The sequence below is a fragment of the Alexandromys fortis genome, unplaced genomic scaffold (genome assembly GCF_014885135.2).
Source record: "Alexandromys fortis isolate MF-2015 unplaced genomic scaffold, M_Fortis_MF-2015_v1.1 scaffold_0, whole genome shotgun sequence".
Lineage (NCBI taxonomy): Eukaryota > Metazoa > Chordata > Mammalia > Rodentia > Cricetidae > Alexandromys > Alexandromys fortis.
The window spans coordinates 39,064,827-39,169,096 of record NW_026067949.1 but is presented as its reverse complement, the minus strand read 5'-3'; the positions used below and the strand labels follow the sequence as shown (position 1 = coordinate 39,169,096).

Sequence of the window (104,270 nt, the reverse complement as noted above, 5' to 3'; positions counted from 1 at the left end):
AGAAATTTTAGTCAGGAAAAAATTAAATCTTAGCACTCATGATTATGAGACATAGAGTAGAATTTAAAGCAGGAAATGTTGGGGTTCTTTTTCTCAAATGCTTATTGAAAGGAACATCAGGGAACTTTAGGATTAAATGATGTACTTTTTAAAATATATTTTCCAGACATACTTTGGAAAGGAGAATGAGAAAATAGGGTGAGAATTAAACTATAGCATGTTATATAGTACTTTATACCAGTATATCAATATATACAATATATACTCAATAAGCACATGTATTTTTCCAAATTTCATTTTAAATTCTCATTTATATATTTATTTATCATAAATTGTTAAATAATACAGTTCTCAAATATATAGCTTTCAAATTTCTAATTCTGAAGATTATAGAATGAAGATATATTTTAAATTGAATTATGTTATAAGATAGAAATTCTTAAATGTGCCAACACACATTTATCAATACAAGAGTAAAATTTAAATTATACTGATTTAATATTCAGTGCCTCCATCTCAATTTCATGTAAATCAAAGTACCTCACCATAACACACTTAGAACTATGCTTGGAAAGATCAAATACAAGTTTTAGCCAGCCTGTTTTGTATCCCCTTAGTATGTCCTAATATGTGGTCAACAGAAGTTCAGTTAATAAAATTGTTGAAATAAATATTATAATTCTGATACTGTTAATTTAAGTTTATAGTTTCTTCATTGTAATTTAAATAGAGAATGACGAGGGGCAGCTCAGGGATTGTGAGGACTCGCTGCCCTTCCAGAGGACTGGGTTTATTTCCCAGCTTCTAGAAGACTGGCAGCTCACAACCACCTGTAATTCCTGCTTCTGGTCTCCTTGGGCACCTTCACTCCTGTGCACATACATACACAATTAAAAATAAAATAAGTCTTTTTCTGTAGTAAAGACGAACAGCTCAAGAGTTAGTGAACACATGAAAAGCAAATGCCAGGTGGATCTCAATGAGTTCCAGGCCAGCCTGGCCTACAGAGTGAGTTCCAGGACAGTCAGGTCTGTCCCACAGAAAAACCCTGTCTTGAGGGGAAAAAAAAAGTAAATGATATCATTATGCTTATGCTTTATTTCATATATCGATAATTTCTGTTTCTCTTGAATCTGATCTACAGAAATATTACATAAGTTCTCAGTGACAATCCCTACAATTTACACCTGACACATCTGTACTGAATTAAGAATTTTATCAAGGTACACTTCCAGAAAATGCAAGTAAATAGGACATTTTAAACGTTGTATATAATTAAATGTCTTTTTAAAATATGCATTTCTCCTAGGATTTGTTCCTTGTCCTCAAAGTGTTTTGCATAAATATTTTGTTATAATGGTGCACATTTATTCTTCACATTTCCCTGTTTTAGGATGAATAAAATTTTGCTTTTTCTTATTTCCTAGTTGTCATCGCATCATTCCTTTAATCCGATATTATGTTGCTTCTATGGAAAACTGATTTGACCAAGTATTTTTCATCTATTCTTCTTTGGAAGACTTGTTTTAGTCTCCTCTTTGGCTCTCATTGGTAAGGAGTTGTAAAAAGTCCATAGCTTGCTACCCTGGATCGTTTCCAAATCATCACCTCTCTCTTTTTTTAGATGTTGGACTTGAATTGAAAGAAAAAATAGCCAATTAATTTAAAGAAGATCATACAAAAAGGAACAAAGATATGACCTAGAACTCACTCGATTCTGCAATTAGAGAAGACCACTCATTCCTACAGCTACCTGCAGTTCTGCTGACTTTCTAGGGGTTGTGTTTTTCGCTATTTAAGAGAGCCTCTTTTGGGGGGATGTTATCTCATATGCCAATGCATACAAGGCTATTTCCTGCTTTCTCTTCTATCAGGTTCAATGTGTCTAGCTTTATATTTGTCCTTGACATAAGTAGACTTGAGTGTAGACAGAAGTTTCTGAACCACCTGGCCCTATAGCCATTCAATACCAAAGAAACACAGACAGGCTTATATTAATCATAAATTGTTTGGCCTACTAGCTCAGGCTTATTATTAACTAGCTCTTACAACTTAAATTTACCCATAAGTCTTACCTATGTTTAGCCACATGGTTTGGTACCTTTTCTCAGTGCAGCATTTTCATCTTGTTTTGTCTGCATCTGGGTTGCAACTGCAGACTGAGCCAGAATTATCCTAATGCGGTCACCGTGCCTTCACTTCCTGCCTGGCCAATCATTGTTTTATTAAGCCAATATAAGTGACAAATCTTTACAGAGTACAAATGCATTATCCCACAACACTTGAGTTTTGTATAAGGTGATAAATATGGACCTATATGCATTCTTCTATATGCAAACAACCAGTTAGACCAGAGCCATTTGTTGAAGATGCTTTCTTTTTGCTATTGTGTATTTCTGGCTTCCTTATTAAAAATCAGGTAAGATCTACAATTAATAAGTGGGACCTCATAAAACAGAAAAAAAATCTGTAAGACAAAGAACACTGTCAATAGGACCAAATGGCAGCCTACAGAATGGGGAAATATATCTACAAACTCCACATCCAATAGAGGGCTAGTATCCCAAATATATAAAGAACTCAAGAAACTATACATCAACAAACCAAATAATCCAATTTAAAAATGTGGCACAGATCTAAACATAGAATTCTCAATAAAGGAATCTCAAATCCCTGAGAAACACTTAATGAAATGTTTAACATACTTCGTCATCGGGCAAATGCAAATCAAAATGACTTTGAGATTCCATCTTACACTTATCAGAATGGCTAAAAACAAAAACACCAAGTAACAGCTCATGCTGGAGAGGATGTGGAGCAAGGCGAACAACCCTCCTCTGCTGGTGAGAATGCAAACTTATACAGTACTATGAAAATCAATATGGCTATACCACTCTTAGGCATACACCCAAAAGACCCTCCATCCTATCACAAGGATATATGCTCAAATATGTTCATAGTGGCTTTATTCACAATAGCCAGAAACTGGAAATAACCTAGATGTCCCTCAACTGAAAAATAGATAAAGAAAATGTGGTACTTTTACGCAAAGTATCCCTTGCCCATTAAAAACAAAGACATCATGAAATTTTCAGGCAAATGGATGAAACTAGAAAATATCAGACCTAGAAAGACAAACATGATATATACTCACTTCTTGGCAGAGCCATATCCTATGGGAATGACAAAAGTCATAAGTCCAGCATAGCACAAAGATCCAGCAAAGCTGAGCCACATGATGGCTGCCATGCCACCTTTGGTTTGCATCCTGTGCCCTTCTTGCTTCTCCCTGCATCTGCTCTCGAGACTCCAAACTCCACCCTTCAACCTCCCAACATTCTCAGTTATGCTCCCTCATCTAACCTTATCCTGTTCAGCTAATGGTCAATCTGCTTCTTTATTAAACCAATCACAGGGACAAATCTTCACAGAGTACAAAGGAAAAAAATTGTCACAGTTCTCGCCTTAAAGGAAAATAAGAATTTATTCTGGAGCCATTTTAATGACCATGTCCAAAGAACTCAGCTTAGGTTACCTCAAATTCCATGTTCCAACAGGTAAGCAATTTTATGAAGTTTTATAGCTTTACAGAACAGAGTAACTCATAAATCAAGGCAAGTTTAAAATCCATCAGTGGGTACACCAGAGAGATGGCAACAGCAAGATGGGAGAAACTTTTCCATAGGCCTCGATGGCATTCTTAGCGTTTTTGGTTGGTGGAAGCTAAGCTAAATAATTCCAAAAGTTTTTTTTTTTAAATCTATTTGTCAAATGACTTTTGTTCTAACAGAGAGGTGAATAAGGAATGGTTGTCATGGGGTTGGGAGGTACCAAAGTAGCTCAAGACAGGAAATTAGCCTCCTAATAACCTCATTACAACCTCTACACATTACTGCAATTTTAATCAGTCAATCAGTCTGTGCAAACACAGTTCTTTCCAGGAATTCTCATTCACAAAACTCCTCCGTCTGTGCATGACAGATTGCCCCAAAAGTATGAGAGATTTGCTCTGTGTGGTGAAGCTGTGGGGAGGTGACTGTATTACTAATTCATTGTGTGAGGACTGTTTTGTGTTTGCTTGTGTTGTCTAGTCTTTTAATGTAGTGAAGAACATTCACATGAAGCTAAAAGCCCAAGAAATCCATGGTTGCATATTTCCAAAAGGTAGGAAAATGTTAAGCGTACAGGTGAGGCAAGCTCTACAGCTGCAAAAATAAAATAAAACAAAATAAATAAATAAATAAATAAATAAATAAATAAATAATTGCCTGTTAATTGTTACACATGGAAGGCATTACGAGAAAGAGCAGGTTGTGGTTCTGATGAGATCAGCTGCTTTTCTAGGGCTTTGGCAAGTGGCCTTGGCTCATAAGACCTCACTCTGTTTCACTAGGAATAATAGTTGACGTTCACTAATTCAGTATTTCCAGAAGTTTATAGAACATAACTGTGATAAACCATGAGAGCCAACCGCATGTTTGCATGGCATTTGCGCTTAACAAATAAGATAGATGAATTGCAGTCTTCTACAAAGCCTATTTCTCACGTGAACAAAAACTCCTGGAAAGAAGCTGTATCTGCAGAGCCTGGCTGACTGGTTAAAAGCGCAGTGATGTGGAGAAGTTGAAAGGTTGAGGTCTAGGTACTGATGACCTTACATTCAGCCAGCTTTAGCCCCGGAGCATCCATTCCTTGTCCTTGTTTGTACGTTAGCAGAACTCGCATCCTATAACAATACACAAAGCCTTCTGATGGCTAATAACTTAGCTAACACTGTTATCAGATAGCAACTTAGACCTATTGGAAAGCTTCCCCCACCTAGCTGTAACTGCCTCTCTGATGTACCCACCCACATATTTAAAACTTACCATGATTTATGATGTGTGTGTATAAAACTTCACAAACTGCCTTATTACCAGCAAAAGCTAAAAAAAAAAATAATAAACCGATAAAAAAATGCACCACCTAAACCAAAACGGCTGCATTTGTCCTAATAGTGCCGCTGCTCTGGGTGTGATGGAAGCAGACCAGTTGGTGATCTGATAACAACAAACCATGACTTATGAAATTCCAATAAAAGTCATACCGATATTTCTATGGCAAATTATTATCATCAAGTAACACGCAGAAGGATTTTAAGGGGCCTCAATGTGAAGTGATTATATGACATGTAGGATTATAACTTATCATATTACATAATTAATTCAGTTATAATAATTATGCAAGTCTCTACTTTTGCTCCAGTATCTAATTTACCTGTCAATCTTGTGCAACCATAACAAGTACAATGTTTACAGAATTATAAAATCAAGGCAATTAACAAAAAAATAAATTTACTATAATTTCAGCATGGATATTCTGATAATTTAAATGATTGATAAATGAATCTAAATTAATCTGTATTAGAATAGATTGCTTGCGACAGTTGAAGTACTAGCTTCATGCCTTGTGTAAGATAGTTTTAAGCTAACATATATGCTCATTTGTGACTACTCGACAATGTTTATCTGAAAAACAATTGTTTTTCTGATGCCCAGGGGAGGACTGCCCCTTTCTGAGCCAATACAGTGGAGGGGTAGATTGGCAGGAGGTGGAGGGAAGAAAGGAGGAGGGAACGAGAGGAGAGGAGGGAGGAGAGGACATGGTCAGGTCATAAAATAAATAAACAGAATAAAAAAGAAAAACAATTATTTAGAGAAATGTGGTCTTCAAACAACAGACTTTTTAATTGGATCAGGGATTTTAAATTATTTTCTGTATTTCATGTGGCACCCATCGATTCACAAGTTTTTAGAAAATATATTCATTAAAGTTAATTGAAAAATAACATGAGTCACTTTCAACTTCAAAATTAGACTTCAAGTGTCCTTCTTCGCCTACGATAAAACACTCCGAAAAACAGGCCATCTGCTGAGGTGGTCCAATTACACTTGGCCTTCAGAGTGTGCTTGGCCTCTTCTGTTAGCACTCTTTTAGATTACAAACCCACAAAACAAGTTCACCTTGATCTTTCACATTAAGTCCGGAGTATCTTAGGGAAAATCAATTTGACATAAATGTAACCCTGTGACGTTTCTGTCTAAAGGAGGCAGAAACAAAACAGCGCTTTGTGTTCGGATACGATAAAACATCAGAGGTACAGAGACTCTGCTCTTGAAGCCTGCCGTTGAGGGATATGGCTAACAACGCCTCTCTTGAGCAGGACCAAAATCCCTGCTCGGCCATCAACAACAGCATCCCTTTGATACAGGGCAAACTCCCCACTCTAACCTTATCTGGAAAGATCCGAGTAACAGTGACTTTCTTCCTTTTTCTCCTCTCTACTGCCTTTAATGCGTCTTTCTTGGTGAAGCTGCAGAAGTGGACTCAGAAGAGGGAGAAGGGGAAAAAGCTCTCAAGAATGAAGGTGCTTTTAAAGCATTTGACCTTAGCCAACCTGCTGGAGACTCTGATTGTCATGCCACTGGACGGCATGTGGAATATTACAGTACAGTGGCATGCTGGGGAGTTCCTCTGCAAAATGCTCAGCTATCTGAAGCTCTTCTCTATGTATGCCCCAGCCTTCATGATGGTAGTGATTAGCCTGGACCGCTCCCTGGCCATCACTCGGCCCCTTGCTGTACAAAGCAAGAGCAAGCTTGAACAGTCCATGATTGGCCTAGCCTGGATTCTCAGTATTGTCTTTGCGGGACCACAGGTAAACGGTTACTCCTGAACTTGGGTGGATATGGTTATTTTTGTATCTAACCTTGAGTCAAGAAAGCACCTGCTGTGTGGCCTGTAAGACCTAGTCTCTGGAAATCAGAGAGTAGACTTTAACCCTGACCACTTTGTCTTCTCAGGCCAACTTCTTAACCTCTCTGAAGTTCTGTTGATTTATTCGTAAAATGGGGTAATTGCCTACTCCACAGGTTTTCATGATAATTAGATACATAATGTATTAAAGTATCTAGAATTATCTGTACTGCATAGTTAATGCCCCGTAAAACCTCTTCTCAACTGAATACATGCCAATCCCTCTTTCTTTCCTATTCTTTCTCTCTCTTCTATAGACTTGAAAAAGTATCTTGCTATATGTTGCCAAGGCTGTTCTCAAACTTAAATCCTCCTGCCTCAGCTTCCCAAGCCACAGGGATTCCAGGTGCGTCCCCTTTGTGCTCAATTTCTGTCTTGCCTTTTGCTCTGGTTGAAACGTGATCAATAGTTAATTGAGAGAACGTTTAAGAGCTATGAAACTTCCAAAGGTGGAAAATATTTAAACTTTTTTGACTTGGGATATATTATATACAAACTAAGAATTCTGTCACTGCAGCTGAGAAAGAATTATCTTGGTTGTTATGTTGCTCTTGGTCATTTGACTATTCAAACAGATTACTGAAGGAAAACACGACAAAATTCTTGCAAATAATAAAGAGCCTATCCTTAACAGAGGAATAAATTGACTTTATGCTGTCTAATGCTCTGTATGGTAAACCAGGGTATAAGAACATCATAAGAAGTAAGAGTTCTTAAAATCCAGCAAAAGCATACCTGTAAAACCAGGAATCTGTCTAAACATTCTAAACTGTCCACGTGTCTGAAAACCAAAACAGCTGTGCAGAATTCATTAAGCATTGCAAGGCACCAAGTAAACATTTCTTCGCTGAATTGCAAGAAAGGGTATTTAATTAGTATGTATCAAATGGCAGAAGAAAGGGGGAAATGGAAGGGCTTTTATTTACCTGGAGAAAGTCCAATTGCTCTTGCATGGGCAATGCAAACCGAGACGAGGTTTCCCAGGCACATCTCTGGAAATGAGGTTACTAGCTAAGGTTTATGTTCGTGTGTTTTCTGTTTTCCTTCTTTAAAGTATGAGCAATGCTTATTGGTTAGTTTTCTCAAAGATAAACACAAGTTAAGTCAATACAGAACCGGGTATTGACAAAACAATAAAACAGCCAGGGGCCAGTGGAGGGGAGTGCGATTCTTTGTGGAGACAAAATGTATGTAAAACAAGTAGATATTAAAGACTTAAAGTACACAAGTGTAAGAAACCAAGAAGTAAGTTGAATATAAAATGATCATAAGAGGTTTAGGGGAATGAAAACCTAGCGACTGGTCATACGTATTTTTCAGTGATGACTAAAGGGTACAAATACTTTTTGTGAGAAAATTGTTTGGTTGAAGTGAAAGGTTGAAAGCTCTGAACAGTGAGGAACTGGATTGGTAGTCCCCCTCTTTCTGTGAGCTGAGAGTATACGATGTGGTACTGTGTTTGTCATGTAGAAATGTATGATTGTTGTACTAAATTAAGTTAATATTTATAAACTAATCAGATAGATACTTAGCAGAATACAAAATTTAAAATTATTAGTTTGTATAATTTTATTTATTTATGCTCAACTTAAAAACAATGCTAGGCATTGGGGTACATACTTTTCACTCCATCTTTAGTATGCAGAGACAGGGGGCTACAAGTTCAAGGCCAGCCGAGGTTATATGGAAAGTCAAACTCAGAAAAATACTGGGATGCAGCTCAGTGGTATAACCTGTAGTGGGAAGGGTTGCTTGTTCTTCCCTGCCACCCAGCCACGAAATAACCACTCAGAAAACCATAGTATTTGCAATACTCTTTGGCCAATAGCCAAAGCTTACGCTTATTTCTGGCTAAACTCATATCCTAAATTAACCCATCTCTATTATTCTGTGTCTCATCACATGGCAGTGGCTTACCAACTCAAGTTCCCAGCAATTGTCTCAGGTGGCAGATCCATGGCTTCTCTCTGACTCTGCCCTTCTTTTTTCCAGCATTCAGCCTAGCTTTCCCTGCCTACCTAAATTCTGCCTTACTATAGGTCCAAAGCAGTTTCTTTATTCACTAATGGTAATCACAGCACACAGAGGGGACTCCCACATCAATAACCCTTGCCTGAAAACCTTCAGTCCAGTCCCAAGCACCGATGAATGAAATATAATTAATTAATTTTTAAAGACATAACAATAAAATACTTGATCTATAAGCTAAAGAGAAAAATACCTTTAATTATAGAAGGCTTTGATATACTCAAAAAGCCTTAAATTTGTGTGAAAGGCACATAGTCTTTATAGGTTCTATGTAATGAAAAAAACTATAGCATTTAAAACTTAATTGTCAAATAATAATTGTGCCTATCCATATGACATAAGGTAACATTTTGATACATCACGTTTTGTAAAAATTACATGGGGGAAATAGAATAATTATAATTTCAATCTAAAGTAACTTTTGGGGGGTTTTTCAAGACAGGGTTTCTCTGTAGCTTTGGTGCCTGTGCCGGAACTAGCTCTTATAGACCAGGCTGGCCTCGAACTTACAGAAACCTGCCTACCTCTGCATCCCGAGTGCTGGGATTAAAGGTGTGCACCACCACCACCCGGCCTGAGGTGACTTTTTAAAACAAAAATATTTTAACAAAATATATGCAGGTTCAAATAGAGTAGAACAAGACAAAGAATAATTTTGAATCATTTAGCAACAATGTGATGAAACTGAGGTGTGGGTGATAACAGGGAAATCAAACACTCTGCTGATGTGCCCTGAAACGCTCCATGGGCTTTATCTTTTCGTTTGTTCGACAGAAGATTTTATGTATCCCAGGATGACCTCAGATTAGTTATGTAGCAAAAGATGACCTTGAACTTCCGATCCTCCTGCCTCTATTTTCTGTGTGTCGGGATTATAGGTCTGTAATAGCACGTGCAGCTCACATAATGATGGAGATCAAACTCAAAGCTTTGTGCCTGCTAGCCATCCCCTTTCCGCTATGTGACTTTGAGAATGTCACTTAACTAATTTTAAAAGGGTAATTAAAAGCCTGGTGTGGTAGTGTATTCTTTTAATACCAACACCTAGGAGGCAAGGTGGTAGGATAAAAAAAAATTCAGGGCTACCGTGGCTAGATGGCCCAAAACAAAAAATATATAAATTCATAAGGCATGTTAAGAATAGGTAATATTATATATAAAACTACCCACTATCATGTTTTTTATTTTAAAGATTAGGTTATTATTTATGTCTGTCTACCTGTTTTTCTTCTCTTCATAATAAAGTTATGTACACTTTCTTAAGACATACAAAGCGACACTACTCACTGAACACTACTTGTGCAAGAACATGGTAACAGAGGTCTTAAAATGGCCGTTCTTAAAAGTAAGTTTGAAGAGGAAAAAAAAAAAGAAAAGGGAGACAGGGAAGAAGATATTCCAGCAAGCAAGTCTCGGGAGGAGCTCAGATTTATGACCAAACATTTTCTAATTTAGGTGTGGCTGAACTTAATTAAAAACACATTCCTTAAAGAGAGTCATCTAAGACCACAGAGTGCAGAGTCACAGGAAGAGTTGATGTTCCTGGCTTATCTGGTTCATGTGGAGTAGTAACAAAACAACTTCTAAATTCTATAGTTCACACAAGGCTGTAGGCAAGAAACACGGGACACTCCTTAGCTTTTGGAGTAAGGAAGCATGGCTTGAAGCATGTGGAGACTCGCCTTGACACATGAGCTAATTCACTGAGTAAAATGCACTTCTGAACTTGACAAAAAGTTTAAATTCAATAAATACTTAAACTCCCATGAGCAATATTCTAAACATTGTTTAAAGCACAGTAGTAGTGTGCTAGACTCAGTAATAGCAAAAATAAATATGCTAAATAATAGTTGAAGATAAAAATATGTGTCAGAATTGTGCAAAATGTCTCTGTATGCAATATTACAAGAATGTTCCCTACAACACTATAAATTATGTATATTATTCTTATTTTTATAAGAAGAAAATGAGCCAATGAATATTATATGAGATGCCTAGGGTATGTCTTCTGAGTGGAAATGTCAATATAAAACAGTTAATTCTATAGACAAGGTTTAAATCACACAACTCTGTTCCATTTATAGAGCTATTTACCCATCTATATCTAAGAATCTAATTAATATTAGACATAGTTAAGAGCTAGGCATAAAAATTATATTACATTGCATATGCATGAAGATCTTTGCTCATACAACTTGCTTAGTACATATGGTGATATATGGAGAGAGGGGGGGCAGACAGACAGAGAGATATACATGATTTTAAGGATGAGCACTTTCTTGGTATTGGATACCACTTAGAGGGCTCATCCCTTGTAAAGACGAGTGCTCCCTCTCTCGGTTGTTAATTGCCTGTAGTTCCTTGTCTAGGAGTGAGACCTGTGAGTTTTTCCCTTCCATTTTGTGCGTCTACTGATACCATTTTCCAGGTGTTTTTAATGCAGCTCTGTTGCTGAGATGTCATGAAGCAGTGGCCCTATCATTTCTAGAAGACAAACTCTCACAACAGACTGCCTGGCCCTTCATTTTTCCTAAGAGAATATCAAAACTAAGAATCAGGATTAGAACAGTCTGTGACACTCTGGTTGAGATTTAGCACGCAGAAGCAGAGTTCTCGGGAGTCAAGTCTAGCTGTGCAGACCCTCCGGAGGCCTCTGCATATGTCCACAGTCCTCTTTGTGAGTAGACAAACCTGAATTTTGGCCTGAGCTTTGTCCTGGATTCCAGTTTCTCTGCTTACCAAAACCCAACCGGTATATGTGGGATACCCGTAATCTCGACATCTGGGAGATGGAGACAAAGATGAGATGCCAAAGGTCACTCTTGCCAATACTGGATATTCTAGGCCTTACAGACTATCTAAAACCAACCCAAACACTAGAGACCTGAAGTTCCCTTTGTGGCTCAGGGCTTTGCATTGGTTGTTCCTGCAATTAATGTCCAGTGCATGGACAGTGAGCACACAGGACTAACACAGTAGTTGATATAAAACCACTTATACCCAGAGGTTTTAACTACTAAACTCTACTACAACGGGCAGTTCTATCCCATAGGAAAGAAAAGTTTAAAGTAGCAAATTTACATATGGGGGTAATATAGTATGTGCTTATCAATGTATGACTAAATATATATGGATACAAAGAAAATTTGTGTGCCTCACTTTTTATAATAATGATGATTGAAATGTATCCAGTGTTAGCTTTGTGGACACTATTCCAGGGGTTTTGCATAAAACAACTCCGTTGTCATAACATCAATGAAAAGAAGATTCTGTTATGATCTGTACTTTATAGCTGATTACATTTAAGAAAATTTAGTCTGTGCAATAGTTGGTTTGGTAAAGTATGGCTAGAAGATCATAAGCTAATAAGTAAGCATCTTCAATTGCTTCCAAAGACAGTAAACAGAATGTTCTTGATTATGGGAAAAATGAAACAAATACTGATAAGAGCAAGAGTCACGGATAAAGGAGGAAAAGGTAAACAGAAATTGAAGAAAGAATCCAAGGGCAAAGGAACCACTAAAAGCAAAGTGGATCCTCATATTACCCACTCAGAAGAACACAGTGCAGAAAACAAAATAAACTGAGCCCAAGCTAAAGCAAATTAATTTATGGGTAAGATTCTGAATCCTTGTGTGCTTTCCTGAACTTCTGGTTTTATTCAAATTAATCAGTCAAGCATGGATTAAGATTGTAACATTAACGCCGCAGTATTTACCAAATTCCCAGATATGGACGAAATATCATATTCTAAGAAGGACGAAGTATCATCAATGGTTTGTAAAGAAGGGAAACAACGTTCTTGGTTAAGGCAAGATAAACTCTGATAAGAACAAAACAAGTGTGTGTGTGTGTCTGTGTGTGTGTGTGCGCGCGCGCGCTGATCTACTTTAAAACTACAGTTTAAATAAAGTCAAGCTGGAAAGTATGGGACAGGGAAAAGTTGACCGGGATATTAGACTAAAGTTAGCTAACTTGTTAGGGTTTCTTGGTTTTGAGACCGATGGGATGATGATCCTTTGTCGCCCCCTAGTGGATTAATTTAAACTTTATTTTTTTTTCCTACTTGATAAAAGATCTCAATTTGAGATCAATAATGTAATTGCAAATATAAGATACAAGTTTCTTTCTCTACCAAGAAAGTATTTCAGAATTTTTTTTTAAATAACCGCACTCCACTCCTATTCCATATCCTACCCCAAAGTAGAGAAATGCAGGACCAACTGTTCTGTAAACTAAAATATCTTGTTCAATGAGGAAAAAAAAAAGTAAAGTGACGTTTCTCCAGAACACAACAGGAAATAACAAGATAAGAAATATGTTTCATGAGTCAGAGAAAAAGGATGAGAGGTCACTACAATTACTGGTTTATTTGTTTTTCAAGACTCTTATTTGTGTGTGGTAATGCTCATTGAGGCCACAAGAGGGCACTAGATTCCTGAAGCTAAAACTACAGGCAGCTGTGAGCCACCATACTTGGGTGCTGGAAACCAAACTCAGGCATTCTGGAGGAACAGCAAGCACTTGTAAGGGTTGAGCCAACACGCCAGCCCTGGATTTATTCTTGAAAATGACTTACAATATTTTCATTGATAGGTTGTAGTTGTGGTTCCTAAAGTTTTAAATAAAGATAACATTTTAAAAGATTTTGCACTCAGTTCAAAGTTGTTAGAACTATACAAAGTTTTCTTAGATACCGTTAACCCATCCATCACCAAATATTAGCATTTTCTTGTTTGCTGTTGTTTTAATTACTATTCCATTGCTGTAAAGAGACACTATGACCAAGGCAACTCTGATAAAAGAAAGCACTGATGTGGGGGTCTTGCGTATAGTTTTAGAGGTTCATCCATGATCATTGTGGCAGGAAGCATTGGAGCAGTAGCTCAGTATTGGAGCACAGTATTGGAGCAGTAGCTGCGTACGAGAGAGAGAGAGAGAGAGAGAGAGAGAGAGAGAGAGAGAGAGAGAGAGAGAGAGGAGAGAGAGAAGAACACATCCTCCAATGTGAACACACCTGCTAGTCCTTCCAAGCAGTTCAACTGAGGAGGAAACATTCAAATACATGAGCCTATGAGGGGCACTCTCAAACTACAAGGGTTGTCTTCACTTTTTAATGGTTTTTGGTTTTGAGTTTTTATTTATTTATTTACTTATGTTGGGGTTTTTTGAGACACGGTTTCACTGTGTAACAGCCCTAGATGTCCTGGAACTAGCTCTTGTAGACCAGGCTGGCCTTGAACTCACAGAGATCTACCTGCCTCTGCCTCCTGAGGCAGATTAAAGGTGAGCACCACGACTGCCCAGGCTTTTCTAAATGTTTTTTGAGTTCTTTAAAAGTTGGAGATAAGGGCTGGGGAGATGGCTCAGTGGTTTAGAGCACTGACTGCTCTTCCAGAGGTCCTGAGTTCAATTCCCAGCAGTCACATGGTGGCTCACAACCACCTATAATGAGATCTGGTGCCCTCTTCTGGCCTACAGGCAGGATACTGTATAAATAAATAAATCTTTTTTTTTTTTTTAAAGTTGGAGATAAGGCATTTCTTTACCAGTCTGAACTTGTTTGAGAGATCTCATACACCCAACATTAGGCACATCAAAATCAGGAAATTAGTATTAATAGGATGCTATCACTTAATCCACGTACCTATTGAAATTGCATTTGTTGTCTAATTTTCTGCCTTTAAAAAAATAAGTAAAAAAGTTATACAATATATTTTGATCATGTGTTTTCCTTCTCCAATTCCTCCTAGACCTTCCCCAACTTCTGCCCTTTTAACAAAAGCAAACCCAAAGTTATATAGTGGTTACACTGCTGTCCCCTAGGTCTCCTTTGCTGGAACCATTCTTGTCTTCCTCCGTGTCTCATAAGATTGACATTTTTGAAGTGTATCAGAAATTTGTGAATTACTCCTCAACTTAGGTTTATCTTAGCTTTCTCGGAGCTGTACTTTAATTAAACATACTAATGATGTAATGCTGGTCCATCTCAATGCACTGTCTAAGAAAGCAAATGATGTCAACGGGTCCCATTATCTATAATGTTAATTGCATGGATATCTCTTCACTTATAAAGTTATTCTACTCCTTATGATGAGTAAATGTCTAGCGGGTAGATACTTTGATGCTTTTCACTGTCCTATTCTCAAGCTTTCACTGATTATTTTTACCACCTATTGGTGAATTTTGCTGAAGTCAGTTAATAACATTACAGTGATTAGCAAAAAAAAAAAAACTCACTTTTCCTCCTTTACTTTATTAGTTAACATTCTATATTAAGGAAATGCTCTTAATTATGCTCATTTTGTGGTTGTGTAATTTATATCCACAAGGATTCATGAATACTTGCTTTATTTGATAGTTTATCACTGTCTTTGTTTGTTTTAAAACAGGGTTTTGCTGTATAGCTTTGGCTGGCCTGGAACTCATAGACATCTGCCTGCCTCTGGCTCCTCAACGCTGGGATAAAAGGAGTGTGCCACCACATTCTGCTTTTATCATTACTTTTCATTAGTTTCCTTCTTGTATTTTGATAATTAAACTTCCTCAGACTTATCCAACTAATCGGTCAACTAATTAGTCTCTCCTTTACATTCAGGTCTTCTCTGAACAGCTCTAGACTCTGGCAGTCAACTGAAGAGCATACTGTACTTTGTCTATTGGGATAATACTCAATGAGTGCTGGATCCTTTCGGTAAAGAAAGGAATTTAGAAGCCAAGAATCATCATTTCTAGGCTCTCCTCAAGGGCAGGGCTGAAAATAAATATAGACAAGCAAATACACAGACACATACAGGGCATACGGGTGACCAAAGGACAAAGTCAAAGAGCTTGATGAAGCCGAGGTGTTTTGAAGATGGAAGCACATCTTTAGCGGACACATGTGGGAAGCTTCCCAAGAGCCTTAGTTCAGAGTGTTTAAACCCAAAGGGGCTTTTTTGTCCCAGGAGGTACAGCCACCGAGATACAATGGTAGTTGTCTTGCTTGCCTCGGTGCTGACTTCTTCCTGAGACTGCTCAGGGTGACATTCATGACTGAACTCACGGCTATCACCCAGTTATAACCCAGGTGTTGTACGGAAAGATGGTACTAGGTTCTATATTAACTCTTCAGGATATGAGAAACATGATTGGGGCTTATATTTTTCTCAACCCTTCTTCCAATGCCACTGCTCATGTCTATCCCACACTCAATATTATCAGGGTAGAAGCCTCTAAAACCATTCACACATTTTGACCACTTAAAAAAGACATAGCATATTATTAGACCTTTCAATGTTTAAAACAAATTTAATACATATGTTTACGAATGCAGTCTAAAAGGTACAGTTTTAAACACAGTGGATATAAAACGAACAAAACCACTTTCAACAAGGCTGCTCGGCATAGCTATTGGGGAACTGGAAGTGCAAGTGAGGCTTAAGTCTTTAAGTGTTCGCTGTTTTTCAAGGCCGAAATAGTTCCACCAATTACAGAGCCCTACAGGTCATCCAAACTAACACAAACATACTTCAAGCAAACCTCATTCACACGTTTTAGTATAATGGTCAAAATGTCAAGGAACTTAGAAATTGTTTTAGGTCGGAGACAAGCGGCGCAAGAGAAGGATGCCTTGGGGAAACGACACATAAACTTTTTCTTGTTTTTTCCACAGTTATATATTTTCGGGATGATCTACCTTGAAGATGGCTCTGGGCATGCGGTTTTTTCTCAGTGTGTGACACACTGCAGTTTTCCACGATGGTGGCACCAAGCCTTTTACAACTTTTTCACTTTCGGCTGCCTCTTCATTTTCCCTCTTCTCATCATGCTCGTGTGCAATGCCAAAATCATCTTCACCCTCTCACGGGTCCTTCAACAGAGCCCACGCAGTATGTAGTCCTTAGATTTGAATAATAACTGTAGGCATACAATATTTCTTAGCTTTTATTGAGAATTTGTGGATTTCCCATCATCCATTCCTATCCCACTTATTTCCCTATCCCATCACATCCACCCCCTGCCCTTGCAACTTCCCCCAAAGCAAAACCAAAATTTTGAAAGAAAATTAAATAGTGTCCCATTGAGTCCCACAGTTTACCCTTTAGTTCATTCATCTTTACTCGCAAGTGTTCATTGCCAAGAGTCTTTGGTCTGGCTGGAGGCCTCTGGCTTCTACACCACTGACAATGGGCTCTCACTGGGGCTCCTCTTTGGGTATCCTGTTATTGTCCTGTGTCCTGGAGATCCTGTTATTTTGCATCTGTAGGTTCATCCCCACCCATGCTCCAACAGTTCATAAATGAGGTGGATATTTGGGTGGGCCAACTCAAGCCCCGTTTTGGGACTGAGTGGTAGCTAGGTTGGTCGGCCCACAACCTTTCCCCCATCCCTACACAGGCAAGCTTTTTCATCACAGCATAGGCTAGCTCATCCAATGCAGCCTACAGCAAGGAGCAGAGCCAGCTCTCCTGCTCTGAGGTCACCAGGTTTAGCCTACTTACCTGCTCTCGGGTCGCCAGATCCAGCCTACTTACCTGCTCTCGGGTCACCAAATCCACCCTACTAATACTCACACCACTAGAACCAGCTCTACTAACAAACAATATTTAAATAGCAAAACTTAGGCAGAGTGGTAGTGTATTAGATACTGTGTCAAGGAGTTAATAAATTTTAGGTCATTTAATAATTCACAAGCACCCCTTGGAATGATATTTTTATAATATATTCAACTTATAGTGAGATCTACTAATGACATCTCAGGTTCCCATTTTCCACCACAGAATGAAACAAGCAAGGGTAGAGGGGAGGGACTCAAAAGTCTCCACACCTTCTTAAAGACTTATGCACAGCTAATAATTGGTCGGGAATGGGAGAGACACTTTCTTCAGTGGTCCACTTCTTAAGATGCTATTATTCCTATAAGCAAACTTAATGAAATTCATTAGGTCATTCAAAAAGGAGGGAGGTATGAAAGTAGAAATAAGAAGGAGACAAGGGAGCTACGGAGGAGGGTGTGATCCAAATAGCAGATAGATAGATAGATAGATAGATAGATAGATAGATAGATAGATAGATACATACATACATACATACATACATACATACATACATACATGGTATTTGGATATAGCTATGTATATGTATTAAATGAATAAGTTATTGTTCTGTCAACACACAATAACTTGTAAATTTGTAGTTAACAAATACAAATAAAAAATTTTTAAAGGAAGAAAGGATAATTATGCCATTAAAACTCAGGATAAGCACTGAAAATGTGCTCCTTCTGGGCTAATACACCAAATATCTACTATATAGAATACAGCAAACAACCAATTTTTTATTTAGTTGTGTGAATACCACCATTTTTCAAATCCTTCTTGGTTTAATTTTAAGGGAACTCTACTCTCCATTCTTTCCTAAAAGAAACCCTGGTCTAAAAGCCTATTTGTTGCTCTGCTGAGACAGTTTCTTTACTTAGCCCAGGCTAGCTTCTGCCTTTGCTCCCTTGGTAGGAGTATTACAAATGAGCACTTCCACACCTGGTTGGGGTAGTATAGGAAGCTTTTTAAGTAAGTTATCATTATCGGAGTTGTAGAATGAATGAATCTTTCTTTCATTTTTATTATTTTGGTTTTGTGAGGAAGCTGACTGTAAACACTCTTTCTCTTTATCTACCAGAACTGCAGCTGAATCAATCCAAGAATAACATCCCAAGAGCACGGCTGAGAACGCTAAAGATGACGGTCGCGTTTGCCACCTCCTTCATTGTCTGCTGGACTCCCTATTATGTCCTAGGAATTTGGTACTGGTTTGATCCTGAAATGTTAAACAGGGTGTCGGATCCTGTTAATCACTTCTTCTTTCTCTTTGCTTTTCTAAACCCATGCTTTGACCCACTTATATATGGATATTTCTCTTTGTAATTGGTCGACTACACAAGAATGACTATTGAAGCAAGGTAATTAATTTCACCAGTTGAGAATAAGCTCAAATTTTGCAACACACCTATATACAAGCAAAGCTGGGTTAAGCTTAGGTTGTCAACAACCTTGTAGACAGTTTCATCAGAGCCTCAGATGAAAGAAAAAGATCCTCAAAAATACTGAAATTTGTCCTTAATTGTGGGCTTCTAAACTAACCTCTGCCTTGACTGATGTTTTATTGCATAAGAGTTGGGCTTCTTTTCTCTTCCTCTTTTAATAATAATAATAATGTATAATTTACATCCTAATGTAAAAACAACTACATCCTAAGGTTATAAAGTCCCAGAAAGCAGGCTACGAAACCACAACACACCATGGTCTCGGGGACCAGCCTCTAGCAGCACAGGACTTTGAGAGGAATCCACGGAGTCACCATAAACTAGACTTGTTTATCTGAGAGGGTTTAGGAGAAAAGACACTCACACACTCTCTGGATGGCTTCCTTCTTTATTTTTTGTTCTTTCTCTATTCTTTCTCTACTGTGTACTTTTTTTTCTACAGCTTATATATTCCAACAAAGTTTTTTCAGGCAATATAGGAATTGCAATGTAGTTACATTCTGTTTTTCAAGTGAATGATTACAATGAATACAAAAAACAGTAAAATCAATATGTTTTCCATATCCCTTACATGATTAAACATTTTACAAACAATTCCAAGAACATATATTCATACCCAAGCAACTTGTTATAGATTAACTGTTTGGGCAAGCAAGGTGTTCTTGCCAGGTCTTTTCCTGGCAGGCTGCATTTTGCAGTTACAAAGAAAGTGACAATTATATTATTACTTATCTTAAAAGGTAATTTTATATGGATTAAAGGAATCTTAAAGGAATCACAAACTTAACCTTTATAAATGAAAAAGAATCAGTCAACTCTACTTTCAATCTTTAGGGTGCATATCAGCTTACAAGAGTTGTTTTTTTCTAGTACCAGGAGACTGAAAGCAGAAATGGGTATACAGAATTAGTCATCACCTTTGATCATCAACCAAACCTAGCAAGAAGAGCACATCAGCCAGTAAAAGCCGGGCTGCTTTGTTCTTGTTTCCTGACGTTAAAGAGTTCCGCATTCAACCATGTGCTTTTCTAAAAGTTTAGACTGTCTTCTTGGGTTTTTTCACCTCAAAGTTATTCAACAAAAACATCTTAGTCTAACTTTGTTATTTTCACAGCTTTGTTTCAGCTGTGATGTGCTCTGAGCCCTGTAAACACACCTTCTGACGTTAAGGTTAAAAGAATTTAAACTAGCTGGACTCAATTGTTAGTCATTAACTTGAGCGACAGTCCATCCAGCTCCTTAGGTGAGACTCACAGACCTTATTCATCAAAACTCTGTATAAGCTATCATTGTTATGAAACTAGTACAGCTTAGGAAGGGGTCATCTTCTTGACAATCCACAGGTAAAAATACCAAGTAGAATGGGAAGTTTCCAAAAGATAAACACACTACATTACGAGCAGTGGAGATCTCTCCACGTCCACTCACACCATGCTAGATATCAAAGAAACAGAGCTGCAGCAAACACGTAAAGGCACAGAAGCAAAAGACATTCTAGGGGCTGCAGTCTCATGGCCTCACCTAGACGAGACTGACCCATCAGAGGATTCCCTTCTGCTGGCTGACACCTGGAACTTCAGCTGCAACTCGCTGCTCCTCTGGCATAGCCAACGTCAACAACATGCTCATAACATCAGCATGGTTTAGGAAGTTTTTTTTTTTTTTTTTTTTCTCAAAGGGGCTCAGCAACAATAACAGGCTGACTGCTGTCCCAATACCTATGGCAAGAAGATAGTAGAATCACACGCCTACGTCAGCAGCAGTAGCAGACTGATGACATCACAACACCTACGGCATGGAGACAGTAGAATCACTGTCTATACGTCAGCAGAAGTAACAGACCAGTGCTTTCCTAACACCTATGGCATGGAGACAGTAGAATCGCTGTCTATACGTCAGCAGCAGTAACGGACTGATGCTACCACAACGCCTAGAGCCCAGGGACAACAGAATCATGTCTATAGGTCCATTTTCAACTCCCATGATTAAAAGACCCAATTTTCTCTTTGGTTTTAAAAGCATTTTTATTCTTATTCAGCAACCCAATCCCACCAGTCTGGCAAGATTGTTTATATGATATAGATTAATCCCATTCACGTGCTACAGAGTGGGGGACACCACTACACAACGGAGGTCTTTAAAGGGAATAGATTTTTTTCATACACTATTAGAATATTCCTTAGACTGTATAATATATGTTGACTGACTTCCATAAATACTGATTTAATACAATAAAGAAAATGCATATACTAATTACCTTGTAAGCAAAATACAAAACCCATTTTTAATAATATGGTGGAATTTTTGTTTAATCTCCTTATCCTACAAATCATTTCCCACAAATAAATGAGTAAAGTCAATAAAAAAAATCAAGGAAATATACAAACAAAAAGAGGAAGTTTGATATGGAAAAGAAACTCAAGGCAAGAAACCATACAGTTTCCCCCTATACAGATCAAGGACTACGGCAGAGACTATTGAGAGGGGAGAAAGGAAAAACAAAACTACAATTGTGAAACCAACACCTACTGCTAAAAAACTACAGTTCCCAAAACATGTCTGTACAGTGCCACATACGTCATCCCACTCAGGTCTGGTTCGCCTTTTTCATGCAGAATGGGAGGGGATGAAAATAAAAGGAGTATCATACTCACTTGGTGAAAAAGTATAAGAACTCAATTTCAATAATTATCTAGTAGGAACTGAGGTGAACTGTGTAACAGTATACAAATATGAGAGTAACTTTCAAATCCACTAGGCTATGTGTGGTTATGTAAAGTAAATTACTTACCAATCACATGTCTTCTTCCTTTCCTTTTCTTATTTTCTACTTTAGGTTTTACAATAGTATAAAATATTTTTTTCAGATCCCATTTTATTTTCCAAAATTCTGTCTTTTTTATCTTCTATATTAATCATACTTTCTATTAAAAATAACCCATAGAAATCACAGATAGAGTTCTATATTCAACTGAGTGGAGCTCAAAGTTTTCTATGTGCTGAAGTTTATGCTAAAAGTTTACACGTGAAATCATGCTAAGAATGTATAGATGACACAGGACATAGCTAAGTTGCAATACCAATGTATATCAAATATCTTCATAATATACTTACTCCTAAAATGATAATAAATCTTACCTCTGGATTTAAAGCAAAAATTATATATATGTACAAGGTAAACCTAAGGGCTTTAGTACATCTCTGTGTAAAACGTATGTCTCTCAGCTGGTTTTGTAAGTGTTCAAGAAACTGTTGTAGTCAGGTATTGCCTTGGGCATTTTAAAGATATATTTGCTAAAGGACTATCTAGATTCAGAGGGCTAACATATGTAGCCCATGTATAAAATTATGTGTCAATGTATTTTTGTATCAGTTCTGTTTGTATTATTTTAGACATTAACTATTATTATCCAAAGAAAAAATTTACCAACTAAACCAGATTGCCAAGAAAGGTACAAAAAAAGTTTAATAATCTGAGTTGATATGTGAAAATTACTATAATAAAATATATCTAACTATTTGTTTATTCATATATGATGGAAGAAGGTCATTGGTTAATTATAATAAAGAAACTGCTTGGCCCTCATAGGTTAAAACATAGGTGGGTGGAGTAAACAGAACAGAATGCTGGGAGGAAGAGGAAGTGAGCTCAGAGGCCATGCTCTCCTCTCTGGGGCAGACGCAATGAACTCCGACCCAGGATGGATGTAGGCTAGAATCTTCCCGGTAATCACACCTTGGGGTGCTACACACATTATTAGAAATGGGCTACTCTTCCAGAGGTCCTAAGTTCAATTCCCAGCAACCACATGGTGGCTCATAACCACCACGAGATCTGGTGCCCTCTTCTGGCCTGCAGGCATATATGCAGAAGAAGAAACACTGTCTACATAATAAATAAGTAAAATAAAAATCTTTTTTTAAAAAAAAGGAAAGAAAGAACATGTATATTGAACATTTTAGATAGCTATTGTGACACTTTTTTTTCTTCCTTGTGGATGTCTGTATCCAAAACCTCAAATAAACTTATACTGCTTTTATAATAGGAAAAAAAGCTCAATAAATTTTGTATATGTGAGCAAGTTTTATTGTATGTAGCACCCTTTGTACTAAGATGTGCTCTTCTGTAACAAATGGCAATATCAAAGCAGATAGAAGGGAGTACTCAGGAAGCAGGGGACTAACCACAAGCTGAGACCAGTCTGGACTACAGTGTGAGAGCCTGTCTCAAACAGAAAAAAAAAAGGAATAAAGGAAAGGAGAAAAGAAAGAATGACGAAATGGAGGGAGAGATAGAGGGAAGGAGGAAGGATGGAAGGAAAGGCAGGGAAAGGAAAAAACTTTCTCTCTCTTGGTGGCTGGATTAGGTTCCTGTTCCCTGCTCATACAGAGGACTGTTGATCTGTGAGTCTACTCCTACATAAATAACCATTTATTATACTCAATTCTGAGCTAGTGTGGGACGACTTTATCATGTTCCTCTACATCTATAGCTACATATCAACATGGCAAAATTGACTAAAATAGCAATATTTAATAATATCTCAGTTTCATCTCCTACCATCCATTTCTCTACTCTCCTGTTGCAGAAAACTTCAAGAGTTATCTGCACCTGAAAACTATTCCTTTAAACCTCAACACCTAATTTAATCCCGGTCATATTAATAGTTTTTAGAGTCAATATTATCTGAATATTAAGATTATAATTTGACTTACTGTAATGCTCATTAACATTCAAACGATCATCCTCTCTGAAAAGGACTCAGGCTATATCTCGGTGAATGCTCTAGAATTCCTGTAACACTGAAATGGGGTGAGAGAGACCATATGGCAAGAAGGTCAGTAGATGATCTCAGATCCCTGCAGAACTACAGGAAAGCGCAACTGGGGGAGAGGGGGGGAGACTAGGAAGAGGGAAGAAAGGGGAACTTTGGTTGGGATGCAAAAACAGAAAAATAAATAACAACAAAAAAAGCATAACTGATGTCTTAGCACAGGCTACAATAACCCTATGGCATAGACTCCGTGGTTTAAACAAACAACATTTATTTCTCACAATCTGGAGACCAAGAACTAAAGAAATCAGTGTTCGGGCATGGCTGGGTTCTTTTGAAGGCTCAGTTCCTGGTTTTCAGTGGTCATCTCACATTGTATCTTTAAAAAAGCAGACACAGTAACTTCTTTCCTTATGAGAGCACAGGAACAAACCTATCATAAGGATCCTTTCAGATCTAAATCTAAATCTACTCTGTATCCAAATGCTATCTTTTCCCAAACTATTGGGGATTCTGGACTGAGAAAGTCAACAAGACAGTCAGATGTGACGTTTCTGAAAATAACTTTATGTCTCTCTCTCTGCCTATGCTTTTCACATATAGGATAGCTACATTGCTGTTGTTGATTTTAGTTTATGGATCAGAGCTTCTTGATGTTAGGGTCACCATCTTTTAAAAGCCTCACTCTGATGTTCTAGAAGAGGCTGCCAAAGCAAAGGAGGTGTGTTTTCCCTGAGTAACGCTGAAAACATAGCTGAGGCCTGGGCCTGCTTGGACCACAAGTGTGTTATACCAGGAGGGCATTTGTTCATTGTGTGCAGATGTGAAGAGACAGAAAGGGAAGTATTTTGAATTATGTACTTATCAAAACAACAACATAGCTCTCCCCTCAAAGAGAATAACAGGAACTTTATTCTGTGTGTCTTGAGGGGAGGCGGCGGTGGGGAAGAGACAGAAATCTTAAATAAATAAATAAATAAATAAATAAATAAATAAATAAGGAAAAAAAGATCAAATATCCCACATGGTAACAGTTTTGGTAAAAATTTGTATACGTATAGAACAAAAAAGTCATAAATGAAAGAACGCACTTTAAAAGTATACCTGTGGGATCATCAAGGAGTTGAGTTAGAGCAAAGCAGAGATGTCTCTGCTGTGAGCCTCCGACGCTATCTGGTCTTTTGCCCTTTGTCTTAGTTGAAGCTAGGAGTCCATTAGTGCATTCCAAAACATTTCATCAGATAGTTACAAGAATGTTAGGTGAAGCACAGAGCTAAACAGCTAGTAAGAGGGATAAAGCTAGCCCAAGCTAATTTGGATCTAAACCTCAACTCTTAACTCTCCACATTCACACAAATTCTAACCAGTCAATCAGTGAATCTTATTTTCTGGGAACTTTAGTTGACACATACCTCATAAGATTATGAAGAGATCACAATCATTATTCACCAGTAGACCAAATTGTAGTCTAAGCTCGTATAGGAAATGTGGTTGTCTCTGAGAGTAATGGAGGCTTCCTTGCCACAGGCAGTTGTAGCTCACAGAGCTACTGAAAAACAAAAGGAACCAATGATCACCAGAGTTACTCCAAACTAGAAGAGTGAATTTTACAGACAGCATGAAAGTGAGTTTAGAAAAAAGATAGAATTATAGATGGGACCTCAAGAGAAACGACAAAGCAGAGCTCCGGTGTCTCAGGGATTGGGTCCCAGAAAATAGGCACCATCAAGCTGCTAGACTCGGGGCTTTAATAGTACCTAGGGCAGAAACTGGGGAGAGGCTGTGAGTAGGGGCAGTCAGTCAATCAGTTCCATGACCTTTCCAGGCACCTCTCAGATTTGGTCGTGTGTCACGTGTCTTTTCCATGCAGTGGCATTCACTTGAGTTGTATAGAAGGAGAAGAAAGATAATAGGACACGAGATTGGGAACAATCGGCTCAACCTGAAGAGAATCAAGTACATTTCCGGCCAAGAATAAGAATTGAGGTCCCTGTCCTGAAACTGCCCGACCCGATTCTACTTCCTGCTCTCACCAATGCTGATTCATCATATGCCTTTCCCCTACCCCCGCCCCCTTGACTCAAACAATCTGCAGGTCATCTTTTTTATCTTCAGCTTCTTTTCTACTTGGTTTGAGAGCCTGATCCTTCAGCTCAGAGGCCACCAAATACCAACAAGCCTCTTTACCTCCTTGTTAAAAGTACATTGTTGGACCCCAGCTTAGCATTTCTTCTTAATCATGGCACTAAGAGTTTGCATGTCTAACAGTGTTCCCTGGTTATATTTGTGGGACTATAGGATTGGATCATATTTTATGCTGTCTAAAATGCTTTCTCTGTTTCATAGTTTGACTATCTCTTGTGTCTACGTGGGACTTTCTTTACTGAATTCTGGTCTTTACTGATGATCTTCAACAGTCTTTGGTTTCTATTGTGATGTGTGTGTAGTTGTGTTGCTCTGGCTCTGATCTTTGGCTTCATTCTTTGAATTTTGTCTTGAATCTTACCTGAATAGTGGCACTTCCTTCCAATTTTAGTTTTCCTCTTGACAAATTTCCTTTTTTACTTGTGCTGATTAAATGCGTCTGTTGTAACTCACATAGGCTATATACATATATATCATCACTGTGCAATACACAGGGTGTTTTGTACATTCAAGGGAGAGAATAATGAATATTGAGCAAGGGTGATGTAAACTACACAGAGAAGGTACATAGACACACACGCACACATACATACATACACTATCATATAAGGCAGTAGCAAGCTTACAGTTATGAAGTAGCAATGAAATAATTTTATGGTTGGTGGTTACCGCAACATGAAGAGCTGTATTAAAGGGTTGCAGTATTAGGAACGTTAAGAACCACTGGCTTGACTTAAAGGTTATTGTCCATTTCCAAGAAAGGCAACATAGGAACTTCGAGACAGGAACTAAAGGAGAGTCCACAGAGGGATGCTGCTAACTGGTTTACTTCCTCTGGCTTGCTCAGCTTTCTTGCACACAGCTGATGGGCACTCCCACATCTTTTGCTTTATTGCCTCAGTCTACCTATCTTTTCCTCTGATTGGTGTAGTTGGGGCTGGTGCCTGTGATGGTCCAAGGCTTAGATGGTTGCTCCTTGTGGTGCAGTTAGGGCTATAGTTCCAGTCACCCCAGAAGTCACTCAGTGTTCCAAGAGGTCATTCAGTGCTCCCTGGAGTTACTTTCCAATCCCGGAGGTCGTTCAGGCCTGTTCCCATGGAGGCTGCTGTCTCAGCCTGTTTTCACAGAGGTCCCCAGCTGGAATCAGGTCCTGCAGAGGTCTCTGACTTGAGTCTGCTCCCTAGGCAGTCACTCCCTTGTACCTGCTCCTGTGGAGGTCCCTGGCTCAGGCCTGCTTCCTTGGAGGTCCTTGACTCTGGCCTGGTCCTGTGCAAGTCTCTGGCTAGGGCCTGCTCCCTCTGCGGTCACTCCCTTGTACCTGCTCCCTTTCCATCTGAGCCAAAATACTTACAAGCATACCATGAGACTGATGAAATCAGGACATGCTATCTCTATGGTCTGATCATTATCTAGCCATGGGACCCTACTGTCTAATAGATATTCAATATTTAAGAGAATAAATGGGAGGGAAATGAAAACTAGCAGCATGTATATACATCTCTAAAAACTATAATAATAATAAAAGGACAGGAAATATTTCGTGCTAGAGCAGAACTCTGAAAAAATAAGCCACAACCCAAATTTATTGGAATGTTAATGTAAAAAAGGTCAATTGGATTTAAAAAAAAAAAAAACCTTTTCTACAGAGGAAACCAGCAGGGTGTAACAGATAGTCAACACAGGCTTCGATGTTTGAGATGTTCAATTTTAGAAATAGCAGAGGTGGACACACAGGAAAATGTAGGCTTGCCAAGACTACTATATATTTCCAAATATAAGACAATTTTGAACTAAACTGATACTTTACAGAACATTGTATTACATCTATAGTCAAGTAATGTCATTTTTTTTTTTATTGGCTGGTGTTTCTTCAAATACAGAGCTATTTAGAAAGATTCCTAATTTATATTGTGTCCACACAACTGTTTTCTAAAAATGGCCAAAAAAAAAAAAAAATGAGTCAACGAAATGAGAATTAGAAGAGAAACCTTGGCCACTAGCGCTGATGATCGTAGTTATTGGCTGTATGGCTACAACCAAATCAGTAACTGGAAGTTCCTTTTTTTTTCTCCCATAAAATGAAAGTGGAAAATTTTTACAGCTCTGAAAAGAAACTGGATTACAGACATCTACGTCTGACACGTACTAGATGAGCAAAACTATTTAAATGGAATGTTTAAGTGGCATCCGTCACCCGGCGAGCCTCCGGCCCCTCCCGGCTTAGCTCCCCGCCGGAGGTGACGTGGACTTCAGTGTTTGGGTTCCGCGTTTGTCCCTCAGCGCCGGCTCCTCCACTTAGCCACGCCCCCACCTGCGAGGGAGCTCGCCCGGGCCCCCCCCCGAACCGGAAGTCAGGTGTCCCCGGGCTGCCGGGAACCACCCTCCTGGGCGCACTTCCCCAGCCCCGCCTCTGGTGACGTAGCCGCCCGCCCCTTGACCCTGGCGGCCCCGCCCCCTCGCCTGCCTTCCCCGGCTGCAGCCGCGGAGTCTCGGAAGGCGATGAAGAGGTCGGAGCCGTTGGCTGCACTCCGCCGGGAAGAGGCGTCCTGCTCCTCCTGGGGAGCTTGCAGGTGAGAGGCCTGGCCCGGGCGGGCTAGGCGGGAAGGAGTGGAGGAAGGCGGGCGCGGGCTCTCGTCCGGCCTCCGGGCGGCTCGGTGCGCGCGGAGGCCACGGGGCCGCGGGGAGCCCCGGGGAACGAGCGAGCGAGCGGGCGAGCGAGCGGGCGGTGGGTGTGGCGGCGTGGGCGCGGGCCTCGCAGCTCGCCTTCGCCGGGGAGGCTGGCTCTTCCCGAATCTTACCGGTTCCCGGTGGGGTTGAGCATCCTCCCCACAGGTCACACTGCTCCTGTCGGGCCTGGTCAGGAGTGGGTTGGGGCCCCTGTGGCTTGGCACCTTTAAGAGGCAGCTACAGGGCCACTGTGCTCCATCCTGTAACCGTGCGACTTAGAAAACTGTTACTTCGGAGGGAACAAGTCTGGATGAGTCAGTTGCAGTTTTGGACACCCCGAAAACCTCCTGTTGACTACGGGGGTGCTGGGGCACGGGGAGGAGCCTAAGGCTTCCATGATTATTTCCCACTTTAGGGTCTTGGAGTTTTTCTCTCCCAGCCTGCAAAATTATGGGGGTGGGGTCCTGGTATACTCCCACCATGTTTGGGTTATTTCAGTAATCTTAGAATTAATAAAACACCACTTGTATCCTGCCCCATAGAAGAATACAGTAGAAAAAGTATAGAGGTGACCAGTTTATTATTTTCAGTTAATGTAGGCCTAACATTTTACATTGCATATTGAAAAGGATGCTTCAAGTACTGGATTTAAGTAATTGTATTGTCTGCCCAGGCGAATGCTGCTAAAATCGACTTGAGAAATATTATTAAATACAAATAAGCACCCCTTAGTTGGAGCATTTTTATTGCCTCATATATAATCATTATTTTATTATCGTCATTATTATTGTTGTTAATTATTACTGGTTTTGTGACTAGTTGCAAGCCTTCTAGTTAGCCAAAGATGGCTTGGGACCCCTGCTTTTCTTCCCTCCTCCACTGGAGTTCTGAAATTAGAAGTATGTGCAATCAGGCATGGCTGTTTTTGAGCATATCCTTTATTTATTTATTTATTTATTTATTTATTTATTTATTTATTTTCTTGACAGGGTTTCTCAGTGTCGCAATAGAGTTTGTCCTGGAACTCACCCTGTAGACCAGGCTGGTCTCGAACTCACAGAGATCCCCTGTCTCTGCCCCCCAGTGCTGGGATTAAAGTTGTACGTCACCACCACATGGCTGAATGTATTCTTGAACCAGTCAGTGACACAGAACTTTTTGGAAAGTTAGTGGCAGACATAACCATTCAGTGGCAGAGCAGGGTGTACCTATACTCATTCTCATTTTTACTCAGAAATTTAATCCACCAAACTAATTTTGGCCAGAATAAAACAATAAGTGAAAGAAGTAGAAACAAGATGATAGGAGACTACAAATAGTGTGTGTGTGTACACTTTTATTTTCCAGAATAGTATGTTGTATGAGGATGCTGTTTTTTATTAGCTAACTGATGTCTTAAGAGTGCAGGTACTGTCTAGTTGCTCTAAGATCTCAACATTAAAACTAAACAGACCAGCAATTATTGAAATTAACTTCAACACATTTTAAAAATCTAAGGAAGGTAACACATAATACAACATATATTTTATGTATAACAACCTTTAGTAACTTGCGAATCTCGTCTTATGCATAAGTGAATTTCACATTATAGAGTATTACTATTCAAAAGCCATATATGATCTTTAAAAATTTGGGTTTGTTTTTTTCTCTCCCTAGTGCAAGTAAAAATTTACCTACCATGTCTACAGAATCTGTGGAAATCGATGATGGATTATACAGGTAAGAACCTTAGAGGCCGAAAACCACCTTTTCTGATCGTTACCCCAGAATCACATAGTCTGTTTGAAGACTATGCCTGTGCAGAATTTTGTATGGATATCCTACAGGTTCCTCTCAAATAAAATGGGGATTTTTGTGGAGTTTTCTCATGTTATATGTAGTATGAAAGTTTTAATGTTATGTAAATAAACTCCCGTTTCTTTTGACTTAAATAATAGGACTAAGAAGAATTTTATTGTCCAATATGAACCTAAGTGTCCTGAGTTTAAACAAGAGGCTTTCCTGATGATCTTTTTTTTTTTTTTTTTTTTTTTTTTTTGGTTTTTCGAGACAGGGTTTCTCTGCAGCTTTGGAGCCTGTCCTGGAATTAGCTCTGTAGACCAGGCTGGTCTCGAACTCACAGAGATCCGCCTGCCTCTGCCTCCCAAGTGCTGGGATTAAAGGCGTGCGCCACCAAAGCCCGACTTTCCTGATGTTCTTGATCATGTAGGAGTTACTTGAATTGTATAGTCAAATTTTAGAGGATGATTATTTTACTGTTTTCTCAAGAAAATATACTCCATAGGAAATGGAGAAATCTATAACTGAGTTACAGTTTGGATGGAGAGGGAATGGAATGAGGGTTGTTTTTTTAGCGAGCTACGGCGTGACTAGGAGAGTTCCACACATTTCTGTACCTAAAGATCCCTAGTTGGCGGTACTTCAGGGGGAAATGTAGAAATTTTTTGTCAGCATTTTTTAAAATTGTTGCTGCCTTTTAATCCACTGCTGTCCTACTGCAGCACTCTGAGAGGTTAGGCTGCCAGAGCCACCGCCTAAGGGAATTCCTTCCCTTCAGGCACCAACTGTTTTCAAAGGCAGGAAAGGAATTTAACTAAATCTCTGTCCCTCTAAAGAACTCTAGATTCAAAGGTTAAAGTTGAAGTCTGCTCCTCTGAGAGGCTGAATAGCAAGTCACTCACCTCTCCTTCTGTCTCTCCAGAAGCCCTCCTGCTTCTCTTTGCCCCTCCCCTCCCTCAAAAACTCTCCATCTGGAAAAAAAAAAAAAAAAAAAAAACTCCATCTGGCTCCTTCTTTCCTAAGTTTGTGATATACCGTGGTACAGTTAGCTTTCCTTATATTTCTTGTTTGGAAATTGTTCACATGTGAGTTTAGTATTCCTGGAAAAAATTGACCATTCATACCTTTTATGTACCCTCCTTTCCACATTCTGTTTTAAAAATTCCAATTTCACATATATTCAGCTAAAGAAGCACCACGACTTTCTCAGGCTGTATCTGTTTTCATGTTAGGAAGTTGTGATGCTGACCTTCCATACAAACTGTTCTTATCTTAGGTTTATATTTCTATCCTCTGGAGGGTTTTAGTTATATCTCCCTCCTTCTTGAGCATGTGGGTCATATTTATATTTGACAGGGTATCTCTCTCCTTCAGCTCTAGCATCTGTTATTCCTGAAGGTACACCTGTTGTTATGTCTAGTTCAGTATGGGTTGTATTGCCCTACTTTTTGTATACTGGTAACTTTTTTATGGATGTCTCTGTGGATTTTATAGTTTTGGATTCTAAATAATGTTAGGTTCCTAAAATATTCTTTAGCTTTATTTAGGAACACAGTTAAATTACTAAAAAACACTGTGTTCCTTTCCTGGCTTGCTTTTCAGCTTATGACCAAAGGAGTCTTCATTAAATTCAGAGCAAAATTTTCTTCACTGTTTATGTAATATTCTTAATACTGTATCTAATGCCCTTTGTATTGTGAGGTATTTTTGTGCTTAAGCAAAACACAAAGTTTTGTGAGCTCTATTTTACTAGTAGTGTTTGCTCCCCTTTTCCCTTGAGGTGATTCTTCCAGCTTTCGATTTTTCCTTATGCGTTTGGTAATCTGTGCTCAATTTAAGTTAGAGAACCTTTTGCCAATTTCTGATCCCTCTAGTTTAAAATCCTAACTTTCACTTATTTCATGAAATGGTTTTTTAATATTTATGTATATATTTCCATGTGTGTATGCACTCGTGCCGTGGCATGTGGCATGTGTGTGCAGGTCAGAGGACAAACTGTTGGAGATAGTTAGGTCTCTTCTACCTTGTGGGTCTCAGGGGTTGAACTCAGGTCAGCAGGCTTAGTTACAGGTGCCTTTACCTGCTGAACCATCCTCTGACCAAACTCTGGATTCTTAAGTTTATAGCTCTTCAGTTTAGGGAGACCACCAGATTATCTCACAGTGCATGTCATAGACATTTCGCTGAGTATTTTACATTTTTACCTTTTTACTATATGACCCTTAATAGTACCATTGACCATTTACATTAATCAAGATGAATAAATTTCATAAATGTGGCTAGTGAGACGGCTCAGTTGTTGAGAGCACATACTACTCTTGAAGAAAGCTTGAAATCAGTTCCTAGCATCTGTACCAGGCAGCTCATGAACATCCTGTAACTCCAATTCCTGGGTGTCTGATACACCCTTCTGACCCCTGTGGGCACCCTACACACAGACCCCACCTATACATATAAATAAATCATGTTTGTATCATAGGGAAATGTCAAGGGGCCCCAACCCTAGACGAAGAACCATCTATAGGCAGCTAAGGAATTCCTAGAGTGGGAGAAAACAGTCTTACCCAGGAGGAGCCCCAGTTGGTTATCTAAGACCAGTGGTCAGCCCTGAAAGTGTGTACGTATGAGTAACAGTATATGCAGGCTGAGCAGATTGTGTTCATAAATTTAGGAATATATATTCATAAGCAAGCTTGCTTTTAGGATGCATAACTTAACAAGATCCCAAGTGTGTTTTCCCAGGTTGTCAATGCAAAATAATACTCAAGAATTGCCTGGCCAGTTCCCCCAGTTCTCTCTCGCTCTCTCTTTCTTCCTTTCTTTGTGTGTGTGTGTGTGATTTTTATTGCCATGAATAAGTAGGCTTTATAACCTTATGGGTGTGTAAATCTTAATTGTCAAATGTACATCCTTTAGTTCCATCCTCCACAAGCCTTGTATTTAGCCCTTTTGTGACTTTAAGTTTTTTCTTCTTTTTTTTTTTAAATCAAACCTTTTTTCATTTATTTTGCATTACTGACCACAGTTTCCCATCAGTTTTTTTTATTTGTTTTACATACCAACTATAGTTTCCCCTGTCGCCTCTCCTCCTGTTCCTTCCCCTACCTCCCTTCTACCTGCTCCCCCTCTATCCACTCCTCTTCTGTCTCCATTCAGAAAAGGACAGGCCTCCCATGTGTGTCAACAAAGCATGGCATATCAAGTTAGATGGGACTAAGCTAAGAGAACTGAATCTTCCCTCCAAGATCCTGTTTGTAGTCCATTTTAAAACAAAGATAACAGAATAAGATGCCTGTAGTAACCACTGAAATGATGAAATGAGCAGACAGGATGGAATGGAACAGTGGCAGGTTCACCTCACAGCATTCCATAAAGAGGAGAGTTCCTGCCTCCTGGAATGTGGATTGTAGTGCCAAAATTAATTTTCCAAAATGTCTTATATAGTTAGGAGTTGAGTTGTTTACTTTAAGTGCTGTACAACTCATCTCAAACAACTCTAGACAGACTCATGTGTCATGGCTGTTAGTTTTCAAAACTTGAAGGCAGATTTTATTTTGATGAAATAACTATTTTGTTTTTTACATCTATAGTCGACAGAGATATGTTCTTGGTGACACAGCAATGCAGAAGATGGCCAAGTCCCATGTCTTCTTAAGTGGTATGGGTGGTCTTGGAGTAGAAATTGGTAAGCAATATTTTTTCCTATAATTCTTGTGATTCTTTTGAGTTGCATAAGATAAAGACTATAACTCTTATTTTCATTAGAAGAAATTAGATTCAAAGTGTTGGTCAGAATTTTTGACAAAATATTTTGTAGCACAGGTGTAGTCTTCCACAGAAAAACAAAAACACCTCTCATGTAGTGATTTTAATAGCTTAGTAGCTATTGATTAAATGATCATTTGTTATGTTCTGTCTAGACGAAGTCTCACTATTTAAACCTGGCTATGTGGAGCTCACTGTGTAGAACATACAGGCCTTGAATTCATGACGACCCATCTGTCTTTGCCTCCTTAGTGCTGGGATTAAAGACATGTGCCACCATACCTGGCCAAACGATCATTCTTAATTCATTATGGTTGCATAGTATATTCATAAAAACCCTGAGAAGTGAATAGATATCTTTAAATGATGTGATTATGCAAAATGTATCATTTTTTAATCAAGTAAAAAAATTATAGTTAACTCAGAAATGTGATAACGCCTCATGAAGTTGTATTTTGTATGAATTTGCAATGCTAAGTTATTCCTCTTTTTTTTTCCTTTATAGCAAAGAATCTTGTTCTTGCAGGGATTAAAGTGAGTATACACCTGCAGTATGAAAAGTGGTTTGTTATGAACTGTTTCATTTTTGCTGATTTGAACTGATAATGTACTTTGCCTTATTGTTTCATTTTACATAACAGAATCATTAATGCTGCTATTTTTAATTTTATTGAAAATTTAAACATAAAAAGTCACTTAACATGTTCTTGATTACCTATCATACAGCTTGAGTCACCAACTCCACGTACTTGTGCTTTTCCTATATTTGCTTCTCATTCCCTACTGGCAGCAACTGTTGAATTCTTTAAGAACTTCAGATATTTTATCGCTCTTAAATATTTTAGTATATATCTTTAATATAGCCATAACTTAGTGCCATTTAACACCTTAAAATCTAATAATTTCTTATGACTTAAATATGTTTTGTATTTCTCTAAAATCATTTACTCCAGAATTTGACACCATCATTTATTATGTCTAGTTGGCATGGGCAAAATTTTCAGCTTTTTCTTCTGTTAGGCTCTCTCACAAGGTAGCAAAAAGTATTCAAAGGAGCTATAGTTGTCCTGGGAGTGGTCCGTCAAAGAACACTCACGTTTGGTTGTTGCCAGCTTTCTTTCTTTGTGGGCCGTAGGACTGCAGACCGTAGTTCCTTGCTGGCTATGAAGCAGAGGTCATTCCATTTCTACCACATGGCTGTCTCCGTAGTGCTGCTGACAGTATGACAGCTGGCGTCATGAGGGACTAAACGGGAGAGGGACAGCACTTAACACAACAAAGTATATTCTTTAGCTCTACGTTCAGAAGTCCAGCCCATGATCAAGAGAAGGGATTACACAGCAGCCTAAATGTCACGAAGTCTGTGTTGTTGGCACTGAAAGCTAGCTAACATAAACATAAGATGCCCAGTTGAAACACAAATAATATATCACTATAGGATAGATTTCTAAACATAGGATTGCTCTGTTGAAGGGAAAATGCACATCATCTTACCAGACATTATACTAAAGTACTATGGCACCTCGCAGTACCACTGTAATGCGAGAGTGATTGAATCCCATCATCCTCTAACAGAATGGGCTGTCAGTCTAATGAATGAGGAAGGTGTTACTTACTCAGCATTTCATTTTCCAGAGCAACAAAATACGTATATTCCAGCATGTTCCTTGTAAATTAATGAGCTGTGGCATGATAAAAATTTACTCATTACCTTTATCATCTGGGGTATAGACTATTTTGAAGTGCTTTTATATAAATTTTTCTGAATGTTTTCTTTATGTTGATTTATATAACATGCCACTTTGATAAAATTTAAAGCTTCTCACTGTGTAGTTTCTCCATCAGGTTGTTGGAGTTTCTCAGGTGCTTATAATCTGTCTTCTGAATAAAGGTGTAACTGTTTATCCTTTTCAGTTCTTACAACACTAAGTTCTCACATATATACATAGCATTCTCAGTACACTGTAAGTAGCCTTAGAGGTAGTATGCATCCTGGTTCGATTTTGGACTTAACAGGCGTTTTCCTCTCTTTAAAGGCACTGACAGTCCATGATACAAAAAAATGCCAAGCATGGGATCTAGGGACCAATTTCTTTCTGTGTGAAGATGATGTTGTTAATGAGAGAAACAGGTAAAGATATTTTGATACATTGTCATGAGATTATTTTTTTAAAGACTTACATATGGAATGTTTTCTGTATCTAGAATGCCAGCTTAGTCAAGATGAATTTACCCTGCCTTAGATAAATGCATACTGGCGTATATTTCCTTTGTAATGGTTTTGAAATGAATTTGACATCTTTAAAGGAAGTTTTTTTTTTAATTCCTTAGCAAAGTAATGGGTTTTATTGTGACATTTTATACACATCTACCTTTATAGTTTGCTTTTATTCCCTTGACCCACACACTGACATTCTCGGCCCTCTTCACCGTCTCTTCATTGATTTAGATTGTCCTTCCTCCTGCTTGCATGACATATGTTCCATTTTCTTTTTCTGGTGCCTGCCTTGTCCGTCTTATGTACTCTTTATTCCCTCAGATAGTCCCTCCTTCTATTCCTGTGTCTAAAGAAATCTGTAGAGCTAGTTCAGGACAGGCTCCAAAACCACAGAGAAACCCTGTCTCGAAAAACCAAAAAGAAAAAAAAGAAAGAAAGAAAGAAAAAGAAAGAAAGAAAGAAAGAAAGAAAGAAAGAAAGAAAAGAAAAGAAAAGAAAAGAAAAAAAAGAAATCTGTAGTATTGCTATCATTGAGACCTTAAGCTTGGAGACCAGAAGTAAAAGGGCATATGTAAAGATTGTGAGGCTTGCTGCAGCATGTGATGATGTGTCTTAAGATTGTGTAGCTATCTGTAAAAATGAATAAATTGTGTTTATAACTTACTTAGTTTTTGTTAAAATTACATGTGCTGGGGTTCTCTCATGTTCTTCAAGTATCTAATGAAACTGAGTATAATAAATGAGAGGTTGGTAAATGTGTTTATTTTCTAGGGCTGAAGCTGTACTTCATCATATTGCAGAACTAAATCCATATGTTCATGTCTCATCATCCTCTGCCCCTTTTGATGAAACCACAGACCTCTCCTTCTTAGAAAAATACCAGGTTAGTATTTTGTATTGTTATTGATAGAGTCCAAGGAAGTAATATAACTCGTTTAGCCTAATATATTGAAAAGCAGAATGAAAAAAGTCAAGTTTAAATTGTATCTATTAAATGTTCTTTTTGAGAAAAAAATTCTAATAACTCCTGAATGTAAGGAGTTATTTTTTTAACAATATGTATTTATTTTTCCTGCTCTATCTTTTTTAAATTAAAATTTAGTTGATAAACAGTGCTTAATAAACACTACACAGTTGAAAATAAGTATGAAAAATTATACTATAGAAGAGAGAAATAAGGAAACGTTTAAGAAATTAAAAGAAAATTCAGCTTAGGTGGAAAGGTTCACTATGAGATTAGATTTCTAGAAATAGTACAAGTCAGTGTCAGGCTGGAGAGGTGATTCTTGAGTAAACTGCTAGCTATCCAAGCAACAGGACCGAGTTCAGATCCTCAACACCCATACTGATCCCCATTGCTTGCTGGCCATCGAACCTCGGTAATTGATGAGCTCCAGGGTCAATGAGAGACTGTCTCAGAAAAGCACAGTGGAAAGTGATAGAGGGAGATACTAGATGTCACCTCTGACTTATGTAAACACACTGCACAGAAGAAAGAAGGCGTTAATATCAAAAAGTTTCAGCTGAGAATTCTCCCTTAAATTAAAAATATGGTGGAGCCTGTACTAGATTTTATATAATTCGCACCCTAATATATGACCCTATAATGTTTCATAAATAACAACAGAAAACATGAGGGTATACCCATAAACATGATCCACCAGAAATATAAATTTTGACATGCATAAAAACCCAAGATATAAGAAAAAAAGTAATTCAACTAGATTTACTCTACTCTAGAAGCCTATTCTTCTAAAAGGAAAAGGTCATTTCAAGATTTAAAAAAAAAAAACATAAACTGAAGGATTTAATATTACCAGACCAGGCTTCCAAAAGACACTCAAGATCCAGATCCAGAAGCAAAAGAACCGTAGCTAGCCTTGAGAATACATAAGTATGAATCCCGTTTGTAAAGATGACACAGAAAAGAATGAAAAGAGCCAAGCCACGAAGACGAAAGAGTCACATTTACAAGTGCCCTCATTCAACAGAAACCTTACATGACCAAGAGGAAATGGAATAGCATTTTTTTATCCCATGAAGAAAGGCAGACTTAAATGAGCACTATTCAAAACAATGAGGAAAAACACAAATTCTTACTTTGTATTAATTTTAAGTGTAGTTGGGACTTTATTCCCTAGTTAGATGGCACAAAACCAAGAGTCGACAGTATACAGTCTGTGAGACTTACTTTAGTGGTAAACACACAGACTAAAAGCGGAAAGTTGGGGAAAAGCTATTCCTAGCCTGGGACGATAGCGTAAGAGTGCTTTCTCTGCAAGCATGAGGAACTGAATTCATATATCCCTAGCACTCAGAGGAAAGCAGGGCATGGCTTTGCCAGCATTGGGGTGGGAGTAAGACGGCGTTGCTGAGAACTGTCCTAGCTGTCCGAGCCATTGTAGCTGAACCAGTGAGCTCTGGCTCAGTCAGGGCAATACGGCAGTCCTCTTACTATAGAAAAAGACACTTGAAGATTCTCCTGGCTTTCAAATATGCTTACAGGGTTACACATACACACGCACACCCACGTGCATGGTGATGTAAACCAAAAGTGAGCAGGAGTGGGTATTCTTAAACAGAGTAACTAAGATGAAAATAGCCATTTAGTTAAGGGATCAGTTTAGTGATATCTAACAAGTAGGATCCAGTACAGTGTTAGAGGAGGACTTGAACCCTGCAGTTTCATCAGTGGACAGATCATCACACACAGCAAGATGGTTGTGGTGACACATACCTCATTCCTGTTATTTGAGAGGCAAACAAAGAAGGATTGCCACAAGCTTAAAGAAATGCTGGGTAAAGAGTGAGTACAAGGCCTGCCAGTTGTACATAGTAACAATACCCTTTCTCAGTCCCCCCACAGAAAACAGTGCTGAAAACTATAGATAGTGTACTGAGCAGCAGACATTTACAGAACATTTCATCCAACAGAATATACATGCTCAGCACATAAAACAGTCCTTAAAATATATTATGTATTAAGATAAAAAAACAAATCTCGAGACATTCACAAAATTGCAGTAGTGGAGATTAGGCATGTAGATTTATTGCTACATTGTTTACTAATATGGGCGAAACTGAACTTCAGTCCCAGGGTCAGATAAAACTACATGTAAGACGTGTCTGTAATCCTGCCACTCTGAAGACAGAAGCTCATGATTTTTAGCTACACACCAAATTCAAGGCTCCCTAGACTACATGAGGCCTTGTTTCAGAGGAAAAAGAAATAATGTGTGTTCTTTGACCACTATGTTAAGAAAGAAAGGAGGGAGGGAGGGAAAAATAGCAAAATAAACTTCAAAAATCTCACCGCAATTAGAAAGTCATTATTTAAAAATGATAACATGTCAGCAAGAATCTACATAAAAAAAGAATTTTCATATCATATTGGCAGAAGTACAAGTTATACAATTCTGGGAAGAATGATCCTTAAATTAAAAATCTTGTGTTCTAAAATTTTCTCAGTGGTTAAGTGCACTTTTGCAGAGAACCTGGGTGTTAAGTCCCAGCAACTACATCACAGTTCACAACCTTCTCTAACCCAGGGAATCACAGGCCTCCGCTGCCACCAGGCTTGCAAGTGGTGCAGAGACATGCATGCAAAAATAAAAACAACCATAGACATAGTTTTTAATTAAAAAATATTAATAGTTATGGCTGAAAAGATTACTCAGCAGTTAAGAGCTCTGCCTACAAGAAAGTATTTGGCCTCAATAAGTACAAATTAATTATATTAAAATCTTGTTTTCACACCTACTTGTATCATAGTGTTAATAAAAAATTAACCATTGAAAAGTATTTGTCTTAAATAATATTATATAATATATAAATTGTTAATATGATACATTAATAATAATACAGTAATGCTAATATTAATGTGAAGCAAAGCTATTGTGTGAAACTGTTGAATGCAGAAATTAGAGATTTATTACCAAGATCTTTTAAAATTACAATTGTTACTCTTTGAGCTTGTCTGAAAATAATGTTTTGGTGGCTATATTAGTGATTGCAGGACAGTGATAGAAATCTCAACCTTTTTTGGGAGACTGCAAACACAATATATGGTGTTAATGTTTGCTTCCAATTGTGAGTCCTTTGTAGTAAAGGAATTTATTTAATGAGTATATGTTCTCTTTACTTTTATTTTCCATTTTGTACTTCTATAATTATTAATCCTAGAACAGAATACAACATAGAATAGTAACTATCTTGTGAGGATACCTATAATTCTTTGACAATTAGAATTGACATGCTTCTAATTCAAAAGTTGTATTTTATAAAATACTTTCTGGTCTTTATTTTCAACAGTGCATAGTATTGACTGAGATGAAACTGACATTACAAAAGAAGATCAATGACTTTTGCCATTCTCACTGCCCTCCCATTAAGGTAACATAATTTAATAATGAGATACATTTAACTAAAGGAAGAATATTTTTAATATTAAAACTTGGAGCTTTTCACTGTTATATAAATAGTCTTTATGTGTACGGTCATAAGTAAGATTTTTTTAAAAATAAACTTTATACCTTAAAAGTTTGTAAGTAGCCAAGCATACTGGTGCAAGCCTTTAGTCCCAACACTAAGGAGGCAGAAGCAAGCAGGTAGATAACTTTGAGTGCCAAGGTGAGCCTGGTCGACATATCAGGTTCCAAGCTAGGTAGTAAGACCCTGTCTACAAAATACAACAAAGAAAAAACTTAGAAACAAGCATGCGCATGCACGCGCGCGCACACACACACACACACACACACACACACACACACACACACGCCAAATTACCAAGGACCAGGTATTAAAATCTCAGTAAATTCTACACAGAGTAGCTACTCTACATCTGGAGACCTCCATGCTGGCTTTTACACTTTGACTGTAGAATGTGCTATCTGCCACCAAGAACAACTATCCATGATGGTGAGAACTGGGACAGTTAGCTTTATCTCTTTCATAACTCTGTCCATTGACTTCATCCAGTCCTCCCTCACCCTCCAGTATTTATACTTCATGGTCTCTTTTCTATGTGTTACATTGTCCCACTGGCACATTTATTTACATATTAGCATATATAATATGTGTGATTTTTCTTCTGAGAATATGTGACCTTTTGTAATATTAAATATTTTAAGTCCTTCCATTGTCATACAGATTTTCTGACTGCATATTTTTAGAATTGAATAAAAGCTGTAGTAAGAGCTTTAAGCACAAAGAAATAATATTTTTAAGGATTTTTGAGATGGAGACAGTGCTGTTATTATAAAAATTACTTTTCATAAAGCAGTTGTAATTGTGTTAAAGAACCTCATATATACCATTAATGGTTTGGTTTGCACTTTGACCTCTGTACCTTAACACTAACTTCTTATTTCCGCTAACTAATGCTTTTGGTTAAGTGTATGCTCATTTCTGTTTCTGTAAAATAATGAGATTTCATTATAGACCATTAAACCAAGATAACTGTTTCCTATGTATTGGAACTTGAAATTTATGACCAAGCCAGATTTTTTGTTTCTGAAACAACCTGGAATAAGCAATGGGGATACAATGATGGTACTTTTCTCAGGTAACACTCACCAAATACCACATTTCTTAATTCCCAGACTGATCTATAGATGACTCATTCTATACATGATTATTTTTACATTTCAGAGAATGTACTTCATTATAAATGAAGTTATCATGAAATGTCATAATATAATTGAGGTAGGTTTTTTCCTATTAACATAAGCAAATTTATTTTTCTCTTTTCAGTTTATTAGTGCAGATGTACATGGAATTTGGTCCAGGTTGTTTTGTGATTTTGGTGAGGAATTTGAAGTTTCAGATACAACAGGAGAAGAACCAAAGGAAATTTTCATTTCAAACATAACGCAAGTATGATTATAGTAATTGATTTTAATAAAATTGTTAGGTATAGACTACTAGCTTTCAATATTTATAGACCATTATTTTTAAAAACTTGTAAATAGTAATAAAATATACAAACTTGGTTGTCAATGGTACTCTTAATTTTTAGGCTAATCCAGGCATTGTCACGTGCCTTGAAAATCATCCTCACAAGCTTGAGACGGGACAGTTCCTAACATTTCGAGAAATTAATGGAATGACAGGTTTAAATGGATCTGTACAACAGATAACTGGTAAGTTTATTAATTCCCTTTTAGTTATTCAGCATATTTATAATCATACTTTACTCAGTGTTTGGAGCACATCGCCTTGGACATGAGTCATATCTTTTAGCCTCAGATCATTTTACGAGGGAAGATATGCTAAACAGAGGTATTATTAAAAGGAAGAAAGTAAAGAAATACACTATGAGAGTATACAAGTTGAAATTTTAAATACTAACATTTAAGAAGACAATTATGAAAAATGCTAGGTGGGCAAAGATTCCTACTTGAGCCACCTACTTTAGGAGTGTATAAAGTCGTGTAGGATTTGGTCAGTGGAAAAGATTGTCAAAAGTGTGCTGTGTTCCATGGCTTGAATAAGAGTGGTTTTATAAGCCAACAAGTTTGGAATCTTTTTTTTTTTCTTGTCTTTCTCCTTTTGACTTACTTAGAGATTATTGCTCAAAGGAGAGAGAAGATACTAAGAGCAGAGCTTAGAGAATATTCATGTTTAAATGGAAAGATGGCCAGACATTTTATCTGGCCCACTTGAGATAATTCATATCGGTATCAATCTACATAATTTGTGTTTTACCTGTAGTTGTATTTAAGACATAAAGACAGTGCTAGACAACATGCAACTTAACCTTGTGTCATGTTTGTATATTTGAAGGAAGATGACTCCGTTTTCTCTTTAGGGAATTTGATAAATATCGGTCATGAGTGGTTGCAGCAGTTGACATAATGGCCCTTTAGTAAGGGTCCTCTTTCTCCACATCCTCACCAGCATTTATCATCATTTCTTTCACTTTTAGTTTGTTTGTTTTGTGACTCTGTTTTAATTCGTAACTCCTTGATGACTAAAAATGTTGAACATGTTTAAAAATATATATTGACGTATTTTTGATTTTCTTTCTTGAAAACTGTTTAGCTCATTGACCCATTTATTGAGTAACACTTTTATAGATTTTTTGTTTTGTTTTGTGTGGTTGAAATTATGTATTCTCAATATTAGCCAGTTGTGAAGTAAGCTGTCAGATAACCTTTTTCTCCTCTATGGGCTCTCTGCTCACTCTGCTGTTAGCAGACTTTTCAATTTGATGTTTGAGTACATGTGTCTTAAGTGCAGGTTCAGAACATGATGGATTTGTATCTGTTTAAGGAAGCTTGATAATTTACGTTTATATTTGCTTGCATTGGTGATCATGTGGTGTTTCATTGTGATGATAAGATCAGATTCTTGGAGCTGCAGATATAGGAAAAAGTTGCCTGATAGCAAAGAATGAAGTTTTATTTTTTATTTATTTTGTTTTGCGGGGGTTTTCGTTTGTTTGTTTGTTTCGTTTTTCAAGACAGGATTTCTTTGTGTAGCCCTGGCTGTCCTCTAACACAGAGATTTGCCTCTCTGAGTTTTGGGATTAAAGACGTGCGTCACCACTGCCAGGCAAAGTTTTTTACTTTAAAACACACTTTTTTTTTTAACCAAAAAATTACTTTTGAGTGAAAGTTGTTAATTGAGCTGTTGTTAAAAAGCTCAAATTTTAACATTTGTTACTTGGTACTTACTGCCTTAAGATAGTTTTGTTATATGCAAAAAATGTTAAATTGCTAAAAGTAATACATGTTTATTGTAGAACAGCATATGTGTATATACTATATATATAAATATATGTGTAAATATGTATGTACACATTGAAAATAGGATTGGGTGAATACCACCTTAGATTTCCTCCCTTCTCAAAAAAATTTAAAAAAAGCAAATAAGCTTGGTGTCTGCTTACTTTTCTATTTAATGTATTACTATTGGCCACTTGCTCATATATTTATAAGTGTCTTAAACTTGTGTGGTAAGTATAGAGGAACTTACTGTTTAGGTTAATTTTTGATTATTAAATGGTCCAATAACAAAGTAGATTGAGTATGTAAAGTTTTACACATCCTTGGCTATTCCTCCTCTCAGTAGTTCTCCATCCATCACGGGTTTATTCTGTATCAGTAGGAAGTTTGCTTACACTTTCTTGCACAGAAAGTACCTGTGTGTTGTAGCTTTTTGCATTTTCATATTATAAATGAGTTTAAATATCTTGATCTTTGGTTGGCACTGTTTTCTTTCTCTTTAATGTGAATCGTATGTTTTACTAGTTTCCTGCTGAACCACTGACAGTCTTCTTAACAGTTCCCAGAACTCTTAAAAAAGGAAACTGCAGCCAGGCAGTGGTGGTGCAGGCCTTTAATCCCAGCACTCTGGAGGCAGAGGCAGGTGGATCTCTATGAGTTCAAGGCCAGCCTGGTCTGCAAGAGCTAGTTCCAGGACAGGCTCCAAAGCTACAGAGAAACCCTGTCTTGAAAAAAAAAAAAAAAAAAAAAGGAAACTGCATGAAAGTAAAGCTGCCCAGCAAAGTCAAAAGATAAATGCCAAAGTAGGAGTACTACTTGACATTAAAGTTTATCTTAATGCTGATAATGAACATTATTCTTAATAATAAGTGTCTCTTGACTCTGCTGTGGAAGCTCTGTTTTCATGCAGTCTGTTTTTTTTTTTTTTTTAGTCACAAACTTTTTTCAGGCTTTCCACATTTTGAGTGTTTAAAAAGAGCCTCCTCCTGGTTCTAAAAGTAATTTTTCTCCAGTGTTTTTATATATATTTTTAAGTTGGCATCTTTTTAATATTTAAAATTCTTAGCCACATGGGATATTTTCTCTAGTGGTCTGCTTTCTTAAAGATTTATTAAATAATCCACTGGTTTAAGGTTCTATCTTTATTTACCACTTTATTTTGTTTCTGTGTACTTGAATGTATTTCTCAGGTCCTCAGTTTTTTTCCTTTTATATGTTCATGTATCAGTAAAATTTTTATTAGCATGATCTAGAGATTTTTAATATATTTTAATATTTTATAGTAAGAACCTCAAACTTCTTTACTCTCTGGTTTTCCTCAAATATTTTTAAGTCCCAGAGCCCATATTGGAAGAAGTACTTGGTATGACCCCTAACAAATTGCCAACCCTGTAAAAAATAAAAAAGATTTGTTTTAGAATCTTACTTTTATAAATAGAGATTAACATCTTAAAATTTAAATACCCATGTGTAATGTTTATTTCCCCCAGTGGTGTCACCGTTTTCCTTCAGCATTGGTGATACTACAGAACTGGATCCATATTTACATGGAGGCATAGCTGTGCAAGTGAAGACTCCTAAAACATTTTGCTTTGTAAGTATTTTTTTGTTTTGTTTTAGAAAAAGAACAACACAAAAAATAAAATGCTTACTTAATTCAAATTAGCTTAAAAAACAAACTGTTCTTTTTTTAAAATTTATAACCAACTTGAAAATATAAACAACTTAGGGACACACTGATACCATAAAAATAACATATTGAAAAAAAGACAGGGCTGTGACTCACAAACTTTCTTAGTATGTGTAGCCTTCTATACTGCAGAATTAGGCAGATATACATAAGCTTATACAGTTTTATAACTAGAATAACTTCTGTATATGATTGAGGTATGTGGTTATATCTGAAAGGAGGTATACCTTTCTAATAATGAGTTTAATCATAGAAGTAAAAGATAATGTATTTTCAAATTGTTATTCTTTTATTACTCAATTGTTAATTACATGTCATTACAGTTTTAATCTGTATTATGTTTGAAATTTAGCATAATCCTCTTGATGATTTGTAGTGAAAGAAAATCATAAGCTGCTAACTTGAGTATAGACTCCTGTCTCTTAGAATGACAGAGCGCCATGCATGCTGCCTCTCAGTGACGTGTAGCATGTTTTAATTGCCAGACTGTTGATGGTGGTGATGTTAAGGGCTTTAGGGAGCTTTTTCTCGTTCTGAAAGTTTTAACTTCTTTGATTTTGTTTGTTTTTCAAGACTTTGCTCAAATCAAAGTTAAGCCAATTAAAATAGGGGCAGCTAGTCAGGTTTGCTTCTGTATAATTTCTGTTGCTCTATTCCTAATTAAATAATTTTGTGCATCAAATTGTTAATTTCAACTTTTTTCATTTCTTTGCCTGTGTATTCTTACCTTACACCCATAAGGATTGCAACTCAGAATATGTACCCAAGACTTACTAGGCATAACTAGTCTTAGTTATGTGATGATATCAGAATACATGGTAGCTCTTACATTAGAACAAAGCCTTAAACCAGACAGGTGACACATTGCATGAACATTTGCCGGTAAAACTGATGGGACAAAGAGATATAATATAGGGCACACTGAAGCCTCCAGGGCCACCAGGACAGAAGAAGAGGTGTTGGAGAGGCAGGAAAGAGGGAGAAGCAATGAGATATTTCTGTTGTTGTTTTGTTTTGTTTGTACTTGTTTACTGTGTTTTGTTTTCTTTTGCATGGGTGGCTGGCAGGAACAAGGGGAAGATATGGGAGGACCATAGGGAAACCCTGAGGTAAACAGAATTGGGGTGCATGATGTGAAAGTCGCAAAGAGTCAATAGAAAAGTTTTTTTTTTTTTTTTAAATTGGAATTGTAAAGATTTTCACTAATTCTTCTGAAGTGGCTATGTAGAACAGCCGGGTTTTGCTGCAGTAATAAGATATTAGTGAACAGTGTGTCAGTCCAGCCTCACTCATTTTCAGCCCTGGAGAAGGATGCTTTGCTGTGAGTATGCTGACATATTTTGTGAAATAAATCACTCAATTTTCTGTGAAACAATGCTGTTCTTTTCTCTTAGGAATCCCTGGAGAGGCAGATCAAACATCCCAAATGCCTTATTGCAGATTTTAGCAAACCTGAGGTAAATACTTACTTTGCAGGTAGTAGAGTTGTAGATGGGATTTTAAATTTCTATCATTAAATTATGTTCGAATAAAATGAAGTTGTACTTCAGTAACTTGTCAGCTTTGATAATTAAAAAGCAGTTTAGTAGTGGGTAGGATGTTAATACAAGATTTTCTTAGCCATGTTGTTTTTTAGACATTTATTCATTTTGTGTGCAAGGGCGGTGGGAGGTGGGCAGTCGGGGTGGCACAGCACCTGTCTAGAGACTGAACTCAGGTCATCAGACCCGGTGGTAGGCCATTTCACTGGTCACAGGGTTTTATGTGGTGCAAGAAGAAAAACAACCTTAGACACATGTTACATTCTACTTTCTATCACTCGATCTGAATTTTTTAAAGTAAGTAAGAAATTAACAGTTTCCAAATTTATAAACCCTTAATATAAAAAGATTAGGTGTTCTTGTATAAATGCTTTTTGGAATGGTTTTAGTTTTGGTTTTTTTAGGCAGGGTCTCTACATAGTCACAGCTGCCCTGAAACTCACTCTGCTGACTAGGCTAAAGAGATCCGCTTTCTTACCTGCGTCCTGAGTGTGGGGATTGAAGGTTTCTGTCAGCACACCTGGCTGTACAAAGTTTTTCCTTTGTTGTTCAGCTAATGCTGCATGTGAACACCTAGTAAACTTGAGTCATTTGGAAATGTCTTAAAATACTTTACACTCTTGAAGTCAAGTTATTTAACTCTTCTAGTGGCATTCATCTTATACTTTTTATTGTGAGGGTGAAAGTAAATAATACTTGAAAAAAAAATTGCCCTAGTCCATAGCACTTAACAAATGCTAGACAATTTTTCCTGTTTCAAATAGGCACCTTTACAGATTCATGCCGCTATGCTTGCCTTGGACCAGTTTCAGGAAAACTACAATCGTAAGCCAAATATCAGGTAATGCTTTTTGTTTAAGGTAACTTTTCTCTTTTTTATGAAAACTGCATAAACATACCATTGAGGGTCACTTATTGGTAGGAGTGGAAAAATCAGTGTTTAAGAATGTTATACTGCATGGGAGCTTTTCATATTTGAAGACTTTAAAATCTGTAACTTTTAAACCAAAACCTGCTGATGTTGAACTGTTAATCTCTGGTAATATTTTCTAGCCTAAATCAAGAATTACAAAAGGTTTCTTGCCTTATAGGTTTACATCTAAATCTCACGTGCTGTCTTAGAGGACCATGTTTTGAAGTAATAGATTCATAAGAGAGTAACTTTGAAGTTAGCTTAAAACACGTATTTTATACTAGTGGATTTTCTTTTTCTTATTTATATATGTATCTTATGATTTAGTTTTGAATATGACCTTGGTGGCAATTCAAAAGATTGAAATTGAGGTATTTTGTTTTATAATTGTAGATGTCGGCAAGATTCAGATGAACTGTTGAAACTAACAATGTCTATAAGTGAGACACTGGACGAGAGGGTAAATACTTAAAAAATTGTGGTTGACTGAGTTTTGTTTATAGCTTAAATGTTCTCTGTATAAATATCTCCCTACATTTAGACCTCCTTGTGCTGCCTACTGATTCTCTGTCATTAAACTAGTTCTTTGCTTCATTTATTTTACTTTGTGTATCTATAAAATTAGATTAACTTGCAAGGTGTTGTGGACATTACATAACTTGGTTTCATAAGGTTTTTAGAATACTGTGTGGCATTTAATTCTTACTTGCTGCTTTTGATTTTATAATAGTGTTGGTTTTGTTCTGTGAATACAAATTTGTTTTAAAAATTTCTCCTACAAATACATACAGATTTTTATATAGACAAATATTTTCATTTCTCTTGTTAAGATACCTAGAAAGATATTACAGAGTCATGTAATACATGTAAAAGAAGATGATTAAAATGAGAAATTGCCCCTTTTTTGAGACTTTGTAGCCCTCTCTGGTCTAAAACTCAATATGTATGTAGACCATCCTCAAATTCAGAAAGATTCACCTCTCCTTACCTCCTGGTTGCTGAAAATAAAAGGGTACAGTACACTTTATGCCCACCCCTATGTGTTTTCAAAACAGACAGTTTTGCTTTCTCAAAAGATCTGGCTCAGTTTCAGTTGCAGCAACCTCTTCAGAACTCTATATTTCCTTTCTGATATAACAGCGTTACTATTTGAAAATGTATTGCCTAGATTTGATCTGCATTTCACTAAAGTATCAGTGAATTTATGCATATTTTTATATGACTATTGTACATTTTTAATTATTTTATTTTTTAACGATTAGAGTTTCTATAATTTTTAGCTTTTGAGTCTTTTTTTCAAACACATTCTATAAATACTCTCTTTTACTTATTTATCATTTTTTTCTAATAGTTTATGCTTATTTATTTCTAAAAACTTTAGAATTTTGCAATTATAACTTCAATCCCAGGACCTTATCATGCAAGGCAGGCACCTGCCACTGAACTACATCCACAGCCATGAGTGTTAACCAAGGCCACAAAGTTCTTCTGTGCTCTTCTAAAAGTTTTATAATTTGGCAGATTATAGTTTCCTTAAAAATCTTGTGGAACTCATCAGTGTAACAGCTCCTGGGCTTTGTTTTGTTGGGATGCTCATTTACTTCTGCTTCACTCTGTCTGCTCATTGTATATCCACTTAGTTGCTTTTGTATCTCTTGGTTCTATTTTGGTAAGTCATAGATATCTAGGAATGTATTCATTTTTTTCTAGATTTCCTAAATTATCAGTATATTTTTTATAGGTATTTCCTATTCCCCTGCATTTCAGTTTTATCTGTGTAACACACTGTTTTCTTCTCTAGTTTTAGTGATTTGAGTTTTCTCCCCTCTCTTTACTTTTGGTCATTTTGGCAGTATGTCAACCGTTTATCCTTCCACAGAATGAACTCTTCGTGTCATTATTTTGATTTCTACTGTGTTAATTTCTGGTCTGCATTACTTATGTGTGTAGATGGAAGTTTCTGTCCCAGTCCTGTAGTCATAACTTTTATTAATTATAAACTGTATGGCTTATTGCACAGGCTTATTACTAACTAGTTCTTACAACATAAACTAACCCCTTATTCTTGTCTGTGTTTAGCCACAAGGCTTGATACCTTTTCTCAGCAAGTCATTCTCATCTTGCTTCCTTTGCATCTGGCTGGTGACTACATCTCATCCCAAATTCTCCTAGTCTGGTCACCCCGCCTGTACATACATAAATATTCCTGCCTGGATACTGGCCAATCAGCGTTTTAATTAGCTAGTACAAGTGACAAATCTTCACAGTGTACAAGAACATTATCCCACAACATCTGTGTTATAACTCTTATCTGCGTTACTTCTAGTACCACTTCATTTTCTTTGATTTCAGTTACTGGGTTGTCTTGCTGTTCATATTTCTGTGCTTATACATTTCATTCGTACATCTGTTGGGAGATACGTCTTTTTCTGGCTTTGTATCATGGTATCTGGAAATTCTTCTCTTGAACTCTTTTTTTTTTTTTTTTTCGAGACAGGGTTTCTCCGTAGCTTTTTGGTTCCTGTCCTGGAACTAGCTCTTGTAGACCAGGCTGGCCTTGAACTCACAGAGATCCACCTGCCTCTGCCTCCCAAGTGTTGGGATTAAAAGCGTGCAACACCACCGCCCGGCTTCTCTTGAACTCTTTTTTTTTTTTTATATCCATGTGATTTATTGTGTTTATTATAGGTAAACAAAACTTTTAGTAGACAAGAGAGAATGAATACAAAAGAAAAAAATGAAATCCTTTGAACACAGTCCAAAAATACATTCAGTGGGAATTTTGCAAGAAAGGTTAGGAGACGTTCCAAAGATATCGACCTGTAGAGCTGGTGATCTGGAAGGACAAGACAGAGCCAGCAGCAGGCCTGCCTTAGTGAGAGAGAGTCTCACATTTCTCCTTTTCCCTCACTGCACTAAGCGACAAGTGTTTGCCAACAGGCAGCACAAGTGCTGTGTTCTCTTGAACTCTTAATCCTCACTGCTGCTCAAGGAGAGCTGACCATAGTAATGCCAGTAACAATTCAAGAGCAAACCAGATGCATAAAGTTTTTAAAACAACTCAATTAGAATATAAATTACACACCTAATAGAAGACAGGAAATACGTTAGGAATTAGGATGAGTTAAAATGTAAAAGTATTAAAAATTAAGAAATAAGATAATAGAGAAAGGAAAAGATAGAAGGCAAGATATGATAGGAAATAGAAGGTATTGGTGTAGTAGATAATGAATTAAAACAAAACAACAGAAAGGAGGATGATGTTTCTTCCTTGCTGAAGAGTTAGTAGGTGGAGTTGCTTCTTTTTATTCCCTCAGGCTTATCATTTTGTAGTGTGCTTGATGTGGGGGACAAGAGTGTAGTAAGTTCTTTTCTCTCTGAACTCCAGGGAGATTAGACTGGGACAAGCTGTCTTCAGCTCGGTCCTGACCTGGCCTTCCCACAAAGTCTATGCTTCTCTGACTACTGCTTCCTGAATTCTTGTCTCTGCGTGCTCATACTGAGTAGTATAACAAGGCTGGAGTCACAGGGCTCACACTGTTTCTCTCAGCTGAAGTTAGGACTTTCTGGTTAGATGCTGTTTGACATGAGACGTGCTCTCCTGCTACAGGCACAGCCATGAGAAATGCCCAAACAGTGGCTGTGTTTTTACAGTGTCTCTGGGCCTCTGAGATTGGGTAGAGAGCAGTCAGGCAGAAGCTTTCAGTGCTGGTGAAATGCTTGCAGAGGAATCCTTCATGCCCAGCTTCCCAGCTGTGCCATCTGCTTCCTTCTGCAGTGCAGGTGGACCTCCCATCACACAGACATGGATCATACTGATTCTCAGGGTGCTCGCCTAGCCAGTGTAGATGGGGAGACCTTGGGCTTAGAGATGTATTAACAAACAACAACAACAAAAAGTCCAACTTGATTTGAAAAAAAAAAAAAAGAAGACCTTTCTGAGGATGATTCTCAACCATTGTTGCAGGGAGCAAGTTCAGAACCACAGGAGTCCCTTCTGCACAGGTCACAACTTGGTACCTTCCTAAGAGGATTTCCCCTTCCCTACTGTTCTGCACTGTTCAAAATGAGAATTCAGTGTTTCCTCACACATCTAAAGTTTTAGTTTCTAGATGTATACCTGATGTTGTATATGTGTGTAAAGGTTATATACACACACAGCAAAAAGAGAAAATAGAAAACCTTTTTTGAAATCGTTTTTGTTCTGTCACTTTTGTTGTTGTTGGTTGTTCTTTACTTATTCTTTTTTGGGTTAAAAGTTTTTTCTTTAGTTTTATAAACTTAAAATTCCAATTATTTTCTTTTATGTAGCTAGCTTTGTAGGACTGTTCTTTTGGCAAAAACTATAAATTGTACATAATCATTTTACTCTAAATGGTAGAATAGATTACAGTCAGAAAAGCGAATAAAGTGAATAGAGGCTAGTAAATAAAAAAGCTTCTTAAGGCAACATGAAAATTGGTATTTTTATCATGAGATTAAGGGATTTTTATTTAGGAAGGAAATCAAGTCGTTTGGGGGTTTTGTTTGAAGTTAAGTTCTAATAATATTGGTAATTAGTCATTGAAGTCACAGATACCATGAGAATACTGTTCGTATTGCTGTGGTCTGTGGTTTGTGTTTCAGCCTGAAGTGAATCATGACATTGTGCACTGGCTCTCGTGGACTGCTCAAGGCTGTTTACCCCCACTTGCTGCGGCAGTGGGGGGTGTTGCCAGCCAAGAAGTATTAAAAGCTGTGACAGGGAAGTTTTCTCCTTTGTGCCAATGGGTTAGTTCACTTTTTTCCTATTTCTTTACATTTTAAGTTGAGTATTTCCATCCATAATATGAACGTATTGTTAATTAAAATTTGTATAAATATATTAGAGAAGGAAAGGCAAGTGACATAATTTCGTAATTGAAATTCTAAACTTAATTCTTTAGTCAGAACTACCAGGTGAATATATTTTGTCTGTTGGGATATAAACCAGTTGTTCTCTAAGATGTATTTTCTATCACATAAAATAAAAATAATAAGTTTTCTATGCTATAGTTTTTTTTTCATTCACTTGGGCTCTTGTATTTGTTCTGTAGAAATTTTGCCATCGCAAACCTTTAGGCTTCATTTTTGATATCGCCTAAAGATGGAGGATGTATGAATGGTGTAAATATAAGAGCCATGTAAGATAAAAAAACATCACAAGTACTAAAAACACTCCGTCTGTTACCATAAGGAAACTAATTGGCAAAAAGTTTGCACACATTCTTCAGGTCGTTTCTGTTTGAGTTTTTAACATTGCACCCACATGTATCATTTCCCTACTAAATTATTTTAAATAGATAACAAGTTGATTGGTGGAAGTTAACATCATATGAAATATAAATTATGCTATTAATGTAGTTATTTTATAAAGGTAAACATTTGGGGCTGGAGAGATGGCTCAGAGGTTAAGAGCATCCTGAGTTCAATTCCCAGCAACCACATGGTGGCTCACAACCATCTGTAATGAGGTCTGGTGCCCTCTTCTGGCCTTCAGGCATGTACACAGATAGAATATTGTATACATAATAAATAAATGAATAAATAAATATTTAAAAAAAAGGTAAACATTTGGTTATGTTTAAACTTAAAATGAGTTGTTTATAATATGAATAAGACTGGATTCTTTTAATTGTTATTGAAGTAAATTCTTTTTTGTACTAAAAATGTTGAAATTGTTTTCCTGGATCTTTTTTTCTATAATTATATATGTGGTTAAAGATGACATAAAATATATACAGTTGGAAAGTAGGTCCAGAGTGGGTGCCTTCTTCTCAAGCTAATCGTACTGCTTATTCAAATGTAACTAAAATTGAATAGGACTTCCAGAGGTTTTCTGTAGTTACGAAAAACAGAATTTGAGGTAAATCCTCTGAAGATTAAAAAGCAAATTACCCTTGGGATGGATGAATGACATGAGTTGAATTACATACTTTATAACAATCCTTTCAGGTTTCACGGGTTTTTTTTTTTTTTAAGAATATATATTATAAACATTTTCTAATATTTTACATTGAATTGCCATTTTGTCATCTCTTCTCATGATTAAATAACTATCAGAGAAAAGCAGTGATTTTTTTTTAAGTGATTTATGCACAGTTTTTTTTTTTTTTACTTTCTCTCTCAGTTGTATCTTGAAGCAGCAGATACTGTCGAATCCCTAAGCAGTCCTGTTCGTGAAGAGTTCCTCCCACGGTAATGCCCAAAATCTGTCTAATTTTTTTCTTAGTATCTCTTTAAGAAGCAAGAGATTCAGCAGTTTTGCATAAACATGTGTCTGTCTTAGGTGTCTCTCCTCCTGATGTTTTTCTTCTTGACTTGTTTCTTCTCTGCCTAGTGGGTAAATATTATAGTAGTGTCATGATTTGTTAGTACATGATCCATAGTGATAAGGAGTTTTAGATTTTATCCACTGAGAGTAATTAACATTTAAATGTTATATTAGTGTAAAAGATTGATAAATGTCATTTTTATATATAAACCATTCTCCATTTGAGGCTATAAGTCTTTTTCAAAATCAGTTAAAACTTTATAGAGATTTTATTATGCCAGAAAACCACATCTCTCAGAGGTTTGCCTTCAGTTTAAATGAGTTAGTAACTCCAAATGCCTCTCATCGACTCTGCTAAGAACTTTTTTAAATATTATGATCTTAGTAGTTCTTTTTCTTGAATTCAGTAGTTCCTATTTATATGCAGTTTAACTTCTTGATATTTTAGTTACCTGTAAAATATCAAAAATTAAGAAATGGAAAAGTGCAGAAGTAACTATTGATAAATTTAAATTGCATATAGTTGGGTATAGAGTAATAATGCACACTGTCTTTTCTGGGCTATGACTCATCCTTCTGTCTGCCCATAAATCCTTTAGATGTTATCTCTGTTGATAGCAGAGTTTCTCATGTTCAAAGTAAGCTTTGTGGTTGTTTGAAGTGAACAGTGTGCTTCAAATACAGTAGTGATGGTACTGGCAGTGGTAATATACCAAGGAGAAGAAAGTAACATGCAGTCTTTATAGGAGAAAGTCAATGTTTTTAATCTAAGAAATCAAAAACAGGTGTAATATTACCAACATCTCAGAGTTGTTTTGATTTTCATTTAAGAGTGTTAAACAATTCTTTAAGTGTATTTTAGCCATTTCTCTGTTTAGATCTGTGTCCCATTTTTTAATTGGGTTATATGGTATTTTGATACCTAGTTTTTTGAGTTCTTTGTGTATTTTGGAGATCAGCCCTCTGTCAGATATAGGCTTGGTGAGGATCTTTTCCCATTCTGTAGGCTACCGTTTTTTGTCTTATAGCCAGTGCCCTTAGCATTACAGAAGCTTCTCAGTTCCGGAAGGTCCCATTTTTTTAATTGTTATCTCAGTGTCTGTGCTCCTGCTGTTGTATTCAGAAAGTGGTTCCTGTGCCGATGCATTCAAGGCTTCTTCCCACTTTCTCTGCTCTCAGGGTCAGTGTAACTGGACTTGAGTCTTGTGCATAGAAATAGATATGTATCTATTTCTCTTCTTCTACATGTTGACATCCAGTTATGCTAGCACTGTTTGTTGAAGATGCTTATTTTTTTCCATTATATATTTTTGGCTTCATTGTCAAAAATCAGGTGTTCATAGGATGTAGATTTATATCAATGTCTTCGATGTGATCCATCCAATCACATGTGTTTTTATGCCAATACCAAGCTGTTTTTATTACTATAGCTCTATCCCAACTTAGGCCCTCTACATGTATGTATGTGACACTTAGGTAGCTTGGTCTGTTGGTAAGTGATCTCACTGTTGGGCAGTGAGATCAGGACCTGTCTCTGGCACTTAATTGGCTTTTGGGACCCTGTTCCCATGCTGGATTTCCCAGCCCAGCCTTTATAAAGTGGGAGGAGCTCAGTCCTACTACAACTTGATCTGCCCATGGGAGTGCCTGCCCCCTTCTAAATGGAGACAGAGAAGGAGTGGGTGGATGGGGGGGAGGGGTAGGTGTGAATAGGAGAGGAAGGAGAGAAAACTGGTCCATATGTAAAATAAGGGAAAAAATATTAATTAAAACAAAAAAGCTTTACATTGAGGTTGTAAAGATTTGGTAAGTCTAGCAGGAGTAGTGGCCATGCACATAGTTGAGGACAAACCTGGGTGTCATAAGCAAGACCTTGTCTCAACACAACTAAAAATAACTAAGCCAAAACTAAATGAAAACATAAGTTTTAGCTGGGTATGGTGATGGTGCACACCTTTACTCCTATCATTTGGGAGACATAGGCAGGCGGATCTCTGTGAGTTTGAGGCCATCCTGGTCTACACAGTGAGTTCTAGGATAACCAGGGATATACAGAGAAACCCTGCCTTGTAAAACCAAATAAATAAATAATTTTAGAAAGAAGAAATAATCTAACCACAACATTGCAAAGAAGTGGAAAGAAATGTGTTAATTTTTCTTTGGTATTCGGCCTACAGATATTACCACAGTGTGTGGTGTTATAAGTTTATAAATTATGTATAGTATAAAATTTAGTATGCTTAGGGATCAGTATAATCCAAAGTTTCAGGAATCCACTGATGATCTTAGAATGGATCCCTCATTATAAATTAAAGTCATCTTTACTTAAGTCATTTCGATATTGGTAGGGTCTTTTCTCTTTCAAAGAAGGTAGTTCTCATGAATTAAGGAAAAAAATTTTATATAAAATGGATTAATTAAAGTATAATTACATCAACTCCCTCTTCCTTGTCCTCTCTCTGACCCTGCCAGTACACCTTACTCCCTCTCAAATTGATGGCCTTTTTTTTCTAATTTGCTTTATATATATATGCATAAATATCTAAACACATTCTGCTAAGTGCAGTTAGTGTGGTTTGTGTGTGTTTGGGTTCAGGGTTGTTGGCTTTGTATCACCACTGAGGGGCTCCTCTCTGGCAGCGACCTTTTCCTCTTAGCATCATTAATTTCCTCTGGATCTTTGTTTAGACGTGAGAAGGGATGGAGGAAACTCTTACAGTATGTTCTCCTTTAAAGCACAATACTAAATTGTTATTAAAAATAATAAAATGTATTTTTTGTGCCTGTTTTTTTGGTAAATGTTTCTCCAGAGGAGATAGATATGATGCCTTGCGAGCCTGCATTGGAGATACATTATGTCAGAAGCTTCACAATCTGAGTGTCTTCCTAGTAAGTATGAATAAGAATGGGAATAAGAAGTGTGTTCAACTGCTGTTTACTGTCAACATCTGGCTCTAAATGAGTGACTCACAAGTCATATAACCCCCAGAGCTTAAGATACTGACTCTCTGGCCCTTTCCATAAAACATTAGCCAATTCATAATCCAAGGAATATGCATTTCAAAATAAAATCTGAATATAATAGCTTTCAACATTAAATGATTTTCTAGAAGTATTTTTAAAATGTGGGGTTATTTTCCTCACTAAATTAAGAAATGAGCAAATGTGTTTTCTTTTTTTAAAAAAAAAAAGATTCATTTATTTATTAGGTATACATTGTTCTGCCTGTAGGTATTGCCTGCAGGCCAGAAGAGGGCACCAGATCTCGTTTTAGATGGTTGTAAACTACCATGAGGTTGCTGGAAACTGAACTCAGGACTTCTGGAAGAGCAGCCAGTGCTCTTTAACTGCTGAAACATCTCTCCAGCCCATATTCTCTTTTTAAAATGTCTTAGAATTGTGTGAGAGAGATTTTTCTCAAGAGCATAACTTTCTTGGCAAGTTTTAAAAATAATACTTGATTTTAACAATCATTTCTATAAAGTAATATTTTAAAGATTAATAATTGCTGTTGAGATTTTGCATGTAGATGGAACTTCGTATAGTAATTCAGTATCTGTTTTACTTAAAATTCTTAGTAGAATTGTCTTAAACTTCACCTTTCAGATCAACTGACAAATATAAAAGTAAAAAAAAAAAATTCATAGAGTAATTCTGGGTTTGGATGGGTTTTATTGTTTTGTTTCTGCCATTGTTTTCTGTCCTGTGTAAAAATGAGTTCTGTGTTCAGCATTTTCTGTTTAGAGGAAGTGTTATAAATAGTATGTTCTCCTTATTTGTGTGTGCTTTTTTTGCCTTTGAGACACTTACAAGGTCTTATGAAACCTGTACAAGTACAATCTGTCACAAATGAATCACAAATGGTCATTTTTTTTTAAATAGTTTTTATTGTAATAGCATTTAAAAGAAAACTGACTGAAAATGTTCTCTGTTGAGTAGGCATAGTTTTATCGTCTGACATTTACACTCTACTCTCTTCAATAGGTAGGATGTGGTGCCATAGGCTGCGAAATGTTAAAAAATTTCGCCTTACTGGGTGTTGGTACAAGCAGAAAGAAAGGATTGGTAAGATACAAGGCTTTTGAGAGTTACATGTTTGTATTTCTGGTGCTGCGCTTTTCTGAACTGTCTTTGACTATTCCAGCCTATGTTTCAAGTAGATCATTAAACTAAGAATTGGAAGATTTTAGTTGTCTTCTGGTCACTTTAAGTGACAAATGCTGTTTCTTTGTTCTTAACTTTCTGAAATTCTCAGAAACTGAAAATGGGCTATCTTTTCTTTTGTAGTCACCATCCAGATCAAAATTAAAAAGCAATGTTTATTGTCATAACTTTGCAAACTGAAAACCGTGTTATTATTTTGTTATACTGTTGTTAAATATTAAGAATATTTAAACATGAGAGATGACATTAGCAGGTTGCAGAGAGCTAATATAATTTAAATGGTGAGTTTCAGACAGTGGGAATAGTAGATAACTTTGGCATTTTACAGTTAAAATTTCTCAGACTGAGTTCATTGCAAAATAATGGGCATTTAAAATAATTTTTAGTAGTTTTATCTTTTAAGATAAAAAATTTCATTACTGACTTCATATATTTATCTTGGTAACTACGAAGTTCGTATATTTAACTTAGTAAATAACGATGACACTGCACAGGTAACTGAAAAGTAGATGATAATTCACATTTTGTCTTATTCTAGTTTTACAAGGAATTCATTATTATCATAGCTATAAGAGGTACATATTTATATTTTCCATGCTTAGCATTTCCTAAATTGTGCTCCATAAACCACGAGTCTACTGACTTAAAAGTCATTTGATTTTAAAGAAAGAAAGAAAAGAAAAGAAAAAAGAAAAGAAAAAATTTCTTTACTATAAACTTGTGGGTCACCTGAATTTTTGTTTTGTTTTTTGTTTGTTTTTGTTTTTCGAGACAGGGTTTCTCTGTGTAACAGCCCAGAATGGCTTTGAACTCAAAAAGATCCACCTGCTTCTGCCTCCCGAGTGCTGGGATTAAAGGCGTGTGCCACCGCCTGGCCCACCTGAATGTTTTAACTGTATGAACAGTAACAGTGCTTTTAGTAGGTAAAGGTCTGGACAAGAGCTATAGTGAATAAATCTATTGACAACAGACAGCAAAATAAAGCATGTGATGTCGGCAGGCCACAGTCACTCTGAATACAGATACTTTCTATATCAAAACTGTAATGTTCACAGACAGTCAAGATGGAAAGAGAAATCCCCAGGTACCTAGAATCAGGGGAGAAATGAAACCTTGAGTTACACATCAAATATATTTTTTCTTGTTCCCTTTGATGTCTAAAACTTCAAGTAGAAAGAGAAATCACTCACATAGTCTTAGACCATGTTCCATACCCATATATGGATCCAATGTTATATTGGGTAAAATTTCAAGCAGAGATGTTACTATAGAAGATTTAGGGCCGTTGAACTCTCCAGTCTTTTAAACAGGTGTAAAATTCAGTCATAGTTGTCCCTATAAACACAGAGCACATAGACTCTGCATAGCAGACATTATCCATTGATGATTTACACTTTAAAAACTGAAACCCTGGCCTGGTGAGATGGCTCGTGAAGTAAAGATGCTGTCACTAAGCCTGTCAACCTGGTTTTAATCCCAAGGATCCACATGGTAGAAGGAGAGAACTGACTCCTACAATTATCCTTTGGCCTCTACATACGCACCCTGGCATATAAATGCCCATATAACATGAACATACACATACACAGACTCACTTCACATGTATGCCCTAGTGTGGCTTGTGCATGTGTGCTCACACACATAAATAAATAATGTGTAAATTAAAAAAACAGCCACCACAAAGAAAAATCTACGTTAAAAAAAATCTTTAAATTTAAAAATGATACGGAAAGTAGGAACACAAAACAAAAAGGAACATTGACAATTTTTCAAAATAGATTCTGTATACTCAGTAGATTTAATAATAGTGAAGTCGACAGTGTGCAGGAAGGGGTTCTAAAAGAACATCTGAGTAACAAGCAGTGCAAGACAGTAATGGAGGTTAGCTTTATAATGAAAGGGAAAAAATGCCTGTCAGCCTACATTTCCGTGTTTAATTATCTTTGAGAAAGGGCAGAGTAAAAGGTATGTGACATGTAAATGTAAGGTCTTTTACATGATGTAGACATGCATGAAGGATAAGCCATAAAATTTATGAACGTGCATACTTAGACTTAAGTATGTGAAATGATTGATTTTTAAAATCTTTTAAAATCTTTTCTGACTTAAAATTGGGAAAAAATTTTGAATCTTACTAAATTGTTTAGTTAGAACATGGAAAACTTAGATAACTGAAAGCTAATTTTAGGGTTGTTTCTGTATGGGGAATTGAACCTAGGTCCTTGCACATGTTAGTCAAGTCCACCAAAACTAAGCTGTACTCTAACCCCCCCCCCTTTTTTTAACTTTTTTTTTTTCAGTCTCTAGCTGAATTGCCTAAGCTGGCCTTACATTTACTTTGTAGTTTAGGCAGGCCTTGTAGTTAAAATCTTTCTACTTCAGCCTCCACAATAGCTGAAGTGATATGTTTGTTCCAAAATTTGGAACTACATAAAAATGTGTGATTTACAAAGCTTCGTGTCTTAGAAGCCCAGAATCAAAGACACAGTGAGCCTTTCTGTAGACACTGTATCCCAACCATAATATTTGTACTTGTTAAATTGAAACAGATAACCCTCTAACATAAAATTCCACAAAAAAGTAGGCACATAGATTAGGAAAATTACTAAAAGGAAAATCAGTGCACGAACACCAGTTAGCACTGAGACTGGAACCCGTGCTGAGCAGCACTGCACCTAGGCCAGTCTTCTTAAGTCTAACGGAGCTTTTGTTTCCTTTCATCTTTAGGAGTTAGTCTACGCTTTCTTAAGAGGCTAACTTCAAGTATTTTCAGCCTGTAAAATCAATCTGTGACAGCTAGTTGTCTCTGCTCTGAGGATGCAAATAGCTACAGACATAAAAAATAATTTAAAAAATACCCAATGGCCTTATAGTTTATATATCTTGCCTTAGTTGGACTGTGCTCATTGACTAAATATTAATTGGTAATCTATGATAGCATATTATTGGCAACTTCAGAATTTTACTTTTGTAATGACTTTTACTAGAAAAAATAATTTGAGGGTACTGTTCCAGTCATAGTGAGAAATGCAAAGCAGATTTATTTGTTTTGTTCTCCTCTGATATAAGGTTACAGTTACAGATCCTGATTTGATAGAAAAATCCAACCTAAACAGACAGTTCCTGTTTCGTCCTCATCACATACAGGTTTGTTAATGTTTCTTCTCATAAATAAATAATGGTTGTCCTTTGTTAGACTCCTAAGAGAAGGAAAGACATGTCCTTTGGGAAGAACAAAATGAAGAAAATAAAAATTTACCTTTCATGTATAATAAAGTTGGCTTTTGCATTGATTTTTAGATGTTAGTATTTGAGCTGGAAAACGTGTAGTACTTTTGTAGTCGCCAGAGTGTTTCCGTAAACAAGCCCTCTAATTTCAGGCTTGAAAGCACAGATTTTAACTCTACTTCTTGTTTCTTTTTGTTACAAAACAGGTAAGTTTAAGAGTTAGAATTTTAAATTGCTGTGCTATTTTTATTTAACATCCCTTTTATTGTAAAAAGACTACTAGTTTTTTTCAAAGATTAAAATGTTTAAATCAGGAAAAGAGACAGGCAGTGCTTGGTAGCTCATTACTTTAATCAGTACTCTTAAGGGCATTGAGTTCCAAGCCAGCCCGGTTTACACAGTGAGTAAGAGGCTAGTCAGTTACTTGGTGAAACCCTGTATCAAATAAACAGTATAGAAAAGAAAGAAATGTATTAATCAAAAACGTATTTTCCCTTTGTTGTCAACTCGTTGTCAGTCTTACTTAGGAAATGAAGTTTTAGGCATGCTCTGAACAGATGGACCACACCAGTATCATGGTTAGCCTGATGTCCTCTTACGCGTATAAAAACAAAGGACATGGCAATGGAGCCTCTTGTGAATTAAAATATCGATTGAAACAATTCATTTTGTGCATTATCTCTAGGTGAACAATGAAGACCTCTTTATTAATTTCCTGAGTTTATTAATTTTCTGAGCTTCTGAGATTGTTTTTACTTCTGAGATTGTTAGCTTCATAGAGCCAGAAGAGACAGAAAGACCATTATTATTAGATCAGATGCCCAAATTCAAAAGCTGCTCTAAAGGAATATAGATTAAGAGCCTGTATTCAAAATGGACCTTCATGCCCCTGAAATAACACAATGATTCAATGATGGGTAATAAAACTGTAATTTTTTAAATATTGTTTTTAAGACTTAAATAGCATTTTTTTTATATTTTTAAACTCTCTAAAACACTTTGCTAAAGAATGAAGGTTGTTTAGATTGTTAGTGTGTAAATTATTTGAGCTAGTTTCATTGCTTTGCTGTCCCCTCATATATATTCCAAATGATTAGTATATGTAAATTCAGTCATAGTTCATCTTTTCTGTTTAACATTTATTCCTTCTGTTTTTATTTGTTACTTGTTTAGAAACCTAAAAGCTATACTGCTGCTGAAGCAACTCTGAAAATAAATCCTCAATTAAAAATAGATGCACACCTGAACAAAGTTTGTCCTGCCACTGAGATTATATACAGTGATGAATTTTACACTAAGCAAGATATCATTATTACAGCACTAGATAATGTGGAAGCCAGGAGATATGTAGACAGGTATGTTCTTGAGATTCAAGTGCATAAAGAACTACTTTCCATTTTTAGTTTTGTTTTTCACCCTCACTTTTTGGAGAATTACCAAATTTTCTGGTTCTTTTTATGTCACTCTAATAGTACTATCAAATTCAAGCATGCTGATGGTTTCCTAGTGTATCTAGAAGAATTCAGTACTGGTAAAACAACCTAAATGTTCTTCATAAAATACCTACCACCTGGCCATTGCTCCCATGTTTAATGTCCCAGTCTTCCCTGGCTCTCCTTATTCTGGCTGTCTATGCCTTCTCTAGGGTCTTGAAGGGCCTTTTTACCTTAGGAACTAAATTGTTTCTTGGCATGAGGAATCTGTATTTCTCTTCCTCCAGAATTCTTCCCCCCAAATGTACCTGCCTGTTCTTTCCTTTAAGCTATTCCCTTATCTTTCAGTTTTAGACTAAATATCTTTCTTAAAGCAGATGTTATCTGCTTTCTTAATACTTTTTTCATTGTGGTACTTACTTTTTATTTTTACATATGTGTTTACTTAATGTTTATTTCTTCACTAAATCTTCTATGTAGGGACCATTTCTTTTCCACCACTATATCTTCAGTGCCAGTCATCTGATTTCATTCAGTGTGGTTTATAAAGTCAGTTGTTGAATGAATCATTATTTGACTACAATGTTAGGATACTAGAGCATTTGTCAGAGAAGGCTTACCAGTTGAGAAATGAGAAAAGATAAATCTTGAGCAGAAGAAAGAAGAAGTAGGGGGGGAAATTGCATTTGTTTTTGGGTGTTTATGTGTTAGAGGGACCATATACAAAAAAAATTAAGAAAAACATGACTAATGAAAGCATTTAGCTAATCCTGTTTGGAATAAAGACAGAGAAAATACAATGAGGTAGAACGTAGAGCCTGAAAATAAATAATAAATAGAAAGTACGTGACGATAGAATAACATAGTTAATAATTAAGATGAAAATAGACGTTTAAAAGTTCCAGAATTTAGTAAGTAGAAAGAATCAAAAATTACTAGGTTGAACGGCAAGTTTTATATGTGTAATAGAGCTAGGAAGTAGAACTGTTAGTGGGCCATGTTCTGTTTCCTACAAGAGAGCGTTCAGAAGTTATCAACATGTGGAATATTAAATAAACAGCAGGAACTGCCCTCTCTTTACTATTTATTGCTCACTTTTGTGTTTGTTTTTGCATGTTTTGTCTCCAAATAGCCGTTGCTTAGCAAATCTCCGGCCTCTCCTAGATTCTGGAACAATGGGCACAAAGGGACACACTGAAATTATTGTACCTCAATTGACTGAATCCTATAATAGTCACGTAAGTCAGTATATTCAATAAATGTCTGTCTTTTTATGCCATAGTTTTGTCCTCATTGAGGAATCAGTAAATTTGACTCTGCTTTGTTAATCTTGGTTTTAGCTCTGACAGTCAGGTTATATGTGCATCTGCATTTTTAAATCTGTTGAACCCAAGTTTTAAGGGTACAAGGGGATGCCTGTGTGAAGGTCAGAGTTCAATGTCAGGTATCTTTCTCTATTGTACTCTTATTTTTTGAGACAGGGCCTCTCACTGAGCTCAGGAAGCCTAGATTTGTCTCAGCTGACTAGTGAGCAAGGACCAAGGATTCCCCAATGTTACCATCCCCTCAAGCGTCCCCTCCCCAGTCTTTGCCTCTCATACTGGACTACAGGCACATACCTCCACACTCATTTTTTCATGGGTGCTCGATAACAAAAGTAGGTCCTCAGGCTCACACAGCCAGGCTTCTGTGAACTGAGCTATCTCCCTGGTCCCTAAATCCAATTGTTAGAAATCATCACAAGTATTTGACCTTTCTGTAATAATCTTTTCACTATCTCTCAGAACTTCTAAGTTTTCTAACAACCCTAGAGTTTAAAAAGCTTTTAGAAGCAATTTAACTTTTGTATTGATAATAGAACTGTCACCAAAGACTTAGTGATCTTTTGGTTTTAGTGTGTAAGATACAGGCTGGCATATAAAAAAATGAAGAGTACAGTGTAATAGCTATGTATTCATTTCTACTGTTTATCCTTATTAAGAATTTCTGCATTATTAGAAATACTTGTGAAAGCTGGTAATTTTCCCAGAATCTACCTGGAAAATTCAGATTTCTTCAGTGCTGGAACCAAGCTGTATGTATATGTGTATTTTAAGTAATGGAAAAATGTAACAGTTTTAACCCCCATAAATGATTTTACAATATTGCTCAAGTTGAGACTCTGGGTCTAGGAAATAATTGTAGGCTTTGTAAATTTTAAAATGGACAATTCAGGTAAAAAAAAATTCAAGGTATATAGTTTTTATAAGTATCAATGTCCCTTGATTTAAGGAATATGTTTGAGTTAGTAAATTTTTTTAATTCTTAGGATTCACTGTTTTCCCATTTTCTTTCATGAAGTACATTGGTACATGTAATGATGATAATACAATAGATTAAACATAGTTATTTTTAAAATATTGTATTAAACAGGAGGGAAATGATGATATGTAAAATCCCATGGGAAGATTTTCACAGTAGGGAATTCTTTAATTCTGCTACTTCTGCTAAAATTTCTCTAATTTTTTTAAATTTAAAATCATTGTAAAACAATATATATCCCTCTTTGAATTATAAAAAGTTAGTGGTAGCTTATATATCAGCAAATTAAAATAGATATTTCTAAGTAAAAAGACATAATTGAGTCATTTTTGGCTGAGTAGGCTGTAGACAAAGCATCTAATAGACAAGGAGATCTTTAGTGGTGCTTTTTCTAGTGAGACACCTTAATCATTCCCCATTTATTTAATACCCATTTCCTCTAGGAAAACACTAAGCTTGATTCTCAAATGTTTTTCTTCATGTAGAGACCTGGAGTATGCAGAGAACTTATATAGTAAGGATTCCTGAATCACTTTCCAAAGTAGGAAGTAATGTTGTAAAATTTTACATGTCACACCACACAAGTACCCAGCAATAAATAATAATGGGATTTTTATTTTTCAATAGCGGGACCCCCCAGAAGAGGAAATACCATTTTGTACTCTGAAGTCCTTTCCAGCTGCTATCGAGCATACTATCCAGTGGGCAAGAGACAAGGTAAAAATTCTTAATAAACTTGTTCTCTCTGAAAAGAAAAGGCAATATTATAACTTCTCATATACTTGTAACTTTTTTTCCTTTACAGTTTGAAAGTTCCTTTTCGCACAAGCCTTCATTGTTTAACAAATTTTGGCAGACCTACCCTTCTGCAGAAGAAGTCTTACAGGTAAAGGTCAATGCCTTTTACTACATACAGACCTATACTTTGTCATTGTAACCTTGTTTTTCAGCTACTTGAAAATAACTAAACCTTCCTACAGAAATAAGAGTGGTCAAAAAGTTCATCACAGTGAAATGTCACTGGGAATCTTGAAATTGGGTCACTGATAGCCTTTGTTAGTTTAATGGAACTGTATGACATTATCAATGTTGGACCTTCAAACAGTAGTTTTTGTTGTTCAACCTAATGAGAGTGTGATAATATTGATAGACCAACAGATAATCAAAGGGTTGGTAAACTCTGTGGGAACAAAGTTCAGGTTAATTCAAGTAAAAATATCCATGACTGGACACTAATCTTATTGTTCTCATAAAAGGTCCAGTTTGCACTAACTACTATTCCTAGGACTGCATATACTAAAGACCGCTTGTGTACTTAGTTTCTTACACGTAGGAAAACATGAAGGTGTGTTGTGAATTAAGAAACACCAAAGCTGAAATTTCATTTGCTGTCCAATCCTATTCTACTCGTAATGGAAAAAAAAAAATGAAAGAATGAGAGATGTGGACTTGAGGCAAAAAAAGGGGGGAGGGTAAAATTAAAATACTAAACCTGTGAATCCATCTTTGGGTTTTGACTCATACTTTTGGAATGTGCTTATGCTTGTAATTGGGAAGTGTTTTATTTTCTATTTTCCTTTTCTTCTAGAAATTGCAAAATGGACAGAGTTTAGAAGGTTGTTTTCAAGCTATTAAGCTACTTAGCAGAAGACCTAGAAATTGGTCCCAGTGTGTAGAATTAGCAAGACTGAAGTTTGAAAAGTATTTTAACCATAAGGTAGGTATACATTCTGAGACATTAAGCAAAGATCTGCCCTTGGCTTATTTATTATTAACATCCCTGACTTAAAGTATTTGTTGTTTTCTTTCACCAGGCCTTTCAGAAATAAATAGTAAGTTAGCTGAGAGTGAAGACTAGGATATGACCATTTTCTCTTTGGATGTTACTAATTAAAGCATTTAGTTTTCACTTACTGGCTTGATTGTCAGCTATACATCGAACTGACGCTCAGTACAAAAGTGGGTTTTGGATAGCTTTTTTTTTTTTTAGGTAATAGGAATGCATTAATTCCCTTTCTAAAGAAGTTTGTTCAGAATAGAAACAATGAACTGATAAATCAGATGGAGATTTTGTTCGAATTTTACATTTTCCAATCATAACTCATAAACACATTTTATGTGTTTTGTCTAAAACGATTAAGCATAGATCTCACAGTGTAGTAGTAGGCGTTAAATAAGCTAATCACATAAAGCATTTAGGGTAGGCCAACGCCAAGTATTCAGTAACACTACCTATTGTTCTTGTTTGCAGTCACTTAGCTAATAGACTGTATCCTCTACCTTTTAATCCCTTCCTTAGGTCTTTACTTATGCGTTCATCTTTTAAACATAGTCTTTTTTTTTTATTTATTTATTAAAGATTTCTGTCTCTTCCCCACCACTGCCTCCCATTTCCCTCCCCCATCCCAAAAAAGTCCCCCTCCCTCGTCAGCCCAAAGAGCAATCAGGGTTCCCTGACCTGTGGGAAGTCCAAGGACCACCCACCTCCATCCAGGTCTAGTAAGGTGAGCATCCAAACTGCCTAGGCTCCCACAAAGCCAGTACGTACAGTAGAATCAAAAACCCATTGCCATTGTTCTTGAGTTCTTAGTAATCCTCATTGTCCACTATGTTCAGTGAGTCCGGTTTTATCCCAGGCTTTTTCAGACCCAGGCCAGCTGGCCTTGGTGAGTTCCCAATAGAACATTCCCATTGTCTCAGTGTGTGGGTGCACCCCTCGCGGTCCTGAGTTCCTTGCTCGTGCTCTCTCTCCTTCTGCTCCTGATTTGAACCTTGAGATTTCTGTCCGGTGCTCTAATGTGGGTCTCTGTCTCTGTCTCCTTTCATCGCCTGATGAAGGTTAATGTTCAGGAGGATGCCTATATGTTTTTCTTTGGGTTCTCCTTATTTATCTTCTCTAGGATCACTAATTATAGGCTTAATGTCCTTTGTTTATGGCTAGAAACCAAATATGAGTGAGTACATCCCATGTTCCTCTTTTTGGGTCTGGCTTACCTCACTCAGGATAGTGTTTTCTATTTCCATCCATTTGCCTGCAAACTTCAAGAAGTCCTTGTTTTTTACTGCTGAGTAGTACTCTAATATGTATATATTCCATACTTTCTTCATCCATTCTTCAATTGAAGGGCATCTAGGTTGTTTCCAGGTTCTGGCTATTACAAACAATGCTGCTATGAACATAGTAGAGCATATATTTTTGTTGCATGATAAGGCCTCTCTTGGGTATATTCCCAAGAGTGGTATTGCTGGGTCCATGGGTAGGTTGATCCCAAATTTTCTGAGAAACCGCCACACTGCTTTCCAGAGTGGTTGTACAAGTTTGCATTCCCACCAGCAATGGATAAGTGTACCCCTTTCTCCACAACCTCTCCAGCATAGGCTATCATTGGTGTTTTTGATTTTAGCCATTCTGACAGGTGTAAGATGGTATCTTAAAGTTGTCTTGATTTGCATTTCCCTGATCGCTAAGGAAATTGAGCATGACCTTAGGTGTCTTTTGGCCATTTGAACTTCTTCTGTTGAGAGATCTCTGTTCAGCTCAGTGCCCCCATTTTATAATTGGGTTGATTAGCCTTTTACAGTCTAGTTTCTTGAGTTCTTTATGTATTTTGGAGATCAGACCTTTGTCAGTTGTGGGGTTGGTGAAGATCTTCTCCCAGTCAGTGGGTTGCCTTTCTGTTTTAGTGACAGTGTCCTTTGCTTTACAGAAGCTTCTCAGTCTCATGAGGTCCCATTTATTCAATGAGGCCCTTAATGTCTGTGCTGCTGAGGTTATACGTAGGAAGTGGTCTCCTGTGCCCATTAGTGTTGTAGAGTACTTCCCACTTTCTCTTCTATCAGGTAAACATAGTCTTGAAGTACACACTTGTCTTTTCCTTTCCTACATGGTGTGCTTTTTAGAGAAATGTACTCACATCTCACCAGGAAGTAGACTTCCTATTCCACCTGATTTTATCATGGTTTCTCTTGTTTTCTTCTGTTTCTCTTTACTCTTTTTAGTTTATAGCTTTTGTGACTGTGTTTTTATTTGGTTGGGGTTTTATTTCTAATATGACATTTTAAATTATTTGTTTTGTTGAAAGTTGGGGTGTGCTCATGTGGAGGTTAAAAGGCAAATTACACGGGTCATTTCCATCTACCATGTGGGTCCTAGGGACCAGTCAGGTACTGTGCTTGGCAGTAAGTAGCTTTGCCTGCTGAGCAACCGCCCTGTTTTGATTGATTTTTATAATTATTGTTGTTGTTGTTATTGCTGTTGAAAAAAATGAATCATATAAATGAGAGTATAATGTCCACAGTAATCGTTATTTATCTTTCACCTAGATTTAAGTATTATTAATTTACAGGTCTATATTACATTCTTACCCTCTTCCATTCACATTTATAGTGTTTTGAAATGCTGAATGCCATTTGTTTATATTTATTCTAAAGATTAGCTCTTAGAAAAAAGCAAAATTATGAGGAAGATATACCATTTGTACAAAATGAGTGAAGCAGTCAGTATTTATTCATGTTTGTTATAAGAAAGCTCTAATGACAGGACAGGAGAAAACATAAAAAACTTTTGTGCCTGGCTACAGACCTCACTATCTTTTAAAGTTTTGTCTTGTTTGATTTATGAAGACTGAGAATATATGAACAAAGCATATATTTTTTTTTAATTTCAGGGTTTTTTTCTTCAGATAGCAACAAATAATAGGATTTTTTATTACTTTTTTTTCAGGCTCTACAGCTTCTTCACTGTTTTCCTCTTGACACACGATTAAAAGATGGCAGTGAGTATAAGTATTGAGAAGAAATCATGTACCGTACTGGATATGATCAGTATTCGTTGAAAACAATATTTTATTTTTTTATCAGGTTTATTTTGGCAATCACCAAAAAGACCACCTTCTCCAATAAAATTTGATTTAAATGAAACTTTGTAAGTATATGTGTATATTTTCACTGTAAATATCTTAGCTGTACACTGCAAAGTCTTTCCCAAAGTTAGTGAGTCATTCTAGTCAACAGAGCCAGCTACATCCTTCCTAAGCACCACTTGTTTACGTGGTAAATAGCTATTGTTAGTAATACCTACTCCATTAGAAACTGAGTCACCCCTACTTTTGCCCATAAGAAAATAAAATGATAATAAATGTTCTTACACTAAATAAAGCTAAGATGCTTTGCTTACGGTGGAAAATACAGTTAATACTAGCTGCCTAAGTTAATACAGGTATTATATGTATGGATATTATTATATGTTTATATGTATGGAGGTCTGTATGTGCACTGTTTTGAGATTGGCACTTAATATGTGTATATTCTCATCAGACACTTAACTTATCTTCACTAATCTTCCTTTCTACAAATAGCACTTTGCTTAATTTCCTAGCAATTGCTTGCTACAGAATTCAAGTTACATTATCATAAATTGCCTTCCCAATATGACATACCCATTTTTGTTTTTAAGTAAATTATTTTGCTTGTTTTAAACCTAATGTATTCTCATTCATACCTGATAAATGGATTAAAAGGACTTTCTCCAAGTATTCCAAATAGTTCTGCCTTTTTTTCACTTCTTTCTTCACAGTATTGCTAGTGAATACTTGAATATTATGAGTTTTTGACAAGCACTTTTGTATCAAAAGAAAATTTGGTATTTTATTCTGTGTTTTAGTCTAAGTAGAATTTCATTGTCTTAACATTAAAAGGTAAAAATTAATTATGAAATAAATTCTTTAAATGTAATTCTTAAGACTTAATACAAAGATTGTATTTACTCTGACTTCTTTAAAATTGCCATTCAAACTGCTTTTTTATTTTCATTTCAAAAGGCATCTCAGTTTTCTTCAGAATGCTGCAAAACTATATGCTACAGTATATTGCATTCCATTTTCAGAAAAGGTGAGATCCTCTCCAGTGCCTAGCAAGTGATCAAAACCTGTGATGAATTGGTTGGTGGCATTGAAATGTGTTTTTAGATCGTAAGAATCATTCTTTCTTTTGTTGGTTTGTTTTGAGACATGAGCTCACACAGCTAAGACTGGTCCAGAATTTGCTGGGTAGCACGAATTGTAATTGATCTTAATAAATAAAACCCAGAGTCAGATATTAGGGGGAGAAAGCTGAAGGATCAGAGAAGCAATGCACCTCTACCAGTGATCCTCAGACTGCACTGAGCTGTTGTCTTCTGCCTTATATTCCTCTCTCTGCCCAGCCATACTATTCCTGTCTCCACCTCCCTACTGCTGGGATTAAAGACATAGGATCTCCTTTGTGTGAGCTTTGTTTCTCTTTTAGACAGATTCAATCTCGGGTAGCTCTAAGTGGTCTTGAACTAACAGGACCCCTGCCTCTCTGTCTGCCTGGGTTAGAGGTGTGTGTCACCACTCCCTGGCCTCTGGTGACTTAGCTCTGCACTCTGATCTTCAGGCAAGCTTCATTTGTTAAAACATAAACAAAATATCACTTCAGCTGTGTAGCTGGGACTTGCCGGGAACTCATCTTTCTGCTTTCACTTCATGAGTACTCTTATTACAGGCATACATAACCTGCCCAACTAGAATCATTTTTTTGGATTGAAAAGGAAAAGCACATTTTATTTTGCTGTGTTACTGTCCATTCTAATTTGTAAAAGCTATCAACTTATTGCAGTACTGGTAAATAGAAAATATTAATTTTTCTCTATTAATTTAAATGTTGAAATAATATTTGTGAAAAACAGTCGTTAAGTAATAAACCTGTTTATGACCTGCTTACCTATTTCTGTTATCCTAGTTACTCTGAATTAGGAACCATGAGACATTTCATAGCAATTTAAAAATACATTGTAGAGGTACTCTTTTTTTCCCCCTTTTAATGTTAACTTTTATACTTTTCCAGAAATCTAGAGTTGTCTTATTTTAATTTTTGTACCTTAGAAGCATACTCATTCTGTTAGACATCATCTTTTTTGCGTCACATCCAGCACGTTTGATGCAGTTTTGCATAGGTTAGCTTTCTCTTTAAATGCATTTGGAGTTAAATAAACTCTGCCTTCAAGTAAACTGATTAAAGAAAAAAAAAACGTTTTAGTTTTTTTGTCATTATCATGTCTGAAATAGGGTTTTACTAAGTAGATGTACAGACTCTCCAAGACAAGCTTCAAATTTGTGATTCTTCCACTTAGCCTTTGAGCTGTTGGAATTATAGACATGTGCTACCAAATCTGTATCTGTATTTAACATGAATGTGCTCATTTTAGATGACTCCTGATAGAAAGTTAAGTATCACATAAAGGTCTAGGAGTAAATAAGTGTCCAGTCTTGTGTTAAAAGTCTCAACTAGCCTCAACAGCAGTATGTCTCCATTTTTCATAGGAGTTTCCTAGTAATAAATGTAGATGCAGGCTCATCTAGATAAACTTGAATCGTTATTGTATCTTGCTTCTCAGCAAGTATGAATTTGATTGATTAATTTATTTTTTAATTATTTATTTATTATGTATACATTATTCTGTCTTCATGTATGCCTGAAGGCCAGAAGAGGGCACCAGACCTCATTACAGATGGTTGTGAGCCACCATGTGGTTGCTGGGAATTGAACTCAGGACCTTTGGAAAAGAGCAGGCAATGCTCTTAACCGCTGAGCCATCTCTCCAGCCCGAATTTGATTAATTTATAGTGTATAATGTTATGCAAGAAAGGTAAAACTTTGATACTAAAGAAATGAGTACATGGTTCCTTTTTTAAATTTCGCAGAAATAACAAAAATATAAAGGTTGTTAACTAATAAGCACATTTTCACTTCAGACCTCCTTACCTCCACTAGCCATTGTGGCTGACAATTCTGAGAAAATGGAGATGAATGTTTCAAATGGCTATAAATAACTCATGTGATATGTTAAGTTGCTGAATAGTTAATGTGATAAAAGGACCTTTTCTTAATAGAGTTTTTAACCTCAGATTCAGGGTTCAAAGAAATGTGTTGATAAAATTAACTTTTTTTTTTTTTTTAATAAAACAGGATTTATCAGTGGATACCCTCATGGATATTCTTTCAGAAGTTAAAATTCAGGAATTCAAACCTTCCAACAAGGTAAGCTAGCAGTTCATTCACTTAGCTAGCTAGTGGCTATTAAACTGCTGCGTATGCCATTCTCAGCCTGGGGACTCCCATAATGAGCAGTCTTTGTTCTTAAGGACATTTTATTCCAAAGAAGAGATGAACTATAAATAGAGGTGCACCTGGAGCATGCTCTGGGTGACCTGCCACTTGGACTGGTGCTGAACAGACAGAAGCAGTTCCCAGCCTTAATCCGAGAGCCTGGTACCATGAATGGTCGTGAATACAGACAATAAGCAGGAACAGTTGTCAGTTATTGCAGGAACTTGGGCAGACGATGGATGACTGGGTGTTGATGAAGTGTGGTAGCTAATAAGACAGATGAGATGGAACTGGATTCTGTATACACAACTGTAGTGCTGACAGTTTTTCAGGGACAATGAAGGGAGCTGGGGAAAGAGTGCTAGTTTCTTAGGTGGAATAAGAAGTAATTTTAACAGTTCAGTATAAGCTAGAAAGATGAAGATGGAGTATACAGTAATTGAGAGCAAAGTAGAAAAGTCAATTGAATGATGTAGGATTGCAAGACTGTACTGAGGATCCATACAACAGTAGCGTGATGTGTTCTACTATAGATTGCATTACATGCAAACATATTTTACTTTGGTACTATTGTGGCACTTGTTTGTGCTGCCAAAAATAGATGGAAAATTGTTCTGATAATTATGCCTAGAAAATAGCTTGGAAAGCATCAGAACCTGAGAAGTTGGCAATGAAATAGGAAAATTTGATGAAAAAAAATATATGTTTACATACATTTATAAAGTATTTTTTTTTACAGACTTACTCTATGCCTTTGTTTTATATACTCTAAAATTTAGCCACAAAGCAACCTTCCTCAAGGATGTGATATGTGTAGCCGTCCTGAGTTTTTGTTTTGTATAAAAGTATCATTGTAGTCAGTGGAGTTTTGCATAAATGAGTGAGTTTTCATTGTACTCATGTACTATGTTTAAAGGTTGTTCAAACAGACGAAACTGCAAGGAAGCCGGACCATGTTCCCATCTCCAGTGAAGATGAGAGGATTGCTATTTTCCAGCTAGAAAAGGCCATTTCATCTAACAAAGCCACCAAAAGTAAGGAACCACTTGCAGATACCTTGGAGCCATATTGACAAATCGAGGGGAATAATTCTTAATCATGATAGCTGAGTATATCATCATATAAAATTTCTGTCCTTTAACTGTGATTAAATTAATCATATTTCTCTTCATGTCCCTGCCTTCAAGTTTTAAAATCTAATTCTCCAAATGACATTAATTGCTGTTTTGTAATTCTTACTGTTTTTATGCTTCAGATGTTGAACAGGTCTAAAAACACAAGCAAATAGCTTGTTTTTAAGCAGCAGAAGATTCAGATTAGCTGGGCATACTGTATCAGCAGTATCAGGAAGTCACAGTCATCTTAAGTTACATAGTGAGACCCTACCTCAAAATAAAAAATCAGGTTATTAACCGACTCATATTTTTAGATATACCACTTTAGGGGGAAAGATTACCAAAAGTCTATTAGAGAATGAAGGGGGGGGGGGGAAGGGGGCAGAGAGAGAGTGTGTGTGTGTGTGTGTATGGAGAGAGAGAGAGAATATAGATGAATATGTACACATGCACATGCCATGACACACACATGGAGTTCAGATGATAAACTTGGGTGCTGGTCCTGCCTTCTTTGCTGGTTTTCCTGATGCATTCACCAGGCTAGTTGACCTACAAGCTTCCAGGGATGCTCCTATGTCTACCTCCTATCTTTTTGTAGAGCTGTGGGGTTACAGATTCTCACTGTGTGTGCACAGCACTTGTGTAGGTTCTGACCCTCAGCTCAGGCCCTCATACTGTGTTTGTGTAGCTACCTCTTTTCCTACTTCAATCTTCTCAGTACTGCCCAGGGATACAGACTGACTCTACAACTTTGCCACAGTAGAACTCTAGTTCTTTAAAAGCAGAGTTGGTTGGTCATCTGCTTATACATGCTTATCATTTCTTGTTAGATGAATCAGTACTTCTCAAAGTTCTGTGATTTCATGTGTGAACCAGTAAAATTTCATGGAAAAAATGTTAATAGTCTTTAAAGTGATATTGAAAATCACTAATCTAAAAATATTTAAAATGAAAAAAAATGATTTTGTTCATTATCAGAGAGAAAATGTTTCAAAGAAATATTTTGAGGTAAATTTTGAGTAGTACCAAAGTTTTGTAATGCACTTGGAAGTAGCTAGTGTCATAAATGGCTCTTATTCACTGTTTACCATTTTTTTTATATAAACTGTAGTTTGGTGGTATTTAAGCCATTGTTTTCATGTTCCTTTATAACTTCTGTTACCTACTTCTTTACACATTTTTATTTGATGAATAACATACAAATTGTTATGATAAATAGCCTTATTAATTGAGCAGTACTTTCAATAGATCCTTCAACTTGGTGACTTGTCTGTTTTTTTGTTTTTGTTTTCTTTTACTAGAAATCTTGTCCTTTGAAAGTTTTATGCATGCACACTGTGTACATAGCTTTTTATCTCATAAAACCTTTACCACTAATGAGAAACCATTCTTCTGGTTCCTTTGGTCAGGTGACCTTCAGATGGCAGTGCTTTCATTTGAAAAAGATGATGACAGTAATGGACACATAGATTTCATCACAGCTGCATCCAACCTTCGAGCCAAAATGTATAGCATTGAACCAGCTGACCGGCTTAAAACTAAGCGCATTGCTGGTAAAATTATCCCTGCTATAGCAACATCTACTGCTGCAGTTTCTGGCTTGGTAAGCTTATTCTTCTAAAAACGCTTCTATCTTCCCTGCATCATACCAGCCTTAACTTGCCACTCAGATTTTAGATTTTGGATCTTATCATCTAAATTTAAAGATATTTCTGAAATATCCAGAGATATAATAATGTATATCTATATATCTAAAATATCTATGAATAAAAATATTTTAGTATTAAAAAAGCTCATAACTGTGCGGTGGTGGCGCACGCCTTAATCCCAGCACTCGGGAGGCAGAGGCAGGCAGATCTCTGTGAGTTTTGAGGTCAGCCTGGGAAGTTTGTAACAACCAGGGCTGTTAACACAGAGATACACTATCTCAAAAAGCAACAACAAAAAGCAAAAACAAAAAAATAAGCTTAAGATAGAGTATAATTGTTCTTAGAGACATTGATCTCAGACTTTTCCTTTCCCCTTGGTTTGTGTAAGTGGAAGGAAGGACCCCCAACTCAGCAGCTAACTGAGTTACTGGAACCCAGAGGGCACTTCAGGATCCCCTGCATTCTGAGTTCAACCTCTAGAAAGGTTGGAGTCCCAGAGAGAGTTCTGGGATCTGAGGAGTAATTGATTGTGAGCACCCAGGGATAGCTAGCCAGACATGCTCGGAGAGAAGAGGTGTCCCATCCTCCCAGAGCTCAGGGCCAAGAGCAACAGAGGATCACCCAGCCATCCTGTCACTTTCCTTCGACCCTCCACAGAAATCATGTTAGCCTCCATGTCAAGTAAATATTCTTAGTATCTAAGTACCTAAAAATCATTATTGTGACCATTTATTATACTGTACTCTCTTGGTACTCCACAGATTTGTTATCTACCTCTATATTGGTTGGTTAAATTGCTTTAGTGTCGTCGGAGACTGGACTTTCGCTTCCAGCCGCCTATACCAGAAATAATCACACAGAAACTATATTATTACAACATTGTTTGGCCTATTAGCTCATGCTTTTCATTGGCTAGCTCTTATGTCTTAAATTAACCCAATTCTATTAATCTGTGTATTGCCATGTCATTGTGGCCTACCGGTAAGGTTCCATCCAGCATCCGATGTCTTTCTCCTGCATGGCTACATGGCTTCTCTTTTGACTCCGTCTAGTCTCTCCTCCTCTGTCTGCCATGCCCTATTCTGTGTTTCAGTAGGCCCAAAGCAGCTTCTTTATTAACCAGTGGTATTCACAGTATACAGAGGGGTATCCCACGTCACTTTAGTTTTGAGTTGGGGGGGGGGGGCTAATCTGCTTTGAAAATAGGATGATTAAATGGTGAAATAACTTTGTTCACTATATATGGAATAGTCTGAATAGTTAAAGTAAAATGTACTAAAAAATATACTGGTCAGTTAAATAAGAAATGTATATACTACAATCTGTTCTTACTATTCACAGAGAAATGCTAGAACCTTGGCAAAGAACGAGACTGATTAAAATCCCAAGCAGCTTTAGCATTAGGCTCTTGATAATCAGATCACCTTTTCTTCTCTAGGTTGCCTTGGAGATGATCAAAGTAGCTGGTGGTTATCCCTTTGAAGCTTACAGAAACTGTTTCCTTAATTTAGCCATTCCAATAATAGTGTTTACAGAAACATCTGAAGTAAGAAAAACTGAAATCAGGTATGTATAAAAGTCTGTTTGACTTCTATAATAAGAAAGAAAATATTTCTACCCTTAGGAAGGAAATGTACTGGTTTTCATCTCTTCTTGTTGTTAAGCCCTCCTGCTCTTCAGGACCCAGTCAGACCTCACCCTGATGAATTACTTCTAAATAGACTAGCCAGAGAATCCTCCCATGGTTGTTTGTTACACCGTTTAGCATTATACATTAGGATTCCTGACTTGGATAGTGCTTCTTGTCTTTCTATAGACTATGAAACACAGAATCTAATTTTGCACATTCATGACAACAGGAAACAGTTCCTTGAGTTACTGTTTCTGACATTTTTGGTTGGGCACAGCCAGAAATGTGAGTGGAAGCATCTTGTGAGGAAGAGCTAATACTCTGCTGTCCTACTCTATTACTCGAGAGAGCACAGAATACTATGGTCCATACAAATGAGATAAGCTACTGTGCTTCCCACTTATAAATACATTTGCACACACGCCAAATTACATGTATGCCAAGATGATCATTCTGGCATATTTATTTCAGCCAACGCTTTGAACAATCCAAGTGTTCAATTATTGATGACCAGAACATCTGAGCCATAAAACCCCTATTTAAAAACAAAGGGGGTACATGCATCTACATACATACACATGCACACACACACACAGAGAGAGAAACACAACTATATATAAATGTAAGACGTAAAAACAAAAGGGAATATGAATGGAAGGGAAGATCAGAAGGGGACCAAGGAGGGTGATGTGTATGATTAAAGAACAATGATATACGAGAATGAAAATGTCAAAAACTCATTACTTTGTGTGTAGACTAAAGAAGTATTAAAAAGAAAATGAGAGGTACATTGTAAGACATATTTGAAATGAGACACTGAAAAAATACACAAAACAGGTAAAAGTGGTTACCTATATTATTTATTGAATATTTTAAAAATTATATTCCCCACCCCCACAAATTAATTTTTAAGCATATCATAAGTACTGAGCTTCAGGAAATTTTTTATTCTGATGGAAAGAGATTTTAATGCTTGTGCTTTTAATATTTTTCTGTACCAGAAATGGAATATCATTTACAATTTGGGACAGATGGACTGTTCACGGAAAAGAAGATTTTACCCTCTCAGATTTCATAAATGCTGTCAAAGTAGGATATTTTTATTTATTTTATTTAATTAGTACCTTCAAGTCTGGTTAATGTCATGCCTTACAATTCATAGAAATTCCAGTAGGTCCTTTTAGTAATAATAATACTAAGTTCTTTACTTGGTTCATTCCTATATGTACATACCTATTGTAGTTTACAAATAAAACATCGTAGAGAAAAACAGGAGTGTTATATTAGAACACATACTATACTGACAGTCTTTCTCTCAAGACTGTTTAACTTATTTTACAGTAGATTTTAACCTGAGCCTCTGGTTTTTTTATTTCTTACAACACTTAGCGCACTCTGCTTTGAAAGGAGGCATTTTGGTTTCCCTTTGGCATGTTTGAATTGCCAGCCTCACTGTTGTTGCACTTTGTGCCTTCTGTTAATCTAGTGGTTCTCAGCCTCCCTAACGCCGTGACCCTTAATACAGTTCCTCATGCTGTGGTGACCCCAACCATAAAATTCTTTTTGTTGCTACTTCCTAACTGTAATTTTGCTACTGTTACGAATCGTAATGTAAATATTTGTGTTTTCTAATGGTCTTAGGCAACCCCTGTGAAAGGGCCATTTGACCCCCAAAGCGGTCAGAACCCACAGGTTGAGAACTGCTGTATATTGAAATAGGGTTTGCTTGAAGAATAGCACAGAGCAGTGCGTCATTCTAATAACAAAGACTGGTGGTTAAACAACTAATAGGTCGGTAGACAGTGTCAGACCTCACACTGCCTGAACTGGCATACAATTTAAAACTAACACATCTCCTAAGTGCTGTGGCTGTGACTTGGTGGAAGAACCCGTAGCTGACATGCATCTAGCCTAGGTCCAGTCTCCAGTTCTAGGCATGAACATAAGCTAGTTAGTTCTGAGAATTTCCATTTATTATTTCCAGGCTATGGTTAACTGAGAAGTGACACCACAGATAAAAGAGATTACAACGATAGTTTTTAATCTTTAAATTTATGGGGGTATATGAAATATATTTTATATAAGACTGCCCTCCTTTGGGTGGAAATAAAATATTTTTAACCATGTACTTTGTGTTTGAAAGAAGTTTTCATTGTTTCCTTTGGGGTGTTTACCTTTAGGAGAAATATGGAATTGAGCCAACGATGGTGGTACAGGGAGTCAAAATGCTTTATGTTCCTGTAATGCCGGGTCACGCAAAGAGGTTAAAGTTAACGTAAGTATTTAACATCATGTTGCAGAAGGGTCACAAAAAAAACAAAACATAAGTTGGATATATGCTGGAAAGTTCAGAAAGTTACGGGAATTTATACAAAAATTGCTTTATGCTATTAGTAAAGACTTAATCTGGCAAGGGAAAGCCAACAGTCCAACTCTCAAATGAATCATGCCTCACATGTAAACAGAATACTACATTTGTGAGATTGAGATATCAAACAAGAATACTAAATAGAGTTTTATTCAATGGATTTTTGCTAGAGATTCCTGCCATGTGTCTAGCTTTGTTTTAAGCATTGGGGATATATTAATGAACAAAAATCCTTCCTACTTGAGGTGTTTGGATAAAAACTGCATATGGTCAAGTAGTGGTAGATGCTCTAGGGAAACTAAAAAACTAAAAGAGGAAGAAATGTACGGAAGAGGGTTGGTTGAGTTGTTATATTTAATAATTTAGATATTCCCTCACCTATTAGGTCCTACCTCTGATGTTGCATTTTAGAGGAAGAAAAGTACCAAAGAAAAAGTCTTTACAGTTGCCTACAAGGCTGATTGACCTAGATCCTCTGTGTCTTTGTATATTACTTCTCTCCTTCCCTCCTTCCCTCTGCACTGGTCACTATTGTGCAACACCCCAGCCATTCTCTAGAAAGGGCTTTGCTCTGCTCATTTCCTCTGCTTGAAGACTGGAGAGTGGGCTAATGGATTCTCGTTTCTGGTCTTTGCACTTCCTAAAAAGGTCTTTTTTGAAGTTGGGGGGAGGGTGTTTTGTTTTGTTTTGTTTTTTATTCTTTGCTGTTTTTCTCTTTGGGGGCCTGCCACCCAGCTCCCAAATAAATATTCAGAAGCTTATTCTTTCTTATGAGCACCTGGCCTTTTCTTGGCTTGTTTTTAGGCCAACTTTTCTTAACTTAAATTATCCTGTCTACCTTTTGTCTCTGGACTTTTACCTTTCTCTGTTTCTGTATTTCTTTCTTTACTTCTTACTCTGTGGCTTGCTGTCTAGCTGGGTGACTAGCTACTGAAGTCCTCCTCTACTTCTCTTCATTTTGCTCCTCGATCTTCTCCCAGATACCTCCTCCTGTTTATTCTCTCTGCCTGCCAGTCCCACCTATCCTTTCTTCTGTTGCTGTTGGCCGTTCATCTCTTTATTAGACCAATCAGTTGTTTTAGAAAGGCAAAGTAACACAGCTCCACAGACTTAAACAACTGCAACATAAATGAATGCAACACATCTCTTCATCATTAAACTAATGTTCCACAGCATAAACTGGTGTCACACATCTTAAAATCACATTCTACAATACTTTCTGAATTCTGTTTAGCACTGCAAACTCTCCCCAGCTGTAGTTTAGTATGCTTATCCTTTTTTGCTCTCCTTTTTAAAAAATATTTATTCTTTTCAAAAGTCTGTAATGTATAATATACGTTGATCATATTCCCTCATTTTCCATTATCCTCTTATCCCCTTCCTCCTCCCATTAAACCCATTCTTTTCCCAATATTCCCCCCTCTTGTTTTGATATCTTCCCCCCCCCCAGGTCCTTTTATTTTTAATTTTATACACACAGTTACACATGTAAGCACTCATATGTGGTGGTCAGAGAACAACTTTGTAGAATTTTTTTCCTCCTTCCACCTTTTTTTTGCATGGGCTCTGGGAATTACCACGGCTGCACAGTAACCTCCTTTACCCCCGAGCCACCTCACTGGCCCCACTCCCTTTCAATTAAAGTTACTTTTATTAGCATATATGGGGTTTATTTATTTTGAGCTTAAGAAACATACCAGTAGCTACCCCACTGAGGCACATGATTCCCTTTTCTCCAGTAACCATAGATACCTTAGGAGCCCCTCCTCATTTATTGTGGAACATTGATGGGCAGTTTACTACAGCCACTGTTGATGTGAGTTCAATACATATCCATGGTTAGGTACAACAACCGTGTCCAGAAGATAGCATTATACAGCATCTTTCCCATCTTCTTGTATTATTTCCACCCCCTCCTCTGCAGTGTTCCCTTGAGCTTTGGGGCTGGCTACTTAGTTATTCTCAACACATGGAGTTTCTCCATTAGCTGTTGCTCACTGCAGACAGGAGCTTCTCTGACCAAAACTGAAAGCAGGACTATCCATGAGTAAAAACAAATATTTAGGAGGTGGTTTAAACTTTGTCCAGTTAGCAAAGCAACAATAGTAGGCCGTTTGACAGAGACAGGTGCAACCAGAGCCTCCAACCTCCCTAGCCTTGAACTGTGAACCAGGTTTAAAGCTCAGAACATGGATTCTTGATGTGTACTAGGGCCTGAAATCAGAATGCAGTTGGCTGTCACAGTCACACGGTCATACCACTGTTGTCCACACAATCCTGGCAACCTGAGTTCGATACTCAGAGTCCACATGTAGGAAGAAGAAGAAACTTTACAGTGATTCTCTCACCTGCACATGCATGCCTTAGCAAGGAACTTCTGCACACATGTACAGCACATGTATAACTGGGTACGCAAAATAATAACTTACGGGTTCTGAAAACAACATTATCCACCTACACATTTCCCTTCGAACTCTGATATTTTTTTATTAACTTACAAAATAATAATGTTTCCATGTGGGTATTTTATGTGTCCTTAGTTTTAGTTACCCCACAAACACCCCTTTGTTACATCGATTTAAATCTTTACACTCCTAAAATTTTCCCCTTTTCTATCACATGTTCTTCTCTTCTCCCTAAGGGCATTTCCCTCCCATCATCCATTCCCGCAACCCCTTCTAGCTTCCTGGCCTTCCCAGGCACCGTGTGTTAAACACAGATCTAAAACTTTGAAGGTAGGGTGTGAATGTGAAAGAATGCAGCGTTTGTGTTTCAGGGTCTGGGCTGCCACCCATTCCTCTGTAAATCTCAAAGCTCCATTTTTCTTTACAAAAGAATATAGCGCCAGTGTATGAATGTGCATTTTCAGAGTCCATCAGTTGATGATTTAGGCTGACTCTGTTCTGAAGCTGTAATGAATAGAGCGGTCTGAGTTGGGTGGTAGTCCTGTTTGGAACTTTTTGAGAACCCTCCACGCTGATTTCCGTAGTGGCTGCACTGGCTTATACTCCAGCCAGCAGTGAATAAATATTACTCGTTCCCTATGATTTCATCAGCATTTGTCATCATTTATATTCTTACTGATAACCAATCTGACTGGCATAAGATGGAATCTCAAAATCTTTTTAAATTACTTTTTCCTAATGGTTAGAATGTTGAACAATTTTTTTAACCATTTGTATTTCTTTGTTCAATGGGTTCAATTCTGTAACCCATATTTTATTGGTTTGCCTGTTTAATTTTTTACTTCTTTGTGTTTTCTAGATGTTAATTATGTTTAATATCCTCTTTCTGTGTTTTAAAGTTTTCATTATAGAAGTCTTTCACTTCCTTGGTTTTGCCTATTCTAGGGTATTGTATAGTTTGTGGATGGAAGTGTGCCCTTTTGTTTGCTTCTCAATATGTTTATTGATGTGGGACTCTCCTCTGTATACTGTGAATACCACTGGTTAATAAAGAAGCTGCTTTGAGCCTATTGCAGTGCAGAATAGGGCAAGGCAGGAATTCCAAGCAGATAGAGGAGAGAGTCGGTGGTGTCAGAAATCCGTGTAGCCACTGTAGGAGAAAGATGCCAGCACACTGGTACCAGTAACATGAGCCTCGTGGTAAAATATAAAATAATAGAAATGGGTTCATTTAAGATGTACCAGTTAGTTAGCAATACATTTAAGTGATTGGCCAAGCAATGTTTTATTTAATACAGTTTCTGTGTGATTATTTCGGGTCTGGGCAAATGGGAAACAAATGAGTGGCCTCCGCTAACAGTTCATCATTGGGCAGCAAATGATTTTTACTTGTTAATGTTTATTCTGCCACTTTGCTGAAAATATGTATCACCTCTTCATGTTTTGTGGTAGAGCATTTAGAGTCTTTTAGGTTGTGTCTTCTGCAAATAAGGATTTTTTTTTTTTGCCTTTTTGTATCCGTTTTGTTTCCTTTTCTTACTGCTCTTCTTAAGACTTCAAACGCTGCACTAAACAGGTGTCTTCTTACTAATCTTAATAGCAGTGCTTTAAGTTTCTCTCCATTTCCCACCGCAGATTTCTGACACATAGCCTTTATTATGCTGAGATACTGTCTTTCCTAGTCTCTTCAGGGTTTTTATTGTGAAATAATCTTTACTATATCTATTGAAACATGACCATGTGATCTCTGATCATGAATCTATGTGATATATTACATTGATTGATTTGTATATGTTTATCCCTTGCATCTCTAGGATGAAACAGACCTGATCATAACAAATGTTCTTTTTGATTGTTCTTGAGTGCCATTTGCTAGTGCTTTACTGAGAACCTCTTCATATCTGTTCATCAAGAATATTGATCTGTAACTTTCCTCTGTGTGCTTTTTCATCTGGGTTGGTAACAGAAATGCTGGCTTTGCAAAGTGACATTGAAAACATTCCTTTCTTTTTTTACTTCATTGAATAATTTGACGATTGAAATTAGTTATTCTTTTTTTTTGGTTTTTTGAGACAGGGTTTCTCTGTGGTTTTGGAGCCTGTCCTGGAACTAGTTCTTGTAGACCAGGCTGGTCTCGAACTCACAGAGATCCGCCTGCCTCTACCTCCCAAGTGCTGGGATTAAAGGCGTGCGCCCGACAAAATTAGTTATTCTTTAAAGCCTGGTCATTCTGATTCCGCACTTTTTTTAAAATTACCACTTCAGTCTTGATGCTCATTATAGATCTGTTTAAATTCTTTATTTCATTTTGGTTTAACTTTGGTAAGTCACACACATCTAGAAATTCATCTGTTTCTTTTAAATTACCCAACTTAGTATAACATAAGTTTTTAAGGTATGTCCTCATGATTTTATGAACTTTTTATCTGTTGTAATGTTTCCCTTTTGTCCCTAACTATTAATTTGGGTCTTTTCTCCCTTTCTTTTAGTTAGTTTGACTAAAGAGTATGCCAACTTTGTTCATCTTTTCAGAAAACCAACTAGTTTCATGTACATGCACTTCTGTGTGTGCACATGGAGGTGTGTGGTGTGTGCTCTAATGTGTGCAGATGCATATTAGTATGTGTAAAGATCAGAGATTAATGTCAGTGTTGGGGCAGAATCTCTCACTTAGCCTAGAACTTGCTATCTTGATTAAACTGACTGGCCAACCTCCCTCTAAACCTAGTCTCTACTTTCCCAGTACTGAGACTACAAATGCTACCACTTTAAACTTTTTTATTTGGCTTCTAGGGACAAAACTCAGGTCTTCATGCTTACACAGCAAACATTATCTTCCTCAGCCTCTTCTTTTTCTCTTTTTCATAATGCTTGCCAATAGTGTTATAGCTACAGCATAGTTGGCCTGTATTGTTGCTTCTGTCATTATCCCCTCCCCTCACACTAGAACGTTAAGTTCCACAGTTCATAAATATTTATTTGATCTTTTCATTGTTGTATATTGAACAGTTAGACCAATACCTGGCATAGAAGAGCCATCAGTAAAACTTGTATGAATAAATGGATCTCTATATGTGATAATTTTCTTTAATATGACTGTCAGCTTTTGACCGTCAGTTGAAGTTAATCATTCATACATTATAATTGTCTGAATTTTCTCTACCTAGGTGTGTGTGAAATGTGTGATCATGAATTAATTAGTGTAGTTTAAAATTTGCTGCAAGGGCTGGAGAGATGGCTCAGTGATTAATAGCACTGCCTGCTCTTCCAAAGGTCCTGAGTTCAATTCCCAGCAACCACATGGTGGCTCACAACCATCTGTAATGAGATCTGGTGCCCTCTTCTGGCCTGCAGGCAGAACAATGTATACTTAATAAACAAAAATCTTTTAAAAAAAAAAAATTTGCTGCAAAAAAATAACGCCTTTTGAGAGTTGACCAGTGTGTGATAGTGATGCTTTATGAATGATATTTGTTATGTTCTACATTTTTAATTTAGCACGTATTTATTACCTAAGTGCCTGAACTCTTAGTTCTGTCAATGAGAGCATAGTTAAGAGCATGAGCTTGGTTTTGTAAAGACATGTTCACATGTTTGGGTGGTTATTTATTAATACTTGTTTGTCTCCTTGAGTAACTTTGAAACAGATTCTCTGCCATGTTTGTTCCCATAACTACTGAGTGTTAAAGTAATAGTAAACCCTAAAAATGTAACAGTGCAAGAATAAGTAGTATTCCATAATTGCTAATTCTGTTACATTGTTGTTATTATACACATAGCCCTGATGTCTAGTACAGTGTACTCAGAGAAACAGGCACATTGATTATTGATTAAAATGTAACTAAAATCATTGTAATGAAGATGTTGACATTGCATCATGGACTTTCCTACCTCAAACCTCAATTTTGGGTTAGATTTCATTTGAGCATTTGAAGGAGGATTATTATATGTAAAAGCAAACAACTTTGTATACACATTTAGCTTAAGAATTAAAAAGCACACTTGATCTCTCTTTGGAAAGTGAAATGATATGCACATAGGTATGGGGCACAGTACCATTATCAAATGGAAGGCACTGTAGTTCAGAGCCTGCTGTGAAATAGGTCCTCCACTTAGATTTCAGGAGAATTCTGACAGCCAAGTAGTAAGAGAAAGGATAGATTGGGCATCTTGTATTTTAAGATTTTAGTGAAGCTTACTTTTTTCTCTTTTGAGAGTGCTAGAAGATCCTGGGTGTCTCTAATCTTTAAGAAATAAAGGAAGAAAGTCAGTTTTTCAGAATCACTGTATTACTCTTTGGGGTTTTTTTTTTCTTTCTTTGTTATTGTCATTAGCAGCAGCCAACATATTAGATAAGTGTTTTCAATTTGGAACCTTTAAGGAAAAATTAATAGAGTATAGGTAGATTATTATATTTTACAGTATATGTACATGTCCACAGTCTCTGAATAGTACTAACTAGGGAAATCTTTTCCTTTTACCAAATTACCACCGTATTTATCCTTGCTTATTTTTCTTAGAATGCACAAACTTGTGAAACCTTCCACTGAGAAGAAATATGTAGATCTTACTGTGTCATTTGCCCCAGACACTGATGGAGATGAAGATTTGCCAGGACCTCCAGTAAGATACTACTTCACCCATGACACGGATGAATAGAAGCTGTCGGAGTTACTCCAGGACTTCTGTATTTTGGAAAGTGTACTTAATTCAGAAGCTAAAATAATCAGCTCAATACTGTGGATTTCTTTTGCCTTAATTTAAGGGAAACATCAGTAGGAAACATATCTACAATGAAAAATTACAAAACATTGTGGAGCATAGTACACATCTGTTGCTTCGTGTGGCTATGATCACAGCAACTTCGAACTGGAATACCATTTTCTAATGCTTACAAGTTTGTATATTAAGCCCTGTGGATGAAAAGGAACAAAGAAAACATTTATCTATGACCAGAAGAAATAAAGATGAAGAAATAGAAAATAGTGAATCCCAGCCATTAAAAAAGCTAAATCCTATTTTAAGGCTTTTTTTTTGGTGTTTGATACCCATTATGCGATATGCATAATGTGGTACTGTACCTCTGATATAATTAGGCTTTGAAAATTCCCATAGCTCTAACGGGGGCGGGATGGGAGAGACGGATGAAGAGTAGAGATTACGGTTGTGTGGCTGCACTTAGTGTCCTATTACCTCTGCCAACAGTGTATGATGTTACTTCCTCTCATACATCAAGAGTTTCACTGATATGGTCGGTGTTGTGAGCCATGAGGTGATGGCATGTTACCATGGACTGAATGTTAACAGTATTATATGCACTCTACAGCTGTCAGAAAATCCATGAATGTGAGCAGATAAATATGGCTAATCATTTGGTTGTTAATATGCCTTTATTTTATTTATCTGGAACTCTAAATTAGTCAGAGTATATAAGACAATGTTTTATAAAGGGACTATCCTTAGAAATAGATGGATATAAATTAATGCTAGTAGAGTTGTCTTTTTTCCTTCCATCAATATAATGGAGGAAAAAAGTGGGGTTTTGTTTGTTTGTTTTTAAGGAAACATGTCATTTTACTCTTCATTCCCAAAAGGGGAATTGACAAAGAGAGAGAAATTATATTTTTTTAAGTTTTTCTTCATTGAGAGGAATGCTCTGTTTCCTAATATGAACAGTTGCAATTAATAATATGATTGGGTTCATTAAAAGGTACAAACAGAACTTGGCTGTAAAATCAGTGAAAACAGCAAGCAAATGACTTTTTTTTTACAAGGGTTAGCATGCATTCTAAACATCAAGCGCTTATAACCTCCGAAAGTCACTTGCCTGGAGCCCCTGCTCTTAGAGTTCAGACCATTAGTAGCTACTTTGATGGATTCAAATTTAGATTACATCAGTATTACTCCAGCTCCCGGCATCTCTTTACCCCCTGTACTTATTTTCCATTTACAGATAATTTAAAATCCTATGTTAACCCAGGTTTGCTCTCCTCCTCTTATTGACGGATCCAATTGGAAAATGAGTGAGTTTATGTAACAAGGTATTCTGTTCATCGAGAGATGGAGAGACGTGGCAGGGTCCATCTTAAATGGCTACATCTGAATAAATACTGTTTTGTCATCCTGTGCTCTTCTGTTGTGCCTATTCCTAGTATAATGTTCAAAATTAGTATCATATAAACTTGATACAGGAACATCAAAGGCTCTGTGGCTCAGAACTTAAAAGGTTAGGAATAATAAAAGGAGCTTTGTTTTTTTTTTTTTTAATGCCCTTTTTTCCTAGTTTTTACTTGTCTTCTGTTCTTTGGTAGTGATGTATTTCTAGGTAACCATTCAGCAGTCCTCAAACATGAACCAGTAGCTTGGCTGTGTTTTCCTAGGTCTCCATATCTCCTTAGAAGAAAATGGGAACCATGCTCGGGTAGAGTGCTTCAGTAAATAAACTCAACTGGGATTGATTGGACTTGTTGGCAGTTAAACTACATTTGTTTTGTCATTTGTTTTTCCGTTTTGTTCTGGTTTTCTATAGGTAATGATTTTTACTATCCAAAATATTACTAAACTGGAAAGCCACAGTGAAGTTAATGACAACCTTTTTAATTGTTTTATTTTATACTTTAAGATTATTGTTACTGTAATATAGCTGTTGAATACTAGTGTGCAAACTGGGTACAAAAAGAAAATATGCTACTCCATTCGGTTACACGCATGCATGCATACATATTCTAAAACTAAGTCTAGGAAATTTTAGAATATTGTCATAAACCATGTTCTGTGGTTCATTGCAAAGAATTTAACTACACATCTTATTCTGTGATTAGTACTGCTTCTGTTTCCTCATTTCTGTGCTTTGCAAGCAGACTAGTTTTGGACATATAAGTCAAAGGGACAGTGTGCTTTAACAAGCTCAAAGCCCTAACTTTAATCACCAGGAACAGAAGTAAATGAGAAAGCCAGGCAGAAATAGACTCCATGAGAAGGGGTTTCAAAGTCGGTTCCTTATAGGATTTGAAGTATTGTATTGTGTCTTAAGTTCCTTACACATTGTTCCGAAAGTAGAACTTGATAAAAACAAATATATTATTTTTAATAGTTTATCGTTCGTGGCACGTTGTTGGAACAGCGTCAGAGTACAAAACTACAGCCATAGCTAAGATTGTATGTAGCTCTACCGCAGAATACATGCCTAGCATACGCAAGACTCCGGGTGTGAGTCCCAACTCAGAAACAGAAATCAGAAAGTTTAGATCTAGGGAGTCAGATAAAGAATCAGCAGGCCGTGTGTGTGCTTTTCTCTTGTTGTATCTTGAAAGCTTGTTTGTGTTTGTGGGTGTGTCTATGCTCCGCATGTGTGCAGTGTTCGTGAAGCCAGAAAGGGCATGGATCCCCTGAGACGAGTTAAGACAGTTGTGACCCGCCACGTTCACTGGAAGGGCAGCCAGTTATCTTAATCACTGAGCCATTACTCCATCTGCAAAAGCTTCTTGCCATAATTGAGAAATGCCTGTTGAAAGTATATAGTGTGAATATGCAGTTTAAAGAATAATTTTAAAATATTTAATCTAACCAATATTGAAATTAATAGATCACTGATATCAGAAACCTTCCTAATCCCTTCCCAGTCACAGATATCTTAAACCCCTGGTAGTTACTATCATCCTATTTTTAGCTGTTTCCTTGTTCTTGTGGTATTACTCCCTCTGTGTGTATATCTAGACAGAGCAGTGTAGTTCTGCCTGCTTCTGAGCTGTATGTAAAGAATCGTTGCGTTTTTCTATGTCTTTCATTTGCTGTGGCTTGTCCATGCTCATTGTAGCCGTATTTACCATTGATGTATAGTTTACCTTTGCATTAATATACCAGTTTATGTTGTATTGACTGTGAATGATAAAGATGTATTTAGTTCAGGATAAGTACAGTTCTATAATAAATGTATTTTGTTTCTCTTCCAGTGCAAATAAGATGGCTAGGATCAAACTTGCTTGATTGTAGATACTTTTTAATATTTTAGTTTTGAAAGTAAAACCTAATTGCATCATTTTCCCCTTCCATTTCATCCTTCCAACCCTTCCCATGCACCATCCCCTTGCTCTAACACTCGCTTTCTCTACACTGGGGTCAGTTCGGATGGGTTTTGTTTTTGTATTTTGACAATGGTAGATATGCAATGGTATTTCATTGACTGGTTCCTCTGTTCTCTTATTATGGGGGTTACCTTTTTCACGTTGCCATTTCCACTTCCTTTTTAAAAGTGTGTTGTCAGATCTGCTACATATCTTCCTTTTGTGTTGGCAGCGCTTTTCCTCATTGGTACATGAAAGATCTGTATAAACCCTGTTTTTATTGTCTGTATAGTTCTAAATATCTTCTGTTCTGTAGCTAAAGGTTAGATACCTAACAGGACTAGACTTTCGTTTCACAATACCTCGTTGACAGCCTGGGAGGTCTTCTAAGATCCCCCTCTTGTCTCCTAAGCACTTTAGTTTTGCCTCTCAGGATTAAGTTGTAATTCATGAGGAGCTGATTCTGAACATCATGGCTAATACTAGATCACTAGTATTTAGGTAAAGTTTGTTTTCCTTTTTTCCCTGGTTCTGCCAAGGTAGCATTGCACTAGAAGATGTGTATGTATCCTATTGAACCTTCGTTTCTTTCCTTTTCTGTCCTGATGGTAATATACTGTCTCCATCACTGTAGCTGATATGTTTATATTTGACAAAATTCATCCTTCCAACTTTTTCTGTTAAAATGTCTTGGTTATTCTTAGCCCTTTGATTTTTCTTTTCTCAGATTTCTTCATAAACTTACAAACTGGTCACTCTGGCACTTTTCACTTTTCTTCCCCTCAAAAACTGTTAATCTCTCATTTATGTGTGGTGTGTTTCCACGTATATGTGCACCTTGTGTTTATGTATACCATGTACACATGTGTGCAGTCCATGTGTATGCAGGTGCCTGTAGAGGCCAGGAGGCAGCAGATCCCCTAGATCTGGAGTTAGAACGTTTGTGAGTTGCCCAAGAGTGAGATCCTGTCCTCCCCAAGAACAGCAAGTACCCTTACCCCTGAGCCATGGCTCCAACCCAGACCATGTAGTCTGCCTAATTAAAGAATCTAAAGCCTTCCTCTGTCTGTTACCTGACTTTTGTTTCTTCTGTTCTTTCTCTGTACCCAGTATCCTTTTAATGCTTGCCAGTATTTTACTTGAAATTGTGAAATTACTTAATAGGATAATATTTTCCTATTAAGACATGTTTTTGCTTCTGCCTGGAGACTTGTAACTAAAATCACCTTGATGGAATTTCGGGCCCTCAGATTTCTTAGCCATACTAGTGTGATTTAAGGTAGAACTTTTGACTACTATTCTCTTATTGCTTGTCTGCCCTTACCCTTAAAGTTCATCTCTTCCAAGTTCCAAATGTGGTTTGAAGTTACCAGGGTCCTCACCTCTTGACTGGTCCTAAAAATCAGATTTCTTTTTCTTAACCAAGATCTAGATGAATTAAAACGCAAAATATAAAGATTTACTGCAAAAGCCATATGTTTGGAAAATATTGATGATTTTAAAACTCAAGTTTAAAAAAGTCCTAACGAGCAAGGATCATTGAGTTGTGCCACCCTAACCCACATTTGGCTCATTTCCAGTGGGCCACCAAAGAGCTCATGTCTGGAACAGAGTCCCAAGTTTCTGTGCTGTTATTTTTAGCTGAAGCTTTGAAGCCATAGTACCAGTAACCACAAAGGTGGACGTGACCTGACTAAAAATGATTTTTCTGGCTCACACTGGAGGCCCAGGCCAGATTGAGACCCAGGAAGAAGTCCTACACAATTTTCAGTACTGTACATTTGGTCTTCCAATGTCCATACCCATGAGTAAAATAGAGTTTCATTCCCTTTAACATAAAAAAAAATCCTAATGAAAATTTAAAAGATTTTTTTAATACTTAAATTTATTTGAGACTTACTTTGTGGCCCAGTATATAATTTTTATGAATTTGGAACTAGTACATTCTGTAGTCATTAGGGGCTGTGTGCTGTACATATCAGAGTCATCAAATTTTTTTAATATTAAAGTTTCTATATCCTTAATGTGTTTTTAATAAACTATAATGTGAATTATGAGTTATACTAAAAGTCACCCATTTATTTGCTTTTTTTCTCCCAGTGTTGTGTTTCTGTTTTATATATCGTGAGGCAACATTAGTAAGTTCATGTGTGGTGGTTTGAGTAAGAATGGCCCCCATAGGTTTATATATTTGAATATTTATTCACTAGGGAGTGGAACTTGAATTTGAAAGGATTAGAAGGATTGTGAGTTGTGACCTTGGAGGAATTGTCACTCTGGAGATGGGCTTTGGAGTTTCAGATCCTGTGCCAGCCCATGTCTGTGTGTGTGTGTGTGTGTGTGTGTGTGTGTGTGTGTGTGTGCACGTGCACACACACACATGCAAACACCTTCAGATCGGGAGGTAGCTCTTAACTACTTCTCCAGGGCTGTGCCTGCCCCCGTGCTCCCACCCAATGAGAATAGTAGACTACCGAAACTGTAAGCAAGGCCCCAATAAAATGCTTCCTTTCATAAAGTTGCTTCGGTCATGGTGTCTCTTCACAGCAATCAGTGAGTAGGACTGTAAATTTGGCTTGTTATATTTTCCTGCTGAATGGTATTTTATCAATGTGAGCTATCTTTGTGCCTTAAAGTCTTATCTCTAACCATCTTAATTTTTCCATCCATTTCCTTTGACCCTATATATATTCTAATTTTTAGGTATTTGCCTAGTATGTACCACAATTGTTTGGATTTGGTGGTCAGGAGGTGTTGATCATCTTGTCCGGCAGTTGCTCTTCCAGCAGCTGTCACTGTTTGACAGGCTGGAGCTTTTCTCTGCCGTCCTACAGAGCGGATCTCCCCAGCTTCTATAATGTTTATACCTTCCTTTTTACAGTTGGGTTTTATGTGGACATCTCCATTCTTCCCTAAATCTGTTTACTGGTTGTATGTTAATTTTTTATTAAAATAAATTATAGTTTCTGTTTTCTTAAAGGATAAGCACTGTTTTCTCTTGACTAAAGTTTTTTTTTACTATATTAAATTCTGTCCATTTGCACAAAATAAAACTAATGTGAGTCACTACCTTAGTGATTAAGACTACATATTTCCAAACAGCAATATTCCCAAACCAAATAACTCATGTGAAGAATTGAGGTTATCAACAGCCTCAGGTATCAGATGTGAGTAAACAAACTTTTTAAATGATTGGAGGCCTAGACTTTATGGGCCAGGGACTAGTCATTCTTTCCTGTGTTGACTTGCCAGATTCATGAACATACAGTTGTAAGTTTTAGACTTCTTTATACAGGTATCAACTGTGTTCCTCCCACCTATATTTCATCACACAATTCTTTTGTATATTTTAGTTCAGTTGTATACTACAGTGTCTGAATTCTATAAGACAATAGTCAATGCTTGTATTTTTATACACCTATATAACTTTCTTTTATCTTTTTCATACCGTTAACACGTTGAAAGTATTCTGAGCTGGAGAGATGGCTCAGGAGCGTTGAGGAATATTATTTTCAGGTGTGTGATTTTTGTTTATGCTGCACTTGTTTAACTCTGTGAAGCTGTGATTGCCTGTCTAAAACACCCAATAAAGAGCTGGCTGGGGGCTGGAGAGATGGCTCAGTGGTTAAGAGCATTGCCTGCTCTTCCAAAGATCCTGAGTTCAATTCCCAGCAACCACATGGTGGCTCACAACCATCTGTAATGAGGTCTGGTGCCCTCTTCTGGCCTGCAGACATACACACAGACAGAATATTGTATGCATAATAAATAAAGAAATAATTAAAAAAAAAAAAGAGCTGGCTGGCCAAGAGGGAGGCTTGAGCAAGGATAGGCGAGGCTGGCAGACAGAATAAATAAAAACAAAGAAGAGGAGAAGCTGCAACAGAGAACAATGCTAGGGGTCAGTCACTCACCCAGCTACCCATCCAGCCATAGAGTAAGAGTGAAAGTAAGATTACAGAAATAGAAAGAAAAAGCCCAGAGGCAAAAGGTAGTCGGGATAATTTAAGAAAAGCTGGCAAGAAAGAAGCCAAGCTAAAGCTGGGCATTCATAACTAAGAATAAGCCTCTGTGTGTGATTTATTTGGGAGCTGGGTGGTGGGCTCCCAAAAAAGCCAAGAGAGTAAAACACACTACATAACAAGAGCATGCACTGCTCTTCCAGAGAACACAAGTTCAATTCCCAGCATGGCAGCTCACAACTGTCTGTAACCTTACACAGACACACGGAGACAAAAACAATACAATATATACAAAATATAATAAGAAAAAGGAAGGGAGGGAGGGAGGGAGGAAAAGGAAAAAAAATCAATTTAAGAACTTGTTTTCAAAGGAAAAAAGTGTGACTGAGATTGTATTCAAGAGATCTAATCTGGATTTTGGATCTGTATTTTTGAAGAAATGAATCACCGTCTACATGTGTTGGGGAATATTATTTTCAGGTGTGGGACATTTACACTGCATTTGTTTAACTCTGGGAAGCTGTCACTGTGCCTGTCTAAAACACCTGACGGTTCTAATAAAGAGATGAGCGGCCAGTAGCGAGGCAGGAGCAAGCATAGGTGGGACTGGCAGACAGAGAGTGTAAACAGAAGAAGAACTCTGGGGGGAGAGAGGTAGAGGAACAAGAAAACTAGGTGAGGAGGTCAGGAGCCAGCCACACAGTCACTGAGTAAGAAGGAAAGAAAATATGCAGAAATGGAGAAAGATAAAAGCCCAGAGGCAAAAGATAGTTGGGATAATTTAAGAGAAGCTGGCAAGAAACAAGTCAAGCTAAGGCTGGGCATTCATAACTAAAAATAAGCCTTCTTGTGTTATTTGGGAGCTGGTTGGTGGGCACCCCAAAAAGTCAAAAAGAGTAAGACATCACACAACATGCACGTTTGAAAGTGGTGTTTATTTTATCATCCTTTAATGATATATGGCTTAGTTTTGAACTAGTAGAATGAGAGCTTCAAGGAAAAACATAAAAATGAATTGCAGTTAGTTCCATGAACATAATATACAGCATATGGCATTCCTACCAGGTGGACATTTCCTAGTTCATTTCTTGTCTGTGGCCGCCAACCAGATCATTTAAATGACTTACATTTGATTCATTTGTTCAATCAGACTTTACCAAAAACCTAGTTAGAGTTTAGAAGATAATGTAGGATTTAGGGGAACTAGATAATCTGCAATGCAAATTGTATATGTGAAATGTATTTAAATGACGCCATGGAGGAACAAAAACCTGTTTTTGTTTAAAAAGTAATTTTTCCCCGCTTAGTACAGAGAAATGTATGTGTCAGGTTACTCTACAGACAGCTGGTGGTAACCAGTAAATTGATTTCCTACTGATAAAACAATGGAATTACATGCTACATTATTTTATTCTTGTTCCCAAACAAGTGATTTAGGGTCAGAGATAATTGTCTTTAAAAGTGAAAGTCTTCCTTTTGAAAACAATAAATACTAAGACCTATGGAAGCAGTTTTCGCGTTATTTCAGGCCTTGTGTGGATTTTTCTTCAGCTTCTCACTTTTCTGTGTTGGGCTCTTGACCTGGAAATTATGGGTGGAAAGTATTGATTAGGTAATGAAGCGATTCTGTAGGACCAAGTTTTTCTCTACTCACAGTAGGAGTTGTTTTTCTTGCTTGTTCCCCAAACACTGCAGGTGTTATTAAGTTTTACATAATTAGATGCAGAATATCCAGATTTCTTTTAATATTTTTGTACCCTGGACCGCAAATATCACGTATTTTATTATACTCAAGCTTAATGTTCTGTATACCTTTACATGCTGTATTTTGAAATGACTTTTAAGGTGGTAATTTCTGGCATTGGGAAGAATAAATTGAGAGAATATCTCTTGACTATTCTATTTCTATTGCTCCTCTTGCCTCTTGGTATCGGAGAGAAAGCTGGACACTAACACTGTGTAGCAAGGCTCAAAGACAATCCCAGGTTCTTTTCATTAGTATGCTACGTAAACACACTGGCCAGTTCCACAGCTCCAGATCCCTGAACCGCTAAGTGTGGCTAGACTCAAGGTTAGACATTAGACTAAGTGTTCTAGCATTCACACCGTGCCTCAACAAGCAAGTCTGTGTCCCAGAAACGATCACCAGATTCCACAAAGTGTTCTTAAAATGCAGCTTTTGAGGGGTTGGCCATGGTTTTTCTCAGGAAGTCCTATTTTCCTTCTCTTTTTGCTTTTGAAAATCTAAATATGGTCCACTCCAGAAGCTTTTCTGGTTTGAAAAGGCTGCCTGGGCATCTGTAATTCACTTGTTCTCCCTATTAGTTAATAACTCTGATAACAAAGGAACCAGATGCAAGGGGGTTGAGTAATACTCTTGATCACAAAGCAAACCAAACCAGTTCAATCACATAGCGATAATAGGCTGGTTGTCTGTTTTTCAAAATCATTTGATGTAATTTAAGTCAGCAGTCCATTTTCGATTTTTTTTTTATTGTCTGTTTTCTTTTTCCCTGGTCCTAACACCCCAAGGAAAATCCTTTCTGTCCATAGAATCCAAAAAACTGAGAACTGAGGGAGTGGGATTTGCTTTTTTTGTTTGTTTGTTTGTTTTGTTTTGTTTTTGTTTGTTTGTTTGTTTTCTCTAACTTGTTTGAAGAGACACAGCCCCCAGCTCACAGAACAGCAGGACAGACCTGCCTAAGCTCTCAGGCCACTTCTTTTACCTAGACAGAGCAGTGATCCTTAGGACAGTTAGAGACATCCTAGAGGTAAGAACTGGGAGAGAGCGCCACCTAGTGTTGTGTCGGCCGTGCACAGATTTCATGCTTACCAAGAGCTCCTCTTGTACAAAGATCCAAGAGGTAGGTTTGGTTGTTCTAGACAGAAATTTTTATTTTATAAAGATTCAAGTGATGTTGGAATAAAAAAATACAGCTAAATGTAAGTAGCAAAGTCAGAAATATACTTTTGACTTTGCATTGTATCAGTTAAAATAGGAGGCCAAGTTTTAGATATGTTTTTCTACATGGGAAAATTATTTTTATATTTTAGTGGGTGTTTTTTGTGGGGGGGGGTCTCTCCAATTCCTGTGTGCCTCTCCCAAGATTTTTTCTTTAATATTGTTACATGGATATGAATATGTATATATGTGTATACTGATATGACTTATTGAGTTCATTTACCTTTGCTAGCATGTACATGTGTCCAGGACTGAACACTTAGGACTGGACAACGTATGTGAAGGCTTCTCCATGGAGGACGCTGATTCTCCCTCTCTCTATGGTCCTTGATCACCTGCAGCTCTTCACTCCAGGCTATTGCACGGCTATGCTAATAAAAGCATGGTAGTGGCACAAAAATGTGCAGACTAATGGACCAAAGCAGACGACCCAGACATGAGTGTGCTTAACCATAGCCATCTGATCGATACTTGACAACAATGCCGAAAACTCAGGAGAAAAGACAGCGTCTTCAATAAATGGCGCTGGGAAACAGGATCTCCACATGTGAGAGAATGAATCCTGTTCCCCAGATACTTGCTTAGCCATGCTGTTGTTGCTTTGGTTAGTTAGGAAACAAACTAAACCTCCCTTAGCTAATGCATGGTAGCTGACTATGTGGTGTGTCGAAGGCTCTGAGCTCTAAGCTGCAGTATGGACCATCGCCCTAGGACAACATCTTGAGATGTACAAACCTAAAGCAGCATAGCTAAGGTAACTGACTTGGAGCTTCTTCCCACAGCAGTTGAGACAGCTGCTTCACCCTAGCCACAATAATTGCCTACTTAAAGCAAGTAAGTGCTGCTGCAGAGACTTCAGAAGGACTCAAAGACTCCTGACAATAATTTTCAAATTGCCCAAATGGAACCTAAGATTAATTGGTAGAAAGTCAGAAAATTGATCTGGGCATGGTGATGCATGCTGTTAATCCTAGTACTCGGGAGACAGATGCAGGCGAGTCTGGTCTCTGAAGTGAGTTCCAGGGCTGTTAAACAGAAAAACTATGTCTCGAAAAACCAAAAGAAAAAAAAAAGTAAGTTGGAAATTCTACAGAAAACAGAGAGAGAGAGAGAGAGAGAGAGAGAGAGAGAGAGAGAGAGAGAGAGAGAGATCAATAAGAAAGGAAGCGAATGGAGCTATGCCATGTACTGTAAAGTGGCTACATTTGTTTTTAACTTGTACGGGGAGCATCAGAGATCACATGCAGGGTCCTCCCCAGCCTGAGCATAAGGCCTCTGCATCTAAGATGGAATTAAAGCCATATTGAAACTTAGAAGGCAGAATATTAGAAATAAATTCACTTAGCAGGGGACGACAAGGTCAGTTTCAATTTCCTACTAAGCTGGAGCCTATGTGAGTGACAAAGACTAGAAAAACTGCCCAATGAAATTCAATCAAATTATCTGATCTGTAGAACAATGAACCAATGAAATAGTTATTGATCTAGCCATTGCGGAGGCAGATTGTTATACAGGGATGAATAATTAACTGACAGAATAAATATCCAGGGAGGAGGAACGTTACAATGGATTTTCTACATACTCCAAATTTTATTAAGAAATCCCTAGGGTTTGGAGAGATGTTGTTTTAAGAAGTCATTCTCGCACAGAACTCTAGTAGGTGTGTTTTTCCGCATACATACCAAGCAATGTATTATGTTGACTATGTTATGTGTCCATGTTTAGGATCATGGGTGATGAGAAGTTTTCCGAAGCTAGACAACACAGAGAGAAAGTTAGGGATGAGAGGAGAGGGGGCTGCAGGAACCAGGTTGAAACACTAAGGGGAAATGCCATGGTTATTTTAATGGTATTTCAAAGCCTGCAATTAGATTCACATAGCAGAAGATGAAACAATGTTTCAGATTCGGGAAAGAATTTTTTAGAACAAGAATCCAGTGAACCGTGTTGCTTCAAAAGTCATGAATACCATAACAGGCCTTGTCAAGCAAACTGTGTGACCACATCTTAGAGACACTTCCTCTGCTAAGTCTACAGAGGACCACACAGATGAAGATCACACTTGGTCATTTACCTAAGATTCCTGCAGACTCTGAGCTCTTGTACTTTTTGTATTTTAGGTAGCATCCAAAGATAGTGATATTTTAAGAACTTAGACTTTTAGACCTACTGTTGTTTTTGGTCATGAGACTTTGCAGATATGCCCTTGATAGACAAAGTTTTTCTTTATAACATCTAGGAAAAGAAACTATTTTTGAATGAACCCCAAACTAGCTGGAGATTCTTAGCCTCTTCTGCTCAGAGCTTGCCCAGTGACTACATGTAGATTGTTGGATAGGACCGGGGAAGATGAGCGAGTCTAGCTTGCCTCTCTATGGTGAAAACGAGAACGCAGATGGAGCCAATGTAATGAGCGTGTGAACTGTACTGTTGACGCAGGTCTCATTGCTCAGCTTAGTGGACGGCTACCTACCACTGTTTTAAAGTTCTTCCTGTATGAAAAAGAAGCCCACCAATTTTGAAGCTGGCCCCAGCTATAACTTGTGACAGTAGTTCCTCACCATCTGCTCACTCCTAGGTCCTTGCCATCTGACTTCTTTACTTTTGTAATAGAATAGCACTCTGGTAGGTCATTTACTACCAAATGGCCAATCCCCACAGCCATTGCTTACTCTCATGCATTCTACCCAAGCCCAAGCATCTGACACTATTGTGGGCCCATCCTTTATATTTCCTGTTTGCTACCCAGGAGTTTGTATTGTTTTGTTTTCTCCTATTGTCCCTGAACTTGTTTGATAAAGAAGGATAGAATGATGGAATGAGGCTAATAATCACAATGCATGCCTCATAGACTGTCTGGAAGGAGATCCCCCTGCCCCTCCAGATTCTGACAAAGATGATTGCCAAATGGAGAGCTTTACGTTTTAAATTTTTAGTTTGTCCTGTGGTGTGCTTTGGGTTTTGTTTTTTTATTCGATGCAGCTGTAAAGTGAAAACCATACCGAGGTTGTCATCGGTTGAATGTATGAATGGTCTCAGATTCCCTCGCGTCTCTTTCACAAAATAGTCAATGACGCTGAAAAGGTTTGGGAGTGTTACCTGTGGGAAAGAAAGGGAGAGATGGCTCAGTGCTCAGCTAAAGAGAAACAAGAGATGCTCCCCTGCACTCTAGTGGGGATTGTTGTGTATGTCCTGACCTCCAGACAGTCAGATGGGGTAGACATCAAACTTCAATGACTTGTTGAACAGCAATGATTCTCTTAGCCATGTCTGTTTAATCCCTTTTAAGGACTGTGCGGTCATTCTTTAGTAAGGAAATACTCTTAGTATTGGGTACAGTCTGGTGTACAACATTTAAGTACTTTGCCTTCTCACAATTAAAATAGAAAAATGACTCATTTTAGGCCAATTTAATTCCTTCCTAATACTGGAATTTCAATAGGCAAACAAGAAAAAATATGGCCACTCCATAACCAAATGTCTCCTAGTCCCTAAAAATTGCTAGCCTCTAAAATGGTTACAAGAAGAACCTTTTATAGACTGATATTATATTTTCTTAAGTTGGGCACAATAGGATTTCTCTACTAGAAACCCCAGTGAAGTTTTAAGCATTTTAATCCTTCATTGTAACAAGGGTCTGTGTGTCACTAAAATCTCTCTACCCTATAACTCAGTACTTTTATACAAGTGAAATCTGGTTAAACCTGAATATCCCAAATAATCTTGAAGTAAAATAAGTCATTAAAATGCAACCTGGAAGCCAGGCGGTGGTGGCGCACGCCTTTAATCCCAGCATTTGTGAGGCAGAGGCAGGCGGATCTTTGTGAGTTCGAGGGCAGCCTGGTCTACAAGAGCTAGTTCCAGGACAGGCTCCAAAGCTACAGAGAAACCCTGTCTTGAAAAAACAAAAAATTAAAATTAAAATAAAAAAAATGCAACCTGGTTGAAGGGCAGGGTAACAGAGGAGTTTGAAAGGTGAAGGAACTATCCAGACTGTTTGTTTTCCTTCTCCTGTGGACTGTAGAGGCTAACCACAAGAAGTGCAGGTCTCCACTTACAAAGGTGCACTAGTTACATTGGTCCTTACTGGAACCCCTTTTGGTTACATGGTTTTATGGATGCCCCCTCCTAGACTTCTGCCTCATTTGTTAGAACGCTGCTTAAAAAGCTCAGTTGGAGCCAGGCCTGGTTGGTGCACACCAGTCATCCCAGCACTTGGGGAACAGAAGACCTTGAGTTTACGATGGACTGAGATACATAGTTGGATCCATAGACGTGGACCTGAGAAGTTCTGGAGCCAATCTTTACTAAAGTGAGCTGTACAACAGTGTCTCTGTGAGCCTTACAGTCAAAACGTGAGGAATTCTACCTATACATTACTATACAATGCACCTAGAGAAACCAGGAGCTAATTTTAAAGAACCTCAGGCCACATCACCACATTTTCATTGGCTGAGACTAGTTTAAATGTCAGTTTACTCCCTGTATAATAGGCATACTATATCTCATGGAGATAGAAAAGATTAAATTGCATGTGTAAGTTACTTGGCTGTGCACCAGACATTGTGCTGGGGGAGAGAGAAGACGGCCTGTCGTTAGCTCCATAATATAATAACTAAGCTTGAAAAGGAGATGAAGACAAAGAAGAAACCGGTCCTCCCAGTACACTGCTGTTAAGAGGGCATTGTTGGACTTCTGTGTGGTAGGTATTAGAAAACAGGGCACTGAGATTGCTTCCCTTCAGATATAGGCTCATTTGAGTATTAGTAAATAGAGGATATTATACTGACCCTTCATAAAACGCTTTTCTTTCCCTGAAGCAGTTATATTGAGTAATCATTTGCAGAGAGAGTGGAGGAAAAAGCGCTTGTAGAAGCAGGCTCTCTTCGAGTCCATCTCAGCTGCCTGAGCTGGCGAGGCACCCACCCTTTCTGTCTTACCTAGAGGTACCCATCTCCCTTCTACCACCACCGTGTCTGTTCCTGAGGAAGACTTCTGCGTTCCCACTTCCCTCTGCAGTCTCTAAGGTAGGTTTGGAAGGCAACAGGAGAAAGTTTATCAGCAACAAAGAGATGGCTACATACGGGTTTCTCCAGGTCGATGGTGTAGTTCTTTCCAGCGCTCATCACTTTGTAGTGTTTGATTCTTGGCATTCTAAAATGAAGCACAAGGTTGGCCTTCTTTTGGTTATACAGTTGAGTCAATGCAAGCTTAATGAATGGAGAATGTGCTCTGTGTAGTAAACCTGTACATCTACAGCTATGGCTTAGGCTAGAGCATCCTGTTTCTTCTTTGGGATTACTTCATCTTTGAGACAAATGGTAATACATGAGGAGGTGTAAAAAAGCTGAGCCACTACATTGGTAAATGAGAAAAGAATAGGTGAAAATAAAAACTAAAACTTTCTCAGTCCGTAACCTATAAAATCTTATGAAAGGGTAGGGATGTAGCCCAGGGTAGGGGTGTAGCCCAGGGTAGGGATGTAGCCAGGGTAGAGATGTAGCCCAGATTCAGCACTTGCCTAACATGTGTAATATCCACTCCCTAAAAATAAAAAATAAAATAAACCAAAACCCAAAGGAGTAAAAAGATCTTTTGTGGTCATATATAAGTTAAATAATGTATCCATTCTACTAAAAGGAAAGTAAAAAGAATTATTGAAAGCAAATAGCCTTGTACTCCACCTCATCACCAATCCCATCCCACCAAGTAGCCCCCACCAGCTATCCCTGTGCGAGCTCAAATGCTGTCCTCCATTGCTGCTAACTTTGTGGATCTCATAATGATGGGGAAAATGTCGGCTGCTAAATAATAGGTGGTTGGGAATGTAAATACAGCAGAAGTATCTTCAGGTCTTCCCCTTTAAAAATATCACCCTGAATTGTTACCACCCCAAATGGTAAGAGTTTGTTATGAACTGCTTTGGAGCAAAAAATCCCATTGTGCTCATCACTGTGTTCCAGCATTATAAACGCATCATTTATAAAGCCGGATCGAACAATATCCGGGCCTCATCTCATACTGTTGTCTGCTGTGAGCTGAGAGTCCCTGCTGAGAAGTCAGTGTCCATGGCAGTTAGTTTTGCATAGAAGCATGTTGGTCTTGAACTTATTTGGCTCACATGGCAATTGTGTTTCGCCCAAACATTTTCTAATGGTGACATATTAACAGCATGTATTATGGTGTCATTTATTTGAACTAGTTCAATATTTGCCTCATATTCAGAAGCCAAGGAAAATAAGTTTAACTTGTCTATGGGGTCTTTTCACCTTCTTTTTGGAACCACAACTTTCCCACGTCCAGTTCATATTCCACGAGGGCTAAACTGTACGAGTGTCCTTCCTATACGGGACACTCCTCATCTTCCATTACATCCAAATCTCTGTTCCCCTGGATACCACATCGGGAAGAAAATCTTTAATCTCAATGGGCTGCTTTCAAAATGACATAAGCCTTAGCCAAGCTTCTCACTTCAAAAGAAGTGTTTCTTAACAATAAAAG

The 104,270-nt window shown here is 37.2% G+C and overlaps 3 protein-coding genes across 5 annotated transcripts in view; 2 read left to right on the top strand and 1 right to left on the bottom strand.

The window, feature by feature from the left end:
- The first annotated feature begins 6,175 nt into the window (after window positions 1-6,175).
- On the top strand, window positions 6,176-18,728 carry Gnrhr (gonadotropin releasing hormone receptor). 2 transcript variants are annotated; one of them, XM_050149835.1, is made up of 3 exons: window positions 6,176-6,697; window positions 16,478-16,694; window positions 18,484-18,728. In XM_050149835.1, the coding sequence occupies exons 1-3, from the start codon at window positions 6,176-6,178 to the stop codon at window positions 18,726-18,728; spliced, it is 984 nt and encodes a 327-aa protein (XP_050005792.1). The 2 variants fall into 2 exon arrangements, with proteins under 2 accessions (XP_050005792.1, XP_050005793.1); XM_050149836.1 differs by having other exon boundaries at window positions 6,176-6,696; window positions 16,602-16,694; window positions 18,484-18,511.
- Window positions 18,729-28,200: 9,472 nt separating this feature from the next.
- Window positions 28,201-87,800, top strand: Uba6 (ubiquitin like modifier activating enzyme 6). The gene is made up of 33 exons (XM_050149831.1): window positions 28,201-28,337; window positions 30,091-30,153; window positions 33,804-33,898; window positions 34,484-34,512; window positions 36,015-36,109; window positions 36,968-37,079; window positions 40,508-40,588; window positions 41,948-42,070; window positions 42,213-42,336; window positions 45,414-45,517; window positions 47,008-47,070; window positions 47,919-47,995; window positions 48,461-48,527; window positions 52,694-52,837; window positions 54,216-54,283; window positions 57,170-57,248; window positions 58,344-58,424; window positions 61,593-61,670; window positions 62,925-63,106; window positions 64,317-64,422; window positions 66,113-66,202; window positions 66,291-66,371; window positions 67,074-67,202; window positions 70,209-70,260; window positions 70,346-70,409; window positions 71,305-71,374; window positions 73,475-73,546; window positions 74,532-74,649; window positions 76,140-76,333; window positions 77,818-77,945; window positions 79,011-79,098; window positions 80,190-80,284; window positions 87,303-87,800. The coding sequence occupies exons 1-33, from the start codon at window positions 28,267-28,269 to the stop codon at window positions 87,439-87,441; spliced, it is 3,162 nt and encodes a 1,053-aa protein (XP_050005788.1). The 5' UTR covers window positions 28,201-28,266; the 3' UTR covers window positions 87,442-87,800.
- Window positions 87,801-95,153: 7,353 nt separating this feature from the next.
- Window positions 95,154-104,270, bottom strand: part of Stap1 (signal transducing adaptor family member 1) — a 31,473-nt gene continuing 22,356 nt past the window's right edge. The window contains exons 7-9 of one of the 2 annotated variants that reach the window (XM_050149838.1): window positions 102,854-102,923; window positions 100,767-100,868; window positions 95,154-96,388 (exon numbers count right to left, since the gene is read on the bottom strand). In XM_050149838.1, the coding sequence (XP_050005795.1) occupies window positions 96,332-96,388; window positions 100,767-100,868; window positions 102,854-102,923 (229 nt within the window). In that variant the 3' untranslated portion in view covers window positions 95,154-96,331. The remainder of the gene's footprint in view (window positions 96,389-100,766; window positions 100,869-102,853; window positions 102,924-104,270) is intronic. The other variant, XM_050149837.1, reaches the window with a different exon arrangement.

Excerpts from the sequence above, each read along its gene's own strand:
- Uba6 (XM_050149831.1), top strand. The coding sequence starts at position 28,267 with ATGAAGAGGTCGGAGCCGTTGGCTGCACTCCGCCGGGAAGAGGCGTCC. Across the intron at positions 34,513-36,014 it reads TTGTTCTTGCAGGGATTAAA|GCACTGACAGTCCATGATAC; the intron begins GTGAGTATACAC and ends CTCTCTTTAAAG. Across the intron at positions 79,099-80,189 it reads ATTTCATAAATGCTGTCAAA|GAGAAATATGGAATTGAGCC; the intron begins GTAGGATATTTT and ends GTTTACCTTTAG.
- Gnrhr (XM_050149835.1), top strand. The coding sequence starts at position 6,176 with ATGGCTAACAACGCCTCTCTTGAGCAGGACCAAAATCCCTGCTCGGCC. Across the intron at positions 6,698-16,477 it reads TTGTCTTTGCGGGACCACAG|TTATATATTTTCGGGATGAT; the intron begins GTAAACGGTTAC and ends TTTTTTCCACAG. Across the intron at positions 16,695-18,483 it reads CCTTCAACAGAGCCCACGCA|AACTGCAGCTGAATCAATCC; the intron begins GTATGTAGTCCT and ends TTTATCTACCAG.